This window comes from Periplaneta americana, chromosome 1, assembly GCF_040183065.1.
Source record: "Periplaneta americana isolate PAMFEO1 chromosome 1, P.americana_PAMFEO1_priV1, whole genome shotgun sequence".
NCBI lineage: Eukaryota > Metazoa > Arthropoda > Insecta > Blattodea > Blattidae > Periplaneta > Periplaneta americana.
In genome coordinates, this window is record NC_091117.1 from 106,993,305 (window position 1) to 107,137,483 (window position 144,179).

Below are 144,179 nucleotides of genomic sequence, written 5' to 3' on the forward strand. Positions count from 1 at the left end.
AGATATATAATTTTTAAATATGAGTATGTATAATGTGTGAGTTCAAAAAACAGGTTTAATGTTAGTGGTAAAAATAAGCCAGGATTACTAATCTTTGTAATAACAGCAAATACAGTTCAACAACATTATTTATAATTTTTAAATATGTAAAATGTGACATCAATAAAAATGTGTAATGTTAGTGGTAAAAATACATTTAGTAATTTAATATTTGCCTATAATATATATCGTCATCGTTGTCTTCCTAACAAGTATTAGGCCGAGGGGCCTGTTACAGTCTCAAACTAGGAAAAACACACACACAAGGCTTCCTAACAAGTATTAGGCCGAGGGACCTGTTACAGTCTCAAACTAGGGAAAAAAAAAAAATCTCTCTCTCTCTCTCTCTCCACTGGGTTACACAGTTTTATTTTGGGTTTAAAAGGTTCCATGGATAGAAAAGTTTGAGAAACGCTGTATTAGTGTATTGGTCGAGAGGAGCTTCTCATGTTTAAAACGAATAAACACAGAACACAGAGAAACTCCATGTCGCAGAAGAGACTATCAGCATTAGGGAATATTTTGCTCCAAAACGATGTGTTGGATAAGGTGATGGAACAACAGCCCTTCCATGAGGACATTATTGACAGATTTGCAGCCTTGAAGAAATGGAGGATCAACTTAGTGTAGGGTACAAAAGATAGATAAGCATCTTAATTTACATATAATGGTAAATGCACTGATAACTGGCAGAAATAAATACAATGAAGTCACTTTCTACGATTGAATATTACGAGAGAAAATTACTTTACTTCCATAGAGTTCCATTATAATATCATCAATGCACCTACGTGAACTTTGAAAACCTTGCAACAATTTTGAGCATCACCTATTTTTTCAGACATGAGCCATTACTAACATGCATCTCTTCACTACCTTCCCATATCTGTTATACAACAGCAAGTTACCAATTAATTATGATTGACCTACTGTGTTTATGTTGTCTCAATTAACTGAGAGTGATTGGAGCTTCTGTTGTCTTCATAGCTTCATCAAACTTAAGTTTAATTCCTTTTGTAACAGGACAATAGATGTGTTTCACTAGAGAGATCCACTCTGTTTTACTATGTCATAATCTATACTAATAATAAATCTGTAGCCGAAATTTTTCTGGTAATTTTTGATTTTCCAAAAATAATTGGTCCTAACATATATAATTAACTGCCCTGAAACCGAAAATCGCCTTTTTGAAATTTTTATTTTTATGTCTGTCTGTCTGTCTGGATGTTTGTTACCTTTTCACACGATAATGGCTGAACCGATTTACATGAAAATTGGAATATAAATTAAGTTCGTTGTAACTTAGAATTTAGGCTACATGGCATTCAAAATATTTTATTTAAAAGGGGGGTCATAAGGGGGCTTGAATTAAATAAATCGAAATATCTCCCTTATTATTAATTTTCATGAAAAATATTACATAACAAGTTTCTTTAAAAATAATTTCCGATAAGTTTTATTCCATGCAAAATTTTTATAGAACTGATATTTAATGAGATAAATGAGTTTCAAAATTACAATAACAATGCCATCTAAGGCGGTGTAATGAAATAAAAAACAAAGGATTTCGTCTATAAGGGGCCTTGAACAACAACAATCGAAAGCTATGAAACATATGGTAGCCTACAGAGAATGTTTCTGTGTTTGTATGAAGTAATATCGGAAGCTAAATTAATCGATTTGTATAATTATTAATTCACCATTGGAAAGTGTAGTTTCTCTAGATGGACATAATGCTATAATGTTATTACCAGGCTTCGAGACTCCGGACCCGATAGAGCAGTTCAGTGGGACATCCGCATAACAGCGTACTGAGTATAGTGGTAAAGCGTACAGTGGATAGGGAAACTGTAGAATGAATGCCAACAAATACGTAAAGGAAAACGCTCTGGATATGAAGGTTCTGATGAATAATTTGGTTTTCATACCAACTGTGTCTGAAACTATTACACGGTTAGAGAAGTCAGAGCAAGAGATGCCGTAAGCCCTCAAATTAATTTAGAAAATGATGCAGAGAATTAATGAGACATCAAGTACACCGGTTACTGAACGTGTAAAACAGAAATAGAAATCAATTGTATGTAAAAATAACGGATATGGAACATTGTGTAACAAACAGCAAATTAGTGGACATAGAGTCACCAGAGAATGGACTGTCTCTTAGAGACTGCAATGATGTTAGCTTTATTCGTTTTGCTCCTATCATGTCATGCGACATAGAGCGCAGCTTTCTACAGTACAAACTTTGGCAGATAATCAAAAAAGATTTACGTTTGAGACACTGAGAATGTATCTTGTAGTACATTGCAATTCGGTACTGTAACTGCACTTCCTAAAGACGACCAATAGGATAAATGAAAAAAATTTAAATTGCTACATGCTTATTTCCACTATTAACACTGTATATAATTAAACACTAATCCTTATAAAAGACAGGAGAATAAATGTTTTTCACATTCTTTTGACATTATCATTGTGTAATGTATTATTTACTTTCTCCACACCTGTGGAGTAATGGTTAGCACGGCTGGCCGCGAAACTAGGTGGTCCCGGTTCGAATCCTGGTTGGGGTAAGTAACCTGGTTGAGGTTTTTTCCTGAGTTTTCCCTCAACCCCAATTGAGCAAATGCTGGGTAACTTTCGGTGCTGGACCACGGACTCATTTCACGGCATTATCACCTTCATATCATTCAGACGCTAAATAACCCAAGATGTTGATACAGCATCGTAAAATAACCTACTTAAATAAAATAAAAATATTTACTTTCAGAATGTACATATGTGTGTTTCCCCATACTACCGTACTCTACTCTAAATAGCAACGTTGTTACCTCAACACATCTCTATCTACCTGCAGAGAGTCAACAACCTATAGTGCATGCACAGTAAACTTATTGTATCGGGTCTAAAGTCTCGAAGCCTGGTTATTACAGTAACTTCTGAGTGAATCGAGGACAGGTAAGATTAAAATAGCTTCTTATGCATAGAAAACTTGATAGACATTCGTTTCCTGTATTTCCTAAAATAATTTTTATGACCAAATGAGTGGTCTCTGGATCAAAATGATCGCATTTTAATTTTTTAAATACAATTTAAATTAAGTACATTTTAATTTTTAAATACAATTTAAATTAAGTAACATAATAAACGATTTATCCTTCTATCAAACACGAATGTTCCCTGGATCAAATGTTCTATTTTAATTATGTAATTACTTTATATTTATTTCTAACTGGTGCAGAGGAGCGCACGGGTACGGCTAGTTCAGAATAAAAAGTTGATATTTTCCTTGCAGCTGTAATTATATAGGTTATATACATATAAAGAATGTGTCGTAAATTGTGATTCTGCTACATGGTTTTATTTTCTGCATCACATTCCATTTAAAATGAAATAACATATTAACACTTGCAACTTATCTGCTCTAGAATTTCATAGACTTATCTGGGGTCTTTTTTGACCCCAAAAATATTTGTTGTTAATAATTAGGATATTTTATAACTTAATGCATTTTTATATACAGTATAAGCAAACTGAAAGTTTTTATTGCACCTAGAATTATTTACTATGTTTAAACAATGGAAGAATGGAAGAATTAATTAATTTATTTATTAGTTTAATGGCAAACTATTTATTCTTATTTCTTCCAATTATCATAGAACACTCACTTTCACTTTCCTTGAAATAAAGCACAAAAAGAAAACTGTTATTGCATCAAGTGTTAATTATTATGTTTATACAATTAATTAATTAATTTAGTCTCATCACCTGCTGCAGTAGAAATAATAAGAAGCTAATTTTACAAATACAAATAATTACTCATGAACCTGTTGTATATATTTCATTTGTTCAACTTTCAAAGTATGTGTTCACTTTGTTTGCTACAAAACACTATCACTGCAAAATAATTATCACTAGAAAATAAAGATGTGTTCTATAGCTGGAGCCATCCACGAACCCAAGCAATAAATATGAAAAAATAATCAATATATAATTATGAAATAATAATTTTAATTGTAAAACAACTAAAATAACCAAGGATAGCAAATCTAGGTTACTGGAGCGTTTCAGCTATATGGATGTACGAGGCGCATCCAGAAAGTAAGTTTTTTCCCCTTGAAAGTAAACGTAATTAGCCGTGTCAATTGCGCATGTGTAACAGATCTATGACGTATCAATCATATGCCAGCTGGACAGGTCCTGCCTGGTGCCAGTAGCGAGGCAGCAGTGGTCCGAAATGGAAGCTCTTATTCCTTCTCCCGCCACCTCCGAGGTTCGGTCGGTGATAAAGTTCTTTAATGCACAAAGCATTGCGCCAATTGAAATTCATCGGCAGCTCTGTCAGGTCTATGGGCCGAACATCATGAGTAAGCAGATGGTGCGTCGCTGGTGTAGGCAGTTTTCCGAAGGTCGTCAAAGTGTCCATGATGAAGAGCGCAGTGAGCGACCGTCCCTCATCAATGATGATCGTGTTGAGCTAGTGCGGCAGTGCATCATGGAGAACCGTCGCTTCACGATTACGGAGCTGAGCAGCCATTTTCCGCAGATATCGCGATCCTTGTTGCATGAGATTGTCACTAAGCACCTGCTGTTCAAAAAAGTGTGTGCCAGGTGGGTGCCAAAAAATCTGACACCCGAACACAAAATGCAACGTTTAGGAGCACCACTGACATTTCTGCAACGGTATCACAATGACGGCGACGAGTTCCTCGACAGGATCGTGACGGGCGATGAGTCTTGGATTTTGCACTTCACCCTGGAAACCAAGCAGCAGTCAATGCATTGGCGGCATAGTGGATCTCCGGTCAGGACGAAATTCAAACAAACGCTGTCGGTATGGAAAGTGATGTGCACGGTGTTCTGGGACAGGAAGGGCATTCTGCTCATTGACTTCCTTCCAAGAGGTGAAACAATGAACGCTGACCGTTACTGTGAAACACTGCGAAAATTGCGACGTGCCATTCAAAACAAGAGGCGTGGAATGCTTACTGCAGGTGTTGTGCTCCTCCATGACAATGCTCGTCCACATACGGCTTGGCGCACAGCAGCTGTTTTGACGGAATTTGGCTGGGAGTTGTTTGATCATCCACCCTACAGTCCTGATCTTGCTCCCAGCGATTTTCACGTTTTCTTGCATCTCAAGAAATTCCTGTCCTCCGGTGAGCGTTTTGGCAACGACAAAGAGCTGAAGACGTCTGTCACACGCTGGTTCCATTCACAGGCGGCAGAGTTCTACAACACAGAGCTATAAAAGTTGATCCCACGATACGACAATTGTCTCAATTCTGATGGTGGCTATGTTGAAAAATAGCTGAAACATTGCTGTACCTGTTGCCAATAAATGTTTTCCTGAAAGTGTGTGTTCTTTAAAAAAAAAAATAGGGAAACTTACTTTCTGGATGCGCCTCGTAGATATAAATAATAAAATATGGTGTGGTGTCAAGGGTTAAATCCGTTGGTTAAAACTAGTGAGTGGCCTTTGAAATATGTAAAAATACAATAAAACAAAAATTTACACAGAAGTTTTCAGTATTCAGTACTGACAGAAATACTTCTCACAGCATACCTGTATCTGCTTTAGCTGAAAGTGGTAATGAATTACAAAACTATACATTCTTTAAGTGGCTTGGCTATATATTTAAGATAATATTGAAATGAATACATTCTGGTTAAGACAGACCAGCTGAGTTAACTTACAGTTTCAATGGATTATCTAACTTACATCACAAAATTTATTCTGGGTGTTAGTTAATCTTCGTTCACATTTCTCTCTGAATGCCTGGGACAGTGTAACGTCCTTGCTGCGGAGGTGGGTGGCCTGGAGGTCCAGCTTGGCTGTACAGCAGACGTCCAGAGGGCGCCTGGGTCACATACACACTCTGCAAGTCAATGAGATCATACACATTTAGTGGACATCATGACAAGGGCCTAAGTTGTGTATCAAAATATTGTGGCGCCATTTGGGAAGATTCTGGTCGCGTCAGGGAGTTGCGCACGCATCTAGCAAGACGGAAGGAGCGGGAAAACAGAAACTCGAGCTTCGGTAGGCACTGTAGCGCAGTACGGAGCGAGGGGAAAGAACTACGGTGACAGTGCGGAGCAGAGAGAGGAGAGGAAACATCTAGAAGCGTATTCCTCTCGAAGGTTCAGAAAGCCACACGAATCGAAGATTCCAAATGTTACGGTTTAATAAATAAAAGCGAGAAGCAGTCTTGAGTCAGTCAGCCTTCAAGTCTTGTCTTGGACAGCGGCGACGTATCCGGAAGATCTGAGTTCAACGTGCAGTGAACTTGAGTGATTCCATTACTATGGTAATTGATAATATCCAGGAGAGTGCAACGTATCCGAAGGACTTAAGTTCGACATGCAGTGAACTTGAGCCCATAACTGTGGCAGCGTCCAGGCGAGGGCGACGCGTCCGGAAGACCTGAGTTCGATGTGCAGTGAATTTGAACAGTGAGCTAGAAGAACTAGCCAAGGCATGCGAACTGTGAACTGCTAGATGTATTTTAATTAGGTGTGGTGTGGGGAGATATTGATGAATAGAGCACAGCACTGACCAGAGATAAGATAAGTTGGTATGAGTTTGACCCTTATGACACTAAACAAATGACATCTTAGTCACCACACGAAGTTTAATTATACTGTGGCTGAAAATATCAGATAGTTTGAGACTAGCTGTGTTGATATGTTGTGTAAGTGGTACCTGCTGCGCGGGGGTAGGAATGTTTCTTTTGTTATTGTTCGTAATGAGTAAGCATTGAAGTGTAAGCTTACAGACTTGTAGTAGGTACATTCACTTATTTCTCAGTCTCTTATACGTACGTACATTGTATTGTACAGACATTTTAAAACAGTTTACACCTGACGTGAAGAAGAGAGTCTATATACTATATGTTTACGTTATTTTTTGCAGTGCAGTGTATACGATAGTGATTTAATTACGCTGAGTTATATGTAACTGAATGAGTTCAAAATGTCCGCCATCTATCTCTACTTCAGAGAAGGCGAAGAAGAGCAGGAATTCTATAAACTTGTCGATGAAAATGGATATAATGCATCAATTTGAAGCAGGTGAGCATGCTGTAGACATCACATCTGCTTTAGACCTGACTTCAACTACTGTCGTACAAGGAACGCAGAAAAAATAAAATCAAGTGTTCAAAGTGCCTCTTCTGTCAGTGCTTCTAAACTTGTACACGAAATGTGATAATGGAAAAAATGGAGAAAATGCTTGCAATGCTCCAGTTAGTTTAGCAGTCATACAATGCTAAGCTAAATCACTGTTTGAACTTGTGAAAAGTGAACGTGGAGAGCAGAATGAAGAAACATTTAATGCCAGTCGAGGATGGTTTCAGCGCTTCAAACACTGCTATAGCTTTCACAACATTAAAGTTACTGGTGAGGCTGCAAGTTCCGACAGTGTTGCAGCTAACGATTTTATTACAAAATTACAGAAAATAATTGAAGATGGTGGATACAAATCGAAGCAAGTTTTCAACATTGATGAAACGGGCCTATTTTGGAAGTGCATGCCTTCTAGAACCTACATTTCACAAGAAGAAAAAACAGCTCCAGGATTTAAAGTAGTGAAGGATCGTCTGACTTTGCTTCTTGGTGGAAATGCATATGGTGATTTCAAGATAAGCCATTGTTAATTTCTAGGTCTGAAAATCCGCGTGCTTTTAAGGGATATTCAAAAGAACACCTTCCTGCCATCTACAAAGCAAACAAAAAGGCCTGGATCACTGGACACATTTTCAGCCAATGGCTGACAAACTACGTCGTGCCTGCCTGGAAAGAATATTGTGCGAAAGAAAATGTTGATTTTAAGATCTTGCTCCTTATCAGCAATGCACTGTCACACCTGGTAAACCTAGATGATCTGCATGAGAATGTGAAGGTTGTTTTCCTCCCACCCAATACTACAGCTTTAATAAAACCAATGGATCAGGGCGTCATTGCCACTTACAATGCCGGACTTTTGATCAACTTGTCAAGGCCACCAACGGTGAAGATAAACCAACCATTCGTGAATATTGGTGGAGCTATAATATCCTCAAAGGAATAGAAAACATTGCAGAATCCTGGATGGAGGTTTCCCAGAAATGCATGAATGGTGTGTGGAAAAAACTATGGCCTCAGTATACCACACAATTTCATGTCTTAAGACAATTTACACGTTGTGAATCAAGAAACTCTGAATATAGCAAGAGTGGCAGGTTTCCCGGAACTGGAACCAAGTGATACAGAAGAACTATTAGAAAGTCATGCAGAAGAACTTAGCAATGAGGATCTGACAGAACTCTCTCAAAATCCTGAAGAAAATGAAAGCAACAAGAAAGGAAGAAGAAGAAAAAGAACCGAAGCGACATTTGACACTGAAGGGGTTGGCAGCAGCGTTTCAGCTTATTGAGGAAGGGATCCACATGTTGGGTGACGAAGACTCGGATCATGAATGTTTCTCAAAAGTTCTGCGTAATGTGATGGACAATCTGAGGTGCTATCAAGAAATCTATCAAGAAAAGAAGAAGAATGCAACGAGTCCACTCTCCATTCGTTCTTCAAGGCAGGAGATGAGCAGACGACTTAGGAAGTGGTTAGTGATTCCAGCTAAAGAATGATGAATACAGTTCAGAAATTGTTGTGAAGGATTAATGGGCATAGAATGTCAGTAACATGTATAGTACGGTATGGTACTAATAATAAATACTGTATTTTATATGCTAGAATTGTGTATTTCATAATCTATTCAGTATAATTTATAATCTAACTTCTTCTTTTGCTATTGTTTCTTACGAGAAAAACAGTCTTGCATTACATTGTTTCAATTAACTTCGTCATTTTTCAGAACCTAACCTCAACGTTAAGCGAGGGCACCCTGTACAGTCTTAGACAAAAAAATGACCAAATATCATAAGCTAAGTCCCTTCCAGAAGACTTTGGTTGATTCCAAGAGAGCTGAGATTTACACGTGAAGAAATTTCATAAGGGCTCCATATACGCTCAGTTAAACTGTGCAGTTTATCATGTGTGACATCATACCTGACAGATTAACTGCGTAAAGGTACAGTCACATGTCGCTATTTTTGCAGCGCTGCAATACAAGAAATTGCACAATTCTCGTACTGCGACATGTGAACAACAGTGCAACCTGAAAAGTAGTGGCTGCCGAACCTGCTGCCCACTACTTTTTCATGCTGCGCACAGCTTATAAGTAGTGACGTGTGAACAGGACTCTCAGGGTTACAGCCACAGCATTTCTGTTATCAGTTTTGTTGAAACTTTTGCTGTGGTTGCGACCAGTGTTGCCATCCAAATGTGCCTATGATACTTTCATTGTTTGGATATATTTTAATGTTAGATGTGATGAAAATAAATAATTTGTAACAGTTACTAAATGTACAACATAATCAGAATATATTTGCTGATGATATGATTCATTTTTTTAATTTTTCGTAGCGTAGTTTCAAACAGAAGGGTTGCCAACATTGATTATGTAAATATGCTGCTGGTTAACATTGAAGTATGTAGGCGTTTTAATAGCTTTATAGTAAAAACTAGCTGTACCCGTGCGCTCCGCTGCACTTATTATAAATAAATATAAAGTAATTACATAATTAAAATAGAACATTGGGTCCAGGGAACATTCGTGTTTGATAGAAGAATAAATCGTTTAATATGCTACATAATTTAAATTCTATTTAAATAATTAAAATGCTATCATTTTGGTCTAGAGACCAAATTAACAGAGTTGGTTGTGTACGAAGATCATTTTTATTCACGCCTTAACATCTGTGGTCATGTCGCGTGTTTAGAATGTGTGGTTATATCAGCAGGCCGCGTTTACTCTTGTTCAGTTCCTGTTTCTATTGTGTGTTGTAGATGGCTTGTGTTCATGTAACCTTTTATAGACTTTGATTAATGTTTTTGGTATTGGTAATTGAGGCGGTGATGAATAATGGCATGTATCTTTCCAATCCGGCATTTGCCTTTATGACTAAGGGAAATCATGAAAAACCCCAGTCAGATTGGTTGGCCACGGGGTTTGAACCCGGACCCCCGAATGCGTGTCCTATCAAAATTTTGCCTGGGATAAAACTTATCGGAAATCATTTTTAAAGAAACTTTTGTTATGTAACATTTTTCACAAAAATCAATAATAAGCGAGATATTTCAGTTTATGTAATTCAGGCCCCCTTATAACCCCCCTTTTAAATAAAGTATTTTCAATGCCATATAGCCTAAAATCTAAGTTACAACGAACTTAATTTATATTCCAATTTTCATCGAAATCCATTCAGCCATTATCGCGTGAAAAGGTAACAAACATCCAGACAGACTTAAATATCAGTCCTATAAAAATTTTGCCTGGGATAAAACTTATCGGAAATCATTTTTAAAGAAACTTTTGTTATGTAACATTTTTCACAAAAATCAATAATAAGCGAGATATTTCAGTTTATGTAATTCAGGCCCCCTTATAACCCCCCTTTTAAATAAAGTATTTTGAATGCCATATAGCCTAAAATCTAAGTTACAACGAACTTAATTTATGTTCCAATTTTCATCGAAATCCATTCGGCCATTATCGCGTGAAAAGGTAACAAACATCCAGACAGACAGACAGACAGACAGACATACAAACAAAAATTTCAAAAAAGCGATTTTCGGTTTCAGTATGATTAATTATACATGTTAACACCAATTATTTTTGGAAAATCGAAAATTACCAGAAAAATTTCGCTTACAGATTTATTATTAGTATAGATAATGGCAATTTCTGAATACTAGTTAGGACAGAAAAGCAAATAATAGATAAGTAAGCTAATGCATGAGTTTCATAATAATGCTAACATAACCACAAAATGTATATTGAAAAATCAACACGGAGATGGAAACCTGCAGCTAGACTGCAGCTGCAAAAGTAGCACCTTGTGTGTGTGCAACTTTTGCAGCGCTCGGGTTGCGCAGCACGAAAAGTAGTGTGTAGTGTGCTACTTTTGGCTTATGTGTGTACAAGACACGCAACTTTTGCAGCTACAGTACAAGGTGTGACTATATCTTAAACTGTGCAATTCACACTGGTAATAACGCAGGCCTCAGACCTGCACCAGTGGAGCCACTTTTGTGACGATAAACTGTGCAGTTTACACAGTTAACCTGTATGTTTCCTCAATCTATGTTTTGATGCGACCATGACTGCAACTGCTACCAAGAAAGAGGCTATACCCTACTCACTTTTATTCAGTGCCGTTTTAATGCACTGGCAAACCCAGTGGCACTAGGGTCCTTGGATTATGAGTATCAAAATAACGGCGGCGGCGGCAGCCGCGGCGGCAGCGGCAGCAGCAGCAGCAGCAGCAGCAGCAGCAGTAGCAGTAGCAGTAGCAGTAGTAGTAGTAGTAGTAGTAATAAAAAACTAAGGAAGATATAAGTGAAGTGTGTATTGTGAAGTGTGGCATTGTAAGGGGGGCAGAAACCAGGACATTACGATGAAGTAAAGAGAAGCATTTGAAATGTGGATATGGAGAAGAATGGAGCATATGAAATGGATAGACAGACTAAAAAATGAAGCTGTGTTGTTGGAAAGAGTGGATGAAGAAAGAATGATCCTGAAACTGATCAGGAAGAGAAAAAGGAATTGGCTGGGTCACTGGCTAAGAAGACACTGCCTACTGAAGGATGCATTGAAAAGAATGGTGACGGGAGAAAAGTTTGAGGTGGAAGAAGGTATCGGATAATAGACAACATTAAGATATATGGATCAAATGCAGAGACAAAGAGGAAGGCAAAATATAGGAGAGGTTGGAGAATGCTGGGTTTGCAGTGAACGACCTACCCATGGACATAAAACTATGAATGAATGAAAGAAAATAAATATAGAATGAAATTAAGTTTTGATTTTTCGAGTACATCTTTATTCACTGAACAGTAATGGTATTGTTTGTTGCTGACTCTTCATCCTCCTACTTCGCATCTCTGTTGCTGTCTCAGCTGTGTCCATGTGTACCCTCTATATCTTACTCTATATTTTTCGTTTTCTTTTCTTCTGCTTCTCAGATAGCATATGTGAAGCAGGAAGCAAACAACAAATTGCAGCCCTTCTTTTATCCCCCATATTTACAAGAGAACACTCACAACTGAACTGACGAAAATAACTGATGAGGCTGATGGAAAAATATGTTGTGCCCACACACATTCAGTTAAGTTTTTCTCTCACAAGGAGACCGCCCCACTTTGATGTCAAGATTCAGGTCGGGATAATTTTGGGTGAAAGTATGGCCAAATCCATACGACAAGTGTCTCAGGTTTTTTCCACATAGATCAGGATTCCAGAGAAAAGAAGGCAAATTAAAAAATTACGAGTCAAATGATTGTAGCATAATTGTTTATTGCTGCAGCAAGAAATCATGTGGCGGCATGGCTCAGGCGGTAGTGTGTTGGACACGAGTGTAGGCATTTCATGAAGTTCGGGTTCAAATCCCTTTTTGTCATTTTTTAATGTTTTTTATTTTAATACACATATTCATAGCTTCCTAAGGTTTTATCATTTCGCAATGTCTGCGAAAATTAATAGTTTGAAGAACAAATTTCCATGTTATACTGTGTCATATTAAATTGTATTATATAGTTTATTGGCACTTTATATCAGGTGTGCTATGTTTACAATTAATAACTGATATGTAATAATGTGAATCATTCTAAAGGAATGTATTGTGTCAATGCAATGTAATATGACGCAATATAAGATGGAAATTTATTCTTCAAACCATTAATTTTCGCATGCATTCCAAAATTACATAATCTTAGGAAGCTACGAATATATATTAAAATAAAAACATAAAACAAAATGACAAAAAGGAATTCGAACCCGAGCTTCAAGCACTGCCTACACTCGAGTCCAATGCGCTACTGCCTGAACCACACTGCCACATCATTTTTTGTTGCAGCAATGCATAGTTATGCTGCAGTCGTTTGACTCATAATTTTCCAATTTTTTTTCTCTTGAACCTTAGCCTATATGGAAAAAAGCCGAGACATGTGTCTTATGGATTTGACCATACTTTCACCTAAAACTTTTCCGACCCGAATCTTGCCATCAAAGTGAGATGGTCTCCTCGTCAGTTCTTTTATGCAGTTAAACTGAGCGTGTACGGGGCCCTTTATGCATGACTCCGCTATGTTTTTCCTTTGTTTTGTTTGTTTGTTGCTTTTTCTGTCTGTTTATAAGTCAAGTGTTATGAATAATCTATAACGAAGATATATTCAAGGAGTAAATTAGGTGTAAAATAAATGTCCTTTCCCTAGTCGTGTGAACCAGGTGCTGCCCGAAGTGGATTTAGACAAAATTCACGCTACAGGAGAGCGGTCATTTTTTGTGTCTAAGGCTGTACCTGTGAAATCAAGTTAACTTTGACTGCACTAAGCTGTCCATTCTTATCTTCCCCTAGAGCTCGACTGGTCCTCATCACTGCAAAACATCCAGCCTGCCAGCTGAGTCTTCAATAAGTGAATAAAGTGATCTTTTTCAGTTTTCCATTTGTTTGCTTTCTAAATTCTAAATTGGTTGGCTATTTATTGACTTCCAGTGAATGGTACATTATTTATACATGCCATATTTTCAAATTTTATGTTTTATAAACAGCGTGTTTGTACATATCTATTTAATATCTACTAAATTTTGTCATTTTGGCAAATTATATTGTGAAACACGCATATATGAGACTTATTTTTTTACAGTATTTTTCCTTATTGTTCTATTAATTGATTGTTATTTCTTATAATTTTTTACCTGGGAAGATTCATTTTATACTATGATGACATTTGTTGTAGGTTAGAGTAATTGTATTAAAATTCCTGTTCATTTAAAACGAGAATGATTAATTCCTTGGTGTTATATATAGTTTCCTCCACATTACCGAATCTACCCATTCTTCTTAATTATTGAAAATGATTTTGCATTCTCACTTATTCATGGTTACAAAAATAATACATAGATCTCCAATCCTATTACATGTCCCATACTGTCAAAATTACAAAAACATATCTAATTTCCATTAGTACATATTAAGAAATAAAGCAGTCTTATTTTACTTCTATAAATTTTTCTGTATAAATGACTATAATTTAATACCTGGCTTCATAAATGCATAAAAAAAATCCTCACAATAAATTGTATTTGTTGCTGAACAATTTAAATTTACTTTGGCAAGAACTATAATAAAATCTTATTTAAACCAACAACAATTGCACGCACGCGCACGCACACGCGCACGCACACACACACGCACGCACGCACACGCACACACACGCACACACACACACAAATTTTAGTGCAGTTACATTTTTACGCGTGTTAATACTTATCCTCTTCAGACCCAGAAATTTTTTTTGTTCACAAAATATTATATTTCGACACATTGGCATACATTGTTCAATAAAAACAGCATAAATATTTTAAAAATTCTGTATGTGACAGAACAGTGTGAAATTTCATGTCCCCCCCACAGGGTACATTGGGTTTCAGTGTCTAACAATATTGATGTTTTACATTTTCATGTTCTTGCCATGAAAAATACTTGTTGACAAAGTAGTTTGCGCCCATAACACAACATACATTTCTGGAATTAAATGAAAATATTTATTTCGCTGTTTCACTTACTTTATTCATAAAATTCTTAAGAGTAATTATCGAATTGTTAAATGAACAATATGCAAAATTAGTTATTAGAGATCTGCATATACTAATACTAGATAAGTATCAATTATTTATGTATACATGTTACTAAAATTAAACAAAAATCTTAGATTATTGGCATCAAAAATTTAAGGCAATATTGAGATATATTGCGCCTAATTTTCAACAAAATAATTTGTATTCATAGCACAATACACATTTTTGGAAATCAACTTAATTATTTCTTTATTTACCTATTATATTAATAAAATTTGAACAGTAATCTTACCGCATTATTAATTGTACAATATTCAGTTATTAAAAAACAAGAGAAGGATTAATTATTTGTCTACACATACTATAAAACAAAGACATTGAAGAATTGGTATTAAAATTGTAAGGCAATATTCAAACACAAACTAAGTCTAATATTAAACAAGCCCACTAAATACCTAAAGTACATAATTTCGTATGTAACTCCCTACAATTCATGATACAGCTGAAAACAGTTCCTGGAATCCTGTAGACAAAGGAAGACTTTACAAGTTGAGCAACGAATCCTTGCCTTATTGTTGCTACATCCTGGAAGTCAGCATCTGTTCCTAGTATAGGTGTTGGGAACTCGGGCATGTGAAGAACATGTTTTTGTCTTAATTCATCACATGGGTGAGGAACAGTTGCCCTTGAATGTTTTGGCACTGGTTCGATAGGTGTACTTTCAGATCCATCACTGCTTTCCATGCCTGATTCTTCTGCGTGCATGAGGTATTCTTCATATTTCACTCTGAAGTCCAGGTAATCTAGAACGTCTTTCCTCGGGGTTTTCAATGCAGCCTGATCCCTCTGGTATTCGATCCAACTCGCAGCTATTGAAAAATCAATTAGGTGCATGATGACACCAACAGTCCACTTTTTCGTTCGCGCATTTATCCTGTACATGCTGATTACACGATCAAGAAAGTCCACACCACCCACATTCTGATTGTAACTTTTGACAATGTTAGGCTTTTCTACCATAATGTACTCACGATCTTTCTTTGACCAGCGGCAACATTGATCAGATGGAGTTACTCCTTCTACATTTGAAACTAACAAAACAGATCAGTTGTCAAACCACTTGACAAGGGCAATCTGGCCGTCATTTCTAATTGCTTGGTCTATTGACCCGTTCCCTCCTTTTTCATTGCCCCATCTGATTTCAAATTACAGTCTACAGGTATTCTCGATTTTTGTATTGTTCCTGTGCCTTGAGCCTGAATTTGGAAATGTAGTATAACTAACAAAGAGATCGATATGAAATATCTGTCCAATGTAAATGGTCATTCCTGAAGGAAGTGTCTCACACAATCGTTATACTGCCTTGCCTCCAATATCAAGATGAGAATAAGCATCATCTTCTAGGATTTTGTCTCCTTTTCCTTGGTAGAAAAAGAAGTCCAGAGGAAGGCCGTCAGTTGCTGTTACGACAAAATTTTTTATTCCGCAGGGATTTGGTTTGCCCTTTGTGAATTGTAGAGCTGACACATGACCCCAGAATGGAATTCTTTGTTCATCAACTGAAACTTTTTGGGGTCTCGAATTGAGCCTGCATTCATTCACAATCGGTTAGAGTCCCTCTCATTTTGAGTAACCTGATTATAACTACGCAATGTTAAATTTCCTCTAAGGACGCAGTACCTGTTTCTGCACATTCTGTCTGCAATAGCAGGAATCCTAGTTTTTTGCGCCCAGTACATTTGTATTCTTGGAAACTTGAAGTAAGACATAATTATCGTCACGGCAATAAAACATTTTATCTCCTGAGCTGTACAATTGAGAAATGTTGCCTGTGGTAGATAAATATCTTCGATTGGTATACATGCAGAGATATTCAATAACTTCATTCGGAATATATTTACTTACATACACATCAGGTGAAAAATTCAGTGCATTCACCAAAATTTCTTGATGCTCAGGAGCTGGTGGTAAGGGATAGAAATCCAAACTCTTCTTCCAAAATTGTCTCCTTTCCAATTCCATTGTAGGACTATTTCCTTCATCATCGTCGTCATCGTCTTCATTGTCGCTATGAGAAGTTATTCTTTCTTCCATTTCCAAACGAATATCACTGATAGTGAAGGAAGGGTCACGAACTTCATCATCTGATATCTCCAGTTCAGAAACATCTCCATCTATCTCGCCATCAACAAAAGTAGAGAATGCAGGAGAAACTAAAAATAAAAAAAATTAAAAGAAAAAAAGGTTAAACAGCAAAAGTATTTTTACACAATTCAGTGGGACTACAGTTGAATAATTATCATAATTTAGTTAGGCACTATGTTTAAAAATAATTTCCTACGAATAATCTTAATTTCATAAGCTGCATTGCTCCAAAGACACGCTACATGCAGATGGAAGAAGAACTTACTTTCAAAGTTGGCACAGTGAAATCCAATGTCCTCTGGAGGGGACATTGTAATTCAACAGTATATTTTGTTGACTGTAATGCTTCCTTTGCACTGGATAATATATAATATCAAAGCATGGATAATATATAATATCAAAGCAGGTACTTTTAAGAACATTTCATCGTAACTTCAGATTTGTACATAATATGACACTAACAATAAAATATTACTTACATATCTGTGCACCAACAAATGCCTTCTTTTTTGGAGGAGCAATTTTCCCGCCACTTCCTTGTACACAAAACAGATGTTAGCAAATCAGTTGGCTGTTCAATGTGTGCTGGCATCTCTCCTCTACATGTTGAACTAGGTTTAAGGTTGGCCAATACAATTATTTAGGCCTACACCAGAATTTTTTTAAGAAGGCTTTGCGTAATATCCCCTATAGGGGATGCGGGGTCTGAGGAGGTTAAATGTTATAAAGTATAGGGTATTTCAAAAGTCACTTCAAACATTAAACTGCTATAATTATTATAATATTTGAGATAGAGAAAAAACAAAAACATCACAGTGTTGGGCAAACAACAGGGTTTATAGATCATTGGGAAGATGTCCGCTGTTCTCTTGTTCAACATACAACATTCTGTCTGTGACACGATGCACAGCATTTTGCAGATAGTGTCTTGGAATATTGGCAATTTCTTGCGAGATGGCATCTTTCAGTTGCAGTAAGGTTGTTGGATATGTCAGGCAAACTCGTTCTTTAACCAAAAGTCGGCCGGATTGAAATCTGGAGATCACAGAGGCAACTTACTTACTTACTGGCTTTTAAGGAACCCGGAGGTTCATTGCCCCCCCTCACATAAGCCAGCCATTGGTCCCTATCCTGAGCAAGATTAATCCAGTCTCTATCATCATATCCCACCTCCCTCAAATCCATTTTAATATTATCTTCCCAGCTACGTCTCGGCCTCCCCAAAGTTTTTTTTCCCTCCGGCCTCCCAAATAACACTCTATAATTATGCATTTCTGGATTTGCCCATATGTTCTACATCCCCTGCCCATCTCAAACGTCTGGATTTAATGTTCCTAATTATGTCAGGTGAAGAATACAATGCGTGCAGTTCTGTGTTGAGTGACTTTCTCCATTCTCCTGTAACTTCATTCCTCTTAGCCCCAAATATTTTCCTAAGAACCTTATTCTCAAACAACCTTAACCTATGTTCCTCTCTCAAAGTGAGAGTCCAAGTTTCACAACCATAAAGAACAACCGGTAATATAACTGTTTTATAAATTCTTTCAGATTTTTTGACAACAGGCTGGATGATAAAAGCTTCTCAATTGAATAATAACACGCATTTCCCATATTTATTCTGTGTTTAATTTCATCCCGATTATAATTTATATTTGTTACTGTTGCTCCAAGATATTTGAATTTTTCCACCTCTTCAAAGAATAAATTTCCAATTTTTATATTTTCATTTTGTACAATATTCTCGTCACGAGACATAATCATATACTTTGTCTTTTAGGGATTTACTTCCAAACCTATTTTTTTACTTGCTTCAAGTAAAATTCCCATATTTTCCCTAATCGTTTGTGAATTTTCTCCTAATATATTCACGTCATCCACATAGACAAGTAGCTCATGTAACCTGTTCAATTCCAAACCCTCTCTGTTATCCTGGACTTTCCTAATGGCATATTCTAGAGCAAAGTTAAAAAGTAAAGGTGATAGTGCATCTCCTTGCTTTAGCTCACAGTGAATTGTAAACGCATCTGACAGAAACTGATCTATACGGACTCTGCTGTACGTTTCACTGAGACACTTTTTAATTAATCGAACTAGTTTCTTGGGAATACCAAATTCAATAAGAATATCATATAAAACTTCTCTCTTAACCGAGTCATATGGCTTTTTGAAATCTATGAATAACTGATGCACTGTATGCTTATACTCCCATTTTTTCTCCATTATCTGTCGAATACAAAATATCTGATCAATATTACGCCTAAAACCACACTGATGATCCCAATAATTTCATCTATATATGGAGTTAATCTTCCCAAAAGAATATTGGACAAAATTTTGTATGACATCAACAAAAGTGATATTCCTCGAAAATTACTACAGTTAGTCTTGTCCCCCTTCTTAAAGATAGGTACGATTATGGACTCCTACCATTGTTCTGGTACAATTTCCTTTTCCCAAATAGCAAGTACAAGTTTATAAATTTCGTTAGATAATGCGCTTCCACCCTTTTGTATTAATTCTGCTGGAGACTTATAATTTTTCAGATTTTCTATCCCAATTTCGACTTCAGAAAGTTCGGGTATAAATGGCTCAGCAGTTTGTATTTCAGTTTCATTCCGATCATTTCTATTTGGCCTATGTATATTTAGCAGTTGCCCAAAATAGTTTTTCCATCTGTTCAGGATTGAATGAGAGTCTGCAAGCAAGTCATCATTCTCATCCTTGATCACGTTTACCTTTGCCTGATATCCATTCTTAAATTGCTTTATGCCCTTATATAAATCTCTAATGTTTTTATTTTTACTATTTGTTTCTACCTCATTCATTTTTTCCTTCAAGTAATCTATCTTTTTATTCCTAAGTGTACAATTTGCTTCCCATCTTTTATTGAAATAATTATCTCTATTCGTCTCAACTGGATACTGTAAGAACTTCAATTTTGCCTGTTTCCTTCTTTCTACTACCATGCAACAATCTTCATCAAACCACGGTTTCTTTTTCTTAGTTTCATAATAACCTATGCTCTGTTCAGCTGCAATTTTGATATTATCTCGGATATTTTCCCACACGCTATTAACATCTAACTCTTCCTCAACTTCGTCGGAACTTGCTAATATGACAAACCTATTTGAAATGTCAACCTGATAATGTTGCTTAGTTTCCTCATCCTTTAATTTTGGAATATTGAATCTTCTAATATTAACTTGTTGCTCTACACATTTGGCTACTGATAGTCTTTCTCTTAGTTCTCCAATTACCAAATAATGGTCAGAATTACAGTCTGCCCCCCTGAAAGTTCGAATGTCTACTATACTAGTATGTCTTCTTTTATCTATCAATATGTGATCTATCTGGTTATGTGTCAATCCATCTGGAGAAGTCCAAGTATATTTATGTATATCCTTATGGGGGAATGTTGTACTGTTGACAATTAAATTTTTTGATGCGGAGGCCACATTGTTGGAAAGTGCCTACTAATGACACGATTGCCAAACATCTGTGTAATTAATTGTTTTTCAGGGATAAAGATGTGGGGTGGAGCGCCATCTTGCATGAAGATTATGTTTGCCATATTGTGATTCCTCAGTCTAGGGATGACGAAGTTCTGTAACATGCTGAAGTAGCGCTCCCCTTTACTTAACAGTCTGTCTTATTCCATTATTGTCCACACCTGTGGAGTAACGGTTAGCGCGTCTGGCCGGGAAACCAGGTGGCCCAGGTTCGATTCCCAGTCGGGGCAAGTTACCTGGTTGAGGTTTTTTCTGGGATTTTCCCTGAACCCAATATGAGCTTTCGGTCCTGGACCCCGAACTCATTTCACCAGCATTATCACCTTAATCTCATTCAGATGCTAAATATCCTAAGATGTTGATAAAGTGTCGAAAAATAAATCTACTAATAAAACTAATGGAGGAGTTAACAAACGAAATTGAGGTTCGTTTTCCGACTAAGGTCATCAGTAGGTACTTTCCAACAATGTGGTCTCTGCGATCTCCAGATTTCAATCTGGCCGACGTTTGGTTGTGGGGTTACCTTAAAAAAACGAGTTTTCCTGACACATCCAACAACCCTACTGCAACTGAAAGATGCCATCTCGCAGAAATTGCCAATTGCCAATATTCCAAGATATTATCTGCAATATGCTGTGCATGGTGTCACAGGCAGAATGCTGTACATTAAACAAGAGAATGGCAGACATCTTCCCAATGTTTTGTAAACCCCGTTGTTTGCCCAACACTGTTTTTGTTTTTTTCCCTATCTCAAATATTATAATATTTATAGTGGTTTAGTGTTTGAACTGACTTTTGAAATACCCTATACATCCTATCAGATATTGGGGGAAAAAAACACACGTAAGCACACACAGATATATGCTGTTTTCCTAACACAAGACTATCTATCACACATATTGAAAATTTCCTAATGTTAATTATTAATTATTACCAGAAACTGTCTTGTCTTCATCTAGAATTGAGGACAAATGTGACTCAATGAAATACCAAGTACATGTCACAGAATAATGAATTATTCTAAATCAATCAAGAACTAGAAACAATTCATCTAAAATAATGTAAATAAACAGCTTACATGTGGTGTTGAAACGTTGGGCTGATAGCTCCCTGTCGTGGCATGTGCTGGTGCATGTGGAGAAGCTGCTACAGGCTGAGCCCGAATTGGGTATCCTGATGTAATACCACCAGTCTTGGCACCCTATACAAATACAAAGCATTTAGTATAGCCCGTGACAAATAAGATTTGATTTTAATCAGTTACATGAATGCAAGCCATCTACAACACACAACAGAAACAGGAATTCAACAAAAGTAACAATGGCCTACTGGTATATCACAGATCCTAACAAGTGATATGACCACAAATTCAAAAAAAAAAAAAAAAAAAAAGAAAAAAAAAAAAAAAAAAAAAAAAAAAAAAAAAAAAAAAAGCTTGATTTTGTTGTTAGCAGTCAGGAAGGCAGGTTAACAGGAAGTGCAAGGTCCTTGCACTGAGTGATCAGATGAAAGCAGAGGTGATAGGGTTGTTACAGCTGGATTAAGTTTTCGAATAATGATTATAAATTATTTATCAATATAAATACAGAGTTATTCATATAAAACTAACACACTTCCTTCTTTATTTATTTCAACAAAAATTATGCTAACCACAATTTGTTATACCACAAATGTAGAGTAACTTTGGGAGATTACTAACCTCTATAGAAAATGCTGAAAATGTCCTCCCTCCTGCCCAAGACACAACTCAACACGTTGTTCCATGTTACTGGCAGCTCACTGGAGGACTCTGTTGTCAACCATTGATCTCATGTGTAATGTTCTGCTTCAAAATGTCCAATGTCTGAGGGTGTGTGGCATAAACTCTCCTTTCAGTAACTCCATAGAAGAAGCCCTGTTTTGTCAAATTTGAAGATCTTGGTGGCTACAGGTTCTTTGAAATTATCCGGTCGTCAAAGAAACTTTCAATTAGCTCCATGGATTCGTTTTATGTATGGCATGTGGTCCGTCTTGTTGAAAATATCCAAAATCCATATGTCATTCATGAAGAACACATGCAACCAGCAAAAGTCAGGGTTTGGTGCACAATCTCTGCACAGAGAATAGTGGGACAAATTCTTTTTTGACCAAACTGTGAACACTGCAGAGTACCGTCGCATTTTTATGGAGTTTTCTGAGCAACTGAACGATGTAGAGCTGGGTCAAAAGTCCTGCCTTGAGCAGGAGGGAGGACATTTTTAGTATTTTCTATAGAGGTTAGTAATCTCCCAAAGATGTCTACATTTGAGGTGTAACAAATTGTGCTTAGCATCATTCTTGTTGAAATAAACAGAGGAAGAAATGTGTTAGTTTTGTATGAATCACTCTATATAGTGAAAATATTTTATCTTCCTTAATTTTAAAGGAACTGTTGCAAGCAATGTCCATTTTTAATCCAAATACAACTGACATATGCAAATAAAACTTTAAAACTTAATTAAATAGTTTCATGAACTTCATTTATGACTTCCTTTCATTTTTCTCAACAATACCAGGATTGTTCCTTACATTTAAAAAATAAAAGATAAAAATAACATGAAAGTCTGGAGGAAGAGGTTTCCATAATCTCTGACTGTTAGTTTCTCCCAAATACATTCTAAAGCTTTTAAATTTCTATGTTGTGATGTGTGAGCCATTGCACTATCCTGCTGGAAATCAGTCAGATATTCACTTAGTGCTTGAAATTTATCACGTTATAAAAAACATCGGTCCAATTATAACTTATGCACTCATTACAGCACACTCATCATTATGTCATGTACAGTAACTTCAAGAACTAACTGGAAATTTTCGCTATTCCACTGCTGTGTATTCTGTGAAGTTACATATTCATTCAGATGAAAGAAAGCTTCGTCATTCATAAGGAATGGATTGCAATACTCTATGACAGAAGTTAAAACACGCAGCAGAATCCTTAATATAGAAACTGTGCACCACTAACACAGTATATAGATAACATTTAAGAATGGATCTTTCCAAATACCATACTCCTGCGTAAAACATCTGAAAGATTTATTTGAATTTTCTTCCAATATTTTTCACTTAACTTCAAGTTTTTCTTCTGTATGAGCTCAGATCAAGAGTTTTGGTAAGATTATCAGATTTTTCATTTTCTGTACTCCCCACAAGGCATATATCCATGTTAAATAAATTTGATAAAAATACTTATATATATATATTTTCTAAGTTCAATACTGATTGAAATAAAATTTTATCTGTCGAGAATTGCTAATGAATCAATCAAGATGAGTGCACAGCTCATATTCCTTATGCATTATAAAACTGTTTGATATAGAGCTAAAGCTCAGCTTGAAAGGGTGTACAAGAATGTACCAGTTCGTGTTGTTGAATGAACCTTTCAATGTTATAATAGTAGACAAAAAAAAAGCACAACCCAATGATGAGGCTTGTTGTTCCTTGTAGAAACCATTTATACAAATGAGTCACCTACAATCAAACTCTACTTTATCCAAAAATCTGATTTATCAGAAAAAGCGAAAAACTAGTGCAGTTAGATTCCAGACGGTGATGTCACTACTAAAGTTACGGCAGATAAATTCCAGTTTGACTACAAACGAGCAATTTATCACATTTCCTGCAAAATTCTGCACCTTAATCCCAAATTTTCATAATTTGGAGAAAGTGCAGTTTAATTTTAGGTGACTCAAATTATGTAATTTCTAGGTGACTCAAATGATGTAATTACGTGAGATAAGGTGAGAGAAAAGAAAAAAAATGTGCCTGTTCCATTTCACTGCTGTCACCAAATGCTGATTTTCTCCACCTTTCATGATATGTGTTACTCATGCCCTGTAGATCCTATTTATGTATAGATAGTGGAAAGCTGAGCCTAGCAGCAGCATGGTGCACATTCACTGTGTGACAATAACATCACTTGCCTGTGCTGTTGCTGTCGCTATTTTTCAAATATGTTAATTCCCGATTTACCACGAAAATCGTCTGTAGCTGCATTTAGATTGGCAACAGGCCATGATTATTTGGCCAAACACCTGCATAGAATTGGAATATATCAGTCCCCTAACTGCCCATTGTGCAACTCAAACCAAGAAATGGATTCGGAACACCTCAAAATCTGTGCTTCAGTGGCTGGCCATGATAATATCTTTGAAAAATATTGGAGTGCAAGAGGTCAAATGACTTGATTGTCAAACGCCTGGCATTAGAAAACAACAACAACAACAACATTTTTCAAATATGAAATACTGCATATTTACCAATTACTTAAGATACTGCTGAAAATTACCTCCTTCCACAGTGAAATACGCCCTACATCTCTTGAACAAATTATGTGACACTTCTTGCAGTTCAGCTTGAGTAATTTTTGTCACTTCCTGTCATATTGCGTCCTTCAGTTGTTCTACAGTATGGGATTATTTTTATGCATTTTATGCTTTAAGTATATCTAAATATAAAAATCACAGTAACTGAGATCTGGAGATCTAGGGGGCCACAAAACTCTGCATATTATCATCCGGATTTCGAAAACTTTCTTTATCGTGTCCACTGACAGTTCTGCAGTATGTGGAGTAGCATCATCCTGTTGAAAATAACTGTATTGTTTTTCGTCTGTAAGCTGGCTGAAAAATGCAGGCAGTATTGTATTCACACACACGTCTGTATTCACAGTTGTGTTATAAAATATTGGCCTGATTATTCGTCTCACACTAACCGCACACCAAACACCTACTTCATCACTGTGTAACGAGAATTGCACAATATGCTGATTTTCACCACTCCAATATCGCACATATCGAGAACTGACATGACCATTCAGATAAAATCATGCCTCATCAGTCATAAACATTAGCTGTGGATCAAGGTGTCCATTGTAAACATTTTCAAGAAACTAATTGCAAAACCATATTCTAACGACAAAATCTGTTTGCTTGATTTCTTGCAGAAACCTTATTTTATATGGTTGGAATTTAATTAGCTTGGTTGCTTTGTGAGTTAACCAGCAGGATATGGTTGCTTCTTAAGCTAGGTGACGAAGAGATTTCTTTGGACTTAATTCTAATAGGACTTTAGTAGGCCTATCTTCAAGCTTTTTGCTCCCCAGGCTTGTCACAAACTGAACAATGTTAATGTTATGTTTTATTTAATGATGCTCGCAACTGCAGAGGTTATATCAGCATTGCTGGATGTGGCAGAATTTTGTCCCGCAGGAGTTATTTTACATGCCAGTAAATCTACTGACATTATTGATTTTTTCTCTAATCGACCTTTTTATACAGTGACGGTGAAATAAATATTATTAATAGCACTTACCCTTGTCCGGCAGGACTTGGAAACTCATGTAAACATGTAGCTGCGCTTCTTTATTACGTTAATAATGAAGAAATTAGACAGTTCCAGTAGGAAAAGAGAAATATTCTAAGGGAAGGAGAATTAATTACCTATTCCCGAAAAAAAGAACTAAGATTCGCCATGCCGGCTTCTCTTTTAAAATCAGACGACTTAATTAATATTCCATGTCCTTTACGTAGAATACTGAAAGCAGAAAACAGAACTGAAGTGTAACGTAACCGTAAATGTGTATTTAATCATTTAATACACACAGTGGAAAGTTCAGTACTGCTAGAGGAGTGTAAAAATGTAACTATAGAATTCCTTAAATATCAGTGTAGTAGTTTGGAATTTAAATCAGATTTCAGACCACTGAATGAGGGGAACAGTCATATTACGTAAACATTGATATACTTATATTTGATGTCATGACGTGTGTAATATTTATATGTGTATAATGTCTCTATAAATTACGTATTTTAATATAATTCTAAAAGTAATCTTAATTACACTTCCTGAATAATAGACGACTGCAAATTCGTTAAAATACAACACACATGAACAATATCATCAACCTTCTACCTCTGGTTGAGGTTCTGGCTTATCTGTACATCTATTATCAGACAGTACATCTCACTTTAAGATGTGTCAGAGGAAGAACAATTATTTATATGCATATCAAGCCTGACTAGTGTAATATGTAGCTAGTCAGCGATGTATGCAATGGAGAGGGAAAGGAACTGGCCACCCTACTCCATGATCTCCTAGTCTAGTTGCCTCATAAATGGTGCCTTGTTGGTATCACTTGTGAGGTTTAGACTTGTCTTCGAACAGTTGTCTAATCAACATCAACATATGGAAGCAGTTCAATTTATAGTTTGTGTAAAATGTTATTTATATTTTAATTTGCTGAATGCACCTTTCGACATGAATTCGAACACTGTAAGTAGTTTTGACTTCTTCAGCTGTTAATTTGCCATCATGCAGATACAGTGGAGTAACATTGACCCCTTTATCAGAGAGGTTTGTTTTTATTCCAGGCAAACCTGACTTCATCACCACCTTCTAACAGAGTCAATAATCCGCAATCAGTTGTTATGAATGTGTCATTTGATCTGCCACCGTAGCTAAATGCCACCACTTTTGATCCACGTTGAGTGGTTATTTCACTTTAACTTCAGTACAATCAATTGTCACTCTGGATTTTGGGTACTTTCTTTTGAATATTGCAGGCATTGTTTCCTGAATACTTTCTCTGCAAGACCAGTACACAAAATTAGTCTTGTGGATGTCAACAACATTAAAGTGGTGGTAAAAATACATCATAATATATAGTCGTACGATGAACTCCGAACATCACCCTCATAGCAGAATACAACAATCTAGTTTTCATTTTAATTAAAAATAATATAAGTAGATGATTTTCTTCACTAATCTTACTGTATGTGTTTCAATTACCAGCAATTTTAACAACAGATTGAAAAGCACAAATGTCATTCCCACTACGTCTTGTAGTTCTGTCTCGTCTCTTGTAGAATAATCTTGGAAACCTTGCATTTCATTAAACATATCATTTGTTCTTGAACTCTTTTCATAAAATTATTGTGACTTCAGTTTGGCATGTAATGAAATAGATGCTTGAGTAGACAATTCACACAATTCAATTGTGAAAGGAAAAACAAAATCACTAAGAATGGTTTCATTTACTTCTGCCTGTATGGCTACTTCGTTTTTCGAAACAACACTTCTTGAGCATTCACCTTCCATAATACTTAAATTGTCATCTTTTCTTCTTCTTTTTGCATCTCTTTCGTACCTTTCTGAAGCTGATTGAGATGAGGCAGCCTTTTTCTTACAATCTGGTGGAAAAATACTGGGAACTGTATGCTGGTTTTGGGGGTGTCCTGATCTCGTTCCCAATAAAATGAATAATGGAAATTCTTGTCGCGGGTGTTGGTTCCTAAGATGAACCATGAGTATTTTAAATCAAGATTTAAATATCGATATGAATACTTTTAAAAAATATATATATTTATTGTTGCTAATATTATAGATAATATACAGTATATGTAAAGAACTCAGTAATTATGTACTATGTTTTTATTTTTGAATATAATAGCATATACAGCTTTGAAATTTAAATTATAAATTCCCGTTGTTGTTCACTTAATGGTTATTTATAAACATAACATAATATGCACATTATATTTTTTACATTGGTATATAATAATAAGCCTACTATTATTACAAGCAGTGTAGGCCTACTTACTTTCGTCTGCGTATTGCTTGGATCCACAATTAGCATCGTTCCGCTTCAGTTTTCTGTTTTGGGAATGAATAAAAACAATATCGGTTGGTATGTTACTATAAGCACTGCTGCACCCAAGAACACAGCAATTTGCGTTACCTTTCCGGTTTTTAGAGTCATCCATATTTCTAATCGCTTAATCTGAGACGTTAAGTAACATACACTTCAAGCACAACTCTATCTCTGCTGTCCTGCAGTTAGTAACAACAGTCGCCACCAGAGGAGTTTGCCTATATCAACTCACCTACCAGGTCAACCAAACTGAACATTTAGTACGCTACTTTTTCATTAACTTCGAAATGCAAGATTATGTAGGAATTGTTGAATTGGGATATTTGCGCACAAATCTATGAACGCATTTATTATAATTCTTTTTCTACACATAATACTCCACTAGATAAATTTGTTTTTCAATAGTATACGTCATCTCCTCACAAAATATATGTACACCACAGCGAACATCAAACTCAATTGAATCAAGACACATTGGAACCCGGGACTTTGTACAGGACACGTCACAGCCAAGGTCGCTTGAGCAGCACACAATTTTGCAGCTGCTTGGTCCTTAATACAAGTATTCTTCGTAAAATGAACTATCTGTATAAAGATTCGATGTCATGTCTCTAGAGACTGTCCAGTATGCCAAGATTATTCATAACAATTACATTTACAGAATGAAAATCTGCTGAGTAGTAACAACCCACTTGACAATATTAATGTAAAGTACAGATTAAACTTAAACAAATCTTCAATAAGAAAGATATACCTCCATATGAAGCAAAAGCTCTCACATTAGAAACCTTGCACCAGCCGCGGCCAGCAAGGTGAAGTGACTGAAGTGGCTGTTCACCTACATTTTAAAATTATCACAATAATTATGCATTTTCATTTTATCATAGTTATAACCTGCTCACAAATCTCCTATCGCTATCTGAAAGACGAAAGCCTCGTGAAGTGTCTAGGTGTATCGCTGCACACTTTTCCTTTCGTGTCGCTTGCTGACACTCACCCCCTATATAATGTAAGAGTAGGTACTGGTTTTCAAGAAGAAACGCTTCTTTTTCCACATTTCTAGTACACAGGCCTGTTGTAGGTTGCCATGGTAACGAGCATTGACCCTCCAAGGATAGAAGAGCCGTTCCTTTGCCTATTCAAGGAATAAAGAAACAGGTTTCTAAACACCCCTCGCTTGTCCAACCCGCCGAACCCTGACAAGGCGACAAGTGCAAACCCATTGTCAGTTTTATCCATTTCTTGGTGAGAGAAACAAGTTAATTTTGTTATTTGTGTATTATTTAGTGATGTTCATAAGTGATTTTGCGAATGAATCCAGAAAACGATGTAGTGTGTAATTTATTAGAGACACCATTTTCTCGTTGGCACGAGGAAGATAAGGGAGACTTATTAGTGTTTAATCACCCAACTCCGCGTTTATCAGTGTCTGTTAGAAAACAAAAAAAGTCCGGAAATTCTTATCAATTCCATTTTAAAAGTACCTGGTATGGGGAGTATACCTGGCAGTGTTTTTCTACAAAAACTTTTCTGCTGGGCTTGCCTTTTATTAGGAGTGAAAAGGAACGTTTGGTAATAAAGCGGGGTTTGGCGATTTTGCGAACTTAACTCGTGCATTTCACAAACATGGGGATTCGAGTGAGCATTTGAAGTGCGTATTGCAATTGAAACAAGTCGAAAGAAATTTGAACTCAATTCGCGATGCGTTACAGGAGTCGTCCTTATTGTGTATTAAAATATTTAATGAGAATGTTCGGTTAAACAGGAACTTTATGAAAGTTGTGGTTCAAGCCGTTATATATTTAGCGAAACAAGAGTTGCCATTTCGAGGACATGATGAACAGGTTTCGTCACATAACCGCGGTAATTTCAAAGAACTGCTCCAAACTTTGCTCTCCGTAAGTTCCAACGAAGTTAGAAATCAATACAATAAAATTAAATGTGTATTCAGCGGCGAGTCTAAGATAATACAGAACGAACTAATTGAATGTATTTCAGACTACGTATGTAACCAAATCAAGAAAGAAGTAAATGAAACTGATTTTTTTTCATTGCAAATTGACGATGCGACGGACGTTGGACAAAACTGTCAATGCTCTATAATAGTAAGATTCGTGACTTCACATGGTAAACTGGTGGAGCGTTTCTTAGGTTTTTATGACGTAAGTTCTGATCGGACTGCACAAGCCCCGTTTGAACTAATAGACAGCATCTTAGGGCCTTTGAATTATCGTAATAAATTGATAGGACAGTGTTACGATGGCGCTAGTGTAATGTCAGGCCACATAAATGGCCTACAGAAAAAAGTCAAAGATGAAGTTCCTCAAGCTATTTTCATTCATTGTCTAGTGCATCGTTTGAATTTAGTTCTGCAACAGAGTTGCAACAGTATTTCAAGTTGCCGAATTTTCTTTGCAAACCTAAGAGGAATTCCCACTTTCTTTCATCATTCAGGTAAACGTAACCACATTCTAAATTCGATAGTTGGAAGGCGAATTCCAACAGCTGTGGAAACGAGGTGGACATCGAACTCCAAAATACTCAAAACAGTAGTAGAGAATTGGGACGGTTTAAAAGAGGTTTTTGAAGAAATAAAAATAAATCCTGGAACTGATAGTACTTCCATCCGTGAATGTGGCGGGTTCTTGAATGACATGAATGACTTTGAATTCAGTTTTTTGGCTCTGGTTTTTTATGACATATTCAGTCTAACTGATGTTTTGTATGATGTTCTGCAAAAGAAATGTTTAGATATAAGTTACTGTGCAGCTAAAATTCGAAGTACTTACGATTTGATTAATAGTAAAAGAAATGAAGAATACTGCAACAAAATATTTCGTAATGCAAAAGTGAGAAGTAACTGCAACCATAAAAGACAGCATGCCCAATTATCCGATGAAGACATTTTCTTCAAATACAAATCATTGTTTTACGAGATAGTAGACAATATTCTGTTACAAATTAATACTAGATTTCATGACTTGAACAAAGTATCATTTCTAAGTTTGGTAGATACAACAAAATTTAAAGACTATTCTAAAGAATTTCCATCAGGTGCTTTGCAGAACTTGATCGAGTGCTACCCATCCATATTTTAAAAAAATCAACGTTTACAAAATGAACTTGAACTTCTTTATGGTGATAGCAATTACAGTGGCGTTAACGCTTTGAAAGCATTGGAGATGTTACGTCAGAGTGATGTTCATCAAGACGTATTCCAGGAAGTGTATAAGTTGTTTTCACTTGTAGTGTCTTTGCCATCCACCAGTGTGTCCGTAGAAAGAAGTTTTTCGTGTCTAAAGAGAATAAAAACTTATTTGCGGAATACAATTTCCCAGCAGCGTTTGTCCTCCTTGGCCAACATTTCTATTCATTGAGAACTTCTTTCGGAACTTGAAGGACAACCCAGCTTTTTAGATGACATCATTGACAAATTCGCGGCCCTGAAGAACAGGAGAATAGACCTACTCTACAAGAGATAAGGTAAGATTGAAAAAATATTGTTTCTTGTCACATACAGTTGTCAGCACTTCACTTGTCTTCTGAATCATGGGCCGCCCCTACCCTGCACACAATACATCCACAAAATGATTGGATTCATTTATATATAGATGGCTCCCTCACAGATCATGAGGAAGGGACTGGATCAGGAGGAACTTGCCAGTTCTCTTCTTTCTACAAAAGAGTTGGCAAGCATACTACAAATTTTTATGGGGAGATAGATGCTATTTATACATTGCTCCAAAATTTATTCAATTTGATACACCATTGCAAGAACATAGTCCTAGTATCAGACTCCAGAATAGCAATCCAGGCAATAGTATCAACAAATCACCCAAAAATGGAAAAAATTAAAGAAATACATTCTATGATTAAACAAATTCAAAATCTAAATAAAACCTAATTCTTCAGTGGATACCTGCACATTGTGGCATAAATGGGAATGATAGGGCTGATATGTTGGCGAAAAAAGGCTCCAAAACTGAACAGAATACAAATCTAAATCTGTCCTATGAATCTGTCAAAAACGAATCATAAAAAGCAAGATCAACCACAATTACAATATTAAAATATTAGCAAAAGTGAAAATACCAAATGGAAAAATCTGTTGGAAAACACTAGTCTAATCCCTGAACTTCTTCGTAAATCTGCTGTTGCTATGTTCAGGCTAGTCACTGGCCATGATTGTTTAAGTAAACATCTCCACAGAATTGGTATACTGACTTCACCAAATTGTCTGTTATGCTGTCAGAAGTAGGAAATGGATATGAATCATCTGGCAAGCTGCACAGCCCTTCAAATAGTTGAAGACATCACATCAAAATACTGGGAAGCACGAAGGAGAATGATTTCATTGTTAAATCAAGAGCATTAGATACATACGTACATTTATAGAATAAAATATTAATACATTTAAGTATGTTAATGTACCAGAAGATAAATGACAATACTTTTCGTTCAAATTTTAGATTAAAGTTTTATCTTTCATGAGAAGCTGTCTATAGTTGAGGACTATGTTTAGAGATGGTAGATTTTTGCAACTACGATAAATGCGAAATGTGCTCAAATGCTATCAAAATAAGTAAAAAAAAAAAAGCGAAATGCATGTGTTTCTGCGAAATAAGAGTGAAATTACATTTTATGAGACATTTATGCATTTTCTGTAAAAAAAAAAAAAAAATCAGAATCTATCTAAGGCTCTGACACATACAGATTCTTACATCTTTTAAAATAGTTTGGTTCCACTCAACATTAGCTTTCACAGTACAAATAATACAAGAATATGATCTGATACCCTCTTTGTTATTATCTGTACCATTATCTCCAGTTTTCAACTAATCTGTCTGGTATTGTCCATAGAATATTGGCTGCCTATGCAATCTCTTCAGGTCCAGTATTCACTCACAAAAAAGTTATATGTGGTAGTGGGTGATTGTGACTGAGTAACAAGATGGGTCGGGAACCATATCTTTTGGCAGGTTTCTTAATGTTAACAATTTCATTGTAATTTTATGTTGATTTACTTATTTATTACTTTTAAGAATTTTAACTGGAAAATGCACCTGTTAACACAATGATGATACTGTATTGAATTTCTACCATCAAACTTTACATAAATAAATTTTCTATCCCAAAATGCTACAAAATGCTAAATTCCATCATTAAAAATGCTATGAAATGCTAAAAATCTACCATCTCTCACTATAATGAATGGGACATATCAAGAGAAAAACTAATATTGCAATAATGCCCCCATGGAGTGCTATGGAAGATCTTACAGATGAGGATTCCACAGAGGAAGACAATTTTACTCCAAACATCTTATTTGCAAGTGGGATTTCAAAATGGAACACAATATTACTCCAAACACCTCCTCATTTGTAAATGAGATTCAAAAACGAAAGACAATATTACTCCAAACACTTTCCTGTTTGCAAATGACAGAAGATGTATAAATATTTCAGCAAAATGTGCCTGAAGTTGAGACTGAGGAAGAAAACGAAATCAGTCTATCTGCATGGGAACAATACGTGAATAGATTTCAGAATGCAGCTAATGCTGTTTGCAATGGTGACAGGAAGTCTTCTTTCATAGTCACAGTCTTTGCTATTAATCATCCCCTCGTTTGATCTCAGGTATCTCAAGATGATGTCCCTTGAGCTTTTAAGAAATAAAGACTCTCTCTCGCTGCCTCCTGAATGTGAAGTGTATTCATCAGTCACATCCAACATTAACTCATTCAAAGCCCTTTACCTATATTTCTAACACTCCTTTTAGACAGCTGCAAAACAGGGCTTACAACTGGTTTATATTTGACCGGTCAGAGAACATCTGTCAAAGTCGAATATCTGACTGAATGTTTGAACATGAAGCGGTGACTTCTGAGGTTTTGCTGGCTAAACAGAACATCAGGCACACTTTATATACACGAACATTAACATTTTCTGAGTACATAAATGGAGTACCAATTGAAGGAAATTTACTTACTTACAAATAGCTTTTAGAGAACCCAGAGGTTCATTGACGCCCTCACATAAGACCGCCATCGGTCCCTATCCTGATCAATATTAATCCAGTCCCTATCATCATATCCCACCTCCCTCAAATCCATTTTAATATTATCCTCTAATCTATGTCTCGGCTCCCCAAAGAACTTTTTCCTTTTGGTCTTCCAACTAACAATCTATATGCATTTTTGGATTCGTCCATATGTCCATATGCCCTGCCCATCTCAAGCATCTGGATTTAATGTTCCTAATTATGTTAGGTGACGAATACAATACATGCAGTTCTGCATTGTGTAACTTTCTCCATTCTCCTATAACTTCATCCCTCTCAGCACCAAATAGTTTCCTAAGAACCTTATTCTCAAACACTCTTAATCTCTGTTCCTCACTCAAAGTGAGAATCCAAGTTTCACAACCATATAGAACAAACGGTAATATAACTGTTTTATAAATTCTAACCTTCAGATTTTTTGACAGCAGACTAGATGACAAAAGCTTCTCAACCGAATAATAACTGGCATTTTCCATATTTATTCTGTGTTTAATTTCCTTCCGAGTGTCATTTATATTTGTCATTGTTGCTCCAAGATATTTAGGCACTATAAAACTTGGACAAGTATTTTTAAATGACCAATATGGATTTTGAATCAAGTTCCTTAACTTATGCACTCAGGAATAACATAGACAAGAAGAGCAAAGTCTGTGCTCCAATCATGGCTTTTCCCTGCTTCATCTGGAATACATGAGGTGGATAGAGGAAAAATGAAATCACAGACAAGAAGTCTGGAGCGTGTTTATGAAGCGAGAATAAAAAGTTCCTAATTGGTTTAATGTATATTTATTGAGCAGTTATAATTTACCACTCACTGGTTCATTTGGCAGGAAAAATTGAAGTGTCAGGATAGATATATGAGTAGAGGATTTGAGGATTTTATTTGGAGGAAGCAGAACTATCTGTGTTGTTGTTGACTCAAAAATTGACTGTATGTGAAATAAGTCGATTTCAGAGGGAAGAGAAAGGAATTTAGGGTTAAGGGGCAATTCATGTTACAAGGAGGGATTTAAATTTGAAAGATATGAATTGGAGCCCTTCTCAGCTGATTAGGAAAGAAAGGAAATTGTCTATCGCTACAGAATACCTGGCACTGTAGGCAGTATGCAGAGCTCTTTCGTCTTGCAGACTGCCTCACAAGGAAGGGGTCCTAAGTGTTGTCACAAGATTCCGATTTCTGTGTAGTGTGTTGGATAGACAATATCAAAGTATATATACATAGTACGAGATTTATAGCTGCTATGGACAATAAGCAGAGAAGCTATGAACCTCAAAATATGGAAGTGTTATAGATAATGACAAGAAAGGAACCTGCCCACATTTTGATGAGGCAATTGATTTAATGATTTATAAAAACACATAAATGACTACAGTAATGTTTACGGAATGAAAAGATAGCACTTACCACTTGTAAGTTTAAAAGCAAAAAACATGAAGGTCGATAATGGAAAAGTGGTCAAAACACAAACATTTCTTGCAATGAGCACATCGGATGAAGACAAGCTGGCCATATTCTTCCCTGGAACACTCTTGTGTAAGTTCACTTTCGAAACAGTAATGTGTAGATGTTTGAAATGGGCCTGGATGCTCACTGGAATATTCACATTTGAAAAAAGCAAATCTCATCATGTGTGTGAATTTGTTGGCTGAAGACTGGAAATGTACAAATGACTGAAACGATAATTAATATCTCTGTGCCACATATTAACGTTGTATGATATCAGTGTATTGATTGTGAACTTTACCAAATTCTTGAATGGATGAAAAAAATAAACGTCAGCTGGTTGCGCCAGTCTTGTAAATTTTGCAGGAATAAACTTCTTAAGAAACTCTCCACCTTCTGGAGTTGTCTAGCTGTAAAGATCATCATTCTTGTTTGATGACCTAGAGTCAACTAAAAGAAGAGTACGATTTCTACCATGTAAATCTAGCCATAACACCTCCTCAAATCATGTTTGGTTGGTTGCTAATTTGCTTGCATATGCTTTCACAATAGGCAAATTAATTGTCATGCTAGCTGAAAACTGTCCATTCGACTCAGAAACAAGAACATACATATGTGGAAGTAGTGTACCATCCATTACAAGAACTGACGTTATCATGTATGAATGTGTTGGTCTGTAAGTGAACAAATGGCATCAAAGACTGTTTTATTTCCCCTTCTGGCAAGAATTCTTCCAGAATGTAACCTTTTAACAAATCTGGATTGATCCACATTTAGTATCTGCTCTAGAGTAAAGCTGTATCCATCAATGAAATGCCTTATGTCGGTAACAGATTCTTTGGCTTTTGCTTGTACATCAGCAGCATCAACAGCACATTTTTGGATAACTTTGTGTATAATCGTAAGCGAAACTATTTTGTTTTTTTCTCTTGAATCTTTTGACCCACGATTTTGTCACTTTAAACAACAGTGTTATTTGAGTCGATATGTTGCTTAATATTCATGGATATTTGTACTTTTTGTTCTCATTGCGACAAAATAATTACGAACCTCGTTATTAAAGCTGTTCCTCTGTTTGCATGGAGTTTTAAACTTGTTCACAAATTTTTGTAAGACTGTCTTATTTTTTATCAGTCTTTGTGCCATTACAGAAGTGAATTTAACAAGATGTGACTTGTCAATGGCCAAACCACGAGGACATATCTGGGAAGGATTCTTTTCTCTTGGCTGCTTTGTCCAGATTTTATAAGCACGAGCCCAGTACCCTTCAAGGAATTCTGTGTTCTTTGTATGTGGTGGTGGTGATGGAATGTGAGGAACAGAGATTAAGAATGTTTGAGAATAAGTTTCTTAGGAAAATATTTGGAGCTAAGAAGAATGAAGTTACAGGAGAATGGAGAAAGTTACAGAATGCAGAACTGCACGCATTGTATTCTTCCCCTGACATAATTAGTAACATTAAATCCAGACGTTTGAGATGGGTAGGGCATGTAGCACGTATTGGTGAATCCAGAAATGCATACAGAATGTTAGTTGGGAGACCAGAGGGAAGAAGACCTTTGGGGAGGCCCAGACGTAGATGGGAGGATAATATTAAAATGGATTTGAGTGAGGTGAGATATGATGATAGACTGAATTAATCTTGAACAGGATAGGGAATGATGGTAGGCTTATGTAAGGGCGGCAATGAACCTCCGGGTTCCTTAAAAGTCATTTGTAAGAAAGTATAAATGCCTATTTTAGGAACAGGAGTCTATTATTATGTATTTTGAAAAAACTACGTATTTCGCCCTTTAGAATATTTCCTTCATTACAGTACAGACCCAGAAACAAAATTTGAGCCACCTGAACTTTCCAAGTTCCACTTATAACATACTGCACATGCTCAGTGCTTCAAGGCGGTGGTACATACACAATCATTTTACTTTGATTTTGTAATAAGCCGCAAGACATTTTAAAAGATGCGAAGAAAAGTAGTCTATTCCTAATAATAGATCAACATTTGTAAATGTAGCCTGCATAGTGAAAAAAAAAATCTGCTGCACCAGGATTCGAACTCGCGTTCATTTACCTTCTGGTCTGCAAGCAGGCACGATAGCACAGAGCTATCGGAATGACTGAGTAGAAGTGTCATACTCGGGACTATGATATTATACTGCTCGTATTCATTTATTGAATAGCTTTTCTTCATTAATTTGACTTTACTTTCAGATTAATTTCGTGCTTCTTGCATTTGTTGTGAAAGTATACCTTACTGTAAAAATGTTAAAATGATACTGGATTGGAAACCATTGTTAAATCGTGTTGTCGTTGTTGTTATTATTATTATTATTATTATTATTATTATTATTATTATTATCATTACAATCATCATTATTAGACATGCATAAACATTAAGTCTTTATGTTGATCCAAGTGGTGGACCAGACAGAAGTGAGGCTTCAACTAATTGTTCTGATCCAAAATTGCTTCTCAGCTTCAGAGGCAAGCCGTAAACTGAAAGTTCCTCGTTATATGGCGAAAAAGTGGCCTCATCATTATTGTAATCATATAAAAATTACTGAACAGCCTTCTCTTTATCTCCAATGCACACAAATTTTCTTTAGAATCCTCATCAGTTTATTCAATCCACTCTGTCAAAAGCCTTTCCTAATTCACAAATACTACTTACACTTCTTTATTCTTCTCTAGGTATCTTTCTCCGATTGTTTGTAGCGGTTCAATTGTATTTCTCGTACCTTTTCCCTTCCTGAAGCCAAAGTGATCTTCTTCCAACTGTTCTTCCATCTTAGAATATAATCATCGATTCAGTATTCATAGGAGAATATTCGCCAAGTTAGCACAGTACAGACACATTTGGAGATTGTGATCTTCCCATCTGACCAGGAACATTATCCTCCAGGAACATTATTGTTCCAGCAGGGTAACTTTTGAGTGCACATAGTGCAGACCATTCACGTCTGCACTAAGTCGCCAGACTTGAATGTAATAAAGGATGTCTGGTCGAAGTTAAAGGAGAGGAGGCATAAGCTGTTCGAAAATGTGACCCACACAATCAGATTGAGCTGTAAAGTCAAGTTCTCGATCCGTGGGAAGACTTCACTCAAGATTAGGGCTATTTCTGCCAGGTCGTCGATTCCATGCTTCATATGGTCAGAGCAGTTGCAGAAGTAGATAGGTGGTGGACGAAGTATTAGGCTCACCATTTTTGTTTTATTTCTTTTTTTCGTTATTATGATTATTTTTTCAAACTGCATCTTCCAATAATTTATTTTTTTATCATTCTCTGTGGAGTCAAGCCAAATAAAATCCCACAGGAGATGGGAAATAATTATTCCACATACAAAAACAAAATGAAACTTTGGTCGCAGGTCTCAATGTTAAAAAAAAAGAATCCTGCTGCCAATATGACCCCTACTATATTCTTCTGCACGAGTCAGACAAAGTAAGAGCCTGTGTTATTACGACGAGATGGAAACCCCTCCTCCTCCGCATGGCATGTCGATTTCCTAATGATTGACGGTCCAGGTCCAATGTTATACTGACAGGGAACATTGTGAATCGCACTATGTAAGAATGTTCAAGAGTTGGCCCAAATTTTGTTTCAGGGTCTGTACTAAAAGTTAAAATTGTTTTTAGCAACTATTGTTGTTATTGTTTTTTTAGCAACTATTGTTGTTACCTCTAGTATTCCATTATTGAAGCAACATGACATTAGTATTAGTATTTAGTATTTATTTATTTTACCTGGTAGAGATAAGGCCGTCAGGCCGTCTGCATTAGGTTGGTGGCTTCTTCTCTCTTTTGCACTGTTATTCAAATTCAAAACATACTGTCATTTTTAATTCGGTATGCTAACAACCTATATAATGCCAAAAGAATATAGTTCAGAAATTATGTTAATGAAGGAATAGACTAGTGGATGAAGGTATCATGACAGACAGACAGACAGACAGACAGACAGACAGAAGGATAATACATTAGTACTGAAAAAAAAAAAAAAGATAAGTTGTATCATCAGCATACAAGTATGCATCTGTTTTTATATTTCTAAAAATTTTTGCAGTATGAAATAGTGAAACCACTGATTCAAATACGCATAAATCATGTGTAGGCAGCAGATTTCCTTCTTGACACTTTAAAACGAAACCAAATTTTAATTATTTGTCATTTTTTTACATAATACTGTTTTAAGCTAGAATTTTGTGATTTTATTTCAGATATAGCAGTTTCATACTTTTTATAGCTTAAAAATTCAGTTAACTAAAATCTAGCAACGGAATTTAAACCTTTTATTGATTGCATGTTTATTGGAAGAAAATCTGGTTAATTTATTTATTTATTTTTATTAAGAATTAGATTAGTAATTGGAATGATAGATTGGCCTTATTTTCTCACAGACAAAATGTAAAAAGAAGTGACATTTAAAGTACCATAAAACACAGCTGCTCATATTAAAAATGCAGCCCAACAAAAGAAGTGAAACTATTTATAATTAATGTATCTGTTATATACATTTTTAATATTATACATCTTGATGCATGATAAGAACTTTCTTGTGTTAAATATTATTAACGTACCTTGTTAACATGTTACGACCTATTTTCGGTCATCTTTGGAACTGGTCGTTGTTGGTCTTGGCGCCTCTAGTTTCCTATGTGGGTTTGTTCGTAGTGTGGAGTCAAAGAGTGTATGTGTTTTGAAATTGAGTTGTGTGTTGAGAATATCGTTGGGGTGTGTTTTCGTGTGTCTGTATATTTCATATTGTTCTAGTGTGTTGAGTTTCTAGCTTTTTGGTTGGATGTGCAGTATTTCCATGTCTTTGTAGGTGTGGCTGGCATTTAATATTAGTTAGCTTAGCAATTTTAGTGCCTATTTTTTATGTTTTAAGTGCCTACATGTCCAGCTTAGTCATGACAACACCTCATACTACTTTTAATTGCAACAGTAAGAAATTATAACAATACAATAATAATCAAACTAATAAAACATAAAAACAATTAATACTTATATTGTAATCTCATAGGCATTCAAAATAAAAAAGTGCAAAAATACTGTATCTAATCGTAAATGTTTCAATGATTAAATTTCTATCTTCTTTACTGTGTTAATCTTTAGGATTTACCTTGCTTGACTAGTTTCCAAGTCTTGGCTTTGTTGTCCAAAGCCAAGAGGAGATCCTGCACTATCTTCTGATTTACTGTTGTAGTGGGGTGTGTTCATGATTGTGTCGAAAACGGTGTTTTTTTAAATTGATTTGAGTGTTCTTGTTTTCTAATGCCAGGCGTTTGACAATAAAGTCATTTGACCTCTTGCACTCCAGTATTTTTCAAAGATATTGTCATGGTCAGCCACTGAAGCACAGATTTTCTTGGTTTGAGTTGCACAATGCCCAGTTAGGGGACTGATATATTCCAATTCTATGCAGGTGTTTGGCCAAACAGTCATGGCTTATTGCCAATCCAAATGCAGCTATAGACGATTTGGGTGGTAAATCGAGAATTAACTGTGGATTATGATGCAGAGAGTTCCATTTTTTCCCTTGGGATTGTGTTATCAAATTTTGTTTGTTGAAGTCTAAGTATGTAGATTTAATAAATCTTTTCACAGAGTAATATGTAGATTTAGTAACAGGTCTGTAAGTTGCAGTGCTGCCCTTCTTTGCTAAAGCATCCACATTTTCGTTTTCCAGGATTCCACTATGGAATGGTATCCATTGGAATACAATTCTTTTGAGTGTTATTAATTGAGAGAGCATTTTAGTTATTTCTGCTGTTTGAGATGAAGGTGTGTGTCTAGACACTATTGATAGAAAAGCTGCTTTGGAGTCTGACAATATAACTGATTTTTAAATTTAATGATGTGGCATAGAAGATTCCTGAGACTTTCACTTACTACAATGATTTCTCCATCAAAACTTGTTCCATATCCAAGAGATCTATAAGGTGAGAAGAGACTGCACGTAACACCTGCACCAGCACCTTGTTCCCTGGAGATCAAAGATCCATCAGTGTTTAAATGAAGCCAGTTTTGTGGAGGGTACCTAATATTAATTGTCTCTAAAGACAATTGTTTCATTATTTCAGTGTTTACTTCTGACTGCAGTATTTCTCCTGTTAAATTTAGATTATGCTCTATATTTAATAGAGTTAAAGTGTTTGATTTAATTTGTAAGTTATCTTTTAAATCGGGATGCTGATTTTCTGTTTTAATTCTTGAACCATGGATATGAAACTTTTTTAAGTTTTTAATCTACAGAGAGGAATGTATGAATGCCAATTGTTTCCTGGTAATCTGATAAGTTTTTCATATTGAATGAGTGCTTTTTCTTCTATTGTCATTTTGATGCTGTTAATATTGGTGAGGAATCTCATAGAATCTAGTGAAGGTGTTTTGATTCCACCAGTAATGAGCCTGAGAGCTTGGTTTTGAAGATGTTCTATTTCGTTTATGAAAGGTGAAGTAATTAAAATCTCTCCACAGTATGTCAGCACTGGCTGTATAAACATTTTGCATGTAGTGTTCAAAGTATTTCTAGAGCATCCCATTTCTTTCCTGCTAGTCTCTTCAGAAGAGAGAATCTTTTACAAGCTTTTTCAGAAATATATTTCAAATGGTTGCTCCATGTTAACTTACTGTCGAAAATAACTCCAAGATATTTGGATTCATAAGTCCTAGGAAGGTGTTGGCCATTGTATAGGATATTGAATTTTCTTTCTTTCTTACCAAGTGAAAATAATTGGTAGTTACTTTTGTACGATGTGTTCCATTCATGTAGTTGATTTAGAGCTTTAAGAGCAGAGCAGAATTTGTCTGTGAGATCCAGAAGTCCACAAAACTATATCATCTGCAAATGTTGCTGTTTTCATGTTTGATTCCTCTAATAGGGAGGGTAAATCATTTATATAAATATTGAATAAAGTTGTGCTGAGGACAGTGCTCTGGGGTAGACCTCAATATGTTTGTCTGTAACTAGAAAGTGAGTTATTGAATTTAATAGCAAAGAATCTTTGACCAAGGAACTCTGATATCCATTTGAACATATTGCTGGAGATACCTAATTTCTGGAGTTTTAGTAATAATTTATTTCTCCAAACAGAGTCATATGCTAATTGAAAGTCAATAAATATTGCCAAGGTATCTTTTTTCTTGTTAAAACTGTCTTTTATTTCTTGGCTGAAGCGTATGACTTGTTCATTAGTAGAGTGTAGTTGTCGAAAGCCGGCTTGTCTTGGTGATAAAAGAATTTGGGATTCTAAATACCAAGTTAATCTGTTGGAGATCATTGACTCCATAGTTTTTGCTATCATGCTTAATAGTGCTATTGAGCTGAGTGTTCAGGATGTGTTTTTGTAGGTTTATAAATTTCATATGTTCTAGGGTGTCAAGTTTCTAGTTTTTTGGCTGGATGTGTGGTGTTTTCATGTTGCTGTCTATGTTGCTGTAAATGTTTGTTGAGCCACTAACAAAGGACATCTATTTACTACCAAATCACTTCAAATAAAAGAATATCACATGTATTTCCTCTTTCCTCAAACTAATTAAGTGAATACTTGGATTACTTGACATTTTCAAATTCTTTAGAACATGAATATTGTTTATTACGACTGATGAAAATACTATTTCATAAAAATTATTCGAATTTACTGTGGTTTTTCCTAGTTTCCTTATTCCTTTATTTCTCTTTTGTTTTTCTTTACTCATGTTGATCTCTTTTTTAATTAGTTGCTTCTAGAATATTCTATGTAGTTCGTTTTACTTACATTAGAGTTTCGGATTTTTCTTGTTGTGCTTATTTCATGTACACAGATATCGAGATTAATGATTTTCTGTTACTGGGTTCGAAGTCAGATATGCTAATTGGCTTATTTGTATTGTAACGGTTTTTTCTTCCTTCCTGCTTCATGGTATTCTCGAGTGGGAGAAAGCGTGCACAACCTCCGAGAAGGATAGATGGAGTCCAGCAGATTAAGTGGAAGTGGAGTTAGAGAGAGATTGTCTGACCTTCAAGAATGGAAGTAGAGTTAAAGAGAGAGTGTCTGACCATGAAGGCCATATCGAGTCCAGAGGATTACGTGGAAGCAGAGTTAGAGTGAGTCGCTGGCCTCTGACAAGCACACATCTGAGTGGATTACAGGCTGGTTCCCAGCATTCATTGATGTTACACTTGCTGTGGGACGAGGGCTGTCATGCATACATCGAGAGAATTTGTTGACTGCTGTGTGCCAGGGCAGAAGTTTTACAACCGCAATTCAATCATAGCAGTGCATGGTATTGTATGGTGGTTACACGGCTGGAGATGAGAATGAAGCTTGGTATATTTTCTATTGGTCGTGGTGCTGTGGCATACCGAATGAGTTGGTGAGCCGTTATCAGAGACATAGAGCATGTTGGTGATTTTTCCTGTCATTTTCTCCGTGAGTCAGACCGGACAATGGTGAGTGTTATTTCATGATGGTACATGTTTGATACCTCTTTACAGCAGTACAGAACTGACTTGTAGTGTGCATCTCCATAAGTGATGTTGGGTACGAACCTTAACTGAAGTGCTAATACTCGGCCTGGCCGTAATTGTTGTATGTGGGAAATGGATAACATGGACGATGTGCCTAACAATGGAAGCCAGCTGAATCTTTTAAAGATATAAGTATTTGTTTTTATTGTAAATATTGCTTTTTAATGTTGCTTATTTATTTATTGTTATATGAAGTTCAATGTGTATGGTGAATTGTGTTCCATTTTATGATAATGTACTAATGAGACAACCCGAGAGATCATTATAAAAAGATCCACGAAATTCCTGTAACATTTCGAAATCTTGTTTTCCTCTTTAAAAATAACAACTTTCTATTTCAGCGGTCTCAAACATGAGCTAATCAAGCAGACCTCGCTCTTTCTGAAATAACGCTGCCCTTATGAGGGCAGTGAGGGCAGCTAGATAAGTGTTCGGGTAAGTTCGTGTCAGTGACGTCAAACACTGCGTAATATGAACAGATCGACTCAGTCACAGTTACACATTGCTTTCCGTTAGCGTTCGTAGAGAAATGGCTCTGTCTAAAGTGGCTAGGACATCTGAAAACTATGCATTACGAGAAAATTTGGAAAAACATTATTTGTTTACAGAGAGTGGAACTAAAAAGGTTGAATTAAATGAATTTTTAGACAGTCTTTAAGCACCCAGAGCTTATTGATGAGGAATGGATACAAGATTTAGCCTTTCTTAGTCATATCACTGCGTCTTAGTCAAAAGCCTACAGGGAAAGATAGCTTAATAACTGACATGTATGATAAAATCAAATCTTTTCCCATGAGGCTCACGTTACTGCAAACCCAGCTGAAACTTGGGAACGTTAAAGGGTTATCTGGTTTAACAGAACAGCAACATCTTAGATACAGTGAAATTTTTAAAGATATTAAGAACATCATTTGAGCATAGATTCAAGGAGTTTCATCTTTTTAAAAAGGATTTTGAATTGTTTACAACTCAATTTTCGGTTATGTATAATGTGTATAGGTTACGCGCGTGTGCGTGCGTGTGTGCATGTGTGTGTGTGTGTGTGTGTGTGTGTGTGTGTGTGTTCATTTATACAATTTTGTATAGTTGATTAGCTTTCGTCATTTTTAATATTTTACACTTTTAATTTTAATCTTGAGGCTCTTTAACATGAATGTTACAATTTTACAAGTAAGTTATTTATCATTCCCAAATAACTTATGAATGAATACACATATATGGAATATATCCATTCAGAAAGCTTACTTTCATTTTCCTTACGCAGAGACCACTCACAGTGTCACACGCTACGGATTATGTACATGTCTAACGTGAAATATAATATTTATTTATTTAAATCCACCACCAACAGCAGCAGGCTTCCAATTACAGGTGGCTTACATAGATACATACACAAAATACATAAGAAAAAAAAACAAAACAAACAACACATACGAAATGTTAATAACATGTTATGAATCAAAGATGATGTCAGTGTAAGTCTTATCACAGAAGCGTTACAGTCAGCGCTCTCAAGGTTACATCATTCTACGATCGGGTTCCTTCGGTTTCGCAATGACTAACGATGCTTTGCCCAGTGCAGTTTTAACCTTGAGACTGCTGTTCTATTTAATTTCAAATCTAATGTTTCGTTGTATGTCACAAACGAGGTATAGTACAAAAGCTAAAACTCATTTTATAATAACTGCTGTTGACTATGTGCATGAAGTTCATGTTCTTCGAAACAGCAAAAAAATACAGACAAACTGATGTGGTCATTAAGTAGTCTCATTTAATGAAAAATATGAAGAAACATATAAATTGAATTTAAATATGCATTGTACTTTCGATCTACAATGTTACTAAAGTAGTTATGTATCATATAACTTACCTGTGGTGGCTGCTGAATGGGGATAGCACCACCATGTATAGGGACATGCGTTGCTGGTCGGATGGGAGCAACTGAGTAGTACTTTTCTGCTGCTTCTTGAACAGAGGGAAATCCTGGTTTTTGTGCATGTTCCATGGACTGATGAAGAGGAGTTACATACGCTGTAAACAATCACATAGATCAGCAACAACTTATTACACGTTTTCTTCTTAGTTATTATGTGTGACGACTTTTCCAACAACAACAATTCAATATATCTTTGACAAATTCTACGATCAAAACGAAAACTTCCTCTTTCTAGATAAATATATAACACTTCTGTAATATTGTATGGCTGCGTGTTAGCAGACTACTTTGCTGAAATAGGGTTTTGTTGCCCACGGTGAACCACGAGGAGGTGAGTCTGCCACTGCACCCCAATTGGAATGCACAAAGGACAAACAATATAGATGACGACACTCCAACAAACCCAAAACACATAGCAGTTGCACATATCCAAATGCCTACAGCGCATGACTGTCTTGCCTCTCATTTACACAAAAATGGAATTCTGGACAGCTCTCTTTGCAATATACAAGAAGATATGGATAGTTCTCATCTTCATCATTGACCTCCACTCCACTCTACAAATATCTATGACCAATATTGGGAAGCATGTGCAAAATTCTCTTCCTAGTACTTTTTTCTTTTTTTATTACTTATTATTGTTATTATTTCAAACCTCTGTTCATATACACATTGTATGTATTGTATGTTTTAAGAGAATGGCCATTGGTCAAGTTATAAGCCGCATTAAATAGAAAAAAAAATTGTAATATTCAGACTATCGACCCACCGTTTTGGAAGAAAAAGTCAAGTTTATAATTCTGATATTCTGGCAATCTCACAAACAAGTTACGGTTTGAAAATTTATTTGCAAAGAATCAGTGCTCCTGATACAAATAGCCAACATAGAGATATTCTCAAATCAGCTATTAACTACATATTCTATTAAGGTATTTTACAATCATTATCCAAAACAAAGCGCTCATCAAATACGTCCTGACTTTCACTGTTGACAGCATCGTCATTTGGGTCCCATTCTGAATGTGGCAAGTCAGTTTCTACTTAGTTATCAGTATTCCATAACAAATCGTCCTCTGTGCAATCAATAGTGTTAGAAATTCCGCAATTTTTGAAGGATTTTTATCACTTTTCCACTTTCACTTTTTCCCATGACAGTTGATAGTTTGGGAGTCAATCTTAAAGGATAGATATAAGGTAAAACCATAATATCATGCTCGAAATTTATACCTCGTCTTATGTGAAGGTCCTCTTACAAGCGAAAAAATAAAGTAGGCCTATATGTTTTTATGTGGATCTGAAGAAAAAACAAGTGAGAAAAACGTGTAAATGAAACGACATTTATTAACATCTGAAACAGCATTAATTTAATAACATGTAATTATTTACAAAGAAAAAAGTCAGTTATTTTGGACTGCTTGCTTTTGTTAGTTCCTAAGAAATGCCCTCAACCTGTTAACGTTTCATAATTTGTTCAGCTGAATTAAAATATTGTGACAGCCGGGAAACGATCTCACGACCGGCAAAAGGATGGCAAGGTCGGCCATGGCTCGGCACGGCAAATGAAGTTGTGCGAGCATCTGTTTCCTGGGGCATGTGCTGTGGCATAGAGAGGAGAGACGGCGACCGCGGCAGTGAGGGGAGAAATCCAGAGAAGTTTCAGGAAGCGTTATCCTCTCGGTATCTGAAGATTGTTCGCGAAATCGTACTTTCTGGAAACTATGGTTTAGTTATAAATACAACACGCGAGTAAACTTGAGTTAGTTAGTTGTTGCAGTCGTCAGTTTTTGGTCAGCCAGTCAGTGTAGAAGTGAAGCCAGCTTCGAGACCGGAATTCGACTTGTGGAGTGTATCCGCAGCTGTATGAGTGCAGTGGACCGCAGTTGGGGGACCTGAGTTCGAAGTTCAGTGGACTGTCTCTGAAGGTCTGGGGTTCGAGATACTGTGAACTCAAGTGACTGAGCTAGAAGAACTAGCCAAGGCAAACGAACTGAGAACAGACAGTTCTGTGTTGTGAATAGTGCTTTGTGAACATTAGTTAAGATTAGCAGTACATTGTAGTTCTCAATATTCCAACTAAATTGTCAATGTCGTCTGTGGAGTGCAATAACGAATACTGTGTTGCTGTGTGGAGTGGATATCCCATTGTTGACGGGAGTGTTTACATTCAATTACAGAAAGTGACTATTGTTGAAATAATAAAGTTACATCTTGTTTTGTATAAAAGTTACAAATTGGTGCCAGAAGCGAGATATTATCGACATAATGGAGAACCTACAGCAGATCCTGCAAGCCATCGCGGAACTGAAAAAGGACATAAGTAAAAGCAGAAATGAAAGACGACATGAACAAGCACATCAGTGAGGTGAAGAAGGATATAAGTGAAGTGAAAGGCGACATAAGCGGAGTGAAAGATGACGTCACTACGCAAATTGGAAGCATTTCGGCCCACGTAGATGGAATTGTCGCCATCGTGAAAGACGAACTTAAAGCCGATTTTGACAACTTAAACAAGAATTTTACAACTATAAACGAGACAGTAGCCGAATTGAGACAGGACTTAGACCAGTTTGACAGCAAAATTCGCGCTCTCGAGCACCGTCAAGAGCAGACGAGTGTGTTAATGGACCAACATGCTGAAGAAAACAAGCACATACTCGCGTTAGTGGATCCCCAGGCCAGAGAACAGAAACAGATAACCGCCGAGGAAGTTCAATGGGCCGTGCAACAATCGGCGACAGAATTGAGGACCTCACACAGTGGCCCTGTGGAACCATCGCCTTCAGCCAGACATTGCAACGTCAAGACGCCGAAGTTCGACGGTACGACGTCTTGGGCGATATTCCGTCGCCAGTTCGAGGCTATCGCAGAGCACAATGGGTGGACGCCAGCAGAGAAAACTACTCAGCTGCTGGCCGCGCTTCAGGGACAGGAGTCGGAGATTCTTCACAGTGTTCCAGAAGATGGGACAGCTGCTGAGATAATGGCGGCCTCAGAGGGACGTTATGGTGACCATCAACTTGCTGCAGCATTTAGGACCCAACTAAAAACGAGGGTCCAACAGTCAGGCGAGTCCCTACAAGAATTTGCAATGGTGGTAGAACTACTGGCCCATAAGGCCCTCAGGGGCTTACCACCTAACTTCGTCGCTGGAGAGGCGGCCTACACCTTCGGCAGCGGAGTTCGAGACCCGGAGATCAGGCAACAGCTGCTCTTGGCTGAGCATCGCACTATCAACGCAGCTCTGGCAGCGGCCCTCAGGATGGAGGCAGCCAAGTTGATGGCGAACGTCTCGGCATCGCACCGGATTAGGAGCGTCGCGGCGGCCGACGTCGAGGAACGTCAGCCGAAGTCACCCAAGCGACGAAGACGAGGAGTGCCCACCTGCTGGTCCTGCGGCAAACCTAGACATCTAAGGAAGGACTGTGACCGATCTGGTCACAAACAGGAAAACTAAAAGGGGCCAATGCGATGAGGGGCACGTCGGCGCCGTCATCACCATCCCCTTGGCTGATCTTGATTGACGGTTAACAGAAGATGCGACGATGGGTTGATTGCTGACGGATGGATAAGAGGCCGCCCATGCAAAGCGCTGGTAGACACCAGGGCATCGCTCACTATCGCCAGACCGGAAGTCGTACGTGGCCTACCTGGGAGGACGCCACTGCGTCGATATGAGCTACATACTGCCTCAGGCAAGAGCCTGCCCATCCAAAAAGAGGTTTTCCTGGATCTGACATTGGGAAAGAGGAGATTGGAGATGTGGGTGTTCGTCGCCAACATCACTGATGACGTCATCCTGGGACTCGACGCCATGTGGATCTTCGATGCAACGGTGGACGTCCGGTGCCGTATCCTCAGTTTTGGTCAGCATGAAGTGTTACTGAGGGACGTCGAAGACCAACCCATGGCCAGCAAACTCACCTTGGAGAATCATGTGACAATCCCAGCAGGCTGCGAGATGGTGGTGATGGCAAGACTGGATGGACAGCCTAAGAGAAACCTGCTCCTAGATTCGCAATCAACTCCGACAGATGGGATTTGTGTGGCCAGATCCCTACTACCGAACCAGAAGGTGGTACCAGTGAGGGTCCTGAATATCACCAATCAGGATAAGGAGGTGCCTAGTGGTACTGTACTAGGTAGTGTCGAGCCAGTGGTTTCTGTGACGTCTCTGGCAGATAACAAGGAGTATCACCGACCACGCCCAGATCTAGACCCATCACTGAAAGAGCTGGCTCGAGGATTGGCGGAGAATTTACGCAAAGGAGAAAGAAGACAAGTCCACGATCTACTGACAGAACTTCAGGACGTGTTCAGTCTGTCTGAAAATGACTACGGGAGAACGAAGAAAGTTCAGCATCACATGACACTGGAAATGCTCGCCCAATCAGATAACCTCCTCGACGCATGCCTCTAGCTAAACAGAGGGAGATTGACAGCCAACTGGAGGGCAATGAAAGCAAGAGGGGTCATCTAGGAATCCGACAGTCCTTGGTCATCACCTGTGGTGCTGGTGAAAGAGAAGAATGGGGACCTGCGTTTCTGCATGGACTACAGAAGACTGAATGACGTCACCAAGGACTGCTTTCCCCTTCCACGAATTGACGACACCTTGGACACCCTGGCCGGAGCAGAATGGTTCTCGACGTTGGATCTCAAGTCAGGATACTGGCAGGTGGCGCTACATCCTGAGGACAAGGAGAAAACGGCATTCTCTACAGGCCAGGGACTATGGCCGTTCGGCCTCTGCAACGCCCCGGCTACATTCCAGAGACTAATGGAGTCCGTAATGAGAGGCCTGACATACGACACCTGTTTGTTGTACCTTGATGACGTCATCGTGGTCGGCAAGACTTTCGGCGAACAGCTGTCGAACCTGAGGAAAGTGTTCGAGAGACTGCGACAAGCCAGGCTGAAGTTGAACCCGAAGAAATGTCATCTGTTCCAGAAGAAGGTCAGCTACCTGGGACACGTAGTAGGGACCAACGGAGTGGCCACCGACCCGGAGAAGCTACAAGCTGTCAGAGGATGGACGAGACCGAGGGACAAGCAGGAGCTGCGCCGCTTTCTCGGCCTCTCCACTTATTACAGAAGGTTCGTAGCTGGGTACGCCAACATCGCTAAGCCTCTAACCCAGCTGACTGAGGAGAAACGACAATTCCTATGGACGGACGAGGCGCAGTCATCCTTCCAGTCACTGAAAGAGGTGCTCTGCACTGCTCCTGTACTGGGATATCCCATCCCTGGAAGGAAGTTCACACTCGACACGGATGCTAGCAACGTAGGCTTCGGTGGAGTACTCTCTCAGGAACAGGACGGGCAAGAGACGGTGATTGCCTACTTCAGCCGAACATTATCCAAGGCTGAGAGAAACTACTGTGTGACACGTAGAGAACTTCTTGCCATTGTGGAAGCCCTGAAGCATTTCCACAAATATTTGTATGGCCAGGAATTCCATCTGAGGACAGACTATTCTGCACTCACCTGGCTATTGGGCTTCAATAATCTGGAGGGGCAGACCGCCTGTTGGGTTCAACAACTGCAGGAGTACAACTTCACCTCCGAACACCGCCAAGGGAAGAAACATTCCAACGGTGATGCCTTATCACGACGCCCATGCCCGGATGGCTGCAAACACTGCCTGAAAGTAGAAGAGCGAGATGGCGACCATGCAGTCCGAGCAATTGCCGCCCAGCCGAGCCCAGGATGGGATAACGCCGCCATAAGGAGGACCCAAACATTGGACAGCTACTGCGTGATGTGGAGTCTGGCCAGAGACCAGTATGGGCCAATATCGCCAACCGTAGCACCACTTACAAGAGCTACTGGGCCCAGTGGGAATCCTTCACTGTCAAGGACAGTATCCTGAAGAGGATTTGGGAGTCGGCCGATGGAAGGACCTGCGTAGAACAACTTGTCCTGCCCAGGAGCAAGGTGAAGGAAGTGCTGGAGGAGACTCATGCTGGAGTGACTGGAGGCCACTTGGGAGCCAACAAGACACTGGACAAGTTAAGGCAGAGATTCTACTGGTTGCATCAGAGAACCGACACGGAACAATGGTGCCGAAGATGCGACACCTGTGCAGCCAGTCACGGACCAAGGACACGCAGCAGGGGAGCCATGCAGCAGTACAATGTGGGAGCTCCTTTTGAGAGGATCGCCATCAATGTTGCTGGACCATTCCCAGCCACGGATCGAGGGAACCGCTACCTGCTAGTAGCCATGGATTACTTCACAAAATGGCCAGAGGTGTACGCGATTCCCAACCAAGAGGCTTCGACGGTGGCAGACGCACTACTTGACAACTTCATCTGCCAATTCGGGGTGCCCCGGAAATTGCATAGTGATCAGGGGCGCAACTTCGAATGTAACCTGATGGGAGAATTGTTCGAGCGTCTGGGGGTGCATAAAACCAGGACCACTCCCCTCCACCCACAGTCCGATGGCATGGTGGAACGCTACATCAAAACCGTGGAGGAGCACCTGCGGAAGGTGGTGTCCAACCATCAGCGAGACTGGGATGCCAGAGTTCCACTGTTCCTCTTGGCCTACAGAGTGTCGGTCCACGATACAACAGGGATGACACCGGCAAACATGGTCTTCAGGAGAGAGCTGCGCCTGCCCTGTGATCTGCTGTTTGGCACGCCACCCAGTGCCGACCAGCCAGCAACTGACTATGTGGCAGAACTGACCGAGAAGTTGAATGGAGTCCACCAACTGGCCAGAGAGCACCTCAAGATGGCCAGCGACAGGATGAAAGTGTGCTACGACAGATTAGCCAACTCTGCAGGATACCAGGAGGGCGACCTGGTGTGGCTGTATCGACCTACTAGGACCAAAGAAAAATCACCGAAGCTGCAGCGTGCCTGGGATGGACCATACCGCGTGGTGACCCGGATGAATGACGTGGTGTACCGCATCCAGCAACAACCCCGAGGGAAGATGATGGTGGTGCATCTGGACCGATTAGCAGCCTACCAAGGGACTGCCCGGGACGAGCAGCCCTAAGGAGGGAGCAATGTGACAGCCGGGAAGCGATCTCACGACCGGCAGAAGGAGGGCAAGGTCGGCCGTGGCTCGGTGCGGCAAATGAAATTGCGCGCACATCTGTTTCCTGGGGCATGTGCTGTGGCGTAGAGAGGAGAGGAGAAACGGCGACCGCAGCAGTGAGGGAAGAAATCCAGAGAAGTTTCAGGAAGCGTTATCCTCTCGGTATCTGAAGATTGTTCGCGAAATCGTACTTTCCGGAAACTATGGTTTAGTTATAAATACAACACGCGAGTGAACTTGAGTTAGTTAGTTGTTGCAGTCAGTTTTTGGTCAGCCAGTCAGTGTAGCAGTGAAGTCAACTTCGAGACCGGAGTTCGACTTGTGGAGTGTGTCCGCAGGTGTGTGAGTGCAGTGGACCGTAGTTGGGGAACCTGAGTTCGAAGTTCAGTGGACTGTCTCTGAAGGTCTGGGGTTCGAGATACTGTGAACTCAAGTGACTGAGCTAAAAGAACTAGCCAAGGCAAACGAACTGTGAACTGACAGTTCTGTGTTGTAAATAGTGCTATGTGAACATTAGTTAAGATTAGCAGTACATTGTTGTTCTCAATATTCCAAGTAAATTGTCATTGTCGTCTGTGGAGTGCAATAACGAATACTGTGTTGCTGTGTGGAGTGGAAATCCCATTGTTGACAGGAGTGTTTACATTCAATTATAGAAAGTGACTATTGTTGAAATAATAAAGTTACATTCTTTTTTGTATAAAAGTTACAATATTTTCAGATTGAAGTGGTGTTATGGTAGCTGTACAATATTCAGTGCAGTCACAGTGTTGGCACCAAATACTTATTGATTAAAATGTTCCATTTCTTCCCTCTACAACAGCCATTTTCAACAAGTGGTGTGCCATGAGGAAACGAAAATAGTAAAGGTTGTCATAGCAAGATTTAGCAAAATAAAAATGGAAACATTAGTAAAAAGAGTGAGTCTACAAGAGTCAACATTCAGCAATTGCAGCATAAGTCAACAATCAGTAAACATAGTGTAGGTGTGCGATCGACAGGGAAGAGAATGACTGACGCGCAGCCAGGGTTGCCAGGTCAGTAAAGTTAGAATATCATACCAACCTTGAATTGCATTGGGTTTAAGGGAAGGAGCATTACGACCTACAACTCTGATCTTATTAGATCTATTGCACTAACTCTCAAACTAGGTGTATTTCCAACCCACACTGGCTGACCACACTAAGGTTCACTGTGTACCCAGGTTACTAGTAGGCAACCCCACTCCATAAGCCAGTCCCCTCCATACGTCGCCAGCCAAAGTTCGGGGATGGCTATGAAATGATGATTGAATGAGAAATGTTGATGGAATGATGTAATATGGGGAAATGGGAGAACTCCGAGAAAAATCCCAACTGCAACTTTTTCCGCCGTAAGTGTCATCATGGACCAATCTTAAAAATGTATCCTATTTTACATGTTTTTTATGAAAAAATTCCCTTCAGATAGGAAAAGTGGCTAAGATTATACGAGTGTGTCGCAGGATTTTAAATTATAACTTTAGTGTGCCATGTGTTGAAAAAGTTTGAAAAACACTGCTCTACATGAACTATAAGATAGGAGTTTCGCTTATATACATGTCCCCCTCTCTGAATGGGTGCTCCCACTCGTTCATAACCAGTTCAATGAAGTAATGTGTGTTGGGACAAGCATGAGCAAATTCGAATTTCCATGAATTTCAAAGTGGGTTGCATCTCAACAATGAACATGTACTATAGCTATTTTGGCATTCTTACATTTTCAAGTCAAACCTATAATTTCGAACAAAATTAATTTAGAACATAATAAACGTTTCGTAACTCCTGGGATTTGAAATACGATGGTATAAGTGTAAAAAAAAAAACGAATACACGAAAAACGTATATCTGAAATAAATTAACATGGAAAGCGTAGGAATTTTGCTGGGACCTCAGAAAAAAACGTGGAAGTGTGAAAAACACATAAGTGCGAAATATATAAAAGAAGTTTCACTGTAATTTTTAGTACAAAATGAATAGATTTTTATTCGGTATCAAAAATACAAAATGGAGAAGACATAAATGAAATAAGCAGCAGCAGCAGCATTACCACTAGTTGTAGGATTTAGAAGGATTCGTCTGCAAATGCACACTTGAACTAAAATCGATACCTGACTAATACCCAGAATGTCTCCGGACCCTTATGTTTCAGAGAAATTAATTATGGTAAATATGCAGAAATATTTATCTTGGAGCAACAGTACCAAATATAAATGACACTTGGGAGGAAATTAAACGCGGAATAAATATGGGAAATGCCTACTATTATTCGGTTGAGAAGCTTTTGTCATCCAGTCTGCTCTCAAAAAAGCTGAAAAATAGAATTTACAAAACAGTTAAATTACCAGTTATTCTGTATGGTTGTGAAACTTGGACGTCACTTTGAGAGAGGAACATAGGTTACGGGTGTATGAGCATAAGGTGCTTAGAAAAATATTTGGGGCTAAGAGGGATGACGTTACAGGAGAATGGAGAAAGTTACATAATACAGAACTGCACGCATTGTATTCTTCACCTAGCATAATTAGAAACATTAAATCCAGATGTTTGAGATGTGCAGGGCATGTTGCATGTACAGGCAAATCCAAAAATGCATATAGTGTGTTAGTTGGGAAGCCGGAGGGAAAAAGACCTTTGGGGAGACTGAGACGTAAATGGGAGGATAATATTAAAATGGATTTGAGGGAGATGGGATATGATGGTAGGAACTGAATTAATCTTGCTCAGGATAGGGACTGATGGCAGGCATATGTAAGAGCAGCGATTAACTTTAGGGTTCCTAAAAGCCATATGTAAAAAAGTATGCAGGATTATTTATACTCTTCTTGCAAATATTCTAAGTCCCAAACAGCCTTTGGGCTAAGCAAGTTTGTCACTACCCTTAGCACTTGCAGCTTGTTATCAATAATAATCAATAATAATAATAATAACTTAATAAGTGTTGCATCATCCTATGTAGAGTTAGTACCAAGGCTTCCTTGACAATAAATTATTTCCTTAAATTAACTTAAGAACAAAACATATTTACATCAATACTGTGTGCATGCGTACGCGTGCAAGCACGTGCATGCGTGTGTGTGACTAATGCCTACCCACTTCACTTGCGTGATTCGTGTTTCAATACAACATATAAGCTTACTGGAATCGGTTCCTCTGTTTTTTTTTTTTTTTGTGCAATCCAGAAAACAAAAGTGTATCTTGTAACTACAGTGAATAGTAAATGATTTCATTTGTGTATATCTTTTAAATAATAGTTGAAGAAAATATACACTATAAACAATAATATCTTTCACAACATAAGCAAATGAACTGTTAAAAACAAAGATGTAGAAGAAGAGAGTATTGTTACCTTCATGACACTGATTCGTTTACAGTCGATTAATAGCTTCATATTACTCTCTTTTCTGTCTTGTTGAAAAAGGTTATGGATGTTAAGAATTATGATTGGAAAAAAATTAGGCAGTCTGAAGCTGTCAGCAACACTAAAGGAGAGAGAATGAGAAACTGTGGCTAAATCTAGAATGTGATCAAGAAATTCTCGAAAAGGGAAAAGTATATGTTAAATCAAAGCATATTATTAAAGGCCACATAATAAAATAATTGATACTAATTTGCATCCAAAGAGTGAAAGACACCAAATTTGTAGAAACTGGAAATTTCAGAGCTGCTAGATATATAACCAGAAATAGCCCAAGCATAGAAATAAATTTGCAGAGTCTTTAGTTACATCATGGTGGATATTTTAATTTTCCAGATTTGGTATGAATCACAGCTATTTCAGAAATAGTGGCATACTAATTCACTATATCTATATGATATTATTAATTATTTGATCCTACAGAATTCTCTGTTTCGGTTATTATTTAGTGTATTAATAATAATTTTTCTCCATTATTAATAAAAATTAATTCACACTAAACTTACCACTACCAGTAAAAGATTTCCACAGATACACAGATTATGTTGCTTCATTTTAAAAAATTCCAGTATTAGCTGCTTCCATTCAACAATCTTTCTCAACATTAAAAAGAAATATATAAGTAATTATAAGTATTTGTGGATTTAGAAAAGGCGTTTGACAGAGTGGATCGGAACAAACAGATGGACATCCTAAAGAAACTAAGTGTGGATTGGACAGACAGAAGGCTGTTCATTAACCTATATACAATACAGCAAGTCAAAGTCAGTATATGAAAGAAATGTCTGAAGGAAGTGAAATAGGGAGAGGAGTACGACAAGGATGCCCTTTATCTTCTACCCTGTTCAACATCTACTTGGATGATTTAATGAAGAACTGTTTTCAGAACGTAGGAGGATAGTAGGAGGAAGAAGAATAAAGTGCATAAGATTTGCTGATGATATGGCGTTGTTAGCAGAAGAGGAGATGATACTAAGGGCTATGCTACTGGAACTAAATGACAGCTGTGAGCAGTATGGGATGAAGATAAATGCCAACAAGACGAGACCATGGTCATAGGAAGAAAAATAAAGGAGATAAACTTGCGAATTCTAAATGAGACATTAGAGCAAGTAGACAGCTTCAAATACTTGGGACGTACTATAAGCAGTAACATGAGCTGTAACCAGGAAGTCAAAAGGAGGATAGCAATGCCAAAGAAAGCTTTTACTAGGAAAAGGAGCATCTTCTCGAACCTCTGGGAAAAGAACTAAGGAAGAGACAACTAAGGAAGAGACTCCTGAAGTGCTTTGTGTGGAGTGTGGCATTGTGTGGGGCAAAAACATGAACATTACGACGAAATGAAGAGAAACGAATAGAAGCATTTGAAATGTGGATATGGAGAAGAACAGAGCATGTGAAGTAGACAGACAGAATAAGAAAGAATAGGTGAAGAAAGAATGATGCTGAAACTGATTAGAAAGAGAAAAAGGAATTGGTTGGGTCACTGACTGAGAAGAAATTGTCTACTGAAGGATGCACTAGAAGAAATGGTGAATGGGAGAACAGTTCGGGGCAGAAGAAGATATCAGATGATAGACAACATTAAGATATGTGTGTTATATAAGGAGACTAAGAGGAAGACAGAAAATAGGAAATATTGGAGAATGCTGGATTTGCAGTGAAAGAACTGCCCATGGGCAGAACACGCATGTATGTATGTATGTATGTATGTATGTATGTATGTAATAAATATTCAAAAGAATTATCCTCAAATCTTTTAATAATTTCCACAAAAAGACGATTTCCGATCTCAAAAACAAAAGTCATTCTATGACAGAGTAAGTAAATATTGTGTCAAAATGAGGAAAAAAGAATGTAAATCATCTACAAATAAAATATGTTTAATATACGTTCAAAAATTAATTGATAAATATGTACCCACGCGGTAATTTTCCTCCTGATAACTGAATAATATATAATAACCTTTCGGCCATATACAATATATATATTATTATTGATGCTGTCAAGATAAAGTTTTGGCACATCATATATTTGTTCTTTAAGCCCTTCTGAGTATATATATATATATATATATATATATGAAGCCTCCAATTCCAAAACTGTCAACATCCATTCTTAACAATATTCAGGAAATGCCAAAAACTTATAACTTTTTTCCCAATTGTTTGCAGTGTTGGTCATATTTGGAGCTTATTTATGGAAAGAAAGAGGGAATTTAGGCACAACATTCATTAGAAAATTGCTACATATTTAGGTAGATGACGAAACCGCCATTATCTCAATTTAAAAAAAAATGGATTTAGACAGTTTTGGAATTGGACGCTTCATATAGCAACTTGTTTTTCACATATGGGGGGCTCACAACCAGAGTGGACCAAGTCCACAAGTGATCAGTTTGTGGATTGATACAATCTCGGATGAAGAAAACTTAGATTTATTCATTGCCATAACAAACAAAGTCCATAACTCAATTGTTATTCCACAGAGGGAGCATTTCCTATGGAAGGTGAAAGTTGCTAAGTGTGAGCCAGGAACTTTAAGACTCAATAACTCAGAACTATGCCAGATGGACTTGGTCCACTCTGATTGTGAACCCCTCATATATACTTTGTTAAATGATTAATTCAGTTGGAATAGCTACTACAACCCAACCAACTCAATCACCAGCCCAAGATGAAGAAAGAAAACGTGGAATGTGCTTTATCTTTGTTGTTTAGTCAATTGTCTGAAGACAGGTTTGAAGCCCATAAGTGACATCAGTAAGGCCTCACTCATGAGGCAACTAAGACAGGAGATAATGGGATAGGGTGGCCAGTTCCTTTCCCATGCTTTGTGTGTGTATCACGAAAAAACAGAAAAACAGATTGGAAATGTATCAATGTCATGAATGGGTTTGCAAGGATAACACAGAAAAACTCAAAATGGTTTGGTAGTTTTCAAATAAAATTTTATTTTTGAAGAAAAAATGAATATGATTGAAATTAAATATATATTTAGTGTGTAAAGTGTAAAAAGTGTTCAAATAACATTGTTGATGTCTTCAAATAAAACTTAAAAAAATGAATAAATGAAAAAATGCATTAAATTTGCCTTAAACATAATGGATCCAAAAGGTACCTAATGAGTAAAACTTGAAAAAAAAAAAAAAAAAATAGTTCAGTAAACCAAGATTTCCTGCAACAGAATTTGCCCATGACAGGACGTGCTTCAATCTACAAGGTACCTCCTGCTCATGGAACTCAGCATTCATTGTTGTCTCCTGTAAGTGTATTTTTATATTACAGTTAACTGTTAGAAAAGTGTTGAAGTGTTAATTATCAGTACAATTTCGAATATCGATGTCTCGTGATACCTCGTATCTACAAAATGGTAATTCAGTTTTCAAAATGCACTGCACTTTTAAACAAGAGTGTAGTGGGCTATTTAAAAGTCATCTTCTTTCTCTTTGCCTGAAAACTAACAGCTTCTTGCATGTCCATTCACTTCAGTTCCAGGGTATGATGACATCCATCCATCGTAACTGCGGCCTTTCTACAGATCGTTTTTGTTGAGGAATCCAATCACATACTATTTTTAGCTACATTATTATTTAGATTAACAACATTATTATTATCACTGATTAACTTTACAACTTCTTTACTGTGTTAACTGTTTAGGAAATTACTTGGCTGACTAGTTTCAAAGTGTTATTCTCCATTGTCCAAAGCCTAGGCTCTATTGACCTCCATTCTGGTTATATGTTCTTCCAATTCATTCTACTGTCTCTAATCGAAAAGTTTATTTGTTCGATTTTACATTCTTCTCTAATAACAAATATAAATTCTGTCTCAATGATGAGCTATAGAGATGGTAGCACAGCTACTAGAGCCACCTTTGCCTGGCATGTCATGGACAAGGGACCACAGCAAAAAAGAGACTCTACTTATTAAACACTGTACTTTCGACATTTTCGTCACAAATGTGCATTTCTTTTCAACTTCTAAGGAGGGCATTCTACATGCTTTAGCTATTTCTTTAGCAAAAGTTAATTAATTTATCTTGACATATTGGTTCTTTTCTCATAAGAACTTTCTTATTCTGAACTGTCTCAACATATTTTAATGTTTTAAGAAATTTTCTCCTGGTAGGTAATTTGGGAAATAAAATTATACAAGGGTTTTCACTTTGCTTCTAGGATGGTCATATTCAGTACAGATGATTGTTTTCTCCAAACCTAAGTACTGTACTTTTCTTCTTCTTATTTGGTATTACAGCCCAGGTGGGCCTTAACCTCCTCTATGGCTCTCTTCCATCCTTCTCTATCCATCGCCAACTCCCTCCAATTCCTTATTCCTAATCTATTCACATCCACTCGTACACAGTTCCACCATCTTGTTCTCGGTCTTCCTCTTAATCTGGTTCCATCTGGGTTGTTATTGAAGACAATCTTCACTTTCCTTGTTGTTTCCATCCTTGTGACGTGTCCCAACCATCTCAGTCTTTGACATCTTATGTGCGCCTCCAAATCCGATTCCTTGTACAGTTCGTATATCTCATTATTATATCTGGACTGTACTTTTACTGTGGTCTAATAATTCTATGTTAACTGTTTAATTATTAATGTATTAAATATTACTACCATGAAATATCTAAAGTAAAACAGCCATCTTATTTTGTACACTTACTTACTATAAGTGATACAATATAGACCATTATAAGCCACCGGCGTAGTTCTGTTGGCTAAGGGGCTTGCCTGCCGATCCGAAGTTGCATTCAGACTGATTACCTGGTTGGGTTCTTTCCGAGGTTTTCCCCAACCGTGAGACAAATGTCAGGTAATCTATGGCGAATCCTCGACCTCATCTCACTATCACCAATCCCATCGACACTAAATAACCTCGTAGTTGATACAGCGTCGTTAAATAACCAAGTAAAATACGAAAAAAAGATCATCATATAGGCTACTACAACTGAGTACATACAGCCCTAACGCGAATTAACTCATTGCATTAGAGAACAAGAGCTACCCTTTTGCAGGAGACCTTTGCCCTTCATAGGGACACTCGGGTTTTTTATTATTATTATTATTATTATTATTATTATTATTACTACTACTACTTACTTACTTATGGCTTTCAGAGAAGCCAGAGGTTCATTGCCACTCTCACATAAGCCTATCCTGAGCAAGATTAATCCAGTCTCTATCATCATATCCCACCTCTCTCAAATCCATTTTAATATTATCCTCCCATCTACGTCTCGGCTTCCCCAAAGGTCTTTTTCCCTCCAGCCTCCCAACTAACATTTTTATATGCATTTTTGGATTCGCCCATACATGCTACATGCCTTCCCATGCCATTTTGTACACTAACTGGAAAAAAAAAAGTACCACACCATTAGCAATGCTAGGTATCCTATCAAATGGCACGAGTCTTACCCTGGCTATGTTGGGGCAGAGTTGCCAGACTTGCCCGTGGGGGTTGTCCTAAATAGACACTGTGCTGACTCTGTTTTCCTGCTTCATCACGGGGAGGGGCTGCAGCAGTACCTGGGGGAGGCTGAGCATACTGAGGGCCTGCGTAAGTGTACACAGTCTGCTGTGGAGATGGGGAGTAGCTTACAGTGGTGGCAGCAGGGACCTGCTGCGGTCCATGAGGAGCATAAAATGCCTGAGAGCCTGTGTATTGTGTATTTTCTGTAGGAAAAGAATTGCATACATTAACAGTATGTCACGGTTTCAAGATATACTGAAATATCGTAACTGTTCTAAGATTATAATAAATAAGGTTTAAAAGAAACTTGTCCTTATGCATAAAATTAGTGTATAGATAGGAGTTGAAATATGGACCTTCCATGAGTTTGTAACCTCGGTGAAAACCCCTGACAACTCCATTCCAGGAAAGCGAATTTTCTATTACATTTGATGGAATATAGAATGGGACTGAGATCCACTCTCAAATGCATCCATGCATGTTCTCTATTAATGATAAATTATATGGCCCAAAAAGCTGTCCATGTAAAAGTGATAATATGTAAAGCACAAGAAAGAAATGATGGGTTATCACACTTAACCACTTCTTACCACAAGAAAAATAATATCAGCACTCATTTTTTGGCAGTGAGGTAGCTCAGGAATTTAAGTAACAGTTACTGTAAAAACAAAATTCACTTTCCTTCATATGGGATAGAATTCACATATTTTTCGTCCAGTGTACGATTTAAATTGCATTCTTTCATCTTGGACATAAAATAAAATAATTCATGTAATGTATCTACATTGGATGTCTATTATTAAATTTTTACGAGATCATAATTTCTATAAATTGTGCATTTAACATCTTCTTGAACCACAGTTTCCTAAATACTTTGTTGTTGTTGTTTAGTCAATTGTCCGAAGACAGGTCTCAACCTCACAAGTGATACCAACAAGGCACCACTTATGAGACAACTAGGCCAGGAAATAATGGGGTAAGGTGGCCAGTTCCTTTCCCCTTCCATTGCATACATTGCAGACTAGCTACATATGACACTAATCAGACTTCAGATGTATACAAACAATAATTGTTCTTCCTCGTCAAGTGGGATGTACTGCCTGATAATACATGTACATATGAGCCGTTCAGAGCATAAGTAGTGTAAGTCAAGAATGGTTAATGAGGGTTAAAATAAAAATTCTGTAAAATACAGCGCAAAGTAGCAATTAATATTCCATTTATTTAAACTATTAGTAGTCAGTGGATAGCACGAAGAACATATTAATTGCTACTTTGCGCTGTATTTTCCAGAATTTTTACTTTAAACCTCATTACCCAATTTTGACTTACACCACTTTTGCTCTGAACGGCTTATATCAGACAACTTCAATCAGAGGTACTAAATACTTTATGGAAAGAAATAATTTTAATGAAGTTTCAATGTTGAAATCACATTTAAAATTATACTTACTGTTCCACAAAACAGCTCTAACATACTCATGTCCTCTTCTGCCATCATCAACCTCTGTAAAAATAAAAAATAAATAAATCAAGAGGAATGCCATTTAATTCTGAAAAATAGTATCATTTCTATTAAAACAAAGTATAACCACACAGACAGTTCTGTTCTGGTGAATACTGCACTTCTGTTAGATATCAAGATCAAAAACTTGATTTGAGATATCCATTCAGAATACAGCTCTATGCTTGTATACAGCTGAGAAATACGAAGACATCATATAAGATACGGAGCTCAGATATGGATGAAAATGTCAGCACAAAACCAGTTTTTCTGGCATTATATATTGATAGAAAAACATATAACAACAGGAGATAATACACATACAATAAACCTACTTTGTTGTGCATATGCAGGAATTGTCCCAGGTTTATATCCATAACCTTGATGGTAGTTGGGTGGGGGAGGAGATGGGCTTCGAGATCTCTTCAGAGCTCCCTGAAATGCAATATCATGGGTTATGACTGTAACTTGCTACTATTGCAACAATCTATTACAGTTATCGGCAAGATCAATGCTCTGTGACGTCATTCCTCAGAGCAGTCATGCTGTTTCAAGAACACTAGAATGCAGAACTCTCAATAGGCAGAAATGGGCCAATAAGCTTCAAATGAACTCTGATTTCATGCACTTGATACCTCTGCAATAGTATTGACAGCCTTGTAAATTAATTTAAAATAGAGATAGGTATTTTATTTAATTAAAATTAGACTGTACAGGGTGTCCCAGCAAAAAAGGGTCATTCTGCAAGATCATAGTATTGATCATTTTAAGCAAAAAGGTTTGAATGAATAAGTTATCTATACCGAATGGCTGTCAAGACAGTCGACTCTCGATAATTCGCGGTAATTAATGCACGAACTTTCGCGAAATATCGAAAATCGCGAATTAGCCGCAAAATGTTTATTACAGGTACTATTTTAAATTTATTCTGGCAGGTTTAATTACTAAAATACACTTAAAAATCAAGTGAAAAATGTGAAATAGTACAAAACAAATTGAAATATTATAATATTATACAGTACTTGTAATGGAATATAATCTTAAAACAAGAAACACAAGTTTTACAAAATATCACAAGATACTTGGTTTAACAAAAATATAATGTCATTATTCTTTGTTTCTTAGGATTGTTCATTTTTTTTTTTCTGATTTTAGATCGAAAATTTCTGAGGAGGGAAGGAGAGCACTTAAATCGAGTAAAAACGAAAATGACAATGTTAATTGCCCTCTCCACAAAAAAAGAAAAAGGATCGCGAATTACTAGCAAGGCGAATTATTGGGAGTCGACTATATTTGAATGTACAAGTAAAATAGTTAAAAACTATCTTGCTTTTCTCTTTTGTTTCATGTTATTTCTTATTCAAGTGACAAAGATTTTACAATACATTCTCAAAAATTCCACAGTCCAATAGGCCTACATTTTTCAACTCGTGCCAAAGATGAAATGTTGCTCATTAAAGATCAGTGTGATTTTCCTTAAAACCAGCAACAGCATCCATTATGTGAGTGAGCAGTTCGTCTTGCATATTAATCTTCCTTCTATACTCTTCACTTCAACCAACCCAATAAACAAAAATCCAAGAGGTTGAGGTCTGAAGATTTTGGTGGCCAGGGAATGGTATTACAATGACCAATCCACCGATTACGAAATTTGATATTAAGATGAGCCCTCACATGGTACCAAGAGTGAGAAAGTAGATAACATGCCATGTAGTCAACGGAATGCTCTACAGTAGTCCGGCAATGTACGTCGCAAATATTGTAGGTATTCTGGTCTATCCATATGGATGTCAAATAACGTGACCTATCAATGTCATCCATCATACTACACCACACATTGATCGAAAACGAAAATGAAAATTTGTGTCCACAATAGCATGTGGGTTTTTGTGTTTGAGAGACCATAAATGATTGTTATGTGTATTACTGATTCCGTTATGGATGAACATGGCTTCATCAGAGAATAATATTACTGGAATCAATTGATGATTATCAGTCTTACTAATAAACCGTGAATAGTTTTTATACGAGACTTATGCAGAGTTGAGACAGAAAACGTTACTAATAAACCATGAATAAGCTATGGACGTATAAACAGACTGTAACTATACAATGGGAATTGCTTTGCAGTAGTTATATACACGAAACCCCTTGTTTAAGGGTTGTATATAGGGAAAAAAATGGCCGCCCCTCTAACAGCTGTTCGTATCGACTGTCATTTTATGATGATGGTTACCTTGTAACCACAGAAGAACAAACCAAAGATCATAGAATTATTAGAATAATATTGCTGTAGCTTGTACTCTTTGACCAAAATGTAGTGTGGCAATCGATTAGAGCCAGTTGTACTATCGATATTTAACACACCACACTAGAGCGCTCTACCGGATGCAGTAGATAACCTCAGATATTCTATTACCTTTTGTAACGAAGTAATGACGAAACTATGACGTAGCTGTGTAACAGTTATACTGTTATACACGACATATGTTGTGATTATTAGTAAGGAATTTACACACGACTTATAAACGAGCTACTCATTGTATAAGTATAAGACAGTTAAACGTCTGTATATAGAGTTTTTATTAGTAAGACCGTTTATGTAACCAACGACAAAATCGAAGACACTTCACACTGTTCCCTCAGTGAAGATTTTCCATGCACCGTACAGTAGGTGAAACAAGTACTGTTTTTTGTCAGTGTTTGCCAAATACGTATTCATGAAACATTGAAACGCAGTGAGATTTGTTACATGCTAGTAGCAGGGCTATGCTGGATCACAGCAACAATGTTCTCTTCTTCCTCCACATTGCGTTGATGTCACATGTGCATTGGAAAATGTACCAGAATGTCCATTATGGCAGTTATTCACTTAATACTACTGGATTGGTGCATAAGTTCTAGCATTTTTCTGTACTTTCATTCATCTGCTGTCCATGTGTCCATAGCAACCAAGTATTTATTTACGCTATAAACTTATGCACCAATCCAACAGCACCACTACTGCCTGACAGTTGGATCAGCGAATAGGGTTTATATAGTAATATAGAATGGACACTGAGGGAATTTTCCTGTTTTGTTTCTCTGTCCGCCAGCGTTTAGTTCCCATTTCAAGCACTAGAGGTTAGTGTAATCAAGCAGACACTAAGATAATAATTGAATATAAGAGTTGAGACACCGGATCCAAACTTCTCCTATCTTATTGCATAATCTAGCAACCCTTTGCTTCAAATAAATTCAAGTATTTTTCAGTGATAAACTAGCTGTAATAATAATTTTTATGTTTTATATGTAATAAATTATATCATAAAATAATACAATACATTATAAAATTATATATCAAATTCGTTTAATATTTGTATACAATATATAGGCATATGGTTTTATTTCTCATAGGAGTTTTGTTTTTCCATTTTCAGCACTATCAAATCATTACATATTTTAATTGTTGATGGGGTCAACATCTCAACTCTCATTATAAAGGAACTCTAGAGTCTAGACATTACAGATAACGACGGATTTATTATTTAATTGATTCAATTTATTTTGAGTACATAATGTACCTAGACAAACAAACAAACAAAATAGGTTATTTTACGATGCTTTATCAACATCTTAGTTATTTAGCGTCTGAATGAGATGAAGGTGATAATGCCGGTGAAATGAATCCAGGGTCCAGCACCGAAAGTTACCCAGCATTTGCTCATATTGAGTTGAGGGAAAACGCCGGAAAAAACCTCCACCAAGTAACTTGCCCCAACCGGGAATCAAACCCGAGCCGCCTGGTTTCGTGGCCAGACACACTAACCATTACTCCACTAATGTACCTAGATGTATTAATTGTATGTCTGTTATAATCCACTGTGTCAACTGTTAACTGGTGTGATCTCAGCGCCAACTCTAGGGAAAAAGCAAAATCTCACACTCAAGCTGGTTTGAAGGTCATTGAAATCAGTCCTGTTTACATCAAAGGTACTGACGCGAAGTGTCCATATATTGTAATTCCCTATATGCTGGTTGGATAGCATTTCAAGTGGTCAAAATATAACAATTGTACATTCAAATGATAAACGACAACATTTTCTTATACCACAGGGTATAGACTCTGTATTACTTGTAAAAAATGTTAAGGCTCTCTTTGTGCAATAATATTTCCCATAGTTTTATTCGATCAACCATAGCAAAAGGTTTTTTTAGTGTAAAAACCTATTAAGTCAAGACCGTAATCATCAATTTTCCAAACAGCAGGATCATGATCAGGTCCACTAAATGTATCTCTACTTCCCCTATCTTTAGTCAGCTTGTAGTAAGGAAATCTATTTCTCTGTCACTATCAGTATTAATAATCAGTTTACTTTTTTTCCCTGTAGCTGAGGTACATGATGTGTCATAGGTTTCCATGAAATCTTTGAATTCGAAATAACTTACGATACCCTAATTGGTTTTAAATTTCGTACCATTTGGTCTTCACCACCTATGTCAGATGAACTGTGACTAAGAAAAAGCACCACTTTTTAATAATAAGGGTGTATTAATAATTATTGATGTTAAATAGTTATTAGAAAACCCTAGTTTAAGAATTTACCTTGTTGAAGAATTTTCTTTTTTTTTCTCTCAGTTTTGTATCAATTTCAATTGAATTACAGGCCAAGAGCCAATAGCTACTCATCTTGGCCCAATACAAATACAGGACACTAAAACTAGCAAATTGTATTCAGCCCAATAATATATCTTGCATGTTGGATTTTTTTATTGCAGTAGATTTTATATATACATATATATATATATATATGGGATTACCTGACATTCGCCTTATAGTTCTGGTACTCAACTGAGACAGAGTTGTATTTTGTAATAATGAATCTTGAAAGAGTCAGGCAAAGTGTTTTACAAGTAACTGACAACAAAAGAAAAATTTAATGTCTGTATTTCCAAGCTAAAAACTATTGACAATTGATGAGCTTCTAATTTCTCATGCCGACAATAGAAAGTATGAAAGAAAGGATTAGAGAAGCGCAGTTATTTATTTATTGTCACAGCAATATTTTTAAGTGCCTGAATTACTTACATGAAGTGATAAAACACTGAACCATATAATAACGTTTATTTTTTTGTTCCAACTTGCAAAATGGAATAAGTAAAAACACAGCATTATTAAATACAAAATGTTAATTCATTATTAATTATTATTAATAAATAAAAGGAGGAAGATTTTTGCTGCCCTAATTTGTGCGCCCTGCCTAGGCATAAAATAAATCTGGCCTTGACTATGCCCCTGTAGCTACGTGAATGCTCGGCATTCTAGGACTATCTAGGACTCAAAATAACAATCAGAGGTTTGGTTAAAGTCACCATAGTGATGCAACTTGATTCATAAACCACAATTGGTCTGATGTAATTCAAGTGAATAGTAATGTTCAATTAACCCTTTCTGGTCGGATTTAAATGTCTTGGCCACTGTGCGCCTGGTCCATTTAAATGACGCTCACCAGTGCAAATTGAACTACTATTTTACACTGCTTGATTTTCTTTTGTAACTTTCGTAAAAGTGAAGAATCTTTGATATATGGGGTTAAAATATTATATGAAAGGTTCACGCATTCGTCTCACTGAATATTAACTGTCTACTATAATTCGTTTTCGACTGTACGGGCTTGCCTTTATGAATGTGAAGCCATGTGCTTGCTCGCATTCGTCAGGTAATAAACTCAAGGCTAATGAAAGTAATATGAACTTAGAGATGTGAAGAGCCTTTTAGGTCGAGATATGCGACATGTAAACACCCAAAGTCGTAATCTTTGGTTTATATTTCGCCGTCATTATAAGACAACACTTCCTTCTGAGCTGGCAGTGATCAGGTTCGAAGATCTATAATAGTAAGATAACTGTGAAAGATAAACACATGAGATCTGTAGCCATAGAGAAGACGTGGTAAGAGAATGAATATATACGAATGTCAGTGGCGGATTGTTAGAAGAACATAATTCATAAAATGTAATACATTACTGGAACTTTCTTGCCAATATATATTGGCGTATTTTTTCTACACGTATCTTTGCTAGATATTCTACATGCACATTTCAAATAAATATAAGAACTAATACATACCTATCGATACTTCTTCTCTGTATGGTAAAGGGCGAAACACTTGTTGGGGTGAAGTCCTGGCTTCCTCTCACATGTATCACAATAAAACGACGTTTCTTTCCTGCCACCTTTTACTTTTCTGTTCGAACAAACTGCACAGTCCTTCGTAACTTTCCTTTCGTGTGCCCGGATCAAGTGTAATTTTCCATTGAGACGATCTTCTGTATCACCGGTACTTGGTCTCCCACGTTTTCGAGACATTTTGTTTCTCATATTCCCCACCAATCCTTCGATGATCTTCTTACGAAACTCCAGGTGAGACAAAGCAGGAAGATTTTTTGAGTTTTGATTCAAATTGTATAGGTGGAAACTGTTTACAAGGGAAATCTCCAGAATCCAGAAGTATAATTTTCGCCACCATTTCAAACTTTTCTTCAGGAAACCGTAGCTTGAACAGTAGTGGTCTGCTCTATCGACTCCTCCCATTTTTGAAGTGTAGTCTATAACAGCAACAGGTTTCTGGAAAACCTCTACTTCCTTCGCAGTTTTTCTCGAGACTTCTCTTGTGTCTGGATTATGCCATGTACTTAGAATGGTAACAACTCGCTTGTCTTTCCACGATAATGTCAAATATTTGTCTTCCTTCCTGTAGGCTACTACTTCATGTTTCTTTATTTTCAGTGCTTTCTTCTTCATTTGTTTCGGCAAGCCTTTCCTATTCTGCATTATTGTACCAGTCAAATGAACATTTGCTTGTAACAGTTCCCGAGCAAGATCCAAGTTTGTGTAAAACCTGTCTGTGTACAGATGGTATCCTTTCTCATTCGTCACACTCTGTACTTTATAAGTTGAAGAACTATTCTGCTGGTGAATGTCAGTTCTGGATGAATCAAACTTTTTGTAGTTACTGATCCATAATAAGGAATCAAACCACAAACATAACCATTTGTCGAATCAGCAATTACATAAATTCGAAGACCCCATTTTGTTGGTTTCTGTGGGTTGTACATCTTGAATACTACACGTCCTTTGAAATTTACAGTAGACTCATCCACACATACATATTGCGATGGACTGTAAAATTCCAAAAATTTTGATTCAACGTAATCTACAACGTTTTTTACTTTACTTGCTCGGGACTGCATTTGTCTGTCTGGAGTTCCATCTCGAGGAGGGGGAGAGACATGAAGACCCACTACCTGCTCCTTCGACCAGTGCCCTGTTAAAATCGTCTTTCAGCTCGCATCCTAACACTTTAAAAGTAGCCCACATAAATTCTCAAAGCCTTCTCTGTCATTTCAATGAAGTTCAATCTATTTTCTCTCCTTTGTCTCTTCACGCTATTCTTATCTCTGAAACGTGGTTGAAGCCTTCCCTATCATCTTCTCTTGTAAGTTTAGATAATTACACCCTCTGTAGAAATGACCGAATCGGTAAACGCGGAGGTGGTGTTGCGATGTATGTGCGATCGGACTTACCGTTTAAAATTGTCTACCAGTCTTCAAATGAAGTCTTAGAACATCCTGAATATCTATTCATCGAAGTCGGTGCAAGCAACAAAAAGTGCCTCCTTGGAGTTGTATACAAACCCCCTAAATCAGGATTCTTAAGTGACCTTGAAACACCTTTGCTTAATCTTGTGCCTCACTATGACCATACTGTTATTTTAGGCGATTTCAATACAAACTTATTAAATTCAAGTAATTACTCTACAGTTCAACTTAAGAACATGTTTGAGTCTTACAATATATCCATCCTTCCTTCCGCAGCTACCCACCACACCCAGGAATCGGAGACACTTCTTGACATTATTGCCACGACTAATCCTCAGCTAGTATTAACGAATGGACAACTACCAACGCCGGGTATCTCAGCACACGACATAATCTTTTTAGAATATTCCTTGTATTGTCCAAAATATAAACCTCGCATCACATCATACCGGGACTTAAAGCATATTGAGCATGATGAATTAATCAATGACGCACTTAGCCTGCCTTGGACTGAAGTGTGGAATTTACCAGACATTGACGACAAAATCGAAAAATTTAACGACCTAGTAATTCAGTTATATGATAAACACGCACCCTTGAAAACCAGACGAGTTGGTAGACACCCTGCGCCTTGGATGTGCGATGCCATAAAATTACTCATGACAGACAGAGACACTGCTTATCGTAAATACAGACGGAGCAAGGACGAATTAGATTTTAATACTTACAAAGTTTTAAGAAATAAATGTAATCAAGCAGTAAGAAATGCTAAATTACGCCATGCACATTCCCTTATTCTACCTTCGGTCAGTGCAAAAGAATTGTGGCGTAACCTTAATAACCTGGGTCTAACAAAAGCAAAGCCTCGGGTAGATAACATCAACTTGTCACTCAATAGTCTAAATGAACATTTTGTCACTGCTCCACCTGAACCATTACATAAGCAAGAGACTCTTGAATTTCTCAGATCTTACCCCCAACCTGTGTGGGATAAATTCTTCTTTAAATACATTAACCCGACTGACGTAATGAAGACGCTGCGACGTATGAAATCTAAAGCCCAAGGTATAGACAATATAAATATCACTCTCCTGTATAAAATAATAGATGTGATCCTGTCGACCGTCACACATATATTCAATGCATCTATTATGACTGGGTCCTACCCCTCACTCTGGAAAATGGCATTAGTGAAACCTTTACCTAAATCTAACACACCTTCTACAGTAAACCAATACAGACCGATATCAATTCTTCCCACTCTTTCAAAAGCATTAGAACATATTGTACATGGACAACTTATGAACTATCTCGACGAACACAAACTCCTTGATGACTATCAATCGGGTTTTAGACATGGACACAGCACTTCTACAGCCCTACTTAAAGTGACTGAGGACATCCGTGAAGCTATGGATAGGGGTGAAGTAACGGCACTAACTCTTCTCGATTTCAGCAATGCCTTTGGTTCTGTTGATATCGACTTGCTTCTTGCAAAGATGAAGGCTTTGCACCTGTCAGACAATACCTTGAGCTGGATGGACTCCTACCTACGTGACCGCCAACAGTGTGTTTCACTTGATAATCAATTCTCCCAATGGAGATGCACAAAGGCGGGAGTGCCGCAGGGCTCCGTATTAGGACCACTACTTTTCTCTATCTACATTAATGACGTATCAAAGAACTTACAGTATTGCCGATATCACCTCTATGCCGACGACCTACAACTTTACATACATTCCAGACCCAATACGATCAATGAATCGATTGGCAAGTTAAATTGTGACCTAGCCACTGTCTCCACTTGGGCGGCCAATTTCGGACTCGCACTTAATCCAAGTAAGACTCAAGCTATAATTATTGGACATAAGCGTTTAGTTAACTCCCTTAATAACAGTAATCTTTCAGTTGTTACCCTTAACAACACGCTAATCCCTTATTCATCTGTCGTAAAAAATCTTGGCTTCTTTTTTGATAATAATCTAAGTTGGAATTTTCAAGTTAAAGAAACGATAAAAAAAATCTATTCCTCCATTCACTGTTTGAGTCACTTAAGAAACTTCTTGCCCCAGCAACTAAAACTTACCCTAGTGCAAACCCTAGTAACGCCGCACTTCGATTATTGTGACGTTTTGTTAAGTGACCTAAGTTCTGAATTGTCAGTCAAGTTACAGCGAGCTCAGAATATGTGCGTCAGATACGTGTGCAACATCCGACGATATGATCACATATCACCGTCCTTCGCAAGTCTCTCGTGGCTCCGACTTAAAGAACGTAGAACTTTACACTCTTTGTCTTTACTCTTTCGAATTCTGTACACTTCAACACCAAATTACCTTTCGTCTCGTTTCTCTTATCTATACTCTAACCACGACGTAAATACCAGATCACTTATCTGTGGCACGCTAAGTATACCTCTTCATAGAACATCTTGTTATTCATCATCTTTTACAATATCCACCTCGCGTCAATGGAATTCCTTGTCACAAAGTATTAGGGGCTGCAAGACAATAAACACCTTTAAGAACAGCTTAAAAGATAACCTTATTAGCATTTCACTCCAATCATACTGATTTAAACTATCACTGACTACATTGTTACTTTTTTCTTTAGACATCATCCTGATTGTGCTGTATTTTAATTGTCTCGTAATAATCTCTTTCTATTATCTAATATTATTTGAAATATATTAACATTCTATGTATTTTAGTTTAATTCTGCTACACAGTTTATTTCAGTGTTTAATTAATAGTTCATAGTATTTTGTTGTTTAATTTGTAAATAACTTTTGTATACATGTAACTCTCATCTAAATCAAATTGTTGGATTCTTTGTAAGTTCATGCATATGTATATACACTTTTTGCTGGTTGAGTGGAAGAGAAGGCCTTACGGCCTTAACTCTGCCAGCTAAAATAAATCATTATTATTATTATTATTATTATTATTATTATTATTATTATTATTATATATTTGCAGAAATAGCTTTCTTGAAAATATGTCTTTGTAGAACAGCAAACTGTCTAACCATTGTTCCAAGAAAAAGTCTTTGATAGTACTCTTCATACGTCTTCCCATATTCAGTATTACTCCATGAAAAGCCATTAGCTCTTCAGCGGTGACATCTTCCCAACCGTTCCCAATTGAATGTTTTCGCAAAGGTGTGACTTTTTGTATTTTTTGTCTAACGTACCTGTTGGTTTCGGTAGCTATTTCTTGAAACAGTGTCTGGCTAAAAAATAGCAAAAAAAAAAATAAAAATGGTGAATCAGGCTTTCGTCCAGTCTGGGGAGGTTTATAAGCTGCTGTTCCACGAAACGGTATATGATGAAAGTCATTGTCATTAGCACCCCAATGATCCCAACCATCATTGTCAACATTGTCTATTTTATCATCACCATCATCTTCAACATCACTTGAACTGGACTGATTGTCAACAGAATCGTCACTGTCACTTGAAATGGCTTCACTTACTTGAGAATCAGAGTCATTGTCTTCAATTAGTTCAATGTCTGAATCATCACTAAAAGTTGTCCAATCCCCATGCAAGTCTTCATGTATCTCATCGTCGCCCAAAGCCTTCTGTTTTTTTTTTTCACTATGTGTTTAGTTTTCTTGACAACACTTCTGCTCGTAGACGCCATTGTGATAACAAGAACGACAAAACATTCGCAGCCACTTCTAAAATGTATTTTAGAGCACAGGAAACAATTCTAATTCACACGAAAATAACACCACCACACAGATCGTAATCTCAATAACATACTGACGCAACATGCATTCCTTGCTCCGAGTTCGGAGTGTTTATAAACATTGTAGGAAACGTGGCGGACTCAGTCCGGCGCAGGACTGCAGCTGACATATTTTAGTGGCGGACTGACTCCGACATAGGAGCGGTAATAAGCATAGTCTTTATCAATAAGTTAGTTGATATCGTGCTTCCTGTAATAACCCATATTTTCAATTCTTCAATTATCATGTCTGTTTATCCGCAACTCTGGAAAACAGCTTTGGTACGCCCACTTCCTAAAGTAAATTCACCAACTTCTGCAAAAGACTATAGGCCAATCTCCATTCTTCCCGTTTTATCCAAAGCCCTGGAACGCATCATTCATAAGCAGTTGTCAGACTACCTAATAGAATTTAATCTTTTAGACCCTTTACAATCTGGATTCAGAAATGGCCATAGCACTTCTACTGCTTTGTTGAATGTTACTGAGGACATACGCGCAGCCATGGATAAACGACAGGCTACTGTACTAGTTTTATTGGACTATAGCAAAGCCTTTGATTCTGTTGACTTCGATCTACTATTGACTAAACTACAAACGCTACACCTTTCTGATAGTGCTATCACCTGGATGTACTCCTACCTTACTGGCCGCCAGCAGCGTGTCATATCTAATAATCGTTTCTCATCCTGGCGTACTGTAGATACAGGAGTTCCTCAGGGATCAGTATTAGGCCCCTTGCTCTTCTCTATTTATATAAATGGAATTTCTAAATCATTTAAGCACTGCAGATATCAAATATATGCAGACGACGTTCAATTGTATATTTCAGCGCGTCCTGATGCACTAAATGATAGCATTAATAGTCTTAATGAAGATCTTGATTCAATCTCTTCCTGGTCTCAACAATTTGGGCTTAACCTAAACGCATGTAAATCACAGGCTATTCTGTTCGCGAACCGTAGATTAATTCCTGAAGTCAACGACCTGAATATTCCACCTGTGAAACTGGATAAAACAATCATCCCGTTTAGCTTTACCGTAAAAAATCTCGGGGTGCATTTCGAATCTAATCTTAGTTGGGATACGCATATTAAATATACATGTAAGAAGGCATTCTCTATTCTCCATTCACTAAAAAGATTGTATCATTATCCATCTAAATTAAAACAGACGCTGGTACAGACACTCATTCTACCTCACTTCGATTATTGCGACGTTTTGTTCAGTGATCTCAGGATTGATTCCGCCCAGAAACTACAGCGTGTTCATAATGCGTGCGTCCGCTTCATTTGTAATGTTCGATACTATGATCATATCTCACCTTCTTTCGAGAAGTTATCATGGCTTAGGTTACATGAGAGGAGAAATCTGCACTCACTTTCTCTCCTATATCGAATTATGCACACTTCATCTCCCTCTTATTTATTCGCTCGTTTTCATACTCTCTCTCGCTATCATAATATTAATACTCGATCACAACGCGATAACACGCTAGAAATTCCACTTCACACATCATCTCTGTATTCCTCATCTTTCACTGTTGCTACCTCTCGTCACTGGAACTCTCTGCTGCCTGAAGTCAAGGGCTGCCGAACATTGAAATCTTTCAAATCCAAGTTAGAAAATTATCTTAGGACGAGTTGCCAAACTAACTTACTATTATGACAAGTGTTGTATTGCATGTTTCCACATATTCACTTTTTTTTTTATGTTCTAGTGATATTTAACTTATTTTATATTTTTGTTTTCATATTTTCCGATAATGGTATATCTATAATGTGATAAGTTGAGCTATATATAAACATAATTTTCCTTACTGTGTGTACTTAAAAATATTGTATTCATTGTATGCTTTGTACTGCACTATTGTATTACTACTATTAGTATTATTATTACTATTAGGCCTGTTATTATTATTTTATTTATTATTATTATTATTATTATTATTATTATTATTATTATCATTATTATTATTATTATCATCATCAATAATTTTCTTATTTTTTTTATACTTTGTAGGCCTCATTTATTTTTGACCTGCTGTTCACATTTTATTACGCTTTTTTCTTTCTTTCTGTATGTTATATATTATGTCTGATTTCTTCTTACTTGTTGTTTACATTTTATTATTATTATCTTATTCAGTTTTGTGTGTACTTTGTAAATTTGTAGTGTTTCTATAACACAGTTTTTACTCCTGGTTGAGTGTTAGAGAAGGCCGTATGGCCTTAACTCTGCCAGGTTAAATAAATCATTATTATTATTATTATTATTAATGGTTAATTTAAAAAGAAAGTTGTTCATATTGTTACAACCTTGGCATTACATTAATTAATTTAATTAAGAGAAATTGACGAAAATAAATAAAATAAACACACGCACAATGACAATGAACAAAAAACTAATGAAAAATTAGAACTATGTAACAAACACTTTTGTTGATATACTGTAATAAAAAATTTACTTACAGGAGGCAACAATGAATGCTGAGTTCCATGAGTAGGAGGTACCTTGTAGATTGGAGCACGCCCTGTAAGGGGCAAATTCTGTTGCAAGAAAAGTTGCTGATGTCCGCTAAGAGCCACAGTTGGATAACCATGCATGCTCATCATGTTGTCACTAGAAACAAACAAACTTCTGTAGAAAGAACAACATAACATACGAGAAATGTTTAACAAAGACTGAATCATAATGTTTATTAGTACAATAATTTCGAAACAATGTAAATTCATTTTCTAGTTTAAATTTAACTGAGGAACTACTACAGTAGAATCCCTCTTAACCAGCACCAAAGGGACTAGGCTAGTTCTGGACACAAGATTTTGCCAGATAATTGAATAAATACCGGTAAGTTATATAGGCTACATAAAAAAAAAGTTCATATTTCATGATGTCAAATGTTGAAACTGCAGCCATGTGAAGCTTATGTCTCTTTTTAGTCATAACTGAATAAACATAAAAACTGTGTGGATTTTCCTTATTAAAATTGGATTTTCCTTATTAAAATACATCACACAACACAAATAAGTAATACACTAAATTCTAGGTTTGACTATTCACGGAAAATTAAAGTTCGTGCGAACTTCCTAATGTGACAACACTGATGAACCAAATATAATTAAATAAACATAAAAATTGTGTGGATTTTTTTATTTACTAAAACATCACATGACACAAATAATACGCTAATCCTAGGATCGAATATTCACTGAAAATGAAAGTTCGTGCGAACTTCGTAATGTGGCAAAACTGACAGCCCAGACTGTAGCCATAGGGCCGATTTAAACTTTTTTTTGACCAGACAAAAGTGTAGTTGTTTTGGTATTGCCGGTTATTTGGGTGATGGTTATGAGGGATTTTACTGTATGTATTCAATTTAATAATAATAATAACAATAATAATAATAATAATAATAATAATAATAATAATAATAATGTTTTATTTTCGCTGGCAGAGTTAAGGCCATAAAGCCTTCTCTTCCATTCAACCAGCCTTAATCAATACAATACATATTTAAATTACAAACTACACTTAAAAGGTTCTCTAGCAATATTCTTCAATTTTAACAACTAGTAGACTACATATTTATTTAAATTTAGATAAACCTATAAGGTAAAGTAGTAACTTAATTTATGAGCTAATTTAATTCAATCAATTATAATTAATTTAATATTTGGGATAGCTAGTAAAATGATGAAAATTAATTTAATATAAGCTTACTAGAACTATGTTACAGGGAGAAAAAAAAAAAAATATATATATATATATATATATATAAATCTAAAATATATTTTTATAATGAGAATAATGTCATGATTAAAACTTCTGCTCTGTGTGAGTGACAGACAATGAAGATATGACATGCTCATTTTAGTTACGGGGCAATGGAGTTAAATAAAAAATATTTTTTTCCTTCAGCTGAGACTATTCTACATTACAGCAAGCTTATGACGAATTTATTATTCCGTATGAGAGTACAAAGGCAAAGACAAAGAAATACAGAAGTTTCAGGACTTCAGTTATAAGTCATGACAAATTTACTGTCATCAATCAGTCACATTTATGACAAAGCCTCCATATGCTGCTTGGTGCATCTCTCAGTCACATTTCGTGTTTATCGCTCATAACAAAAAACAAATGGCCCTGCTCATATAGTTTGGATCATGATTTACAATGATCTAGACTTCGGATTTTTCAGTTCCAAAAATCTTACTTTAGGTACCTAAAAATAAAATAATGTGACATGAAATTTCATCTGCATTCACAAGAAGGTATAATATAGCAGAAGGAAGTTGCATATCGATGGCTAAGAAGTGATACCTCACATCTGTAAATTTGCAGGTGAAATGAACGACTGTTTTAAAAATTAAATTTTCCCAAAATAGACAACATTTTATACATGTTTCTGCTTTGCAAGATCCTCTGCTCGAGGACAAAATACTAATTGTCCAATTTTGTGAACATAATACTAATGTAGTTAATTAAATAATAGTGTAATTGAAGTAAATTACTATTTTTGTAAATATGAGGTATCACAAATCATCGATATTCAAAAATGCACTGATAATTATAATTAACACATCAACACTTTTCTAACAGTTAACTTTTAGAAGTCCCAGTATACTTTCTAAAATTCGACTCAACTGTTTCAAGTTTCTCATCCAGAGTACTATGTAAACAACACTGCTCATACACAAGACGGAAATCCAAGTGTGTTTTTGATAATTCATTAATATTTATTGCTTCATTTATATGCTTCCAACACAATAACCAAATACCAGTATTCAAACGCTTTGAATTTCTTTAAGCTCTATCCCCAAATGATTTACAGTATCCCTTCTTAAGAACAAGTGAATAACATAACCAAGTTCTTTCGATTTTTAATTCTGATTTTGAACTTGTATAATAACACTTTTTGAAAAACTTCTTCCATTACTGTCTTAATGAAAGATCCTTTACACTTAAAGTATCCATGTTCTATAAAGATCATTTTACGAGATGGTTTAGTTCTTTGAAATTTGCTCTGGCTTATCAGTGTATTGAATACACAGAGAAGAACGCCATATATTTAACATGCATTGAATGTTACGAATCCTCTTATATCAAACAAAATATGACTATGATGATGATGATGATGATGATGATGATGATTATGATGATAGTAATGACGGGGGTTTTCACATTTCTGTATTCAGTACAAGCACAATTATCACCGCACAATCCAGTTGCAGTAAGCTCATCTCTTCCGTGGATCATCTTCTTATATGAAGTGTACATTGATGCAATTATTTCTATGGCCGAAAATATGCCAATTTCAATATTCTGCGAACTCTCTATTAATATCACTCTCCTGAGCTGCATAGTGCAGCACTAACCTTCTAGGGCCAGCCAACATCTTTACAATCACTTCCATTGAATGTTGTTCATCAGTAGCCAGATTTAGGATGATTACTTTGTTTCATGCCAAGCACACTAAATGTTGTTTGAAATTTTATGTAATAAACTGCCTATGCAGTGGCATGATGATTTTGGAATATCTGGATAACAACGATGAAACTAGTCTGCAACTTTTCTTGTCCTCCTGTTGTGAATGTCTCCACAAAGCAGTACCAGACACACTCGCTGTTCAGGAGTCAACATGATCTCTTCTTCAACTCTCAACCATTATAAATTACAAATCAAGGTGATAATGATCTCTCCTTCAGCTCTCAATAAACTCCAAACAATAAACGAAAACAAATACAAACTGCAGCACTACTGTTTACCACAGGCTACTTATATAAACGAAAGATAGTAGTAATTTCCAAATAGAATAATGCATTCCATTTGTCAATTGACTTTTGAGTATAACAACAATCAGTAAAACATTTGAGTGTTAGGGGTCCAAAGAGTAAAATTTAGGTAAAAAAAGTAGCTTAAGTTGTCAACAGAAGTACTTTCTAGCTGTTCCCTTTGAGGCTTGTAAGTATTTTAAAATGAGTAGTCCAATAACTGGGTTGCCTGGACCAGTCTTAGTAATGGCATTTTTCCATACCAGATACAATGATTATACTGCCATGACTCAATCACTTAGTAAAGACAGTGTGTTCCATAGCAGGAAGTACCCTTTTGACAGAAATAATTATACAAAACTAACTGGACCCAACATGTATGGAGAATGAAAAGAGATAGAACTGAACAATTAATTTTCAAATACAGACCACATGGCAGAAGAAGTCGAGTGTGTCTTGTGAACAGACTTCTAAATGACAGGCCAGAATGGGTCATCCTTGTAGAGCCAAATTCCATCATAGTGTGGTGATGATGGTGGTGGTGATGGGGGCGGGGGGGGGGCAGGGGCAGGGGGAGGGGCAGTGGCGGTGGGAGGGCGGCGAGGGGAGCAGCGGCAGTGGTGGTGGTGACTATGATGATGATGCCAAGTACTGCATCAATCATGGACACGGTATTTTGTTTGATAAGACCAGAATCTTAGTTAGAAAATCAGGCTTTGGGATCATCTATTTAGAGAGGCCATAGAAATTAATATATGGAAGGCTCAGGAACCAGTTAGTGTAAGTCATCAATTGGAGGAAAAGAGAAAATGAGGTTGTTATTAGATTTTTTTTTTTTCAAAATCCCATTAACGTTTAAAAAATAACTAATCAGTTACAGATGTGTGACAATAACTAAAGTAACTTAATACATACTGACAAAAAGTGTCAATTAATAAATTTAATGTAACTATCAGAGGCAAATATATAAAAAAATATTGACTTAATGTTTCTGACCACTGAACTTCTTTCAAAACATATTTCTGGCACGTCTAATTATAGATCTTCTAGTCACAATAGTCATCGGCATTATTACTGTGATCTCTGACATTTCTCTGTTGAATCTCTGCAGAAGTATTGGTAGCCCAAGTTCTGGGTGTATCGCTGTTGAAGTTCTGTAGGGAACAATAGTAGACCTAGCGATGATGCATAGATGGTAGGTATAACAACAAGTCTGTTATGTCTTTCTTTTACATATATTTCATAGGCCCAACAGTAGTGTACAGTCATTATTCAGATATTGAAGAGAGTTTTGCAAGTCTTCCTTTCTTGCTTGCTTTTGTGATGTTGACCATATGATAGTTGCTTTCCTTCTGAACATGAATACAGATTCTCAGAGATAAAGTTATTAGTAGAATAAAGAAAACTTACCAAAACCTAAGTTCTTAAATTATGAAAATTATGCATGTACTCCGCATATAAACCAAATCAATTTCCTTCCTCACTTTCCTCTGTATACATTTAATCTGGAGAATGACCCAGTATTCCTATGGTAATTAAATTAAAGTAACTTGAAGTTCATAGCTGAAAGAATTTATAACTCCATTTTGAATCTTGCGCACACTACTTTTAACACTTGAATATAAGTAATTGATTAATTAATTACACATACAATCACAATTACAATCACATAATTAACACAATCACATAATTAACACGAATAAGTCCGCTAGTTAATCAATTTATAACTCTCTCTTCTTTGCTTAAAGTCTTAACATAATATTCGAACCTAATCTATTAGACTACTTATGATGTAAAACCACTTCTAAATTTGAAAGGTAAATGTTTTCCATATACAGCACTTAATTTTCTCTTTCAGTTATTGTCATCGTGATCCTTGTCTTGGTGCTTATGGTCCTTGTTGTAATACTTGTCATGGTGATTGTGATTCCTGTCAATGTCCTTATTGTGATCTTTGTCCTGATCCTTAATCATAGTCTTTGTTGTTATCCTTATCATGGTTCTTACTGCAGTTCTTATAATCCTTGCCATGGTCCTTAATGTAGTCCTTGTCTCAATCATTATCATGATCCTTATTATCCTTATTGTGGTCCTTGCCATGGTTTTGATGGTGATCCTTGACATAGTGCTGGTCGAGATTCATGTCGTGATCCTTATTGTGGTCCATGGCATGATCCTTATCAGGATCCAAGTCGTGATTCCCATCATCATCCTTGTTGTAGTGCTTCTCATGGTTCACATCGTGATCCTTATAATGGTCATTGTCTTTGTTGTGATCCTCATCATGATCCTTATCATGATCTTTGTTGTGGTGCTTGTGATTGTTGTAGCTGTCCTTAATATGGTCTTGTCGTGATTCTAATTGTAATCCTTGTGATGCTTGTTGTGATTCTTGTCATGGTCCTTAATGTGATCTTTAACGTGGTCCTTCTTTTTGTTATGGTTCTGATTGTGGTTGTTGTGGTCATAGTCGTCATTCTTATTTTGGTCATGTCATGCTCATTAACATGATCCCTGTTATGGTGCTTTTCGTGGTCCACGTCATAATCCTTTTCATGGTTTTAGTCATTATCCTTTATTTGGTCCTTATTGTGGCCGTTATTGTCTTTGTTGTGGTGCTTATTGCAGTCTTTGTTGTCTTTATCGTGGTTCTATATTTGTCACTTCAAAATAACAATGTTTCTCCATTTGGCAAATAACTTTTGTGACATGGTATAAAACTGCTACTTCTATTACCAGACTACAAAAAAAAAAAAAAAAAAAAAAAAAAAAAAAGTGAAAATAATTTCAACTTGCAGAGTGTCCTTTCTGGTCATGAAAACACTTACTTGGATTCTTTAACCACCAACTGTCGTCTCCTGTTATCATCCTCATTGAGTACCTTCTTCAACTGCAAAAACAGCTGGTGCTTCTCATCTTTCAACTGCGCTAATCGCAGTTCCAGCTGAGAAATCTGATCCCTGGTCTCCCCAAGAGTCATCACATCCTGTTTTTGCTTGCGTTCACGTTCTTTTCTCTGACGTTCTACTTCTGCATCTGCCTCCTGCTCTGTAGAACATGCAAATCAGATTGTACACTTATATTTAGTTAATGGTTTTTTAGAGTCATCTTTATGTTCAATTATTTTTCAAAATAAATAAGAAATGAAGCTACAATAGATGGAAATACCTCCTTAAATGTGTTGGTATGAGGTAGGCTAATAATTATTTTCTGGGCCCAGAAATCTATCTCGATAGCAGATCTGGGATTTTGTAATTTAAAATAATAAATGCAATAAAATGTATTTTCAATTCCACAGGTAATAACTGTAATATAAATGTCATCCTGCAATGAATTCAATTTCATGGAGGTACCTACAATCATCAACATCATTACCATCATGGCAAACACTGAACCTAGTGATCTATTAACAGTCTCAAAAACAAATTCATGCCAGCTCTCAAGGGAATGTCCCCATGAGTGTTTACCAGCTGGTCGGTAATGCAGCATACAGGTTTAATGGGTAACAAAATTATAGACATCTTAGCGAAAATAATTTCAATCATCCAACAACAAAACCATACCAATACATAACACCACAGAGGACATACACTAACACTAGACAGAGAATTTTTTGAAGAAAGATAGGAGAAGAATACTTTTGTTAGATAGCAGTCATGGCAGAGAATAAGTCAATGGCTCCAGGTTTCATTGGGTGATAAATATACTGTTACCAGCTTTACCAAACCCAATGCTTCTCTGCCCAATGTTGTAGGGGATCTATCTGAGCTTGCTAAAGAAGATCATGTAATTACAGTGGGGGTGCAGAAAACAACCTGGACAGGAACCTCAATTATTCAATATATTCACAACATTGCAGAGGAGTGGCCATACCAATGTGCGTTTTGTGAACCTTTTCCAGAGACATGACAAGCCTTGTAAGAATAAGAGGGTTAAGAGTGTAAATCTGCGGATTGACGTGACTCAGTTGGAGGTATATGACCCACATTAATATTATACCAGTTAGACACATCCTTCATTGTAAGAGAGGAATACACTAATCACGGACTGCATTTGAATTCTCAACGCAATGGCTTGCTAGCGTGTCTCATTGCTGACAGTCTTCAGTGTGATCATGGCAAGTGTGACAAAATTCCTGTTGTAATCCATCATAGGGCTTGTCCTTTTTAGGGTGAATAAAAAAAGTCAAAATAATAACAATAATGATAATAATAATAATAATAATAATAATAATAATAATAATAATGCTGAGGAGGGCCAGTTCATTCAGAAACGATTTGTGTAGTCCTAGGGTCTTACAGAATTGAGAAGTTAGGTATCGTTCCTCTTGCTCCAAACATCAATCCCATAACACTGATATCGTGAAGTTAGTATTTATCTTTATAATACGGGATGGTTGGAACATAGATTGCTCGTTTCTCCTCATGTACGTCTTCAGGCTGTCTTTTATACGTTTCAAACCTGATGGTGGGGTCGATTATCATCCCTTGAGACATGGATTCGCTAATGGCAATTATGTCAATTCGTCTGTTAGTGCCATTGTGGGCAGTTCCGTGGACTTCTTCATAGATGGTGTATTTTAGTTTTCTAAGGGCATCGGCCAGTTTAGTTCTAATTGCATGGTGCCTATGTATATGCAATGTTTCGCCATAAGGGCAGGCTCCAAGGACATGTCCAAGGGTTTCTATCTCACTGAGGCATCTCCTGAGACCTACTGGGTATGGCTCTTACAGCACTTACGTTGGCAGTCATCTTGATAGTCTCCTTCCATTCCCCGCTAGTCATTCCATCAGGCTTAGTTATCCATTTGTTAGAGGGAGTGAATTCACTGTACAGAATAACGTCTTTTCCCTTTTGAGGTAAGTTGCCATGCGTTGTACTCTTGCTGGTGTAATTTGGTCCTAATTTTTCTGGTGTTTATTACTCCTCTCGTAGAAGTTAGGTGTTCAGTTCCATAGATTTGAAGGTTGTTCAAACAATGTTTAGCTTCCTCCATTAGACATTTAGTGTTGTTTATGTACATATTATTACACATATTTAACTTCATACAAGAGTTGATGTGTTGCAAGTAGGCTTCCCAATGTGCGCATAAAATAACTAAGCATTTAAATTTTTTATCAGAATACAAGATATTGGCCCGGTTTCATCGACCATTGTTAAAATAGCTCTAACCTTATGCTACTTAACGCAGTGTTAATACTTTAACTCCATGTTATGACACCAGTGTTTCACCAAACATTTCTGATACTTCGTTAAGTAACTTCATGTTATGAACCTTGTTCTTATATATTTGACTTTATGAACGCACTCACTGTTCACGCATGTCAATCGTCATTTGTTTTATATCATTAATAAGGCGGTATATTTTAACGGTTTTAACCTATATTGTGTGTTTAAAGACGACTGTGGTGATATATAGTACAATAAAATGGAAACGAATAAGCAGAAAGAAAAGCGAGTTAGGAGTTGCAATTATACAGGCTATGAGAAAAATGTTATAATAGACATTATGACGAAATACAGTGGTATAATAGAAAATAAAAGAAGTGATAGTCTATCACTAAAGAAACGTGAGGAAGCCTGGACTTCATTGACAAGCGAGTTCAACAGCCATTTAAATGTAACACCTAGGACCTTGAAACAAATAAAACAGTGTTACGAGAACATGAAAAGAAATGTGAAAAAGGACCATTCTATGGAAAAAATAGAGCGTTTCAAAACTGGTGGTGGTACATTCATCCCCAGTGTTGATGACACGAATTCTAAACTTATTGCCATCATTCAGGATCAGTTGGAGCCTTTACAAAATGAATTAGACTGTGATGCAGAATACAATGGTAAGTAGGCCTACTTGATTTTTATGTAGTACTTGTTACTTTCAGCCCCTCACAATTGTTTTATAGATCATTGACTGTTCTTATTGTATAATTCCAGGAGAAATCATGAATCAAAATAATCAAGTCAACGACACTACTGAAGTAGAGGAAATAGTTGATTTACCAGTTATCGTAAGAGCAAATGAGTCAATTGCAGAAGTTACGACAGAAGAGGAAGAATTGATAAGGGAGGAGTTGACAGAAGCAGAAATTCGTGGAGAAATAAATGTGAGTTGTCTTAATTTTAAGGGTACACGCTACTGAATTTTGATGAAAAATATCAAACTTGTGTGACTAAATTTTGCGCTAAAATATACGTAAATCTATGAGAAATTTGACGTATAATTTTTATTCTGATATTCTTATGAATAAGTATTTCTATTTCGCTAGTTTGTGTAAGCCTGCAAAGCATGGGATTTAAATTGGGGGCGTGGGAATTGAAATGTACCACTGTCAACAGTTTTCTTTCATATTTTCAGAACGAATCGACATAATTATAATGTAATTTTCCTGTGCAACTTTTGACATATAATTCTCATACAGTTTATGCAAACAACCAGGATAGCCAACAGATCTTTAAGCTTATTCGAAGCAGATGTTTCCCAGTGATAAAAACATTGTAGGCCTATTAATTCTTTGCAGCCTACTTCTAAGTGAAAAAGTTCTTATAATGTGACATTTATGTTTATTCGTTTGTAATGTAAATAGTTATACATAACTTGATTGATAATATAAGGTGAAAATATAGGTTTTAAAAACTAGTAAATACAAAACAGAAAGAATTTGAGGTTAGGCCTAGGAAACATGGAATAAAATGAGTACCATTCCAGCCAAACCTGTATCAAAGAAGAGAAGAAAAGAGCTTGCTGAAATGAAAAGTGAATGTAGATGGGTCAAAATGAAGGTAGCAGATGAAAAAACATGTTTCGCTAGATTCAACTGAATCATGAGAATCAGTTTCAGCCCAATCACCAGAGGCAAATGGTAATAGAAATATATTGAATTTACTTCAGAACACTTACTCAAGTAAGAGGCTATCACACTTACAAGAGAGTGTAGATACTAGTAGGAGATTTCTGAAGACAGTGTTCCTAATTATATAGTAGGAGATGTAAAGTGCTTAGGTGCATTATTGAGTGCTTTGGAGTGCAAGTTTTGTAAAGAAAATTACTAGTGTTAGAGACTAGTGACTTCAGTGGATTTGCCTGTAAATTGAATGTACTTTGCAAAAATTGTGGGGAAATAAATAGTTATTCTCACACCTCAGATAGGCTTAGCAAGAGTAATTCAGGATGATCACCCTTTGACATAAATCGAAGAATGGCACAGTCATTTTGTACAATTGGGAAAGGGCATGCAGTTATGGAAAAGTTTTCAAATAGTTTAAATATGCAGACTCTCACAAAACATTGGATGAGCATGTTAGAATTGAATCAGTCATTTAAGAAAGGGCTCAATGACACAAATTCTAATTTTTCAGGAGAAAGAAAAAACTGATTACCGGTATGTAAAAACATGACAATATGTGATACAAAGTTACATACCTATCTTATAATAATCAATGGTTTTAGCATTATCATGTATGAAACACAAGCAAAATTTGTTCAGATAAGTTGTTATACTGACTGAAAATTGTGGAATTGAGCCCTTCAAAAGAAAATTCCTATTTTGATAATAAAATTATGAAAAATAAATTCTATTTTGACTAATATTTTTATTTCACTGAAATCATTCTGATATTCATAATCACAGAAACATATAATGTCAAAATTATAATACATTGTTAAGAACAACAGAAAAAATGAACAATAAAATTAATGAATGGCCTTTAAACATCATCCCTTTTTCTGCTAGTAGGCCAAGCTACGATAAGTGTTCATCTGGTATGTAGCACATTAATTTAGACAGATCCTCAATCTTCTTAACGTTAATGGGAACTTTTTCACTGTAGGCACAATGATCCGGAAGTTTCACAATATCTGATCTTGAAATCAAAAGTGTGTCTTATCAAACCTCCGGTGAATGCTGAAACACATACTTTCCCTGGGTTCTTTGAGTCATACTTGTATTCATTGAACATTGTTGGTTGCAGTTTCACTTTCTGATCACGGTGTGTTCCTCTCGATTGTGTTTCTCCTGACAAGTAGGTTCTCTTGTAGTATTTCTGCCACCATTTACTAACCTCCTTAATATCAGTTGATACCAATTTTACAATAAATATCCCTTCTTTTGAAGCATTTGCAATGATTTCTACATATTCCACTTTTATAGTTTTTCTTATTACATAATTATACTTTTCTTTTTTTTCTTCTCATTACAAATAACTGCATTCCCTCCAAGAGACTCCATGTTTATTTAAAACAGCTGGAACTGGTAACTGGTAACCAACTGTTACCAGATTATTCTTATGTTTGTCACTAGGTGTCAATGCAAATTTACTTTATAAAGGCCTCAATTCCAGGAGTAGAGCCACTTCTGAAAGAGTGCTATATTCAGACAGTTATAGAACCAATGTCATTGAGTGGAAATGACCTCTTTTAATGCAGAATCATGTATCTACCCATTATGCACCAATGCATGTGAAGAAACCATTTTCTTAAAAACATGCCATTGAGCCCTTTCTTAATTGACTGATTCAATTATAGAACGCAGTGGTAAAACTACAGTAGAAGGAACTCTAGAGCATGCCAGACAAGAATTGAAAAAAAATGTATAAAAATGTATATCAAACTGAAGAGTAGCAACAGGATAATTTAGTTGACATAATGGTGAGCTTCATGGTAGTTACAAGGAAAAGGTACTAGGCGTCAAGTCTTCAGAATTTTCTACATAGTTTGAGGGTCACAAAGAAATTTTTGTTTCTAAGAAATGGGTTGATATGGCTGTAGCTGAAGCAGTAAGTGACTGCAATGTAGGATGGAGTGAAACACAGTCAAGAATATTGTAGGAATGTGGGTTGTCACCAGGATTACAAGACAAGAAGATATGGGACAATTATGACAAGAGGCGAGTCACTGACAGGCAACGATGATCATCTGTGAAGTACCAGAAATACAGAAGTGGAGTGAAACTGGTCAAAATGAGAGAGGAATCTAGTAGACTATAGAAGAAAGGATGTAGCTATGCAGCAGGGCATTTCAGGATCATTAGAAGAAAATTATACTAATTATTCTGATCACAAAATTTTTATTTCAATTAGCTGCTAATAAAATTTTCAAAATTTTCATGTCTTGTAAAACATTTTTCTTCTAAACCATTTGATATAGAGTAACGGAATTTTCTACACTGCTGCAGAATCTATAGAAGGACGGAATTGTGAATTGCCTTTACTGTATACTTAAATAAATTGAGAATATAATTTTTTTTAATGTAATATATGTTAGAAAAAAATTAATTCAAACTTAATTATTTTTTACACTTGAACATTATTAATTCAATAAAACCTATGCACAGATCAGTAGAACGGCATGTTGGCTATATGCTAAGCTTCAGAAATCAGCATTAACTTTATTTTTCTGTGACTAACATGATTACTATGGTTCAGATAAAGTAGCTGTATCAGTATAGGCATCCTTGGTCTGTGCGTTTTGTTTACAAACATTAACTGCTTGGAAGTGCACTCCCCATCCCCTACCTATAACATCAGTGAATGGACAGTATAGCCTTAGTTAATGTTTGTAAACAGAACGCATGGACCAAGGATGCCTATCCTGATACAGCTACTTTACCTGAACGATAATGATTACTAATGAATTAATAATTTTTTTTCAATTATTTTTTTTTTTTCTGAGTAAGATTTACTCTATATTATTGAAGCATTGCATACATACACAATACAATACAATACAATACTGGCAATATGTGGTATAAAATTATTCTATTTAGGTAATTGTAGAAGTTACAAAATTCAGTAGCATGTACCCTTAAAGTAATCATTATTAACATAAAAACGTAATACCTTATTATAATTATAACAATATATAGTATGAGATTATAAAATTTTTCATTAGTAATTATTCCACACTTCATTTCAAGAGTCTGGTTCATCGTCTGGTGTTCCCCCCTTCGGTAGCTCAGCTTGTACAACGAAGAAAAAAACAACGGGAAGTAAGAGGGGTTATTCACAGATCCAGGAGCTTGCAGCACAAAGCACATCACTCTGTGAAATTGAGAAAGAATTCCTCATTAAAAAGTATAGGAAAGAAGAACAACTTCTTGACATCAAGATTGAGAATGCACAACTGAAACAACAGTTACTGAAGAAACAATTGGAGAAGTAATAATAATTCAAAGACTTTTGTGAACTGTCTATATTACTACACTGCTTGCACAAACGTTATTCAAGCCAGAGATCAAAGTTAAAATTAATTGCATTACATTATTTTAGTTAGGTATTTTAAGTGATAGTTAATGAATAAAATAATTATTTGATAAATCAATTAAAGGTCAGTATTTTATTTAAAGTATTTTTTGTGAAAGCAAAGATTTTTATTAACACAATTGTGTCAATATGTTTTAATATAGTAATACACAACAATGATAAATATTTTTCCTCAATTTCATTGACTGTAGAACTTTAGATAATGAATTAATGCTACGAATTGTTTAATAAATGCATTTTAGTTTAGAAAGAAATACGTGATTTTTTATGCTAGCCCAGTGGCCCCGATACTGCACTAAAACATGTGTCAGCAGCAATCTTGAAATGAAGGAGGAAGGAAAGGGGAAGGAAGGTTACATAATCCTGTAATGTGTGACGCAGTATTATAGCCCAGTACACAGTACAGTGCATAGTAAGATCATTGTTAAGTGGGATATGTTTTAAAAAGGGAGAACACACGTTTTGGTGCGGTAGGTCAAATGCATATTACAGACCTCTTTCAGTGGACAGTGGACTCTGTGCAAAAATGAAAACGACACACTCGTATTATGCATATGCATGCATGGAACTCACAAGTAAGTAAAATAATAAAATATGATCCTTACCACCCAAAATATGTTTCTGCTATTGCATTTCTGAATCCAACCGCTGTTTGTGGTTCTTGATGTGCCATGAGGAGGACTGGGACATCATCGTTCACAGGACGGAGTCTCATTCTACGTTGACCAAGATACTGATGTAGCAACAAGTCTTCTTGTGGGATGTCATCCTTCATCTCGGTGGCTATATTATGTAATACTGCTGTTGCAATGATTACTTTGAGAGCGGTGCGAACTTTAATACGAAGTGTCATTCTAAGGGCTGGGAATCTTCTCTTCCACACTCCATACATTCTTTCCACACAATTTCTGGTCCTTTTATGAGCTCTCTTGTAATTCATTTGAGCCCTCGTTTGTGGTCTTAAGAAAGGAGTCAGTAGATATCGACGTAAGGGGTATCCATTATCCCCCAATAGAACACCATCATTAATTCTTGCAGTCTCAAAATCTGCTCTTAACCGACAGTTGTTGAATATTGTGCTATCATGCACAGATCCCGGCCAACGTGCAACTATGTCTCTAATTATTAATTTCGAATCACAGACTGTCTGTACATTTATTGAAAAAAATCCCTTTCTGTTTCTGAATGCCTCACCTCGGTTCCATCCTGGAGACTGTATTTGAATATGTGTGCAATCTAGTGCACCAACGACTCCAGGAAAGTGTGCTAGATCATAAAATCCACGCTTTATTTCTGCAATATTTTCCTGCTGAAGATTATTAATGTAGTTCGGTCTTAATGCTCCAATAGCAGCAGAAACCTTACTGATTGTTCTACACACAGTTGCTTTCGAAACACCAGCATTATCAGCCATTACCAGCTGAAAAGAGCCAGATGCGTAGTATCTCAATGCTATTAACAATTGATGCATTGATGACAAAGGATAATTTCGTTGGTTATGGTATTCTAACCTCTCTTGAATTTCTTCCAGCACTTTTAACGTCACAGCTTTCGATATTCTATATCGTTCAAGAAATTTTGCTTCTGATAGATCTGTAAAATCATTTCTTCTTACATTCAAAGGTCTTTGCACTGCTAAATTTCGAATATCTTCGTGAAGTATTAACCGGGACCACATATTAGGCGGGGTATACTAATTTTGACTTATATACAGTATCTATCAGCATTTTTCTTTGTTGAAATACATGATTCATGAATGGTAATACAGTATTACTCCATTATATAATTACTGTACCAGTACTCTACGTCAAAGACATTTACATTATGTACTGCACTTAATTCTTTCGAAAAAAAAAAACCATTTATAGTTATTTGCCGTGTGCATGTTCTCCAAGTCCTCATGTTTACCACACTTCAGTTTCTGCGATTACATCCTCCCGACGTAGCAGTTGTAGTGATTTAAGTCGCGATTTTTGATTATCGTTCTTAATTCGATGATGGAATTCCTAATGCATCAGAGAGTTGTTTCTGAGTAAGAGTGTTCTCATTGTATTTTCGTAAGATTTCCAATTTTTCCGACACAGAAAGGGCTTTTCGTTTAACACTCATTGTAATCACACAGACACTTCAATACACAAAAGGACAACAAACTGCCCAGCAAAAATTTCCAGAATTTTATTACAGCCAAGTGACGAATGTTGTTTGAGAGAGAGGGTTAGCAAGAGGGTGAGGTATCGTAACTGAATGTAGGCTTTAACGCAGATAAGGAGTCGAATAAGAGAGCATAACAAGAGGATGGGGTATAGTAAGGTATGAAGTATGAAGGTTTAAATGCGCAGGTAAAGGGTCGAATACCAATACTTTTCAGGTTAATGGTAGCAGTGAATTCAATGACCAAGATGTTTCATTGCTGTTACATTGCTGAAAATTACATCGAAAATATTCCACAAAAACAGCGTATTATGCGGGACTAGAACAAACAGGGTATTTTATAAAGGCGTTATATATGAAATGTGCAGGGACCGGACAAAAAAAGCGTATTACATGGGATAGCGTAATAAGTGGCATGTCTTATCGAGGTTTTATTGTACTTACATTTTTCATGGAAATATTGAATAATTTATATGACTGGTAATGTTTTGAATGGAATCATATAATCATTATAGTAAGAAATAATTTACAGTACGATTACACTACTAACACTTTCTAACTATTTTTCACTAATCTTAACACTAACTCACAGATTCTACAGTTAAAAACAAGGTATGTTACAAACGGGTGCGTGCTCGACAATGACCAACAAATGTGTCTAAGCTCTTTCAAACCACGATAGAAACTGCAAAAATACCCACAGATACAATTCACTACAAGCTGTTGTTAGAGGAAAGGGTAATTAAAGAATACCTGTATTCAGTAACCTGTCACCATTGACAGTAATTATTTACAACGGGAAAACCCAGCATGTTGGTTTTAAACCAACAACGCACCCGCTCGAAGGTTAAAAACAGTAAGTGGTATTACTCCAGAAATTAGTAACACATTTTGTGACATCATTAGCACTAGAGTATGTGATCAAGAGAAAGAAGACTATATTGTATGATGTCAAAATGTTGTACTAAGTGTGCAAATGTACATCTAAGAGTACTCTTTAAATGAGAGAATTTCAAACCAGGTGGTTAATGAACTAGCAAGTTACTCTGAAAGAAACTCATGGAACTGTTATTCAGTGTCTTGATGCTCTGTCCAATTTGCTACCCCAAGTCTTATGTCATACATTCATCAAACAAGTATATTTTTTTTTTAAGAAAAAAAAAGAAATCTGCAAATGAGAGGAACATTTGCGCAAGAAGACTTCGCAGAAAATTATACACTTCAGATGTGGAGGACACATTGGTCAGAAGCACAAATCACCTCAGATGTAGAATGAAGTTCAGAGTACACATTGGTCAGAGGGATATGTTTTGAAATCACAAAAATTCTGAATATTTCTATGCTGTTATTAGGGCTGAGCTTGATCACAATAACTAATCTGTACATGCATTCTTGGATAAATTATAAATCATTTTAAATCTGTTAACCCAAACACAGAAACTGTTACCTACTTTTATGAATGATGGTGCTGTCAGTCAGTTTAAACAACATTTTTATATTTGCAATCTAATATTTGTTAAAGAATGCTATGGAGTAACAGCTTCATGGCACTTCGTAAATATTTTTCATATTTCTGCCCTTGAAATTACAGAAAATAAGGATGACTTGAATAGTATATGGACCTGAATAGTTCCAGTAGGGATGACTGAAAACATTCATGCTGTGATGCATGGACATTCTGCTCCATACAAAATTACATATAAATATTATTCACTAAGTTATTACCCCAAAAACTTGTTCGCAATTTCAAAAGCAAACTTCGGAAAATGTGAGTATAACATAGGGAATAGACAACCATTCTACCTTACTTCAAGGGGATTTTGCTTTGATATTCTATGCTGGAAAAAGAAGTACTTGATTATTTGTGGATCACGTGACTGATGTTGATAAAAAAAAAAAAGGAACATACAAAATTACATTTTCTAGAAGAAATTATGAAAATGGAAAAAATATTTACATTTCCCTCAAAAGAAGATAAATGTTGGGTAGAAGGAGACCAAATTATAGGCAAACTACCAAAACATTGATCGGAGGATTAAGTAGGCCTACCATTTCTCTGATCCTATCACTAAAACAGAATGAAAGTATTACTGTATATTGTCATTCCGTTACTATTATTAATGTTTTTTAATATAATATTGGTGGAAAATATTTAATTCATATACAATTTTGTTTCTTATTCATCTCTTTCTGTAGTATAATTTTTGTACTTCACTATAGCATGTAAGTGAGCTGAATTATTGTTGTATTGTTTGTAAGGACAAAATGCATGTATAAATGATGTCATTTCGTTACCAGGAACATTTTTCTTTGAGACACTAATTACATTTATGGAAAATAAATTTTGTATTCCATGAAAATTACATTTGTTTGCCTTGTTGAAAATATAGTAGGCCTACCAGTACAAAGTTTACCTCGATTTGTTTTTTCTTGTCTACATCTCAAAAGTGTAAAAACTGAACAATTGTCATTCCATTACTCATAAACTGCACTTCGCCAAAATATCAAGAATTACAAATGAACAGATAATAAAATTTTTAGGACCATACTTTAGAAAGTAAGAGAAAAGCGAATGAGGGAGATAAAAAACTTAAAAGATATGTAAAATAAATTTAAAAATTTATCAATCAATCTTCTTAATGTATCCAGCTGTTTGCTGACAACATAAAGTCCACTATAGTCCACTGTAGTCCATTCATTTCTTGTTTTTCACGAGAAATGAGGGGTATTTTGATCGGTGTTCATTATAGATACCTGTTGCTAGTAATCAATATATACTGCAGGGCTGTGTCTTCTGCAACTGGTACTGATGATTTTAATTTACTTCTTTTGTGGTTTATGGATGGACAGTATAGAAGAATGTGTTCCAGATCGTCATCACCACAGACAAGTAGGATTATCAGAAATGTGAAATCGGTGCAAGTACAATTGAGTGACAATGTGACCTGTTCTGGCTCTTGTTAAAAATGTTTGAACATGTCTGCGAAAGTTTTTGTACATTTCCAGGTCATTTGGTTTCTTTTATACAGACTGTAAAATTTTTCCTTTGTCAGAAGAGAGCCAATTGTTGATCCATAGGTTTGTAAAATGAGACTTTACTGAAGCAAAAGCATTGGATAGAGATATCACTTGAAGAGGTCTCGGTTGCAAATATGTTGCCTGTTTTGCAATATTATCGACTTTCTCGTTTCCAGGTATACCACAATGACTAGGTATCCATTGAAATGTTATTTCCTTTTGGAGTTCTTTTTAGTTTAAAATTTAAAAATTTATGTGTGCATATAATGTAAGAAGACATACTGATGTAGTATATATATAAACTGTATATTGATAAGTGAGTGGTAGCTATATGACCAGAGGTCAATGCTGTCATTCGACACTGTAATGCACTGCAACCAAATAAATAAATAAAAAATTAAAGGCAAAACAGTACAATCTACACATACCATAACAAGAATTCTTCAAATGTGTACCAGTATAAAGTTTTCTCTCAACTTGATTTTAAAAATACCTTAAACTTTTCATATTCACCTACATATGTCTGCATGTAACTTACTGATGACAGTACGCCTACTTGTGGTACAAGTGCTTTTGTAAGTCTTGAACTTCTCGCATATTATGTAGGTAATTAGTAACAAGTGGAACGGAGAAGGGGCTACAAGAGTATATTACAATATACAAAAGTTCAGTGAAGCAAAAGGAAATTGTGCCTCCTTTGGTGTAGCTTTTCTGAAAAAAATATTCTTTTAGCTTTCCAAAGTAACAAGGTAACAGCATCAATTTACATTAATTACCTGTCAATCATAACTTAAGAATTTACATAACACTCGAGAGGTCCAGGACCCAATACTAGGGAAACTAACCATTTCCATAACAATTCATCCTGAACATCTCGCATGTTATGTTAGTAATTAGTAACAAGTGGGGGGAAGAGCTACAACAATGGATTAGAATATACAGGTAAGTATCAAACGATTTTTATGTTGAAAGTATTTGTGGCTGCGAACTAGAAGCACGCACCTATTTATCAATAGGCCTACAGACATCTCACAGAAAGCAAAAGAAAACTGTCTCTCCTTTGGTGTAGTTTTTCTGAAAATACCACTTTTAAGCTATGATTGATAGGTCATTACATTAGTGTAAACTGATGTTCTTGTCTTCTTACTTTAGAGAGCTAAAAAACCTTAAAGATATTTTTCCAGAGAAGGTAGTTGTTCTGTAGGCCTACCTGCCTAAATATGGATATTTTGCTAATAAATACGTTTTCAACTGGTCTGTTATATTATAGTTTTGGTCTTCTTTCTTAAATTATTTCATATCAATTATCATTACTAACTCAACCCCTAATTCCATTAACATTGCTGACAACGTAGGCCTAAGTTAATAGGCTAACTCACCATTTATTGTGTTATGTTATTAATCTGTGACTAGTTATTTGCATTTCATCACTTGTTCTATTACTTTACTATATAATCTAATATATTATTTTAATGTACCGAAGTACATATGATATTCCCATGCCGGAGAGAATTTTTCTCCGTTCCATTACTCTTCCATCATATATAATCTAAGTTTTCTTTTATACTGTAAGTGCTTTTGTTTTTGTTTACCAAGATTTTCATGTTATATTTGCTTATTACCTATTGTTGAGTACTATTGGAGTATAACTGTATAAGTTTAAATGACCATTATTCAGTGACGTGCAGTCCACACAAGCAACCCAAGCACGGCATGGGCAGCACTGATTGATTATAAGAATCACGATATCTACGTAAATCCATAATTAAACTTTCTGTTTATTTAATCATAAAGTTTTGTTAATTGTAAGTAGCGTGATGGGGGTATATACAATGCACATACTGTGGTCCCAAGCTGACAGCAGCATGCCAGCAGTGCAGAATGCAGGTTAGCATGGGAGTTGCCAAGTACAATAAAAAGTTTTGATTATGTCTGGTGATAATAATAATTTAATTCAGCAACAAAAGAATATTACTCGCCATTTTCAGAATACCAATTACGAAAGATGCGATTGGCTTAGTGGAAGTGTTAGGTATAACAGACTATTTTGTTGGAATTGTTTGCTGTTTAGCTGTGATAGAAGCTCCACTTGGAAAACTACAGGATACAAGAAGCTAAATACAGTAATTTAACTAAAGCAATATGGGATCATGATGTTGCTATTGCACATATTCGTGCTTCTAACACACTCGCGACTTTTGGAACTGTGCATAATGAAACTGAGCTAAGTGACCAAACACAACAAAGTATTATTCTACATAATGAAAAGATAACACGCAATAGAGACATTCTGAAAAGGCTTATAAACGTCGTTTGTTTACTTGCAAAACTGAACTCACATTCAGAGAAAATGGTGAGTCGAAAATGTCCAACAACAGCGGTAATTATTTAGAACTTTTGAACTACACCGCCCAGTATGACCCTCTCCAAAAAGTTATTTCGAGACATCTACAGTATTCAAATGTGTATCAAATCGTATTCAAACTGGTTTAATTGAATTTGCTGCTAGTGCACTTAATAAAGAAATTAAACAGCAATTACATAAATCTGATTTTTTTGCCATATTAGCTGATGAGACAACTGACGTCTCAAATAAATCACAATTTTGTCTCATTTATCGATATACGATTGAAGGAAGGGTGGTAGAGCGGTTTGTGTGTCTCCGTGATGTGAGGACAAAACAGCAGCAGCACATTCTGATCTTATTGTGAGACATATTCAAGACTTTTCAAACTGGAGTAGAAACTTGTCGAACAGAGCTACGATGGAAGTGCAGTGATGGCCTCTTCATTACATGGTGTCAAGCTAATATTAAGGCATATTTTCCACAAGCTCTCTTTCCTCACTGCTATGCACACTTTTTAAATTTAACACTGTCCCAAAGTGCTTCAAGTATTCCTGAATGCCGTATATTTTTTGCTACACTTTCTGGGCTTGCAGCGTTTTTCTCCAAATCATCAATGCGCAAAAAATTTCTTGATGAATTTCTGGGTCAATGATTACCACATGTTTCCCCAACAAGATGGAATGACTCGTCACGACTTACCAATACTTAGAGTAGTCTTTTATAATAATATTTTTAATTTTAGGCAGTAGTTGGCAGTAGTTGCAGTAGGCATAATCTTACAGATTTTGAAAAAAAAAAAAAAGAAATTGGTATTTTTATAATAAGTAATGTTATAAATATTTGAATCAAATATAAATAGTAAGACGGAAAAGAAAACTTGACTACGCGGCTGCTTGGGTAATCTGTTGGGCCACCGCACGTCACTGTCATTATTATATGTATTATTTCTGTTATTATTTCTGTTCTCTACTCCGTAATTGAGGAGTTGAATCGAAAATGGGTGTAACCCAGAAATTGAAGTTTTGAGAAAAAGGTCTTTGAAATATTTGAGTAGCTGTATAAATAACGGTGATTCACGTTATTATTCAATATTTTATTAACTGAAAAACATTTTAATTGATATAAATGTGTATACAGTAAGGGAGAAATAGTCGTTATAAAATAACCTTGCAATTGCCCTTATTCCATTCAATGGCCTTTCTTCCATTTAATTACCCTATGCATGGAAAAACGGCAGAACAAATTTCCTTCTGCGATTTCTTGTTGAGGATTAAATAAAGAGGATTACACAAGGAATATGATCACACAATTTATACTGTTTCAAGGACAACATTGTGATTCATCATATTTTTAAATACGTGAGAAATGATTAAAGTAAAATGCTTCCTTTTTTGTAAACACAACCATATTTTCAGAACAGTATTAAAGATTCCACTTGAAATGGTAAAGTTATTGTGTAAAAAAAGAAAACATGAGGAAATTCTTTACGAAAAAATGTGCTAGATACAACAAAAGTCAGGTTGATGAAACTTAGCAAAGACTAGTTCAAAGTAACCTAAGTCTTCTTTTCTTCTGACAGGAATGTGTACAGACTCCTTACATCATTTTCCTTCCTCGATTTCATAGGGTTTGATGGGACTGCTGGAACATCTAAATCTGTTAAATGCTGCGTCCTCTTGCCAAAAGAATATGTACAGCTGTCAAAAAAAAAAAAGTGGCCGCACTTGTGAACAGCGAATATTTTCAAAGTCCACTTCGGGTCGCGGCGATGTTACACGATGCATGTGCTTGTACAAGCAGTTCCCGAACTATGAAAGTGTTCCATGTCTGCGCCTCGTAGGCCAGCGGTAGAGTGCTTGTTTAGTGATTCAAAGGTTGTGGGTTCGGGCCTTCTTCAAGTTTTCATTTTATTTTTTAATCGTTCTTTAGCGATGTAAATGCTATTCAAATTATCATTTATATTCAGTTATCGTTCTTTATGGATATCACGTTACTTATATTTTGTTATCGTTCTTTAGAGATATGAATAAAATTCAAGTCATCATTTGTATTCTGTTATCGTTTTATAATGATATGAATAACAATTTTTATTATTGTATTTCCAATGGTGGTTAGCCCTATTTTACATATGTATGTTAGGGCTATAGTTTCATACACAAAAAAGATAAGCATAAAGAAAAATAGAAAAGAAAATTAAATTAGCTTACGCGATGTAAACAAAACATAAACAAACCGTAAATTAGGCATTGCGATTGCAAAATAAATATCAGGCATCAATTTGAAACATACAAAAACATTAACAACACACATACGTAACACTTCTATAACACAAATACGCAGCCTACCGTACCATACATCATAAATTAATACACAATAGTCATATAAACACAATCAAACTATAATTACGACATTGCGACGATATCAAGCATCACATAACTGACTCACATACATAACAAATCAAGCATCCGTTGCAACACATACACTTCAACATAGTAACCACACTTTTAAAAGTTACAAATTTGGCTCCAAGAAGAATAAATAGGACACTGTTACTAATTACTATTCTTCTACAATTTCTTAAATATATCTGTAATAAATCTGTGAAATTCCGATATGAATAATATTCACGTTTTGTATATTGTTATCGTTCTTTAGCGATATAGATAATATTCAAGTTATCATTTATATTCTGTTTTCCTTCATTAGCATTATAAAATAATATTAAAGTTATTTATATTGTTATTGTTCTTTCGCAATATAAATAATCTGTATTTTATGTAAGTAATTATTATAACACAAATAACCATCCTTCTTTGTAAAATAGGTTATTTTATTTAGATAATTAAATAAGTATTATATAATATCTTATATTAATTAAACAAACCGATATTTATCATTTATATTCTGTTATCGTTCTTTAGTGATACTGTATAAATAATATTCTAGTTATTTATATTGTAATCGTTCTTTAGCGATATAAATAACATAAATTTAATATTAAGTTTCGAAAAATCCAGTTGCATAATACTGGTATTAGTTTTTCTTTTTGTATTATTACATTATACTATCTTGAACCACAATAAAATGAAAAGGAGTAACGAGGAATTGAACCTGAGACGTTGACATCTAAATTTCGACGTTCGTCCGCTGAGCTACGAGGGCAAAAGTGTGGAAACATTTTCGGAAAAATTGGCCCAATCACACTCTAAGATTTTCTGATGATTTGTAGAAGCTAGTCCAGGATGCGGGGGGCAAAGGCTAATTGAGATTTCCCGGTCTCTGATCGGGTCAAACATCCTGATAGAATTAATATTTAACCCTTGCCGTGACTTTCGGTGAAGTCCGGAGGGCCCAATTAGTCAAATCCACTCTCCTCATCTCCATGCTTGGGTCCCCTGGAATTTAATAAGATGCGAAAGAGATAGTGGTGTGCGGAAAGCAACGGGATGTTACCGCATTTAGGCCTATCCTTCCCAAGAAAAACTGCAAACATAAACAAAGGAAGCTTTTAATAGAAGAAGAAGGATATTCTGCGGACCTCTGGAAAAATAACTAAGGAAGAGACTAGTGAAGTGCTTTGTGTGGAGTGTGGCATTGTATGGGGAAGGAACATGGACATTACGACGAAATGAAGAGAAACGAATTGAATCATTTGAAATGTGGATATGGTGAAGAACGGTGCGTGTGAAGTGGACAGACAGAATAAGAAATAAAATTGTGTTTGAAAAAGTGAGTGAAGAAAGAATAATGCTGAAACTGATTAGAAAGAGAAAAAGGAATTGGTTGGGTCTCTGGTTGAAAAGAATAATAGAAGACATTAGGATATGTGGATCATATGCGGAGACTAAGAGGAAGGCAGAAAATAGGAAAGATTGGAGATTGCTGGGTTCGCAATGAAAGACCTGCCCATGGACAGAACACTTATGTATGTGGGTATGTTCAGAATGCCTGGAATATCGTGTCTATTTGCTATTTGCAAAGACTAGTCGATTCCATGCCCACTCGACAGCAAGATGATCGAGATAAGAGGAAGATAGACTAAATATTGAATTGTGGCTTTTTGTTTTGTTTTTTGAATGCTTAATTGTTTGAATGTTTTAAGGCCGACACCAGTAAATTTGTTATGTTTATGCCACGAAAGCTATTTTTATTGAGAATAAAATCTTTTTTCTTTCCATTTGCAGCCACAATATCATAATGATAAAGTCATGGCATAATATATTAATGAACCTGATGTTAATTACTAAAATAATCGTAAAAGAGAAAGGAGTCATTATGTATAGTTTATCTCTCTCAAAAATATAACAAAAAAGAACATAAAAAGCACGAGGTTGTAGTCGAACGCAGGACCTCATGAATAAGAGGCCTGAACGCTACCATTACCCTATCGAATCACGGAATGAATACTTCAATTATAACTGTAGATATCAGGCAACGTGGTCCAACAACATGTAACATCGCCTGTCTCCGAATTATAGAGAAGATACCCGAAGGGAACTTTGTTCCAGGAGAGCGGCCACTTTTTCTTTTGACAGCTGTACAGTAACAACCGAAAAAGCTCTCTGAAGCAGACACGATGCCAATAGAAGAATTTTTCAGTTTTGTATATGACTGAATTTTGAAATCCTATCTTTTGTTGCGAGTTTCTTATTCTTGAAAAGAGTTGTCAGTTTGGCTCCAGTCAAAGATATACTCATTTCCTTCAATCACCATAAATGTAGCTGGACTCAGCCTACAGGTTAGAAGAATCTGAACATATTCCGCAGCTAAGTAAATAATTTTGTTCCTCTTGACTATCATGCTATACAAACCGAAATCCTAGTCACATTGGTTGTAAGAGTGACCACAAACTGGAAAAATATGGGTAACTTTAAACGTTTATCTTTGTTGACAACCAAGAACAGAAACGTACCATTGTGAGGTTCTTATTTTGACTGAATCTGAAAAGAGAACTGTCTCCTCAATATTTGTAGAGTTCGTATATTGTGAACATAGTCACACTGTGTTTGGATCCTTTTTCGACTTTGTCTCTAGGAAGTAGTAAAAGAAGCTGGAGTCATCATTGTGCCAGTGGATAATGAAGATGTAAAACCATAGTAGTCTCTAAAAAAACTGAGAGGTAACATTCAATCTGGGACGTGCTAAATTCTGGACACAGTCAAACTCTAACACAAACATTTGTTCGTGGTAATCTGGAAGTATAATCTGTCCTCTTGCAAAAGTTGAAATAGGATCTGTACTCTTTGTTTAGAGTTGTGCCCATTTCTGGCCTGTAGTAAGAGCTAATAAGATTGAACACCTTTATATTGAGATTGAGATTCTCGAAGTATAATTTTTTAGATTTTTCTTTCTTGGTATGATAGCTGAATCCAGAATTTATTTTTCGTTTTCTCGTTGCTTTGTTTGTTACCAATACATTGTTCACCACATTCACTTTCACATTTGCTTGAACCGAAAGATGCATCATCACTGAACACATAAAATTCACTGGGCATTTAAAAAAACGAGTAACATTAAAACAATAATAAATTGAGCTCTCTCTTAAGTCCCAAGTATGTACAGTTTCCCTAGAAAAGGATGAGACGATTGAATATTCCTAAGTCTCAGATGTAAGACACTGCACATGATTGGAGACCAGAGCACTGATACACAAGATAACGAATATTGAGTTACTTAAATTCAGGCTATTTGGTTTGTTACTAGCATTGTTCCGAAATTCACTTCAAAAACTGCAAAAAAATATGATAATATTACGTAAATAAAAGATAAATATATACATAAATCGTATAGTTAAATCGACAATGGACCTTCATGACTAGATCGACACTCCGCACAGAAAGGAAAGCTTTCGTGTCATTTCAATAGCTCAGACGCTAAGACTTCTGCGTCTCGTGTAGAAGAGTGCGAGTTCGATTCCTAGTCTACACAACGATTTTTTTTTTTTTTTGTTTAAATAACTTTGAAATAGCTAAATAACGTTGAAATAGAGTTTTACAAAGTCCTCAGATTAAGTGTTAATGATCACAGACAACACAAAATTACAAGTTATAATATTGTAAACGTTAATCTAATGAATGCATTTATACATACACACACATACAATGTAAATGCATATATATTAAAAACTAACAATTAAAATGAAATTAAAAAATATTCCTAAGCCACACAAACAAACTTTTACAAAGGTTTAGAGTCCTTAGGCTATGTCATTTGTTGAGTAGTTATTACAATATTTTATTAGTAGCTTTCCCATATGTGTAAGAATTGCACTCGCACAAAACAATTTTTGTTAAAAGTGTGGCTTTGGATTATTTCATTCTCACCCCTTCAGTTGATTTTAACTATTTTATCTACGTGTTTGCAATAGTGTTTAATTTAATGTTCATTCAATTTTATTCATGTTATGATTGAATGAAAAAACGCTGTTGCAGTTATTGACTAATTACATATATTAATACTAATTATTAAATGCATCTCTTAAATAACCAATTGCAGTATCTTTTGCAAAATCTTGAATGTTTAAGTTGTCAATAATATTTCTGTACTATATACTATAAGACATTAAAAGAATTCGCAATAGATTTGGGATCCTCTAGTTTATAATCACTAGTTTTAATGAAAAAATATTTTCTTTCTTAGAATATCTACAAGTTTAACTTCAATAATATTCCAAGTAGCTTTAATTGCATTATCTGAATGTTGTACTTTTCTATTTGAATGTATTCTATTTCCCTCTTTCATAATGTTTGATAAATTACACCGTACTTCTTGTAGTATTTAAGAACATGAGGATCATTACATTGCAACTCATTACATATAGATTCTTCTTTTTAAAACATGAGAGTTTTAAGTCCCTGCGTTATCTACATGTTTTTACTTTTGAATTTTTTCACAACATTGAGTGGAGAACATCCACTAAATTGATTCTGAAATTAAAGTGAAAAATACAATACATTTATTCTTAATATCAGTAGTACCAGTATCATATACATTTTTCCAAGATTCATTTTGTAGACATAAATGTAAATAGTCACTAGATACAGCATTTACGACTCTTTTTTAGTTTTTAAATTAATATTTTGAAATTGTTCAGTGACATTGAAAACACTTAGGATTTGTTTATCATGTTCAGACAAGCCATTGATTTTAGGTTCTGTCGAATAGGAATTCAGTCTAATTCTGTGTACAAAACTTTTATCAATGGCTGTGCTACTTCAGCTTGTATGCTGGTGGGAAAATGGCTCTACGACTAAGGTTTCCAGTTTCAAGGAGTGAATTTAATTTACTTTTACGGAAAAGTTCCGAGAGTTAATCTATGTTTGTCTCTACAGATCACAAATTCCATATGAGATTTATAAAGTCTTTTCTTTACAAATTCAATGTTGGCTATAAATATTAATAAATAATGTAAGAAATATGAATGATTGTAGTTAGAAGTCTGATTTACATTATAAAAAGCAAGAAGTTACATTCCGCGGCAACATTTGCACTTTCGATGTTTGGTTTTGTCGTCCAACGCATAAGCACGGACCTATTCAATGCTTATGTTAATAACATAGAATTTAGCTGTAGCAATGTGGTGTCATAACTTGGGATTTGTTTACTTAATGTAATTAGATTTAATTTGATTAGTTTCGCAACAATAATTGGACATCCTGTTATATCCTGTTATTGAAATATTTAATTCAGGGTTGATTTATTAACTTTTACTATGCAAGATGCCTGTTATTTCAATAATTCTATATCACGTTAAATAGTCATTGTCTACACTAAAGTATTATCGTCATCCCTCATTTCTCATCGTAATGGCGTACCGACGTGACATGAGACAGCGAGTTATAGCTCTAGTTGAGGCTGGATATGGGGCTAGATCTGCTGGCCGTTTGGTCGGTGTTCCTGGAAGTACAGCCGCGAGGGGGTTCATTGTTACAAAATTCAGGGGAGGTCAAAAATCGCCCTATTCCTGGGCGTCCGCGGATTTCTTCATTGGAAGAGGATGCTCTCTTATTCGAGACAGTTCGACTGGACCCCTTTCAGACTGCTAACGAAATAAGAGCAGCATCTAACTTTCCTGGTTCTTCACAGACTGTGATCAGCAGGTTGAGGAACCGCGGTATTAGGAGCCGGAGGGCTGCGCAAATGGAAATATTGGGGGAAGCACAAGCTGTCAACCATCTTGCCTTTGCTACCAATCGAGTGGATTTCGATTGGTGAAATGTATGATGGTATGTGTACAAGATTTTAAGTTAACGGGTCTCTTTTTGTTTTTTATGATTTTTGTTTCAGGAAGAATGCTTTTAACTTCCAAGTAAGATTTATTTACTTTTTGACGAGATTCAGCCCACTTGTAGATAAAAAAATTGGGCATAAATTATTCCATATTTTTCGACAAATTATACAGTTGAGGAACTCTGAACAAATTAATTACACCTCAATAAAAAAAAAGAGTTTTACCTGGGATCGAACACGAAACATTTCGGTTATACGGTGGAACCGACACGCTGCTATATGAGCTACCGAGACAAGACAGTGACAGCAGCAGTCCAGAATGTAGATCCGATAGCAGGCATTTGCCATTCGGTACAGAGAAAAAATGATATTTTGTTACCCGAGCTATGTTGTGAAATCGTGGCCTTAAATGACTGTCTTCTTCGTGATCCTTATTCTGATCCTTGTCCTTGTTGTGGTCCTTGTAACAATTCTTGTTCTATTTGTCATGGTACTTATCGTTATACGTCGATATCGAGTGAACCGCGCTGTAAAACTTTAACTTCCGACAACCAAGAATCGTCTCATTCTTTTTAAGGGTAACTGTACATAGGAATTAGAAAACACAACCTTCCAACCATCACCTGATAACTAACATTAAACTGTGAAAACAGCTCAACACTTAAGTTATACTGCGTCACAGACCACTAGAAAAGAGATATAAAATCGAAACTTTGTAGGGTGACAAAATACACATTAGAGAATCTAATAATGCATTGAACAGAAAAAGGGCAAAACATGGATTATGCCCGTTTTCGATTCAACTCCTCAATTACATTGTTGAGTGGATGAAATAAATAAATAAATTACTACCACAGTCTAGTATATAAGTACTGTCACGAAGCTTGAGTTTATGAGGGTACTCAGAATAATGGACTGTGCAGATACTATTTCGCATTGTCTGTGATGAGGCGATACTAGCGATCCTAGTGGTTAGCAACTATCTATGGATGCATATTTACTATGTATTGAGCTTCGTGACTGCATATACTATAGACTGTGTTACTCAATGGCGCACCCAGGAATTTCTCTTGGGGGTGGTCCAATAAAAGGATGACACACGCACGCACGCACACACACACACACAGATATATAGTTTTTTTTTTTTTTTTTTTTTTTTTTTACAAAACGAAGTCTAGTCTTCTTGGCTTTTTCTTTAGGTTGTTAACAACATCTTGTGGAGAAACTATGATATCACAATGGATGTCAAATCAAAAGTGTTATGTACATGTACGTGAATCATTTCGGTAAAATTACAGATAACAGATTTATATGCTATCATTGCTTAAAAACTGAGTAAAAATGTTACAACTTATCACTTTGGGGGGGGGGGGTCTGCACCCGATGGACCCCCATCAGTGCGCCCTTGGGTTACTACTCCCTCTAATATCATATTTGTGAACATCTTTGTTTGATGTAAACAAATTATAAAAACAAAGCTGCTTTATATATTAACATATCAGTGACAATTAAAATGTTGTATGATTTAAATACAGATCTCAGAAGTTCTCTTTTACATTAAAAATTAGTTTTAGCATTTTATTTAGAATAAGTAAATACTCTCCTTAGGCCCATATATTTTGTAGATCCGTCCCAGAGTAAATTACTGTAAGAAATAGCTTCCATAATATAAGATCACAGTCTATCACACCTAAAAACTTTGTAGAATTTACATTATTATATGAGGAGCACAGCTGCCTCTAAAGCAGATGGTACTTTTACATTTCTATTAAAAAATAGGTCTATAGCCTACAGAATGTTTCATCAAAATTTAATGGGCCTATTAAATTATAAGCAGCACCCCAACTATTGAATACCAGCACACAAACTATTGAATAGCAGCACACAATCTTTGCAATATCGGTATATAACTACTTCAAAAGGAAATTTATGATGGTTTTACCAACAAAAAACTACCTTAGTATTTGCTTGTTAAACCCCGTAGTGTTTGCAGCACACTCTTTATGCTGTGTCGCAATTAGGCAAACTCAACGAATGCCACAACAGAAATGTAACATTATTGACACCAAAAGAAAATCTGCAAACCACAATGAAACCTTATCATAAAATGCTTATTCTGAAAATACCCATAAGTGGTACACTGTTCATAAACGGTACCTAAACTTCAGTTTCCTAGAGAGCCTTACAAATAGGCCCTAAGTCCGGCCCTTTGTACATTTCAAGTTATGGCCTGTATTGACAAGGAATTAAGAAAAATTTGGTTTACAAATAGGCCCAAAGTCCGACCTCTTATACATTTCAAGTTAAAGCCTTTATTGATAAGGAATTAAGGTAAATTTGGTTTGTCAAGAACATATTTCCGTGTCATTTCGTGATAGTTTTATTGCACATGACTGCAACAATTTATATTTATCTGCAGAAATGAGAAATTCGCAAAAATGTATTACATTCAACTCGTACGTGGGTTTGTTTTCATTGCATTTTGTTTATTTTTCTTGCAGGTCGTGTCTGACAATTGTTAGGTACATGTGATTTTAATAAGCTTCGTGAGAAGAATTAGGTAACACAATAATTGACACGTGATGGACACCTTAGTCCTAAGTGTAGGTACAGTACCGTTACCGTTACCGTATTATATTTATATGCCAGAAAGAAGTGGCAATACTCAGTCGTATTAAAAATGACATTCTTAAACTTAATGCATACCTTGTTTCTTCTTCTGTCTCTCACGTATTATATGAGTTTTGAGGGCTTCCCACATTGCTTCACTTCTCTTCGGACGACCCACAACCACCGCCGGCATTATGAGAGCAATAACACAGTAATAATGCCAAAATTTCTTTCACCTCCTTGAATACGCTCAATTTTATACTTTCTTACAAATATACCACGTTAAAATAAATTATTTTGGGAAAAGTGAGGAATGGTAACAGCATTTCCACTACTTCAATATTACTCTGTCAAACTGCAATGAATTACATTGAGGTCATAGAATACGGCCATGGCTTGCTAGATAATATCTCTATGGACATACTAGTCTGGCTCACGGATGACAAAACAGTCTGGAAACAAATACTAGATGTCACTTTAAAACCTCCAATTACGCTACAAATCACAATTTTGAGGATCGTTTTTCTAAAACTCGCTTTCTTCAAAAATTGACCAAATAAATTATACACTGCATCACATACGTGAAACAGGCCTCCTTCATCTTATGTAATACATTTTTGCAGAACTCGCTTTCTATTATTCGAGTGTTACAAAAAAAACTCGCTTTCTGTTTCAGAAGTTAACATCTAACAATCAAAGTAGCCAGTATAGTGCGATAAATTTATCATTTTCTTTTATACACTTGTAACAATGTGCAGTTTATACAGTATATAGGCTACAGCAGCTGTGCCCACTCATTATTGAAACGAACTTTGCCCGATATCTAGTAGTGTAGCTACAGTAAGCTTGGAGACAAGTTGTTAAGAGTTTAATAAAAATAGTTTTCTTTATATTTCACTATGGATGGCGGATATTGTGCCTCCGTTACTACAGTGGATAGCGGAAGAAAAAGGCAACGTGACAGTGTAACGAAAAAAAGTTCTAAATACGGTATTTGGAGGATAGTTCTGGTCCTCTTGATGTTTCCTGCCCACGTATCATTTATTATAATCATTTATTGCATCCGTTGATCATGTACAGTAGATGATATGGGACATGTCATATTTACAAAACTAATACACATACTGTAAAAGTAATAACTATAATTAATAATATCCATGAAAATTATGCAGCTAAACGGAGACGATATGGGTGTTATGTTTCTGATCTAAATTACGTGGATATGATTGGTAAGTAGATATTTATTAATATTAGTATTATTATTATTATTATTATTATTATTATTATTATTATTTCGTTGTCTTTATTGCAAGTAATATTGAGATCTATCTAAAACTGATTAAAGAAAACAATATTATGCAGTCAGCATTTAATTTGTACGCTTACTATTTTCTTAGAAATCTACAAAAAACATTGTTTTCAATTTTTACAGAATTTCTGAAGAAATATCTCAAAAACCTATCAAGATGTTTTTTTGCTTAATCATATGGAAGTTAGTACCATAGACAAATAAATAGAGGTTAATATTACTAAAAAAAAAAAAAAAGCTACTGTGGATCCTAAAGAGGCAATAAAATTCAAAGGAAGTCTTCATAAGATATTTATTGAGGAAAGACAATGGCAAATTGGTCTGTGTATGTGCTAAATCATAAAATATTTATTATATTAAATACACAAAATCTAACCTACAAAATGTGTTTTTAAAAAGCCTTAAATATTTCCACTGTAATAAATCAGAGATACAAAAGATTTATTTGCTAAAAAATGGTACCGTCATTTTCCATAACTATGGTCCTGGAACACAACTATGGTCCACGAAACAACTATTCAAAGAACATTGTTCATTCATTCATTTTATTCTATAGATCTTACATGAACAATGAAGCTTTAAGATGTGGAACAAGTCAAAATTTTACAATATTACAATTACAATTTTTACAAATTTTTATAGCTTTACAATTTAGTAATTTTCTACAATTTTTACAATTTTGTGCAATTTTTTACAATATTTTGGCGAGATGTAGTGAGATGAGGTGAGGTCAGAGGATTCGCCAAAATATTACCAGGCATTTGCCTTTTGGTTGGGGAAAACCTTGGAAAAACCCAACCAGGTAATCATATCAAAAGGGTTGATGCCAAGGATTCGCCATAGACCATCCGGCTTCAGTCCCATGGCTGTGGAAAACCTCGGAAGAAACCAAAGACCAAAAAGGGATCCAACACAAGCCCGAACGCAGCTCCGGATCAGCAGCCCAGCGAGTCTTCCGACTGAGCTACATCGATGGCTCTACTAAAAGTATACAATACATAGCCAATCAGATTATTAAATTTACAAACGCAAACTATCATTCATCAGTTGAGCTACTGTATATGTATAATGCAGAACAAGTAAGTTAATTAAATTTAAGGCATAAACAATTCAACCAGTTGTGATATACAGAAATTGATAATACATATCATGCAGACTACTTCAAATTACAAACACAAACAAGTAGAAGTAACATAGACCGTTCGTAGATATAGCTGCAGTGACTTCACTTCAAACTACAGTACAGTAAAAATATAGATAAACGAGGTAGGCCTACTATGTTATGGAGTACAAAATTTGAATGGACTATAGTTATGGAAAATGACGGTATATATTTCAAAGGATATAAAAACATGTATGATTTGAGGCTTTCTCGGCTTTGGTTCGCTAATATGTTTTCGCGGGATATCAGCCGAGTTAAAATTTTGGAATGTTCCAAGCTTTCAACTGCTATCTTTGCAGCCATCTTCAGGGAAGTACAAGAGGAGTAGAAACAAAGACCTTGAGTAGAAATAGAAGAGAGGGGGTCAATCGTATCTATTCCCTGTTAATCGCTGTTAATTCTATGGCACTGCCACGATGAGCGCTAACATAGCCTCTTACCAACATTCCGTCACTGATTTTAGACTCCTGGAAATGGAGAATGAACTTGCGTGCTCTTGGTTTAAGTTGTTAGTCCTGGAACAATTTCTTGCCGTATTTCAAGAACTGAAGAAGAAGACATATTGAATTTTCTTGCCTAGGCGAGGGAAGGATGGCCAGACGAATTAAATGCGAATATCCGTATTGCGGAAGTAAGAAGAGTAGTCACCACTCGAAATGTTTCTTCAAAATACCTGGGATAGTGAGAGGTGAGTTTTCATTTACAGTATATAGCAATGTTATCACTTATAACTAATTTGATATACTTGTAAATTTTGCTAGCCACGTGCATCATTTCAAATTATATAGGTTAGGTTATCAGATATTAATTCATACACACATATACAGAATTTGTAACATCTAGTTACATATTAACAAACTTTTATTATTATTTCTATTGATAGAATATATATATATATATATATATATATATATATAAGATGCATTTTTTGTTTTTATTTTCGAAGCTTTTTATACAGTGCAGGAGAAACTTTGCTGTTTTGCGCACCACACACGGGAGAAAAAAAAAGTTATTTCAAACACTGAATATAACCAATAAATTTGCAGCAAACCACGTCGTGTCGTGTGGAGCTTGGTACCGGAGTTTCAATGTTCCGATAGAAAAAAATAGAGTAATAGACCCTTTCCTTGAATATTCCCCGCGTGGTATTATTATTTGAGACTTTTACATATTTATAACATTTATTATAAAAATAATAGTAATATTTATAATAATAATAATAATAATAATAATAATAGTAGTAATAATAATAATAATAATAATACAAGTCTATTTATGATATAATTAAATGTTATATAGGCTATACTGTATATGTGTATGAAATTACCGTAAGCACAGGAACGTGACTTCGTGGCACTTTATAAAATCACTCTAATAGCCTATAAAGTGAAAGGGAACAGCTGCAGTGAGCTATGATGATGTAGCTTATACTTAAACCATTTTATGACATATTTTATCCACCTATATTTTATTTTATTTTTTTGTTTCGCCTACATTGTATTTTTACAAATGTTGTCTTTAAATACGAATTTTTTTCTGGACCAAAATTAGGCCTACAATAGAAATGATGAGGTAATTAGTATTTTAACGTGAAGCTGCCTGGAGGAGTTTATTTTAATTTTTCTTGGTTCTCAAAGTGATTTTATTAAGTGTCATGAAATGGTTTTCCTGTGCTCATAATTTATATTTATTTTACACTTTATTTTAATTTTTTTCAGATGCAAGGCATGCCTAGAAGCATTGGGCATATAAGATCTGATGGTTAAAGAGCCCAACAAACTGCACAACAGCTTTCGGGAGCCATACCTTGCAAAGTTGAAGCTATCTCCAATGGTCAAGGTAACTTACTTAAGTAACTGCAAGCCTTTTATATTATACAATTTCAGTGCTTCATATCTATACCTATAAATTCTGTCGTAATTGCAAATTGTGAATGAATACATAAAGAAAAGCCATTCACACAAATAGTGAAGTATCAGGCTAAGTAGATCCCATAATTAAAGCTTTGGGGCGAATAATGGTCTGTATTGCAATCTGCTAACTGGGCAGGAGGAACGAAAATGTTACATCGTCATTCCACTCATAAATAATTTACTATTGGACGGGCAACATACACCGTTATTCCATCAATATGTTTTGTACACTAAGCAAAGTATAGATTGTATGTTACTGAAAGTCATATTACACATCGGAGAAGTTTATGACATTATGAACAGAATAATAATGAAGACAATGACAAACACAGTTTTTAAATGTTGACTATAAGAGAGTAACACATTTTAAACAGTTCCTTTCTGACATCAAGAGCAAGCTGTGAGCACATCTTGAAAGAATTTCCGCAAATCTGTTCCTGAAACGAAATAACTTGATAACATTCTAAGATAAAGTATAATGGCAAAAATTGTAACATAAACCATTATTCGGCCCAACGCTTCAATTGTAACCTCTATCCTTGGTGGTACAGGACTACTTACTCTTGCTGTCAGTTCATAATTTTAACCTTTTGGTTGTTTTATTTTGTACGGGAAGAAACAGAGGACCCCCGCCAGAGAGGCTGGTGAACCCCCAAGAGAGGAGAGGCAGTGAGAAGAGGCTGGGGAGCCCCCAAGAATGCAAACCACGGCCACACCGATAGTAACACTGAAGAGGAGGAAAATTTTCAGTCTTCGAGTACAACTGCATCATCTGAGAGGAAGAGTCCTCAAGACCACACAGAGAGATCTGAAGATTGACATTGCCCTTGCAACTTTAAGGAAGAAGGTTCCCGGGCCATTATATGAATTGGTAAAAAATAGTGTCTCCTCAAATGCAAGGTATGTACAGAGAGTTCGGTGGTCACCGGAATTGAAAGCAAAGGCTCTTAATATTTATTTACAGAGCCCAAGTGCCTATAGAATGATTAGGAAGTTATTAAATTTCCCTTCTAAGGCTACATTGCTTAGAGTTTTGCGAAAGTATACCACTGATGTTGGTTTTAGTGACAAATTATTCGACATACTAAGGAATGCCTGTAGTAAGATGACTCACACTGACAAAGTAGGCTGCCTTATGTGGGATGAAATATCTTTAAAAGCAGTGTTGACAAGCAATAAATGTCTGCAGCAACTAAATGGCTTAATGTCCGTGTTGCACTATTGAACATATACCAGGAGTAGCAGAATTTGCTAAGAAGTAATTCATTACCTGCTTGTAATAAAGACATAGACCACTCACCATAGACACAAGCATCTGATTTGCAGGTTTACCTGACAAGTGTTTTTTCAAATCTTTGAAACCCATCAACAAAATCATCATTATTGTTACAAGCCAAGCTGATTTTAGTGGTATTTCATCGCATATGAGACAGCACAGCTCATCTATGTCACTCATTTTGTCACAAGCATATTTTAGCTTATCCAGTGTTTTCTCACAAAACCCAACATCATTTGTATATAAGGCAAACTTTTGTAGAAGAGTGGCTTTACAAGGAATACTCAATAATTTTCTAACAATTCTGTTTCACTTGTACTGTGTAAGTAGATATTAAGGGCTTTACATTTGAATTCTGTTAACCAGGGACATTCCTGTACAAATCATGAACCAGAGGATTGTCTGCAGGATTGTATATGTAAAATAATATTAACATTACTTTTAAAATACAACTTTATCTTCGCTGGCACTCCTCTTCTTCATGTCAACGAGAACTGCAGATGTGAGAAGTTTTGCACCTAATGTGCTTGTGAAACTGGATGCAGAAAAGTGATGTGCACATTTACTGATACTGTGGTATTGTGGCCAAATGAGTATGTTTTCTTTGTGTATTTTTGATTTAAGATTTTTCATGTTTAATTTTAGTTACTATTTATTGCTATTTTGTATTGTTCTTGTATTTTTGTTACATTATGTTTCTTGTTATGATTTGGTATTTTTCTCAAACAAAAGGAACCTAAATTAACTACAATACGAAGTAACTCAAGGCAATAATAATTTTTTTTTCTTGAAATAACATCATAATATCAAACACAGGACCGATGTTGTTGGCATATTTCAACAAAGCCTGTGAAATGTACTGTAGACTCTATTTACCATAATCGCAATGTTGGAACATAAAGTTATTGTATTCTGCACTAGCATTTAGAATATTTTCATATTAAATGACAAATTATGCCATTGAGGAAATAAATACAGTAGTAGGTGCTACATATACGTTGGAATTCTTAAACCTGTACAACTTAACTGAAATCAACAAATGCTGAGTTTTTGGCAATAAACCCATTAACTCTCTTACTCTACTCTCTAATATTCCCCACAGGCAGCTTAAAATTTCATGTTGAAGTTTACAAACTGGCATAATGTAATTAAATATTAATTTTTATTGTTTTAATTTTATGTTTATCATGTACTGTGTATGATTTTATTTCTTCGGTTTGTTATATTTGTGTTTCTCAGAGAAATGGAACTTAAATTAACTAACTACAACACTAATGTTCGTAATGTTTGAACACAAAATTACACTAGTGAATAGAATATTTTCCAATATTCCCCACATATAGTCCAAAATGTAATGTAGAAGTTCATGAACAAACTGACATAATGTCATTAAGTGTTAATCTTAAAAAAAAATATTTGTGCATGATTGCCTTCAATGTAACCAGAAGACTTTACACATTATAGCTACTTATTTGGAGACAATAAGAACACAACATTGTAGACTCCAATTTCTACTAAGGGTGATTTGAAATTATTTTCCTTACAACACAATAATAACTAATGGTAGTATATCAGAAAATATCAGAAAATTTAGCGGTTAGCTGACTTCAAAGAGCAGAGATTACTTCATTAATAAATATGTAGAGTGTTAAGAATGTTTAGGTATGATTTTTTTCTTTGTGTAACATTTACTACTATGTTGTTAATATTATATATATAGTACCTATCGTGAGCTCACGATCTTTTCTCTATTACAGTAAAACGTCAAACAGTTAATTTCAATAAAGATCTTTGTGTTTATGTACAAAATGAAATATTGTTAATAAATAAATCTGATACATTCCAACATAACAGATTTGCTTGGTCATGTCTAAATCATTTCCAATTTCACAGTCCATTTCCTACCTCTACTACTCTACTTCATGAGATATCTCGTTCTGAAAACACTTATGGTATTGTAATTTACAAAAAAAGGTTTCTGGCTAAAGATCTTAAAACAAAAAAAAAAAAAAAAAAAGGAATTGTAATAGGGATGGTTACATTTCAAACATTCATGTTAATATGAATGTAACGGGGATGTGCAAAGAAGTATTTTGAAATTCCCGCTATTTCCGGTGCAGGAAGTCGTTTGAAAATACCGCCATTTTTTGTGCATGTGGCGCTCCACTGCTGGTAAAAAGAAGCTTCTTGACAGATTACACTTAATCCGCCTCTTGAGCCCCTCTCTTCTATTCTACTCCTCTTCTATTCTACTCCTCTTGGGGAAGTAGTGTCTAGACAGAAAGTCGTAGGTTATATAGATGTTAGGCTGTCTCAGGTGGTACGGGATTGGTTGGCGGATCGGCCAATCCGGAGCCGGGAATTATCATTCCTCGTAAGCTCCGCCCCTCCCGGGATTCTTGTGTGACGTTTGGCGGGCGACGAGTCCTGATCCGCCGGCTGCGATCGGTTGCTGTCCCCGGTCCGTGATCTTCGTTACCTCGATTGTAAGAGGGCCTAAGCTGGTCCAAGGCCGGTGTCCATGCCTGACTGAGCTGTAGTCCACCGTCTCTGTTAAAGTTGTTTTTCTCCAGCTTAATCTCCTTAGCCTCCTTGATTGTACGATCCCAGTAGTGACTTGATTTGTTAATGACCTTGGTGTGGTGAAACAGTATTTTATGCTCCTTTTCTATGCTGTGTTGCGCCACTGCAGATTTTTCCGGGTAATAGAGCCTCAGGTTCCACTTATGCTCTTAGATTCTGTCTTCTATTGTGCGGCCAGTCTGCCCTATGTATACTTCGCCGCACTCACATGGAATCTTGTAAATCCCTGGTGTGCTTAGGCTCTGACTGTATTTAATCTGACGTAGATGACTCCGGATTTTGCTCTGTGGTTTATGTATGGTTTTGATATTTGGCTTCTGGAGGATTCTGCTTATTTTATGTGAGACGCTCCCGCAGAATGGAGCGTCTCACATAAAATAAGCAGAATGCATGATCATTTGTCTGCTAATTCCCGCTCTATAGAAGAACCAATCAGATTCACTGATGGCGGCTGATGGATACTGCCACCACCTTTGTAAGCTGATGGAACCAGTGAGACACCGGTGGAAGATTAGTGACGTCATCGTTGGAATTTAGAACACCGTGATGCTATCAGATTGCTCAGCGCTGAGATTCGGAATACGCTCCATGCTATCGCATGTCGCTCGAAGAGCTGAGTATAGACACGTTGCGTTAGTCAGTTCGTCTAGCGCCACGGTCCACTCAGTCGGAAGGCTCAACTTAGCAACACTGTGTCGTCTGCTCTTGTCAGTCATACTGCTGTCATACTTCACCAACAGAATTAAAGAGTTTTTACGGTAATATCGGAAAGGGGAAAGAAACTGGCCACCCTACCCCATTATCTCCTGGCCTAGTTGTCTCATAAGTGGTACTATCTTGGTATCACTTGTGAGGTTCTGACCAGTCTTCGGACATTTGACTAAACAACAACACCAGAAGAAAACACTTCGGAATATATTATATATCATTCACGTGTTAAATATTACAGTACCTGGTTAATTAGTTTCAGCTTGTTATGGCCCATCTTCAGAACTGGTTGGCCAACACAAACCAATTCTGAAGATGGGCCATAACAAGCTGAAACTAGTTAACAAGGCATTGTAATATTTAACACTTGAAAGATATATGATATATTCCGAAGTGATATAGTGTTAAAAGTTGTGTAATCAAGATGTAGAAGAAAACAGTTAAAAGTTAATCATACATCGTGCAAGGAGCCACTGTATTACGATTATAGATAGATATACAAATTTGCAATAAAGTAATTTAATTCTTTTATATATTTTTAAAATCTTGAATAATGTCATCTCGTAAAAAATTGCTATAATTTAATGTAAGGATTCGTAAGGGGTATGTCGTGTCTTCATTATTTTCTCGTTATTTTCCATATGCTATAGTTTTATATTATTTATAAATATATTCCTTTATATTATGCACAAAACTCAAATACTTACAATTCATAGACGTAAATATTAAACACATTTTGTTACATTGTATTTATGCCCCAGTAAAAGGTGAAGAAGAAGAAAATGACAAATTATATGCCAAATTACAGAGAATATTTAACCAATTGAACACCTCAGATATGCTTTTAATTATGGGCGATTTCAATGCCAGAATAGGGAATAGAAAAATCCACCATTGTGTAGGAGGAGAAAAGACTTTCAATAGAAATGGCCAAAGACTTATTGATTTTTCAGTATATAATCAAGTAAAGATTATGAATTCTATGTAAAAAAAATATGGTTTATTTAACGACGTTCGCAACTGCCGAGGTTATATCAGCGTTGCCGGTGTCCCGGAATTTTGTCCCGCAGGAGTTCCTTTACATGTCACTCAATCTAGTGAAATGAGCCTGTCGTATTTTAGCAGCTTAAATGCCATCGACCTGGCCGGGGAACGAACCCGCAACTTCGGGCACAGAAGGCCAGCGCTATATCAACTGCGCCACTCAGGGCGACTGAATTCTATCTATGAACATAAAGAAAGCCATAAGTACACCTGGGAAACCAATAATTCAAGATCAATTATAGACTACATTATATGGAGGGCCCATGCCCGGGGTAACAAGGGTAAAGACCTTAACGGTAGTAGATTCTAGCGGAAGAAGCTCCCCTCTCCTTGGGGGCTTATACAAGTGAGGAGCAAGTTCGAATGCTTAGAGGTGGCAGCCCCACCATCGGACTTACTCAGCAGTAGGCCAGTTACCTACTATGAGGACAATTAAAAAAACTCGAACTCCCCAAAGAAATAGCCGGATGGATAAACTGAAGACGACCTATGGCAGTAATAAGGACAAAAAATTAGGAAGAACTAACAGATGAAGGATAGCAACCTGGAACGTTCGAAGCATTCACCACAAACTAGAGATTTTAGAAAAGGAATTGAAAGCCGCCTCAGTAGATATAGCAGTAATTACGGAAACGAAAAACAAATTAAAAGGAACAGAAGAACTAGAAGACTACTTATGTATTTATAGGAGAGTTCCACAAAATAAAAGAGCCTCAGCTGGTGTAGCAATTTTCATTAATAAAAGTCTTAAGATTCAAATACATAGTTACACATGGGTAAACTCAGATGCAAACATGGAAGAGGCTATATAACCATTATAGGTGCATATGCATCAGAAGAAGGAAGAAGAGAAGCCACACACGAATTTTATGAATAATTACAAACAACATATTATAATTCAATAAATCTTAATGATAATGTTATTCTGTCAGGCGACCTAACCGCAAGAGTAGGAAACCAGAAAATCCCAGGAATCGTTGGAAATAAATGAGAACAAGTAATCAATAAGAATGGTGAACACCTTAGAGAATTTTGCTCTTTTAACGAATTAAGGACAATGAACACGTTCTTTCAACACAAAGATATACACAAATTTACAAGGACGGATGGATATATATATATAGCATTATTGATTACATAATAGCAAATAGGAAAACAGCTCTCTTAATAGAAGATGTACGTGTATTTCGAGGTAAAGATGTATGCTCAGATCATTACTTGGTAATATCAAAATTAATAATAGGCTACAAACTCCTTAGAAAATAACTCAGGTAAAACAAGACGACAAAAAATAAATTTATAAAGTTAATTTGTTACAAGAGAGCATCAAGTATTTATATCAGAGAAGGTTAGATAATTTATTTACAGAAATGCCTGTCAGTAATAATATCAATTTGGAATGGGAAACACTAAAGACGGTAATACTCCAAGCAGAGGAAGAAGCTCTTGGAAAGAGAATCAAAAGACATAAAAAAGAGGGTTAAGAATATGGACTCAAGAGATTGCAGACATAATTAAAAACAAGAAGGACGCATATTTACGATATTTACAGACAACTCCATAGAGAATAGAACTGAATATAAAAGGAAATGTGCAATTGCTAAGAGAGAAGTAAAAAGGATACATAGAAAAAAGTTGGGAAACATATGTAAATAAATTAGAATGTGATTTTCATGGAGCCCAAAAGTATGCATATAAAGTCCTAAAAATGATAAGTTCTGAGGAAAAAGATAAAATACAATTGAATCCAATTATAGAAACTGAATGGCTGGGATTTTACATAGAATTATGGACTCAACCCGATCAATAAGATGTCTACATAAATACTGAGGAAGCAAATATAACAATGGATGAGATGATAGAAGTAATAAACAGTATTAAAAATAAAAAATGTCTTGGTATTGATAATATTAATATTGAACTGATAAAACATGCGACACCAGCTATATTATATCGCCTCCTTAATTTAATAAATATATGTTGGAGTCATGGATACATTCCAGAAGAATGGAAAACTGGTGTCATTGTACCAATCTTTAAAAGAGGTGGAAGAAGCAATTGCAATAACTATAAAGGTATTATTTTACTGGGTACTTGTTATAAGATATATGCAAAATTAATAATAAGAAGATTAAATAAAATTACAGAAGTATTGTTAAAAACGAACAGCATGGATTCCGGAAAGGACGATCAAAAACAGATTGTATCTTCACCATAAACCAGAAAATTGAAAAAAGAGAATATAATTTAGAAACACACTTATTATTCATCGATTATGAGAAGGCTTTTGATAGAGCGAATAGATCAAAATTATGGAAAATAATGGAGAAAAGAGGATACCCACAACATCTGATAAGGACATTACGTAGCATGTATCTTAATACCAATATTTGCACTGACAAAAGGAAAGGTCCAGGTAAATTAACAACAGAAGTTAATGGGGGTGTTAGACAAGGGTGCCCACTATCACCCACTTTATTTAATATATATCTTAACGAAGCCATTGATGACTGGCTGAATGTTTTAAACTGTGATTTTATCTTAGATGAAACACCTGTAAATTGCCTTCTTTTTGCAGACGACCAAGTGGTGATTGCTGATACAGAATACAACGTCCAAAGTACAGATTATAAACTGAGTCAAATAACCAAAGTTATAATTTAAAAATATCATACACTGAAACAAAAAGAATGGCTTTCATAGGGTCCCAGCATAAAAGGTCGAAAATGGTTTATTGACTCCAAAATTATTGAACAAGTTAGTAATTTTAAGTATTTAGGATGTAACATTTCTTATGTGGAAAAAAGAGATACGGAAGAAAAGATACATAGATTTCAAGGTATATGTGGAACAATTAGACGGAGCTTAGGAAAAAGAACAACGAAAGAAACACGGTTAAAACTTTACAAAACAGTAGCCCTTCCAGTACTACTTTACGGAACAGAGACATGGACCTTAACAGGAAGAGAAAAAAGACGACTAGAAGCCTCGGAAATGAAATTCCTAAGATCAGTGGCGGGATATTCTTTATTACAACACAAGAGGAATCAAGATATCAGAAAAGAATTAGGGATAAAGGGAATAACACAAAAGTTAACAAATCAACGTAATAGGTGGATGGAACATCTAGAATGGATGGAGGATCACCGAATTCCCAAGAAAGCTTTCCAGTATGCTCCAAGAGGAAGGAGAAGTGTTGGACGTCCTAGGTTTCGTTGGAGAGAACAATTCTAATGGGGACGGAACGGGCCTACCGGCTGAACCCGTGATGTTGATGATGATATTATATGTAACCAGAAATTATCAGATATGGTATTAGATATAAGAGCATTCAGAAGTTCAGAAATTGAATCTGATCACTACCTTCTTGTCTTTCCTATACGTATAAAACCAAGATGGAGTAAAACAAAGAAGCCACAGCAAAATTTGGATTTTAAGTTCGGAGTAAGCTCCCTGAGAGTTTCCAGCACCACTTGGCTCTACCAGACAAGAATGCAAAATATAATGGAAGATCTACTTGTTTCAGACAACATCGAAGGGGACTGGAATACACTTACACATGTTTTGAAACAATCTGCATTAGAAAGCTTAGGCACAAAAAAGAGATTGAATAAAAAGAAAGGCCTACGACATTGGGATGATGAAATAAAAAAAATTATTAAGGACAAAAGGAAAGAGTATTATAAATACTTGGCATGCAAATCAGAAGAAGACAAAATAAACTATCATAAAAAAGAACAATTGCAAAAACAGAAACCCAAAAGAGACACAGACAAAGCTGGGAAGAATTTGTGTCATACTTAGAGAATAATATTATCAGACCAGAACCACAAACTTATAAAATCCTAAGGAATCTGAATAGAGAAACAAAGGACAATCTTAATTTCAATATCCTCTCTTCAAAACAGTAGTCACATTACTTTCAAAATCTATGGACCCAAACTATAGACTCTCTTATATTACCATTATCCACTAATATTTCAACTGAATCTATTACAGAGGATGAACGTTTGGAAGTATTATCAAAGATGAAAAGCAACAAAGCTACAGGAGAAGAATCCATAAATATTGAATTCTTCAAACATGCCAACCCTCTTTTCAGGCAGACTCCTTAACTTTTTAAATGCAATATGGGATGGAAGAGACATTCCAACAAGCTGGACGAAATCAATCGTAATACCAATATTCAAGAAGGGAGAGAAGAAAATATGTGAGAATTATAAAGGGATTAGCTTATTAAATACTGGGTACAAAATTTATGCCAATATAATTAAAAACAAAATAAACGAATTAATACCTTCCTTGACGAAGAACAAAATGGCTTTCGTAAAGGTCAATCCTGTTGCTATGGATAATTCTCAGTAAAATTATTAATTGAAGAGAGTTTAACATAGAAACACATCTTGCCTTTATTGATTTCAAAAAAGCCTTTGATAAAGCCAATAGGAATGAATTGTTACAAATCTTAGCACATAATAATTTGCCACAGTACATTTCAAATATATAAAGAAATTTGATTGCAGTTAGAATCAACAATGTAACAACAGATTGGCTTGAAATTAACACTGGAGTAAGACAAAGATGTGGCCTTTCCACATTGCTCTTTATAATATAAATGGATGAAATTATCCAAGAGTGGCGCAAGATGCGACATGACTTTTTTCAATTAAATAGAACATTACAAATAGACTCCCTGATTTTTGCAGATGATTTTATTTTAATAGCACCCACAGAAAATGATCTGCAGTGCTCTGTGCATAACTTGAATATAATCGGAAAACAATATAATATGAAAATCAATACAAACAAGACAAAAGTGGTGGCCTTTTGTGGAAATACCCTGTACCGAGCAGAATAGTTTTGGACAATGAAATTTTGGAAAGAGTAAATGAGTCCACATATTTGGATTATAATTTGTCATTTGAGAAAGAAGTAGATATAGCAAACAAAGTTATAAAGTTTACAAAAATCATGGGAATATTTAACAATATCATGACACCATCATTAGCACAAAAGAACACAAGAATGTCTCTGTAAAACACTTGCAAGGCTAGTGTTAAGCTATGAAGTATGGACATTAAGAAGAAGGGATGAAGACAGGGTAACAGCTCATGAGATGCGATTTATGCGATATACAACAGGACTACAAGATGGGACCATAAACGAAATGAGGAAATAATGGAAGAACTGGGACTAAATCAAATTCTCCACTATATACAAAATTGCCAGGCCAAATGGATGGGCCATCTATAACGGATGTCATCTCACAGAATTCCAAAAGCTATGCTTCGTTATCTCCCTCAAGGAAAGAGATCACTGGGACGTCTCATGAAACCCTGGAGGGACGCAATTCTTCTTTGAGACCATAACGGGCTTATGGCCTAATACTTGGAGGGATGGTGATGATGATGATGATGATGATGTTACATTTCACTTTATTTAGGTAATAGGCCTACGTTGGTTTTCAGCCAGAACTAATGGATCTAACCAGGTAGGCTAGCCCATCTTCTTCAAACTTTAGTAATATTAATTTATAAAAAGTCACTGTAGATATCTTAAAATGAGTCATCTTTATTATTACATACTTTTATACTATTTTCAACATCTATACGGCAGTTATATATTGTTTATTGAAATATTATTCTATTACATTACATGCAACACACAAACACATACTGTATCATAGGTTTAGGCTATAGACTATTTTAAATACATTTTATCTTATTTAGGTCTACATTTTCAATTTTTTCTGGTTTACTAGCAGCTATGATATCATTCCTTGTCTTTAAATAATTATTATTTAACTATGTTCATAATGACTGAAAGTATTTTGTCAGCAAGTTCGACATATTCCATCGCACGCAATGCAGAAGGCAATTTTTGCAATGTAAAGTACAAAATCTGAAGGAAGATTAAAGACCTCCTCGATTAAAAGTATCAAAATAAATATCTGGGTTGTTGGCTTCTTTCCCCAGCAAGTAATCAATACAAAGTGAGCAGTGCCGGATTTAGGCCTAGGCAGTTGCCTAGGGCGGCAATTTCTATCTCTCTCTTCCTTTTTTTTTTTTTCCAATTTCCTTTTACAGTGAATTTTGTTTTAAAACACTTGTTAGTCAATCTTTTCTGAAGCAAATCAAGTTTCCAGGTATAACTCCCTGTAAGTTAATTCGAATAATTTTGAGGGAAAAATTGTTCCGGGGCCGGGCATCGAACCTAGGACCTTTTTTTAGTACGTTTAACCGAAGGAAAGGTCCCGCGTTCGATGCCCGGCATCGGAACAATTTTTCCCTCGAAATTATTAATCTCTTCTCAAGATTGTTCTTGAACACTTTGTGGAAGTCGGAAGTCGCAATGTTGCGGTTGCAGCGAAAGTAAAAGGAAAGTGTGCAGCTGCATCGTTATATCGCAATACCGGTTTTATGTTATTATACTAAAGCACGGTTGGTTCAGACAGTGCTTGCTTCTTGCGTTTTTCCTTGCTGGCTAGCAAGCTGGGTGCCGTGGTGGCTACGATGCTGGCTTCCGTGTTGGCTACGGTGATGGTTGTTGTCCTCACGGAGCTGGTCCTTTTCACATCATCTGCTGTTTCATCTGTTGCCAACACTCATGGTCAAAAAGAAACTAGACCGTGAGTGGAAAACAACTAAAGTCCTATATTAACCTTAGTAAATGTCGTAATAAGCCATAAGTGAAAAACAGCCAAAGTCCGATATTTAATTGCTGTTTCTTAGAAACTAAAGAATATAGAAAAACAGGTTTAGTTGGAAAACAACGAACATGGCGACATGGATTCAGTGGTGATACCACAGTCCAACGAGTTAGATACTATAGAGAGGCTGAAGACTCTGATAAGCGCTCCCTGCGGAGGCCAACAGTACTATGAATCGTTCCCTACAAAACATGGCCGTGTATAGTACCTCCAGCCTCCGCAAGGAGTGCTTATCAAAGGTACACTGCAACGAGTTAGATACTTGATCCGAATAAATATTATGAAAACAAATAGTCCTTTAACACCACCTTAAACTTATTACAAGTTTGAAATTATGTCAAGTAGTAATTTGGTTATAATGTGGCAAACGGAAAGAACGGGAGACTTTGAATAATAAGTTGTCCCGTAGTTTCCAATGAATACTTTATTTCTTATTCTTGTATGATACACTTTCAATAATAATATTTCACAACATATCTATTATTATTATTATTATTATTATTATTATTATTATTATTATTATTATGTATTTGTATTAATTGTAGACTTGGGTCAGTGGAAGAGTAGGCCTTAACTCTGCCAGGTAAAATAAAATAAATTATTATATTTTTCGGATACATCAATATTTAATTTAAACATTTTGCCATAGGTTTTGTAAAAAGCTGATTTATAAATGAAAAAGTAATAATTAAGACTTTAAAATTTCCGAAAATGTCTCATTCTCTCGGATTTAAATGAAATGTACCGTAAATCATAATATTCGTTGCTGGATAATTAAACCCTCTCAATACAGGTACCATTGCCCCAGAGAATTATAAGATAAGACGGACTGAGCATAAGCGAAATATCTGTATTAATAAGTTTGTACCATCAAGAGTTTAGTATTTATTGTGTTTATAGGGCCTACTCCAATTTTCTTTTTATTAATGCGTAGGGCTCTCTTTGTTAACAAAGAGGAAAGTTAGCACTTGCATCACACACAATTTGTCATTATTGTTGAAAATAATGTAAGAACACTTTTATTCTGCAAAAGCCTCTGCTTAGTTGCGAGACACGTGTGAGATCAATATTTGTTTCAAATTATATTAGACTACACGATGTCTCCATCACGCGACAATATTTGTTTCAAATTATATTAGACTACACGATGTCTCCATTACGCGAAAAGAAGTGTAGCTAGCTGTGGCTCCTGTTGCTCGTAAGTATTTTATCGTTTCAATAAATGTGGTGAGTTATGATCATGAGTAACTTTCTATTAGTGTCATTCTTCAATTATTACGTTGCGTGCTAAGAGGTTATTTGTAGTTTTAATAATTGCAGTTTTCAAAAGTTCTCTGTGTTAATTCCAATTTCAAATGAATCTTTCTCAATAACTTAATTAGTGGATTTTTTTAATTTTCGCCACTACCTTTCCTATATTTTATGCCTATTAGTTCGTCGTCTCTCTTGAAATCACCTGGTGAGCACTGAATTACATGATTTCATATTAGGTTAGATTAGATTAAATGTGACGAAGCCAAAAAATTATTTATTTTTCTTCTGCCGAATACATTCTTCTGTCTTTAGGTGCTTTGCTTTGGTTTCATTGAGTATAGCTTATCATTTAATATCTGGGCTATATTTAGTGAAACTAATAAAACATAGGCCTACAGCTGTTATAAAAAGTAAAGTTTTGTGTGTATTTTATTTTTTACTTATTAACATAATCTTAATATGTAACTCAATTCACAAAAATACTAACTTCATCACAGTCATTTCCTACAACATCCGATCCACGCTCCTTTGTTTTGACTAACCAAAATATGGCGGACCAATGTTCAATTGTCTTAAACTTTCAGAGGTCTTTAGCCTCTCTATACTGGGTGTTCATTTCAAAGTGTGTCATGACGTCACTGTTGTTGAGTCACCGATTTGAAGCGAGTTTCAGCTTATATGTTAGAGAAGTTGCCTATTAGTCAAGGCGTTCAATCTGAACTTGAGAACGTGTACGGTATAACTTGAACGTCGTAGCAACAGATGGCGGCCTGTACGGTCTGTGTGCTACCATAACCTCTTTCGAACTGTGTTTTCCGCGGGCAAGTCGTACGCAGGGTATTTGTTATCATCGGTTGCGTACGGCAACATTCCACAAAACAAATCAAATGCTCCGTGTCCATGTTGACCGTCGAAGTTAATATCACCAAAAACGTAAGTAATCGTCTTAACCCTCTCTCTATATCCCGACAGTACGTGTTTCCAAACAGTTCACATTCCTGCCACTACCAGCGTTACCGTACGTATCGGTACGTACTCTTCAGAATGAACGCCGTACTTGCTAGGCAACTTCTCTGGCTCATAGGTAATACGCCTCTGCGAAAGTGTAGGAAGATTGAATTCTCTAGGCTCATCGGCTAGCCACATGACGGCATACAGCGAGCCATGACACACTTTGAACTGAACATCCAGTAGTATCTAGCTCGTTGCCACAGTCTAATATATACAGTCACGAAGCTTAATACGTACTAAATATGCAAACATAGACAGTTGAAATATGTATCCATAGATAGTTGCTCACCACCAGGATTGCTACTATCGCCTCATCACAGACCCTTTCCCTAGCAGACGATAAAATGTATTGTACTATCGATATCGTGTTCTTTTGAAAAAATTAACACCTTCCTTCCGCTATTGAAATATGAAATACATAAGGTTTATATATTATTTTCATAAAATATATATTATATTCTATAAACTCACCTTCCTATTTTTCTTACAACTTATAGTTCTACAAACGTGTCCTTGTCCCATATTATTATTATTATTATTATTATTATTATTATTATTATTATTATTATTATTATTATTATCATCATCATTATTCAAATTATTGTATTTTAACCACTTACAGTTATTACACCCAACATTTCACAGTTTACATAGCTTATCACAAAAATGCGAAATACGGCACAGTCGATCTAGACCAGGCCGTAATGTATGTTCGGGGTTTCTATTTCAGTGTATGGAGCTCAGTGAAATATTATATTATAACTTTATTGCTTATCATTGCAAAGCTTTATTTAGTGTAATTTGTCCATAAGTTCCGTTTACTTCTTGTTGCATAATATGTTGCAGAAATAATTAAAAAACTGTGTTCTTTTAATGCGAAGGGAATTTTTCATGTTCACATAATATGTTCGCGTCAACATTTCAAGTTTAGAATGGAAGCTATTTTGAGGTTCAATAAAAACGAATTTATATTGTGATTTTAATTTAGCACATCTATCTTCCTTAATTGTAGACAGAAAATTTACTATACCACTCCTATGAAATTAGTGTATGTACGATTGTGTTACTTCGTCTCTTAGGTAGTAGATAAATACAATAATTCAGTACTCAATTGTAGTATTAAAATACAGACAAATAGAATGTGACGGGTGTCATACATGACATTACGTTTAATTATAATGTATAATTGCCAATATAGGAATATAAATTAAATATAGTAAACATAATCTATAAAATCCATATGACATAACATACTTATGTAGTGACAGGGCATTGGAGACCACTAAAGTTAGACAGAAATGGGCAACTAGTACAGTAAACATAACCTATAATTTCAACATATCTAAATATTCGTGCGGTGCAAATGAAAATTATTGAATCGTGCATAAATGAATGTACAAGAATTTCGAAATATTTAATCGAAATAAAGGCAGGTATTACACATACGAACAACGTAATTTTCACACAAAAAATATAATTACACTTTAACTCGCAGGGAATTATGTCTGAAGTGTCCCCTAATCATTGTTTTAAATTTTATTAATGCAATTACACTACATTTTAGAGAAATATGTTACTCTTTATGCATTCCAATTAATTTACTGTATATGTTTTTTTTTAATATTGGTCGACCAGCAAACTTCCCGTACAGACCACTGTTAAATTATGGATTATCACATGCAGAATATCATGCTGAGGTTGGCTCTAAGGCTGCTCTAATTAATTTAAATTAATTAATTAAACATATTTGTGAATTATGTGAACAAAAATATGATGATTTTCTGTGTTAAATTTATGAAGAGTCGTCAGTATCACTAAGAAGGATGTCTTGAGTGAGTTTCCTTTTAAGTCGAGATGGCTGAAAAGATCTTGCTCCAATGTTATATGTCACAGCTCCAGGAACACCAGGAAGTTTGTTGAAGAAAGATTTTGACATTGAATGGATGTACTGTTCTAGTGGAAGAATTCCCAATTCTTAATGCAGTAATTTATATGGTTGAAACGCTGCCCTTCGTGATCGGGTTAAGCGAGTCACATGGCCTGCCTTACGGCCTGTGTTAGATCACGATGCCAGTGACAAAGTCTATTGTTCCTAGTACTCACAGCGCTCCAAGCGGCTAGCAACTATCGCGAGAAATGCAACTCGTTGGTAAAATATCATCCCAAGCTTCGTGACTGTATATGTCCCTATTTACACTTGCTATTTGTCGCGCAACATCAAGCGCTTTCTGTCGGCTATATGTAGCATAACTATTTACACTTGGCAGATTTCTCGTCCAGGCAAGTCGTCGAGCAACGTCCTATATGAAGCGCTTTCTGTCGGCTAAATGTAGTATTACCATTCACTCTTGTAGATTTCTCGTCTGCTACTCGAGGCTAGTTGTTGAGCTCGAGCAACATGTGAATGATGTGATGAGCCTTTTAAATGAACAGAATGGCTTTGAACAATAGAAAAGCAGCTGTTTTAGCTTCTGCAGCTTCAAGTGTTTTGTTAGCTTGCACTAATGAGAAATAAAGAAACAACAAACAAAGAGACTCTGGGAAAGAAAATGGATATCAAGTAGGCAGGAGAAAGGGTTATTCCATGTTCTCAAAAGATTTCAAACTGGAACAAAATTGTGCAATAAATATTTATTGTATTAAAATGAGTAGTCAATTTAATTTTTTCTTTTTGCATATTGACTCCTCATGTTCTTTATTTTTGTTTTGATGTCGGACGGAACAGTATTGGGACGAACAGACTCCAAATTTTTACAAATAAGCTCCACTCATTTTCCCTCCAAATCCTATTGGGATTGTCCTTATTTCAGATGTCATATAAGCATGGACATTGCTCGTAAAGCTCTATTAATTTCATTACTTGGTTTTTGTTCCACTCTGACATGACGCTACTAAGCGCGCGAGAAACAGCTGAAAGTTGTCTGCTACCAAGGCTTTTTAATTTAAAAGCCTTGGTCTGCTACTGCCTTTTCCGAACCATGTTCGGGTCCTGTCGCGTGAATTCGGCTGGGCCACCTACGGAAATGTCGCACAGAAATAGAAACAGCTTCTACCCAGCAGATGTCGAAAGGAAAGGAACGAAATCCCGTACTGCGCATGCGCCCGCACTATAAGTCGAACGACATTGAGCAAGCGTAAACTGGGACTATAGTAGACTGTGGTGATACTATATCATCATCTTTGGGTTCCAGCCTGCAAACCATTACGGAAAACAGCACGGAACCTATCCTCGAAATCCAGCAAGCTAGCCATCAAAGGAGCCACCAGAGCGCATTACTTCCAGCAAGTGAGCACGCAGGGTAGCCAACAACGCAGCCACCTTGGAATCCATTACGTACCGTCTCAACCGGGCTTAAGAAACTGCTTAAATTTAACTGGTTGCATGAACAAGAATTCAGTGTTGAAAATAAAATTGGATGTGTGTTTATTATTTATCGCTATGAATAGTAACCACAACACTCAGTTACGTTTCCAATATATTATATAGTCAACAATACTATTTAATCACTTTCCAGCATGTGCACTATAATAATTCGATATGAAAGGTTTATTCTTCAAAGAGTTGGAGTTTGTTTTTTTAACTTTATACATTCGTAATAATTATAAAAATAAATCACAGCCTGGCTTTCACAAATCATTTTTTTCAACAGTGAATAAGTTTGAATATGTTTCTCTGCATCGAGTCTGATGTGCTTCGTCAGATTGACTTTGATGACATCATAAATGCATTCTCTGTGAAGAAAGAGCGAAGAAAATCTTTATAAATTCACAAGTAAGATGCATGTATTTTGATTCCAGTAATTTACTTTTTTCTGAATTGTAACATTTCATTTAAAACTAATTTACACTAAACATGAACTGTATAATAGCTGCTTATAAATTGTGGGAATTGGGAGCGGCAAATTTTAGCACTGCCTAGGTGTGGCACTATACCTAAATCCGGCACTGAAAGTGAGCAATGTAACTTTAAAGTCGACCTGGTTGGCGAGTTGGTATAGCGCTGGCCTTCTATGCCCAAGGTTGCTGGTTCGATCCCGGGCCAGGTCGATGGCATTTAAGTGTGCTTAAATGCGACAGGCTCATGTCAGTAGATTTACTGGCATGTAAAAGAACTCCTGCGGGACAAAATTCCGGCACATCCGGCGACGCTGATATAACCTCTGCAGTTGCGAGGGTCGTTAAATAAAACATAGCATTTTTTTGTAACTTTAAGGATACCCCTTGAAAGAGGCATAAGCTGATACATTCAAAAGGCTCAATGTATCAACTTCAGAGCTAACAGTTAAGGGTTTTGGATAACTTAAAAAAATGGAGCTACAAGTACACTATTCCGTCTTTTTTGTGGTTCTATATGGTCTAGTGTTCCAAAGGTTTCTGAGGACCATTTTAGAAATCCATACCTAGTTGATCTTATGTCTAAACTTAAAAAGAAAAACTCAGCATAAATTGTAAATAGGCTACTCTTCATTCAATATGCGAAAGCAAAGCTTAAATTTCATACACCACATGTTTCCTTCAAACGCGCTCGTAAGAAAAACTGATGTCTGACTCACATGTTGCCAAGTTTCCGCCTTCTGACCTTCCACAGTCGACCGTGGTCTAACTAGTCGGTATAATTTTCGATTCATGACAGGTATTTAGCAGGGGCGTATTTTGTGGACTACCGGGGCTACCGGCGGTAGCCCAAGGAAATTACAAAAGAAAAAGTTTATAATATAACATAATGTAATAATTTTGTATTATTACTTTTACCATAGTAATTAAAATTAAAGTAATTGTTAGATTTATATGCGCTCTGCTCTAAAAAAAAAGAAACAAGTTGTCAAGGCGGCATCACTGGAGAAACCGCTGCCGCGAAGGGTAGCCTGTGACCGTTCCGCTCACGTCGCACAACTCCCCGTCACCCCGCTCCCTCCTGTTTCCATCGTGCACTGTAGGCTGGTGAGTTACCGCTCTCGTGATCGGTTTCTTGGAAGGCACGAAGCAACAATATGCTTAGTACGCTAGCTCATTAATGTGATTGTGTTCTTGCAGTGTAGTATTTTAAATTTGTGATTTGTTCGAGTGTCTAAGAGTTATATTAATTGTGAATTATTAAGTTTTTAATTTCCCAATTAAGTGATATTGTGAAAAATATGGCAGAACAAGTTTCTGGAGAGGTTTGTGTTGAAAATGACTGTGTAATAGAAGGTTTATTAAAAGTGCCTTTTAACCGTCGTACATAACAACGAGAAAGTTGAAATTGTGAAAATGGAAAGACCAACTCCTGAGTTAAATTTGTCCATGGACGTAAAAGAAAAACAGCGTGAGTACACACGCCATTTCACTTTAACATCATATGGTAAGTGGAATTGGTTGTGTGGTACTTCTAAACTGTCTAAACTATTTTGCTGGCCATGTTTGTTATTTAGCCGCGAAACTAATATGTGGTCAAAAGAGGGTTTTCTAATATGAACTCCCTTCGAACGGCAGTCCTAAAACACGACAAATCAAAAGCTCATATTTATAGTAGCATGGACTTTGCAAACTTTGGGAAGACAAGAATTGATTTACAGCTAGATAAGCAAAAAGTTCTACACATCAACCAACACAATGCTCTTGTGAAAAAAAATCGGGAGATTTTACTGCGTCTTATTAACGCAGTCTGCTTTCTAGGAAAACAAGAATTGGCTTTTCGGGGTCATAATGAGAGTGTGGAATCAGACAATAGAGGAAATTATATTGAATATTTAAGTTCCTTAAGTGAATTTGACCATTTACTGGCCAATCATCTTGAGAGTTCAACAGTATTCCGTGGTACTTCTCCCGCAATTCAGAATGACTTAATATTTGCTATAAGTGGGGTTATGATAAAGAACATAAAATCTGAAATAGAAGAAGCACCTTTTGTGGCCATTGTTGTCAGTGGCGTCTCCTGGGGGTGTGCGGGTCGTGCACCAACGCCCAAATAAAATTAGGAAATTATGGTATTATTCTTTTAATCCGTATAAAGTACATTACATCAGTGTTTTTCTTTAATAATGATTATTAACGCTTTAACTGAACTGCTACTGCTATCTATTGTCTAGCGGCCTAGCCTAGCAGTATGAAACGCGCTAAACTTTGCCATGGCGTTGCAACGAGCATAGCCCGCTCCTATACAGTGTTATTATGCTCTACCAGCCTTGGCAATACATACCTCTCTATGTTATAGTACGTAGTTTCCTTTTCCTCCGCTGTGGCGCTGATCACCGACTGTTCCTCGTCGCGGTCTGCTGCTATAAACGTAACACCTTGCGACCAAGAGGTTTTGCGTTTAAATATTTCGGTCTTTCAAAAGCCTCAGTTTGAACAAATGCCACACGTTTTAACACTGTAAGCAAAAAGTATTTACACACACCACTTGATAGAATTGTTGAATGGTCTTGCGATTCACAGTGTTCATACGCAGCAGTAAAAAACTTATTTAGTTCTGGTATTAAATATGATTGTAATTGTTTCCTCACACCACATGACGGTAAGTATCTCACAGCATTCTCAACAAATTCTAAAGTAATACCTAACACATTTACAAAAGAAGGTGTGGGGTAATATAAACTGTTTCCACTAACATCACGCTTATATATTAAATCCATGAGAACTGAACTGCAGGAAGGCGTAGCAATTACATTTCTGCATAAATTGCACTTCACATCACCTAATAGTTTTTTTAGCACGTATCCGCCAACATAGGCTATTGAAGAAAGCCGGATACTGTCTATGTTGGGATCTGTAAATAAATAAAAAGTAATATTTTTCCTAGTTTCATGAAAATTGCGTGGTGAAATTCTATAGACACTTTAAAACTACTCGTATTATAGTTCCAGTTGTAATAATTTTAAAGACTAGAATGACAATTGCATAAAAAATTAACACAATCAATTTTAATTTTAGAAACTAAATATTATAACTCACGTTGCGTTTCTTCCAAGCCAGTCAGAATTTTTACCACATGATTAGGCAGTGTACTTGATGCGCCATTGTTTTCCTCAGTCGCTGTGGTCTTGGGAAAATTGTCACTATTCCATACAGAGAGTGACCTATTTTGTACATCAACATTTGTAGAAAAAGGTATAGAAATTAAGCCAGTTTTCAAAATCTTGTTCATACTAAAAGTCACTGCTCTGCAATCTAGCATATCGTTGCCACCTGCTGTCTGACGTAAGCCCCTGAAAAATAATTCTATGGGATCTGAATTAAAAGATCTTGTCAGGACAAAATGAAACCCACCATTTAACAAATAGCGTACACACTTTACGGTGGAAGCTGTTGTAAGGATCAATGCTTCGAAAGTTTCATTTGTCAGAAATTGTTTTTCAGATTTCTGACTCTCCCTTTTTATGCTTTCCAAAAACAGAGGGAACTCATTTTCCAACCAGTTCAGTCTTTCATCGTCAATAGAAAAATAGTGCATTTTGTCTGGATTTCTAATGCGACTATGGTGTGTTGTGCTGCTAACATCGTGGAGGGTAAACCACCGTAAAATGTTCTCCATATAAGCTATTGTCGCCCCAGAAAATGAAAAGGCCTCAGCTTTAGAATGTACATGTGGATTATCTTTCAGAAATTTTAAAGCAGCTATTACTTCGGCGGAAAAAAATTCCTTGGCTCTTCTCACATCCATGTTTTCAAAATTTGTAGGGTCTACATGCTTCCTTGATAGAAAATGAACGGGTGTGATTGTTTGCAGTTCCTGAATTTCATACAATTTCTTTACATAGTCTCCAGTTATAATTTCATGACCATCGAACATAATTCTTTCCAAAAAAAAGGGATCTCAAATTTTTCAAAATATGACATTGGTCAAAAGCAAGAAAGAGAGAGCGCTTGGGATCTTGTGGGTGGGGTACGTCAGTCTTTAAACTTCTACTCCCAGAAAATTTTTTCATCATAGCGACGTTCGTTTTATGGTTATCCGTAACTAAACGGAGAAGAATAAAGCCACACTCTTCTATGTGATGTATGACAGACATTGTCAACATGTATAACTGCGAGCCAGTAAGCTGTTTTGTGAAAAAGTATCCTGCCGGTAATCTATATTTCGTAGATAAACCACAAATCATGAAGCATAAGATTCGATTAGCAAGCATTGGAACCTTTCCTTTCTCTGAATTATTACTGTCATTTGATTTTTGACTAGGGAGATGATCACGTTCCCCGAAAAATGAATCCAATTTGTTGTCGTACTGGAGTTGCTGCTTAATAGACATTTCATCTACTACAAGACTACATAACAATTCTGCCTTCTTCAAAGAACTAGCTTCTGCAGTAAGTCTTGATTTTATTAATGGGGTTACTCCTGTTTCTAGTGATACATCTCCAACGAAACGAGAGAGAGTTCGAGTACTAGGAAGCGTTAATATGTACTCCCTTGCATATTTATAGCCCTTAGGTGAGCAGTATTGCCATATGACGCATTGTTTTACTGTTTCCTCACTCCAACGTGGTGTCTTTTTGTTATAATTTACAATTATATCCAGCAGCAAAATCGTTTTTTTAGAGTGGTTTTCTTCTGACAGAATACCCTCAAGATTCCTATGGTATTCGTTATTTTCTAAATACTCTGCCCGGTCTGATAATTTTCTTAAATTTTGGTCGACGCGAGCAAGTTTGTGATTCAGACGCCAAATCTTTGTTTTCAAAGCTCTGTTTTCCTTTTCTAAACTTTTAAATTTAGAATCAAAATCCTCATCTGTCTGAACATCAATAGATTTATATTCCGTGGTATCAGCTATAAAATCTTCTTCCTCTTGTGGACTGTTGCTCCTTTTACGCTTCTTAGTATTTTCTTCCAAATTATGCCGCACTATACTACGCCTTGGTTTTAAAACTGGTGGTACTTTATGTACAGGATAATTAGGGAATTTACTTGGAACACTACCTCGTTTGAGAACTTTCCTTTTCAAATTCGGTGTATAATCACTTATAGTGAAATGTTCGCTACAGACTAAGGACGAATTTGAATATGAATTAGATACAAACTTATCTCTGGAAATTGCTTTTAACCATTTGTCTTTCAAATCTTCATCGACAGGAAATTCATGGAAGCTTATCCCCTTCGTTTTTCCCCTTTCATTTGTACAGAACGGTACGCAACAATTAGGCATCTGCAATAAAATAACATAAATAAGACTTCGTTAATAATGTAATATTGTTATAGTCCTAAAACCCATGTCGCAAATTACTCGTATTATTTCAAGGAACTGAATGGCATTAGTTTCTAAGCATCGGAATCAAAACGCGTTAAGTCCACATTTTATCTAAAATGCATTTTTTCCGAATTTGCGTTCTTTTAGAGGCGCTTCATCATGCTACACTTGACATTTGTTGCAATTTACAATTTTAGCCTGTTTAAAGTCAGCCTGAAATAGAAGTTCTGATTCAGAACGTATTCTGTCCATCACCCTGAATGGATCAGACCGAGTTAAGTCCATGAACTTAAGATACCCTCTAACGAAAGCAGTACACCAGAATGAACGTAATTAATTCGACACCAGTCTTTAACAAATGTTCATTGTTGACGCTTTTCTAAAGTTTGCTTGTTGCTTCCTTTAAGTGCATGCAGTAAGATTTAAAAGGACGGGTTCATTGCCTGGAAACTCTATTTAAATCCCCACGCGCAGACATTGAGTTGGCGGTGTGCGGTAAGTGGCATTTAAAGGCAGGTGGAGGTCGTTTACAATAAAGACGGGTCTTTTACTAAAAATTGTGATATCATATTCATGATTTGGTAACAATTTGAACAATACGGTAGGCTTCGAAACACTCCAGTATAAAACATTGTTTGCACTCCCACGTTACTTCGCTTGTTTCTTGTGAGATTTAATAAAACTTTGCAGGTTCTTGCTGGTTTCTTTTTCTATGGATGGTAGGTATATGATGGGAGGGGGGAAATGAGCCCAACAGTTTGGTTGTAATATTGTCGTCGTAACACCAGCATCCCTTCCACTAACATTGCAGTTACTAAAGTTAGTAGTTAGAGTTAGTTGCAGTTAGTAGGCAAGATTAACCCTATATAAAATGCCTGTCAGGTCTAGTCGAAGATTTGTATAGATTCTTTCCTGCCTGGATTTGCTTCCCTTCACGGTCTTACATGCAATTACGTAGACATTGAAAAGCTGAAAAGTACCGGTACCATAAATATTATATTGAAGGAAACATTTCTGTAGTCTTTTTTACGTATTTTCCCATAATGGGGAAGGGATGTAAGACTTCATTCTGGCGCTGACCTGACGGCCAACCCACAACATAACGTTATTGTACTCTATTACGCACTTCAGTTTCACCACTGTTTATTCCCCTTCATTGTTACCCTTTTTTCCTTTATGTTGACCATGTGAATGCTGTGCTTTGTAAACAGACCTTTTCTGTCATTTCACTTTACTGCCAATAACTCTTACAAGACCTCGATTCTGACTCCCTTTCTTAAACTTTGTCGATTCCACTTGGGATGCAGGACAGAACTTCAATGCACTTTTATTCAAACAGTTACGAATTTTGGAAAACCTTTCGCTTATATTTAGAGGAAAATAACTCCTCTTCTTCAAGAAAGATCGTTTTACAACATACAACAACCCTCTAAATAGACAGCTTGAAAAAACTGCAATTGACAGCTTGAAAGAAAACTGTAAATAAAAGTCGCAGGGTTCCAAGACGTCATGTCTAGATGGCAATGCTTTGGGAGCGCATCAAGTTCCTGACAAGATTTGAGTAGGCAAAGGGTTAACTAATACAGCTTCTGCTAAATAAGTGAATGATTTAATATTTTCTAAGAATTTACACGAAAGGGCTACTAGAGTTTAAGCACTAAGCATATTATAAAATCATGGAAGAAGGTGCGCCAGTTGGAGAGCACTCTACAGGAGCTCGAAAACGTCGGAAGAGTGGAACATCGAAACGAAACTAGCAATTGGGGAGGCACACTACGCACGACAGCTTTCTTACTATGCTTTGTGCATTACTGTCATTGATAACACATTTCCCAACTTTTTACTGCTGGACAGAAAACCAGGCAAAAAGAGGGGCGATTGAAGTTAGCTCTGCTCTGTCTCATTTCCTAACAAATTATAATTTCAAAGAAAAAAAAAACATTTCCCTCCTGAGACTCTTTCCGACGATTGCGCTGGTCAAAATCAAAATGCACATGTTGTCCATGCTTTGAATTCGTGGTTGTTGAATAAATCTCCAGATTCCTTGATGGAAACATGTATGACTTTTTCTTTGCGAGAGCATTCCTTTTTGCAAACAAACCGGATGTTTGGTATTTTGGAGAAAAACCTCAGGAAACAAAAGAATATCATGATATTTACGGTACAGTCGGTGTCGTTCATATATTGAGTAAGTAGTAGCATATTCACAATTTCAGATATCTGTGCGATTAGGCTACGTAAAAAAGCAAGTTGGTATAAGTGATATGAAAAGAGACTCAGGAAAATAATGAAAGGAAGCAAACATTACATCAATGTGAAATTGGAGTATACTTACACAATGGGTGACGTAAGTAAATGTCCAGTGTCACTACCTAAGGGAGATCATGCCATTGAAAATAATGAGAGGATTGACCCAGCCTTAGTACTACTAAGGAATAAAATAAAAGCAGAAAATTGTTGGATATAAAAAGTTGTTGCAACAAAGATCAGTGTGAGGAGGATGAAATAGTGGAGTGTGAGTGTATGGAAGAAGAACCTCGCTTATCAATGATCTAAGACTGAACTAAATTGAACAATGACAGTTAAATTTAATAAATTCAATTTTCATCCTATGTTGCTTGCTAACACAGGTGAACATAATTTAATAATTCTCTTTAAGGCTAACTTTGTATTTGTATAAAAGTCTTTGGAAAGGAATGTGGCCACAATTTAAAAAAATCCACTTAAATGAGTGTTTTGAATATATGTTTGTAACAAAACCATTTCAGTCCGTAATTTCGGAACAAAACGAATTAAGTCCATGATTTTTCAAAACGTCATATAGAAATATTGCGCTTGGATAATTTTTTTTATTTTGCGCAATAGTGCCACCTAACTTTGTGTTTAATTCTAATTATGTTATTTCTTTCAAAACTTTAAATTTATCAGAAGCTTTTAGTTTTTCGACTCTCCTGAAAAGTTTTGATTTGTGGACACAACGTGTTTTGATTCCTAGCTCCTCTTATTTAATCGAGGTGTTCTACTGCAAGAATATAAAAAAATTACTAAACGTCATTGCATGATGATTAATAAGAGCTACAATATTTAGGCCTATATAAATCAGTATCATTGCCAGTATCATTGCTTATCTTGTGGAAGATTAAATTCGCCAACACATTTAAAAATAATCACATAACATTACATTCACCAACACAATGAAATAATATCACTTAAAATTCAATTTAACAATACCACTGAACAAAAAATAAAGACTCGGTACCACGAAAAAGATACTGCACATCCGCGTGGTAACATGCTTCCGTACAAAACTCTACACCGCGCCAACAAAACAACAGTCGGTATTCAGCGCTCCGAGCGGCAACATTTGTAAGTTCTTGTAATACCCAAACTGCCATAAAGGAAAGGGAAACTGCCAAGGCTGATAGAGTATGGGATCGGAGAGGGCTTTGCAACGAGTTACTTGCTGAACCCTCGCTGTAAGAGACTCATTGCGCATGCGCCCTCTCACACTCTCCCTCGTCTTTTAGCTCCTCAGGACGTTGAAATTACTTCCAACTCCACACGCCAATACCGGCATGAGCAGCTATCGCTGATGTTGCGTATGTTGCATTATATATCGTTTTAAGATGGCTAGTGAAAGCGTTGTACAAAAACTATTACATAGTCCTTTTTCATCGCTTCCTTACGCACAGAAAAAACAAGTTATTGACAGCGGCAGACCATGTCCTAATTTAATAATATCAACGTCTGTAAAGGGCAAATGTGGTGCTACTGGAACTGGAAGGGGGTTCGAGAGACATTTCGTATAGAGCTATATGAGATTTCAAACTGGCTTTGCGGCTGTGATGTAGTGAACAGATTTTATTGTTGGACATGTTTGTTATTCTCAACAAAGAAAACTGTTTGGAATCAGCAAGAGTATGGTGATTTAAATCAGCTCAATACTGCTGTGAAGAAACATGGTGAGTCAGAAATTCATCTCGCTAGTTTTTTAACGTTCAACAGATTTATTGCATCCCCTACTAGAATTGATGTTCTTCTGGATTCTCAACGAAAGGTTGAAATAGAACTGCATAACGAAAAAGTAAAAAAGAACAGGGAAATATTAAAGAGATTGAAGAATGCTGTTTGCTATTTAGCGAAACAGGAACAGTCATTTCGAGGCCACGAGGAAAGTTCAGAATCTATTAACAAAGGAAATTACGTGGAATTTCTTCTTGCAAGTGCAGAGTTCGATTCACCATTGAAAGAACATTTACTAACGTCTACAGTTTTCCGCGGTACTTCGGCAAGCATTCAAAGTGATTTAATCAATTCAGTAGCCGATGTTCTGAGAGATGAAATCTACAACGAAATTCAGAATACGGATTTTGTGGCTATTATGCTTGATGAAACATCAGACGTAAGCAATAAGTCACAGTCATCAACTGTACTTCGTTATTTTTCAGTTTCACAGAAGAAAGTAGTAGAACGGTTTCTTGGGTTTCGTGACGTGAGCGCTGACAGAACTGCAGCAGCTCTTTTTGATCATGTCAATTAAATAACAGAACAATATAACTGTGGGGAAAAACTAGTCGCTCAAACATATGACGGCGCTGCCGTGATGAGTAGTCACCTCAACGGACTTCAAAGCAAAGTTCTGGAAAAATATCCTCAAGCTCTCTTCACGCACTGCTATGCTCATGTTATGAACCTAGTACTTCAACAATAATTAGAATGTAACAAGGACCTAAAAGTATTTTTTTCCGGTCTTAAATCACTGCCTAAATTTTTTTCTCATTCTTCTAAGAGGTTACATGAGCTTTCAGCATTCATGTCCCGAAAGCTACCATCATTGTCTAATAACCGATGTAATTATACCTCTAGACTTATCCATACAGTCAGTGAGAACAGAGAAGCATTGATAATGTTCTTTGAACATGTTAAGGAAAGTGGAATCTTTGATCATATAACTGCAATGGCCGGAAATGGATTTTCTAGCTTCCTCAAGGATTTCCAGAACATATTTGTAATAAAGGTTCTATCTAACCTACTTGCTTTTTCAGATGTTTTGTTCACTATACTCCAGTCAAAAAATGTTGATATTTTGTATGCCAGTACTAAAATTACAGCATTTCAACAGCAGCTGCAAAAGGAAAGAGAGAATTTCGAAGCAGTTTGGTCTTCTATTCATGATACTGTGGAAGATGAAGAGGTGATTGAAGTAAAAAAGAGGAGAATGAACGCTAAGTCACAGCGAGATTATTTCAAGCGACTTTATTTCGAAATCATTGATAATGTTAGCAACCAGTTAACAATTAGATTTGCATCATTTTAAAAGCTACAGTATTTTAATTTGATAAATCCAACAAAAATGGCCCACTTCAATAAAAGAGAAAGCTTCCCAAATGATTTATTAAATAGAGTGCAAAATATTTATGGCAGTGTTTTCAATGTAAGCAAACTCCAGAATGAACTTCACGTATGATATGCTTCTAATGAAGGGACGGACAAAACGCCAATTCAAATTGTAATTTATCTATTGGACATGAATTTAATGAGTGGATTTACGGAAATATACAAATTAGCATTGCTGGTCTCTACAATTCCTTGCACTACGTCATCTGAGGAGAGGTCATTCTCATCACTGAAGAGGATCCACACCTACTGCCGCTCCACTCAAACACAGAACCGGATGACTAACTTAAGCCTTATCCCAATCGAGAAGGAATTACTTGCCAGCATACGAGAGGACAAATCCAGGTTCTACGAAGCAGTAATCAAGAAATTCTTGCAGAAGGAAAGCAGAGTCGATTTCGAATTCAAATAACTGTGAGTAACGAGACAGCTTTAGTGCTTTTGGTTTTTAATTAATGATGCTTACATATTGTTTAGATTTATCTTAATCGATGTTTACTCTGTCAGCTTGATTCAATTTTACTGATGTTTAAAACATTTACGCTAATTACCTTTATGAATGACTTTCCTATTATTTGTTCACAAAAAAAAAGTGAGGGAATGTGTAAAGGTTAATAGAGTATGTTTTATTTAATTTTTTTCTTTGCCAACGCCTTAAGATCAAAGTCAGGAGCCGCCACTGATTGTTGATGAAACAAGTGACTGCTCTAATCAGAGTCAATTGTCCACTGTGTTAAGATACGTCGACAGTACTGCCAATGTTCAAGAACGGTTTATAGGATTCACAAATGTCAGTTCGGGCAAAATTGCTGCTGCTTTGTTTCAGCATGTGGAAGGTGTTATAGCAGAATACAATGTCGGCAATAAGTTAATTGCACAGACATACGATGGTGCTTCAGTTATGGCGGGAAATATTAATGGCTTAAGAACAAAAGTTCAAGAAAAGTATCCTCAAGCACTATTTGTCCATTGTTACAGCCATGTTCTCAATTTAGTTTTGCAACAAACTACTTTATCCATTCCAGAATGCCGCATTTTTTTTTTCAAAACACTGTCGGGTTTAGCTGCATTTTTCTCATCATCTCCTAAAAGATCAGAAAAACTCAAGGAATTTATGAAAAAGAAACTCCCAAAAGTAGCACCAACTACATGGAATTTTACATCTCGGCTTGTAAATACAGTAAAGGAATACTTTCTTTGAAAATATCATTTGTAATGACTCTGAAGAAAACTGGGTTGATGATGTAATTGTGCAGGCTCAAGGATATTTGTATTTTTTTCACACAGTTTCAGAATATATTTCTTCTTGAAGTCTATGCTAGAGTGTTCGCACATACAGATGTGCTCTACAATATTCTTCAGACAAAAAGTCTAGACATAGCATACTGCTTGCAAGAGGTATCAAAGTTAAAACATACTATATCCGAGTTCAGACGTAGTGGGTTTCCGTCCATATGGAGTAATATAGAAAATGAAAATTCTTCAGCCAATACAAT

At 36.1% G+C, this 144,179-nt stretch overlaps 1 protein-coding gene and 1 long non-coding RNA gene across 7 annotated transcripts; one reads left to right on the forward strand and one right to left on the reverse strand.

Moving 5' to 3' along the window:
• Positions 1-3,378: 3,378 nt before the first annotated feature.
• Positions 3,379-109,536, reverse strand: LOC138699467 (G protein pathway suppressor 2). Of its 6 annotated transcripts, none has more exons than XM_069825387.1 (9): positions 109,247-109,536; positions 90,373-90,573; positions 77,236-77,386; positions 63,790-63,889; positions 63,404-63,457; positions 61,896-62,153; positions 45,926-46,086; positions 21,449-21,571; positions 3,379-5,918 (listed from the first exon to the last, which is right to left on the reverse strand). In XM_069825387.1, exons 2-9 carry the CDS (start codon positions 90,567-90,569, stop codon positions 5,799-5,801), a joined length of 1,164 nt encoding a protein of 387 aa, XP_069681488.1. In that variant the 5' UTR covers positions 90,570-90,573; positions 109,247-109,536; the 3' UTR covers positions 3,379-5,798. The 6 variants fall into 6 exon arrangements, with proteins under 6 accessions (XP_069681488.1, XP_069681471.1, XP_069681496.1 ...); XM_069825370.1 differs by lacking the exon at positions 90,373-90,573 and adding an exon at positions 83,367-83,586 and having other exon boundaries at positions 109,247-109,532; XM_069825395.1 differs by lacking the exon at positions 109,247-109,536 and adding an exon at positions 91,401-91,926.
• Positions 109,537-112,059: 2,523 nt separating this feature from the next.
• On the forward strand, positions 112,060-114,656 carry LOC138699495 (uncharacterized). The gene is made up of 3 exons (XR_011332020.1): positions 112,060-112,309; positions 113,340-113,460; positions 114,151-114,656. It is a non-coding gene; the product is annotated as an uncharacterized lncRNA (long non-coding RNA).
• Positions 114,657-144,179: the final 29,523 nt, after the last annotated feature.

What these genes read in the sequence shown, in the direction of transcription:
- LOC138699467 (XM_069825370.1), bottom strand. Translation starts at nt 109,343, where the DNA reads ATGCCGGCGGTGGTTGTGGGTCGTCCGAAGAGAAGTGAAGCAATGTGG. An exon ending in TTGGTGGTTAAAGAATCCAA is followed by an intron (nt 77,387 to 83,366) that starts GTAAGTGTTTTC and finishes GTTTGTTTCTAG; the next exon opens with TGACAACATGATGAGCATGC. An exon ending in TCTGCCCCAACATAGCCAGG is followed by an intron (nt 46,087 to 61,895) that starts GTAAGACTCGTG and finishes GATTGTTTACAG; the next exon opens with CGTATGTAACTCCTCTTCAT.